This window comes from Hyla sarda, chromosome 4, assembly GCF_029499605.1.
Source record: "Hyla sarda isolate aHylSar1 chromosome 4, aHylSar1.hap1, whole genome shotgun sequence".
NCBI lineage: Eukaryota > Metazoa > Chordata > Amphibia > Anura > Hylidae > Hyla > Hyla sarda.
In genome coordinates, this window is record NC_079192.1 from 376,817,917 (window position 1) to 376,962,095 (window position 144,179).

The 144,179-nt window shown below is 43.4% G+C and overlaps 1 long non-coding RNA gene across 4 annotated transcripts; it reads right to left on the reverse strand.

The window, feature by feature from the left end:
- Positions 1-6,939: 6,939 nt before the first annotated feature.
- On the reverse strand, positions 6,940-75,558 carry LOC130267307 (uncharacterized). 4 transcript variants are annotated; one of them, XR_008843138.1, is made up of 5 exons: positions 69,275-69,401; positions 33,847-33,965; positions 32,445-32,497; positions 9,365-9,452; positions 6,940-7,102 (listed from the first exon to the last, which is right to left on the reverse strand). It is a non-coding gene; the product is annotated as an uncharacterized LOC130267307 (long non-coding RNA). The 4 variants fall into 4 exon arrangements; XR_008843141.1 differs by lacking the exons at positions 9,365-9,452; positions 69,275-69,401 and adding an exon at positions 75,425-75,558; XR_008843139.1 differs by lacking the exon at positions 9,365-9,452.
- Between the last annotated feature and the right edge of the window lie 68,621 nt (positions 75,559-144,179).

Consider the following 144,179-nt stretch of genomic DNA (forward strand, 5'->3'; position numbering starts at 1 on the left):
CACCAGTTAAAATTTTCTCCTTTTACCCCTTGCAAAAATTCAAAAATTGGGTCTACAAGAACATGCGAGTGTAAAAAATGAAGATTTTGAATTTTCTCCTTCACTTTGCTGCTATTCCTGTGAAACACCTAAAGGGTTAAAACACTTACTGAATGTCATTTTGAATAATTTGGGGGGATTAGTTTTTATAATGGGGTAATTTATGGGGTATTTCTAATATGAAGACCCTTCAAATCCACTTTAAAACTGAACTGGTCACTGAAAAATAGGGAGTTAAAAAATTTTGTGAAAAATTTGAAAATTGCTGCTGAACTTTGAAGCTCTCTGGTGTCTTCCAAAAGTAAAAACTCATCAATTTTATGATGCAAACATAAAGTAGACATATTGTATATGTGATCCCAAAAAAAAATTATTTTGAATATCCATTTTCCTTACAAGCAGAAAGCTTCAAAGTTAGAAAAATGCTAAATTTTCATTTTTTTCATCAAATTTTGGGACTTTTCACCATGAAAGGATGCAAGTTACCATAAAATTTTACCACTATGTTAAAGTAGAATATGTCATGAAAAAACAAACTTGGAATCAGAATGATAACTAAAAGCATTCCAGAGTTATTAATGTTTAAAATGACAGTGGTCAGATGTTCAAAAAACGCTCTGGTCCTAAGGTGTAAAATGGCCTGGTCCTTAACCCCTTAAGGACCCAGCGATTTTACACCTTAGGACCCGGACATTTTTTGCACATCTGACCACTGTCACTTTAAACATTAATAACTCTGGAATGCTTTTAGTTATCATTCTGATTCCGAGATTGTTTTTTCGTGACATATTCTACTTTAACATAGTGGTAAAATTTTGTGGTATCTTGCATCCTTTCTTGGTGAAAAATCCCAAAATTTGATGAAAAATTTTAAAATGTAGCATTTTTCTAACTTTGAAGCTCTCTGCTTGTAAGGAAAATGGATATTCCAAATATTTTTTTTTATTCACATATACAATATGTCTACTTTATGTTTCCATCATAAAATTTACAAGTTTTTACTTTTGGAAGACACCAGAGGGCTTCAAAGTTCACCAGATTTTCCAATTTTTCACAAAATTTCCAAACTCACAATTTTTCATGGACCAGTTCAGGTTTGAAGTGGATTTGAAGGGTCTTCATATTAGAAATACCCCACAAATGACCCCATTATAAAAACTGCACCCCCCAAAGTATTCAAAATGACATTCAGTCAGCGTTTAAACCCTTTAGGTGTTTCACAGGAATAACAGCAAAGTGAAGGAGAAAATTCACAATCTCCATTTTTTACACTCGCATGTTCTTGTAGACCCAATTTTTGAATTTTTACAAGAGGAAAAAGGAGAAGATGTATACTTAAATTTGTAGCCCAATTTCTCTCGAGTAAGCACATACCTCATATGTCTATGTAAAGTGTTCGGCGGGCGCAGTAGAGGGCTCAGAAGCGAAGGAGCAACAAGGGGATTTTGGAGAGTACGTTTTTTTTAAATGGTTTTTGGGGGGCATGTTGCATTTAGGAAGCCCCTACGGTGCCAGAACAGCAAAAATCCCCCACATGGCATACCATTTTGGAAATTAGACCCCTTGTGGAACGTAACAAGAAATAAAGTGAGCCTTAATACCCCACAGGGGTTTCACGACTTTTGCATACGTAAAAAAAAAAAAAAAAAATCACTAAAAGGTGTGTTCCCCCCCCCCAAATTTCACATTTTTGCAAGGGTTAATAGCAGAAAATACCCCCCAAAATTTGTAACCACATCTCTTCTGAGTATGGAGGTACCCCATAAGTTGACCTGAAGTGCACTACGGGCGAACTACAATGCTCAGAAGAGAAGGAGTCATATTTGGCTTTTTGAGAGCAAATTTTGCTCGGGGGGCATGTCGCATTTAGGAAGCCCCTATGGTGCCAGGACAGCAAAATAACCCCACATGGCATACCATTTTGGAAACTAGACCCCTTGCGGAATGTAACAAGGTGTAAAGTGAGCATTTACCCCCCACTGGTGTCTGTCATATCTTTGGAACAGTGGGCTGTACAACATTTTTAATTTGCACAGCCCACTCTTCCAAAGATCTGTCAGACACCTGTGGGGTGTAAATTCTCACTGCACCCCTTATTACATTCCGTGAGGGGTGTAGTTTCCGAAATGGGGTCACATGTGGGGTTTTGTTATTTTTGCGTTTGTCAAAACCGCTGTAACAATCAGCCACCCCTGTGCAAATCACCTCAAATGTACATGGCGCACTCTCCCTTCTGGGCCTTGTTGTGCGCCCCCAGAGCACTTTACACCCACATATGTGGTATCTCCGTACTTGGGAGAAATTGCGTTACAAATTTATTTATTTTTTTCCCCTTTACCTCTTGCCAAAATGAAAAGTATAGGGCAACACCAGCATGTTAGTGTAAAAAGTTTATTTTTTTACACTAACATGCTGGTGTAGACCCCAACTTCACCTTTTCATAAGGGGTGAAAGGAGAAAAAGACCCCCACGATTTGTTAGTCAATTTCTCCCGAGTATGGCGATACCCCATATGTGGCCCTAAACTGTTGCCTTGAAATACGACAGGGCTCCGAATTGAGAGCGCCATGTGCATTTGAGGCCTGAATTAGGGATTTGCATAGGGGTGGACATAGGGGTATTCTACGCCAGTGATTCCCAAACAGGGTGCCTCCAGCTGTTGCAAAACTCCCAGCATGCCTGGACAGTCAACGGCTGTCCGGCAATACTGGGAGTTGTTGTTTTGCAACAGCTGGAGGCTCCATTTTGGAAAGAGTGGCGTACCAGACGTTTTTCATTTTTAATGGGGAGGGAGGGGGGCTGTGTAGAGGTATGTGTATATATAGTATTTTTTACTTTTTATTTTATTTTGTTTTAGTGTAGTGTTTTTAGGGTACAGTCACACGGGCCGGGGATTACAGCGAGTTTCCCGCTGCGCGCAAAATTTGTTGCATTGCAAACTTGCAGCCTGATACTCACTGTAAGCCCCTGCCCATGTGAATGTACCCTGGACATTCACAGGGGGGGGGGGGGGGACCTCCAGCCGTTGCATAACTACTACTCCCAGCATGCCTGAGAATGTTTGGGAGTTGTGGTTTTGCAACAGCAGGAGGCACACGGGTTGGGAAACACTGAGTTAGGAAACAATGTTTCCCAACCAGTGTGCCTCCAGCTGTTGCAAAACCACAACTCCCAAACATTCTCAGGCATGCTGGGAGTAGTAGTTCGGAAACATCTTTAGAGCCAGATGTTGCTGAACTACAACTCCCAGCATGCTTGGAGTTGTAGTTTTGCAACATCTGGAGGACTACAGTTTGCAGACCACTAATACAGTGGTTCCCAATCTGTGCCCTTCCAGATGTTGCAAAACTACAACTCCCAGTATGCCAAAACTGTCCAGGCATGCTGGGAGTTGTAGTTCTGCAACATCTGAAGGGCCAGATGTTACAGAACTACAACTCCCAGCATGCCTGGACAATAAGGGCATGCTGAGGATGTGTAGTTTTGCAACATCTGGAAGGGCACAGTGGTCCAAAAACTGTGGACCTCCAGAAGTTGCAAAACTGCAACTCCCAGCATGCCCAGACGCAAAGGGCTGTCTGGGCATGCTGGGAGTTGTAGTTTACAGGGTCCCAATACAGCAATGCATGTCACTTTACGGCGATGTGCATTGCTGTAAACGGCCCGACCGCGGCTGAAGATCCACTCACCTGTCGCCGCCACCGTCTTCATCGTCTGGATCCGGGTCTTCAGGGACGAGGTAAGTACCGGGGCCGGTCCCAAGCACTCCCCCATCCCCCGCCGCGTCCTCCGGTCTTCCTCCCGTACTAACCGACGGATCGCAGGGAATAGGAGGAGGTGGCAGGCTTGCCACCTCGCTCCTATACTCCAACATGGTCCTGGCTGTCTGTGACAGCCGGGATCATGCGAAATTACCGGGCGGTCGGGTCCCAGAGACCCGATCAGCCCGGTATTGCCGCAGATCGCAAGGGCGATTTCCCTTGCGATTTGCGGCGATCGCCGACATGGGGGGCCTACATGGCCCCACCGCGGCGTTTGCCCTGGATGCCTGCTGAAGGATTTCAGCAGGCATCCGGTTCCGATCTCTGCCCGGCGAGCGGCAGAGACCGGAAAACGCCAGGACGTACGGGGACGTCCTGGGTCCTTAAAGCCCAGGGTGCGGGGTCGTTCCCGTACGCCCTGGGTCCTTAAGAGGTTAAGGGTTATTCCAGGATTTTTATTTGACTATGCTACAGGGGCTGTCAAGTTAGTGTAGTTCATAATATAGTGTATGTACCTGTGTGTGACAGTTTTCTCACAATTCTTATGTGATTTTCCCCCCAATATTTATTTTTAACAGCATACAAAATGACTATTGTTTCAGATTTTTCCCAGGTTGCAATGCAGCCAAGACCTGACCTCACTAGCTGATGACAGGGAGCCTGTCTGCTTCAATGGGTGGAGCCATCGCTTGGTGTGAGAGAGATCAATCTGCAACTAATGCAACAGCTATAGGCACCCTGATTGAAAACCACAGGTCTTTTTAATGAATGCAGCTCATTTATATTTCAATGGGTGGGGTGGCTGATGTGTGGGAGGGAGGAAAATGGAATTATGGGATTTGTAGGCAAAAAAGAAAACTCAAACAGGAAATACCAGTTCACAAAAAGCTAGCCAAAATGTTATGGTCATTTCACAACATAGCCATTTAGCCCCAAGACAAGCACAGTTCCTTCCTAAGCATGTCCATTACTGTCTGGCAGGTACGTACTAAAATCACCTTATGGTGGATAACCCCTTTAATTACTACGGGATAGCGATCCTGTTAATTAACTATTTCATGGTCTTTTCATTAAAAAAATCTTGTATATGATGTATTGTTCTTTTGTTTTAATGTTGCACCACTCCCTAGTACTTTTTATGTGTTTTGACTTTTATTAACATGTTTATTATAGTATTGCAAACGGGTAATGTGAACGGGATGTAAATCCTTTGACTTACCTGACATCATTGTAAGCCCGATCTCCCTGTTTTTTTTATTGAACATGTTATAAATAAGGTGTTTTAGATGTATGTTACGATGACTTGAAAAAGGGAGCTGGGACTCCCGAAACACGTTGTCGTATTGATACATATCTGTTTTTTATTTTAACCAACGGTGTCCACGATATTCTTTGGGACCACCGCCGCGTGCGCCCCTATGGACCTCTTTTTTTCACAGCTCTCCGGATTACAGACGGTGGACTCTTGTTCAACCATAATGTAGTTAGCTACTTACTAAGAATGGGTTATTAATATTCTTTACATTCATATCAGCTGAAATAAAAAGGATGGAGAAGCACTCCACTGTGAAGGACAATAGACAAAAGAAAGTGAGCCCCTAATAAAAGAGACTCACCAGATGATGTTGTGCTATAGAGGCACACCGCTCTAGCAGGCATGTAATCCTTTCGGATGGTTGGGATGGAGACTCCACCTGGATATCCACCTAGGACTGCAGCTTATCCCGCCCTTGGCTAGGCATAGGGAACATGAAGTCAAAAATGTGCACTTTTTGTGGTGCACAGGTAATAGGGATATTACAGGTCTGAGGAAGAGGACGGAGCGTACTTGAAACGCGTTACATGTAATAAATGCTTTCATCTTACTTTGGTTGTGGACAGCGCTGTAATATCCCTATTACCTGTGCACCACAAAAAGTGCACATTTTTCACTTACATTCATATCAGACTGTCATTGATATTCTTTATATTCATATCTGACTAATTTTTCACTGATTTTATATACGCATATCATTATGTTCATTTTATATTAAACCTGCATATTATATTAATATTTATAATATTGGAAATGTTATTCCTAGCTCTTCATCATCAAAAGAACTTTCATCTGAGAAATAGCTGGCTCAGATGTGAATTGCAACCGGTTTGTCGGAATCATTTTTATTTTTGTTGACCATAATTCATAATTGAGTTATGACATTATCCCCGACAGGAAGCTCTCTTGATCTTTTCATGGTTGGTCTCCAAATGGCCTACACTTACACTTTGCAGTAATAGTTTAATACTAAAATGTTGTACTATTAAAAAACATGGCAAATTTGGGCTAACATAGTACTATTGAAGTGTCCGGTGGGCCCAGGTTCTGAATCTACTAATGCAAAAGGGACATAAAAGGTTCAGTAGAAAACAACTCTCTTGTTACTAGAGTCAATTTATGGATTTGCCAATAACTTTAGACTTTATGATATATCATATACATACAACACAAATGTTGATAAAAATTAAGAAATTAATATGCATATATAAATGGTTGTTTGACCCTCAGAATGACTTCCTTTGGTGAACCAATGCATTCCAGTACAATACTTTTAGGGAAACTATTTATTGACAGCCTAAGTAGATAGAAGGGGATATGATAGCTCTGGATGCAGCCAGATCAGCTCTGATGTAAAGCAATAGTGCATTTGACAGGTTCACATCACATACTGGATAGTATGAAACCACAGTATGAAATTTATTGTATTCTTCTGCCTTTGTGAGTCACTGAATAAAAAGGTTTGCCTTCTGCCTTAAATAACAAGCTTTGGTGATCACTGAGATATTGCTGGGTTTTTAGAGCATGGCAGGATTCTCCGCTGGCACTGGATAGTAGAAGTTGTGATAAGTTTCACCATTTTTCTCTTACTGGTGTTCTTCTCTGGCTACTAATATAAAATACTATACTTTAGATATGACATAAAAATCATATATGGTAATTCTTAAAGAGAAATTCCAACAATTCCAAAATGTACGTGCACATGGATGCAACTAAAATCCAAGTATGAACGTAATATTATAGTAAAGTGCATGAAAAAGTACTAAAATAGTTTTATTTTAAAGAGGACTTGACCTGTCCATTTTAGAAAATACTTGCATTTGAATAAAATAACAATTCTGAAGCACTCCATTGTGATGTTTCTCCTTCTAAGCAATCTGAGAAGGACCTGCCAGATGTGACTGGACACTGTTATGACCAGAATATGGGTGAGCCGACAGGTCCTGCCTGCACCAAGTGCCTTTCCCAGGATGGAGACGAACTGGAGCTGTGGGGGACCAGTAAGGGATTGCGTCTAGGTAAGTATGTTTTTGTCTATTTTATAGAAGTCAAACTATAAAATACAACACAGCATAGAAGTCAGGGAACAGATCAGGACACTATACGTTAACCAAAGCAAAAACCAGGAAAAAAACACAGATAATATTAACACATTAACAACCTACAAAATGATTGGTTATTCCAATTCAGAAAACATGATCTTTATTAGAAATCACAAAAATACAAAAAAAGGAGTACACACCCATTAAAATAACCCACCCTTAAAAACACATATTTCATATCTGGAATATCCTGGTAAAGTAGTTAATCTCTATTTGTTAGTTTGTCACTTTAGTTTGTGGCCGCATAGGGTTATTGTTATGCTCCAGGTGCTCATGTGTGGCTTACGAGTGCTGTGCCGGTTTTGATCAGCAGTCTATACAGGCGAGTGGTCATCACCGGATGTGATGTGCAAGGACCTGTGACGCTGCCCGGAACTTGGCCAGCGTGGGTGATCGGCGCCATATGATGAAGCATTATATTTAGGGGAGGCAAGTGCATTCCTCCTGCACCTCTTGAGAAAAGAGGGGAAAACCCCAGGATACCGATATGTCTCAAACAGGTATGGTATTGACTCTTATTGGTTTCATTTAGGGATTGATTGATACTGTGCAATTTTATTTGATGGTATATCCTGTGTGGGCTTTCCTCCGTCTTTCTGCCTTGGGGTATGTGTTTTTAAAGGGGTACTCTGCCCCAAGACATCTTATCCCCTATCCAAATGATAGCGGATAAGATGTCTGATCGTGGGGTCCCACAGCTGGGAATCCCCACGATCTCTTCTGCAGCACCCTGTGTCATCTGCTGCACAGAGCAAACTTCGCTCCGTGCCTGATGATGGGCAATACAGGTGCTGGAGGATCGTGATGTCACGTTACGCCCCCTCATGACGTCACGCCCCACACCCTCAATGCAAGTCTATGGGACGCCACCTTCCATAGACTTGCATTAAGGGGGCATGACATTACGTAACGAGGTGGGGGCCCTTATATCGCCCGTCATCAGACTTGGAACGAAGCTCGCTCCATGCACCAGATGACTGGGGTGCTGCAGGAGAGATCGCGGGGGTTCTCAGCGGCGGGACCCTTGTGATCAGACATCTAATCCCCTATGCTTTGGATAGGGGATAAGATGTCTAAGGGAGGAGTACCCCTTTAAGGGTGGGTTATTTTAATGGATGGGTACCACTTTTCTGTATTTTTGTGACTTCTAATAAAGATTATGTTTTGATTTGGAATTATCAATCAATTTGTAGGTTATTAGTATGTGGATTGGTTTACTTGATTGTAGGTATTTTTAATATTAACACCTTGCCTCCCCGTTGTCTCAATTTCGCCCCACAAATAATTTTTCTTTGCTTCACCATATATTTTGTGGTAAAATGAGTGATGTCTTACAAAGTAAAAGTCCTGTGAACAACATGCCCTACAGATGGAAAATGACTGAAAAATTGGAAGAGTTATGGATTTTAAAAGACGAGGAGAAAATTATGAAAAAGCAAAAAATGAAAAATCACTGTGTCATTAAAGAGTTTAAAGTGACAAACTAACAAATAGAGAGTTTCCTATCAAGCCAGGTCTTAGCCAAGAAAGCAGTGAGGTACAGAATCAATAAGCAGAGAATAGGAGATCACAGCCAAAGAAGTCAATGCAGATTGCTAGGAGATTACAGATGTAAATACAAAAACAAGGTATAAACCAATATTGCACACAAGGGGAACAGGCCAAACTGATCTTAAATAGATCATAGCAGAAAGGCATGGATAGCAGGGCCAATTACAATTGGCTCGTGTACACCTTCTTATAGCCGGACCCATGTTTGATGTCCCAAGAGTTTGTATACTGGGACTAGTAGTTCCACTGAGATATCAACAGTATCAATGGGAGTGGCGTGACAGTACAATGTAACCCAACCCTAGGTGTGCAAAGCTTTGTCAATGGAGAGGCTTAACTTGGTGGTTCTATAGCATGACTCTTTGGGTATGTCCCAGTGTACTGCTGATGTTGGTTGAGATGCCCTTGCTCTTTGTGGTGCATGCTGTTAACCAGAAGGTGAAACGTTTTACTTGTAAAACTTCAGATGGAAATAGCAGAAACAGTTTGTTTCACAGGTTTTGAGCAGAGGAAGGGTTTTCTTTAGTGTGCAGAGAAGAGGTGTTCGCTTCAATGTATCGGTGACTAAATAAACTTTGCTTGGAATAAAGACTTACTTGTTTAGGAGTTCTGGACTCTGGTCGGATCTAGTCCAGCACATTAATTGGTTCCTAAATAGAGTATATGCTGACTTGTACCTTGACTCTGAAAAAACAGTATGTGACTAAGACTTGAACCACTTGTGGGCTGTTTAACGCAATCCTCAAATCATACTCACTGAAGCCGGGTCTTCTCAGGGAAGTAACTGAGGAAGTTTTAAGACTTCTGCACAGGATTCCATATCAATGGTGTTGAAATTACTGAGACACATTCCAAGTAACGTAGTAACATAGTTCATAAGGTTGAAAAAAGACCAGAGTCCATCAAGTTCAACCTATAACCCTAATGACTCCCTACTGAGTTGATCCAGAGGAAGGCAAAAAGCCCTCATACTCGAGGTGAAAATCCCTTCCCGACTCCAAATATGGCAATCAGTATAGATCCCTTAATCAACCTTCCGTCCCTATAGATCTAGAATCCATAACATGTAATATTATTTTCCAAAAATGCATCCAGACCCCTTGTAAATTATTTTACCGAGTTAACCATGACCACCTCCTGTGGCAGAGAATTCAACAGTCTCACTGCTCTTACAGTAAAGAACCCCTGTCTGTGCTGGTGTAGAAACCTTCTTTCCCCCCTTGTTACAGATGCAGTCCTGAGTATAACTAGATCATGGGAGAGATCTCTGTAAGGTCCCCTGATATATTTATACACAGTTATTAGGTCTCCCCTAAGCCTCCTTTTTCTAAACTAAATAACCCTAATTCTGATAATCTTTCTGGGTACTGTAGTCCTCCCATTCCCCGTATTACTCTGATTGTCCGTCTCTGAACCGTCTCCAGCTCCACTATATCTTTCTTGTACACTGATGCCCAGTACTGTACATAGTATTCTATGTGTGGTCTGAATAGTGATTCGTACAGCGGTAGAATTATTTCCTTGTCGTGGGCATCTATGCCCCTATTGATGCACCGCATGATTTTATTTGCCTCGGCAGCAGATGCCTGACACTGGTCATTACAGCTAAATTTACTATTAACTAAGACTCCTAAGTCCTTTTCCATGTCAGTCGTCCCAAGTGTTCTCCCATTTAATACATAATCCCAGCCCGGATTATTCTTTCCCATGTGCATAACCTTACATTTATCAGTGATGAACCTCATCTGCCACTTCCCAGCCCAAACTTCCAACCTATCCAGATTCATTTGTAACAGTTCACTGACCTCTATAGTGTTTACCGTTTTACAGAGTTCAGTATGATCTGCAAAGATTGCTTTTTTTTTTTTTTACTATTCAACCCCTCAACAAGGTCATTAATAAATATATGAAATAGAACAAGTTACTTACCCATTTGCACACCAAGCATTCTCATTTTCTGCACCAACCTTTTATGTGGCACTGTATCAAATGCTTTGGAAAAATCCAGATATACGACATCCTGCGATTCCCCCTGGTCCAGTCTGGAGCTCACCTCCTCATAAAAGCTGATCAGGTTAGTTTGACAGGACCGATCCCTCATAAAGCCATGCTGATATGGGGTCATACATTTATTTCTATCAAGATACTCCAAAATAGCATCCCTTAGAAAACCCTCAAATAATTTACATACAACAGAAGTTAAAGGGGTATTCCAGGCAAAAACATCTTATCCTCCATCCGAAGGATAGGAGAAAAGATGTCTGATCACGGGGGGGGGCGCTGTTGGGACCCCCCGCGATCTCCCTGCAGCACCTTTATTCTATGTGGGGCTGCGTCTCCAGTTTCGGAAACCTTCGGGACTGGGGACGTGATGTCACGCCATGCCCCCTCCATTCATGTCTATGAAAGGGGGTGTGATGGCCAGGGGTTTCTGAAAATGGAGACAGAGCCTCGCATAGAATGCGGGTGCAGAAGAAAGATCCAGCAGCACCCCAGCAGCGGGCCACCAGCGATCAGGCATCATATCCCCTATCCTTAGGATAGGGGATAAGATGTTTTTACCCGGAATACCCCTTTGAACTAACAGGCCTATAATTCACGGGGTCACCTTTTAACCCCTTTTTTAATATTGGCACAACATTTGCGATGGGCCAGTTCTGGGGAACAGTCCCTGTTACCATAGAGACCCTGAATATTAAAAATAGGAGTCTGTCTATTACATTACTTAATTCCTTTAAAACATGAATGCCATCTGGACCAGGCGATTTGTCTACTTTGATTTTTTGTAGGTGGCACTGTACTTCTTCCTGGGTTAGACAGGTGACCTGTACTGGGGAGTTTACCTTATCATACTGTATTTCACCTGGCATTTCATTTTCCTCGGTGAATTCAATGGAGAAGAATTTGTTCAATATATTTGCATTTTCCTGTTCCCTATTTATAATTTCTTCCTCATCATTTTTTAAAGGGCCTACACTTTAATTTTTAAACTTTTTGCTATTTATATAGTTAAAGAACATTTTGGGGTTAGTTTTACTCTCTTTGACAATGAGTGTTTCTGTCTCTATTTTTGCAGCTTTTATCTGTTTTTTTTAAATATTTAAAATTTTTCTCTATAGCTCTTTAATGCTTCTTCACTGCTGTCCTGTTTTAGTAGTTTAAATGCTTTATTTTTGTCATTTATTGCCCCCTTAAGATTTTTATTCATCCATGTTAGTTTTCTTTTATTCCTAACCCTTTTATTCCCATAAGGTGCATACCTCTTACAGTGAGAATTTAAGATATTTTTAAAAGTCTCCCATTTAGTGTCTGTATTCTTGTTTTTGAGGACATTATCCCATTTTATATTGTTATGGGCTTCTCTGAGGTGATCAAACGTTGCCTTCCTAATGTTCATTTTTTTTTCTTTGTGGCCCCTCGAGAGATTCCCTTATTGAAGAATATGTTACAATGTATTATATTATGATCACTATTTCCTAGGTATCCTTCTACTTGCACATTAGTTACTCTATCAGGTCTGTTGGTTAATATTAAGTCTAGTAGGGCGCCCCCTCTGGTCGAGCCCTGCACCATTTGGGACAGATGATTGTCCTTAGCTATAGTCAGAAACCTGATTCCTTTATGAGAGTCACAGGACTCAGTCTCCCAGTTTATATATGGTTAAAGTCCCCCATTATTATCACCTCATTCTGATTTGCTGCCCTGTTTATTTGCCTCAGTAATTGATCTTCTGCCTCTTCCATTATGTTTGGTGGCTTATAGCAAACCCCTGTTAGAATTTTTTTTTATTTTTATGTCCATATATTTCTACCCATAATGACTCCACATTATCGTTTACATTAATAAGTCCCCCCTCTTTATCTACACTATCTTCCCTTTCTACATTGTAGGTCCCTCCCCCCAGTCCCTAGTTTAAACACTCCTCCACCCTTCTAGCCATCTTCTCCCCAAGCACAGCTGCACCCTCCCCATTGAGGTGCAGCCCATCCATACGGTACAGCCAGTATCCGACAGCGAAGCCGGCCCAGTTCCCGATGAACCCAAACCCCTCCTTCCTACACCAGCTTCTGAACCACTTGTTTTTTGTCCGTAATCTCCCACTGCCTCTCTCGTGTGGCTCGTGGTACAGGTAATATTTCAGAAAATATTACCCTGGAGGTCCTTGCCTTAAAGGGGTATTCCAGGCAAAAACTTTTTTTTATATATCAACTTGCTCCGGAAAGTTAAACAGATTTGTAAATTACTTCTATGAATAAATCTTAATAATTCCAATAGTTATTAGCTTCTGAAGTTTTCTGTCTAACTGCTCAGTGATGATTTCACGTCCCGGGAGCTGTGCATGATGGGAAAATATCCCCATAGGAGCTGCACAGCTCCTGGGACGTGAGTCATCAGAAAGCAGTTAGACAGAAAACAGCAACTCAACTTCAGAAGCTAATAACTATTGGAAGGATTAAGATTTTTTAATAGAAGTAATTTACAAATCTGTTTAACTTTCCGGAGCCAGTTGATATATATATATATAAAAGTTTTGGCCTGGGATACCCCTTTAAGCTTGTGGCTGCCTCTCTGGTGACCCATCCAGTTGGGTAACCCCTGACTCAAAAATCGGTACTACTAACCAGACAAGGACTTAGAGGCATGTGACACCCAATAATCTCCTGGTGCTATCAAGTCCTTTGACTAAAATTCCACTGAAAACACCCTGTCACCATGGAATAGGCCAGGCGATGAGCTGGGTCTCTCTATTTCCCCTAGCTTTCCCTTTGGTCTCAACTTCTTTTCGGCTCATGACAGGGCTTTTTATAGACTTCTTCTAACTATCCCTGCCATGTGCTCTGTCCCTTAAATAGGCACTGTCATTAAAATTCTTTTTGCATATAGAAACATAGAATGTGTCGGCAGATAAGAACCATTTGGCCCATCTAGGCCCATCAATTGTCCCAGGCTCTATCTTAAATGAAGAACAGCCCATGCATGCTTAAACTCCTTCACTGTATTTTCTAGGGATGCACCGAAATTTCTGCCACCGAAAATTATCTGCCGAAAATGGCCTTTTTGGCCTTTTCGGCTAAAGAATTTTCCTGCTGATAATTGTGGTGGGCGTGGCTTAAAGTAGGGCGTGGCGTGTAACTTATATAAGTAAGTCCGGCTGAAGATGCTCAGTAAGCGCTAACTACCAGTGGGAGCACGATTTGGGAAGCAGGGTAATGCATGCTTTATTTTCCCCCAAAATAGTCCCATATGGCGTGATGGGGGTATTGAATTATTTAGTAATGCCTCCTCCAGTGTGTCCCTGGCCACAGAATGGAGCTCGGGGAGATTGCAGCTCCCTGTGCTGCAGCATGTTCCCCCCTCCTCCGGTTAGGTCCCATCTGAGCCCTTAGAACACTGTCTGTCCACCCAGCAGTGCCGAGCTGGTTGTGAAACACTGATTTAAGTAACAAACTCTCAGTGTTTCGCAACCAATGTGCCTCCAGATAATGCATTACTACAACTCCCAGCATGTATGGTCTGTCAGTGCATGCTTGAAGTTCTAGTTTTGCAACAGCTGGAGGTTTGCCCCCCCCCCCCATGTGAATGTACTCACACGGGTGGGTTTACAGTGAGTTCTGCTGCAAGTTTGAGATGCGGCAAATTTTCCGCCGCAGCTCAAACTCCCAGCGAGAAACTCACTGTAAACCTCCGCCCGTGTGAATGTATCCTAAAAACACTACACTATACTACACTACACAAAATAAAACAAAACAACGACTCACAGTATTGCTGGACAGCCACTGATTGTCAAGGTATGCTGGGAGTTTTGCAACAGCTGGAGACACCCTGTTTGGGAAACACTGCCGTAGGGTATTTTTGTGGCGGATTAAAATTCCCAGTTTAGGCCTCAAATGTGCATGGTGCTCTCTCGCTTCGGAGCCCTGTCGTATTTCAAGGAAACAGTTTAGGGCCATATATGGGGTATCTCCGTACTCGGGAGAAATTGTGTTACAAATTTTGGGGGGCTTTTTCTCCTTTTTACCCCTTCTGAAAAGGAAAAGTTGGGGTCTACACCAGCATGTTAGTGTAAAAACAAAAAAAATTACACTAACATGCTGGTGTTGCCTCATACTTTAAATTTTCACAAGCGGTAAAAGGAAAAAAAGACCCCTAAAATTTGTAACGGAAGTTCTCCTGAGTACGGAAATACCCCATATGTGGGCATAAAGTGCTCTGTGGATGCACAATAAGGCTCAGAAGTGAGAGGACACTATGTACATTTGAGGTCTAAATTGGTGATTTGCACAGGGGTGGCTGATTTTACAGCGGTTCTGATATAAATGCAAAAAAATAAATACCCACATGTGACCCCATTTTGGAAACTACACCCCTCCCGGAATGTAACAAGGGGTATAGTGAGCCTTAACACCCCACAGGTGTTTGACAAATTTCCGTTAAAGTTGGATGTGAAAAAAAAAATCACTAAAATGCAGGTGTTACCCTACATTTTTCATTTTCACAAGGGAGAAATAGGAAAAAAGCCCCCCCCCACCCTCAAATTTGTAACCCCATTTCTTCTGAGTAAGAACACACCCCATATGTGGATGTAAAATACTCTGCGGGTGCACTACAATGCTCAGAAGAGAAGGAGCATCATTGGGATTTTTGCAAGAGAAGGTGTCTGAAATTGAAGACCATGTGTGTTTACAAAGCCCCCATAGTGCCAGAAGAGTGAACCCCCCCCCACATGTGACCCCATTTTGAAAACTACACCCCTCAGGTAATGTAATAAGGGGTGCAGTGAGCATTTACACCCCACAGGTGTCTAACAGATTTTTGGAACAGTGGTCCGTGAAAATTTTATTTTTCATTTGCACAGCCCACTGTTCCAAAGATCTGTCAAATGCCAGTGAAGTGTAAATGTTCACTGCACCCCTTATTAAATTCTGTGAGGGGTGTAGTTTACAAAATATGGTCACATGTGGGGGGTCCACTGTTCTGGCACCATGGGGGGCTTTGCAAACACACATGGCGGAGCTTTGCAAACACTCAATGGTGCTCCTTTTCTGAGCATTATAGGGATGGGATATTTCGATACTCAGAAGAAAATGGGTTACAAATTTTGGGAGGCATTTTCTCCAATTACCCCTAGTGAAAATGAAAAATTTGGGGTAACACCAGCATTTTAGTGAAAATTTTTCATTTTCACGTCCAACTTTAGCAGAAATTTGTCAAGCACCTGCGGGGTGTTAAGGCTCACTGTACAACTTGTTACGTTCCATAAGGGATATAGTTTCCAAAATAGTATGCCATGTGTTATATTTTTTTTGCTGTTCTGGCACCATAGGGGCTTCCTAAATGCGACATGCCCCCCAAAAACAATTTCAGCTAAATTTGCTTTCCAAAAGCCAAATAGGACATCTTCTATTCTGAGCATTGTACTGAGCCAGCAGAGCACTTGACGTCCACACATGGGGTATTTCCATACTCAGTAGAGATGGGTTACAAATTTTGGGGGGCATTATCTCACCAGCATTTTTGTGAAAAAAAAAAAATAATTTACACATCCGACGAAAAGTCGTCAAACACCTGTGGGGTGTTAAGGCTCAGCGGACCCCTTGTTATGTTCCTTGGGGGGGGTGTAGTTTCCAAAATAGTATGCCATGTGGGGGGTTCCTGCTGTTCTGGAATCATAGGGGCTTCCTAAATGTCACATCCCCCTCCAATAACCATTTCAGAAAAACTCATTCACCAAAATCCCATTGTTGCTCCTTCCCTTCTGAGTCCTCTAGTGCACCCACAGAGCACTTGACATCTACATATGAGGTATTTCCTTACTTGAGAGAAATTGGGTTAGCAATTTTGGGGGGCTTTTTTTCCCTTTACCCCTTGTAAAATTTCAAAAACGGGGTCTACAACAACATGCGAGTGTAAAAAAATGAAAATTTTGAATTTTCTCCTTTACCTTGCTGCTATTCCTGTGAAACACCTAAATGGTGAACACACTTTCTGAATGTCATTTTGAATACTTTGGGGGGGTGCAGTTTTTATAATGGGGTCATTTATGGGGTATATCTAATAAGAAGACCCCTCAAATCCACTTCAAAACTGAACTTGTCCCTGAAAAATTCCGATTTTGAAAATTTTTTGGAAAATTGGAAAATTGCTGCTGAACTTTGAAGCCCTATGATATCTTCCAAAAGTAAAAACATGCCAACCTCATGATGCAAATATAAAGTACACATATTGTATATGTGAATCAATATATAATTTATTTGCAATATAGATTTTCCTTACAAGCAGAGAGTTTCAAAGTTAGAAAAATGCTACATTTTCCAAGAAAGTAACAATGAAAATTTACCACTATCATAAAGTAGAATATGTCACGAAAAAACAATCTCGGAATCAGAATAATCGGTTAAAGCATCCCAGAGTTATTAATGCATAAAGTGACAGTGGTCAGAATTGCAAAAAAGGGCTGAGTCCTTAAGGTGAAAAAGGGCTCAGACCTTAAGGGGTTAAACAATATTGGTCCCAGTACAGATCCCTGAGGTACCCCACTGGTAACAAGACCTTGCCCTGAATATTCTCCATTGACTACAACCCTCTGTTGTCTGTCACTCAGCCACTGCCTAATCCACTCAACAATATGGGAGTCCAAGCTCAATTGGGGAGATTTATCAAAGGATTTAGACAGTTTTTTCTCATCTAAAATTGTCACACAGAAATTCACAGTCTAAATACGTGCAACTTTTTCGCTACTTAGAGGATTTTTAGGACATGGTACACAAAAATGCATTGGTGCTGAATTTCATCAATAGCGACTTTTCGGCCAAAAGTCGCATCGGCTGAAATATGCTGAAATGTCAGACCATGCTGAAGCAGGTTTAAATACAATCTAAACCGAGGATCCCGAAGTTCGTGCGCAGACTTTATCAAGAGCCGTGCGACTTTTGATAAATTAAGCGTACAATAGACCGGCCATACGCTCTGTAGGTTGGTCTCTATTGATGCGGGAAATAGACAGCTTTGATAAATACCCCCTAATGACTGAAGTTAATTGATAAGTATTCTATGTGGGACAGTGTCAAAAGCCTTACTAAAATCTAGATATGCAATGTCCCCTCCGCCATCTATTATTATTAGTCACCCAATCAAAAAAATCAATAAGATTTGTTGGACATGATCTCCCTGAAGTAAACCCATGTTGTTTTTAATCTTGCAATTCATGGAATTTTAGATGTTCCACAATCCTATCCTTTAGTAGGGTTTGCATTAATTTCCCAACTATTGATGTCAGACTAACTGGCTTATAGTTGCTTGATTCCTCCCTACTACCTTTCTTGTGAATGGGCACAACATATACTAATTTCCAATCTTCCGGGACGACTCCTGTTACCAGTAATTGGTTAAATAAATCTTTTAATGGTTTTGCAAGTTCACTGCTAAGCTCTTTTAATAATTTTGGGTGTATCCCATCAGGCCCCTGGGACTTATTTGTCTTAACTTTAAACAGCAAACGTAGAACCTCTCCCTCTGTAAAGACACATGCATCAAACAATTAATTAGTCGTCCTCCCTAATTGAGGTCCTTTTGCTTCATTCTCTGTAAAAACTCAAAAGAAGTATCCATTAAGGCAGTCCGTTAGCCCTTTATTCTCTTCTACATACCTTCCTTCTTAACTTTTAATTTAGTTATTCCTTGTTTTAATTTCCTTTTTCATTTATATATCTGAAGAATGTCTTATCCCCTTTTTTCACAGGCTGAGCTAGTTGAAGGTAAAATAAATAAGATATTTCATTTACTCCCTGTAAAAAAATGTATTTTTATGTCACTTTCATGGGCTTATAAATCTGGCCTCTAGGGGTCTCCCTTCTGGTCCAGGCTACCTTCCGTCTGCTCAAAAGCAATGACTTTGGTCTCCTGCTGGACTGGCAGGAGACCAAACTCAGGTAGTGCTGTCTTGCCATAGGCAGTGAATAGCACTCGCTCCTTCTATTTTATACACAGGGAGAGTGAGTGAGCAAGTGCTATTTACTGCCTATGGCCGGACCGCACTTCCTGAGTTTGGTCTCCTGCCAGGATACCAAAGTCTGTGCTTTTGTGAAGACAGAATGTGGTCTGGACCAGAAGGGAGACCCTAGGTGAGTAGATTTATAATACCATGAAAGTGACATAAAAAGACACTTTTTTTCAGGGAGTAAAAAACAATTCTTATTTATTTTACCTGCTGTATCATACGTAAAAAAATAATTTTTATGACAGTGCCTATTTAACCCTTTTAGAAATTTGTTCCTCACTGCTAGCCGGTCGGGGACTGGACCGGGATGCCTGCTGAAATCATTCAGCAGGAATCCCGGCACATCGGCGAGGTGGGTTCTGAGACACCCCTTATGTCGGCGATAGCCGCAAATCGCCGGTCAATCTCTGGGGACCCATTGACCCAGAAAATAAGGGGGATCGGGGGTGTTCAAGACAGCCACAATCCCCCTGAAGGGATAGGAGTGAGGTGGAAGGGGTGCCACACCTCCTATCTCTGCTATTGGTCGGTCAGAAGTGGCCGACCAATAGCAGATCGGGATCGGGGGGGGGGGGGGGTTGGGGGTTAAAGTTCGGTTCCCCCGTTCTGCCCACCCACAGTAGTCCGGGCAGAATGTGGGAGCTGTCCTGTGACCGGAGCCGGAGAGTCACTTACCATCGGCGGCAGCGGGCGGCGATGACGTGCAGCTGGCTCCCTGGTGCAGACTACAGAAGCCGGTGAGTTTCCTAGCAATATCTGGAGGGATATAGTTTGGAGACCACTATACAGTGCTCTCTAAACTGTAGCCCTCCAGATGTTGCAAAACTACAACTCCCAGCATGCCCAGACAGCTGATTAATGTTTTGGGCATGCTGCTATTTGTAGGTTTGCAACAGCTGGAGTGCTACAGTTTTGAGATAACTGTGCAGGGGTCTCTAAACTGTGGCCCTCTAGATTTTGCAAAACTACAACTCCCAGCATGCACAAACAGCAAACGGCTGTCAAACGGCTGGGAGTTGTAGTAGCGTACCTCCAGTTGTTGTATAATTACATCTCCAAGCATGCCCTTCAGCGATCAGAACATGCTGGGAGTTGTAGTTTTGCAACAGCTGGAGGCACACTGAAAAATATTGAGTTAAGTAACAGAACCTAACTGAAGGTTTTCCAACCAGTGTGCCTCCAGCTGTTGCAAAAGTACAACTCCCAGCATGCACGGTCTGTCAGTGCATGCTGGGAGTTGTAGTTTTGCAACAGCTGGAGGTTTCCCCCCATATGAATGTACAGGGTACATTCACACAGGCAGGTTTACAGTGAGTTTCCTGCTTAAAGTTTTAGCTGCGGCCCCTGCCAGTGTGAACGTACCCTAAAAATACTACACTACACTACACTAACACATAATAAAAGGGTAAAACACTACATATACACCCCCTTACACTGCCCCCTCCCCCCCAATAAAAATGAAAACGTATCGTATGGCAGTGTTTCCAAAACAGCTGTTGCAGAACAACAACTCCCAGCATTTCCGGACAGCCACTGACTTTCCAGGCATGCTGGGAGTTTTGCAACAGCTGGAGGCACTCTGTTTGGGAAACACTGGCGTAGAATACCCCTATGTCCACCCCTATGCAATCCCTAATTTAGTCCTCAAATGCACATGGCGCTCTCTCACTTTGGAGCCCTGTTGTATTTCAAGGAAACAGTTTAGGGCCACATATGGGGTATTTCCGTACTCAGGAGAAATTGTGCTACAAATTTTGTGGGGCTTTTTCTTCTGTTACTCCTTATGAAAAGGAAAAGTTGGGGTCTACTCCAGCCTATTAGTTTAAAAAAATGTTTACACTAACATGCTGGTGTTGCCCCATACTTTTTATTTTCACAAGAGGTAAAAGGAAAAAAAGACCCCCAAGATTTGTAACGCAATTTCTCTTGAGTACGGAAATACCCCAAATGTGGGCATAAAATGCTCTGTGGGTGCACAACAAGCCTCAGGAGTGAGAAAGCACTGGCCCTTATTTACTAAGAGTGTTGTGTAGGTTTCTTTGTGGGTTTTAATTCCCTACAATTTATTTTCCACGGTATTTACTAAACTTTCCCTACAGTTTCCACTTTCCCTACACTTTGCTTTTTTTTACACATGCTCTGATCTGTAGGGTTTTCCTCAGCTAAAATCCACCACATTTTCTGTGGAAACTTTAGTAAATATGTTGAGATTTTGTGAAAATGTCGGGAACACGCCCCTTTTATTTGTCCACGCCCCTTTTCCCGATGACCATGCCCCTTTTTTGGTATTCTTAGCAAAATGGAGAGATAGTTGGGGTTTTTTCAATTCAGGCGCAATTTCAGGCGCAAATTCAGGCGCAGACAGACTTTCGGGTGCATATTCTGGCGAAGACAGAATTTCAGGCGCAATGCGCCCGAAACTGGCGCACAACCCGACAAAACATGTCGGGTTTGCAATAGTAAATGAGGGCCACTATGTACATTTGAGGCCTAAATTGGTGATTTGCACAGGGGTGGCAGATTTTACAGTGGTTCTGACATAAACGCAAAAAAATAAATACCCCATTTTGGAAACTACACCCCTCACGGAACATTACAAGGGGTAGAGTGAGCCTTAAAGGAGTACTCCGATGCACCAACCAAAACATGCCACAATGTAGCCCATGAACGTACCTTTTAAATGACCCAAGTTTCCCTTACTTCCGGGTTCTCTTCTTTCCACGCTCTGTAAAAGACTACTTCCCCCAGCATGCCCACTCCTGATTTTCGCCCAGCTCCTGCCCTCCCCTTGTAGCTCCCCTGCTCAGCCCCCTCCCTAAATTATAATATTGCACGCTCCTTCCTCTCCCACTTATTTCCCTATCCCTGCCTCACAGAATACGTCCTACTCACATGGTCGCCGAGCTCCAATGAGATGTGCAGCTCTGCCAATATATGAATAGATTACTGAGATGGGGAGTGGCCGACTCGGGACTGGGAGGTCGGAAGAGCCCGCAGTGACTCATGGGAGCGATGAGTCACCGGGCGAAGATGGCGGCGGTGTCTAAGAAGCAGCGGTCGAGCGTCATGGATTGAAGAAAAAGGAGCCAGCTTCCGGTCGGAGAAGAAATGCAAGAGAAGACCAGGAAAAGAGCTATAAGGATAAGGTAAGTAATTTACAATGTTATATAACTTTGTTTTAGACTTAGTTTGCCCTTAAAAAAAATGAGCATAGGAGTACTCCTTTAACACCCCACAGGTATTTGACTAATTTTCATTAAGTTGTATGGGAAAATTACATTTATTTTTTATTTTTAACCCCTTAAGGACTCAGCCCATTTGGACCTTAATTGGGTATTCCAGGCCAAAACTTTTTTTTATATATCAACTGGCTCCGGAAAGTTAAACAGATTTGTATATTACTTCTATTAAAAAATCTTGATCCTTCCAATAGTTATTAGCTTCTGAAATTGAGTTGTTGTTTTCTGTCTAACTGCTCTCTGATGACTCACGTCCCGGGAGCTGTGCAGTTCCTATGGGGATATTTTCCCATCATGCACAGCTCCCGGGACGGGACATCATCATTGAGCAGTTAGACAGAAAACTTCAGAAGCTAATAACTATTGGAAGGATTAAGATTTTTTAACAAAAGTAATTTACAAATCTGTTTAACTTTCCGGAGCCAGTTTATATATATATAAAAAAAAGGTTTTGACTGGATAACCCCTTTAAGGACTAAGACAATTTTATTTTTACGTTTTCGTTTTTTCCTCTTCCCATTCAAAAAATCATAACTCTTTTATATTTTCATCCACAGACTAGTATGAGGGCTTGTTTTTTGCGCGACCAGTTGTCCGTTGAAATGCCATCACTCACTTTACCATAAAATGTATGGCGCAACCAAAAAAATACTATTTGTGTGGGGAAATTAAAAAGAAAACCGCAATTTTGCAAATTCTGGTAAGGTTTTGTTTTCACACCGTACAATTTATGGTAAAAATGATGTGTTATTCTCTGGGTCAATAAGATTAAAATGATACCCATGGTTGTACACTTTGCTATTACTGTTGCGCTTAAAAAAAATCGCAAACTTTTTAACCAAATTAGTACGTTTAAAATCCCCCTATTTTGAAGACCTATAACTTTTTCATTTTTCCGTATAAGCGGTGGTATGAGGGCTCATTTTTTGCGCTGTGATCTGTACTTTTTATTGATACCATATTTGCTTATACAAAACTTTTATAAAATCTTTTATTCATTTTTTTGGAAATAAAATGTTATAAAAAAGCAGCTATTTTGGACTTTTTTTTTTTTTACGTTCACGCCGTTCACTGTATGGGATCATTTACATTTTATTTTAATAGTTCGGATATTTACGCACGCGGCAATACCAAATGTGTATATAAAATAATTTTTTTTACACTTTTGGGGGGTAAAATAGGGAAAATGGGACAATTTACATTTTTATTGGGGGAGGGGGTTTTTCACATTTTTTTTGCTTAATTTTTAACTTTTATTTTTACACTCTTATAGTCCCCATAGGGGACTATTTATAGCAACCATTCAATTGCTAATCCTGTTCAGTGCTATGTATAGGACATAGCACTGATCAGGGTTATCGGTCATCTTCTGCTCTGGTCTGCGGGAAGGCAGATCAGAGCAGAAGACTCCCGAAAGGCAGGTGAGGGGACCTCCGTCTGCCGTGCAGGATGATCAGATCGCCGCGGCAGCGCTGCGGGAGATCCGATCATCCTGTTAAGTGACCGCGATGCTGCAGATGCCGTGATCTGTATTGATCACGGCATCTTAGGGGTTAATGGCGGACATCCGCGGGATCGCAGGTGTCCGCCATTACCGGCGGGTCCCTGACTGCGATCCACAGCCGGGACCTGCCGCGCATGATGCCGGCATCGCTCCGATGCCCGCGGTTATGCTCAGGACGTAAATGTACATCCTGGTGCGTTAAGTACCACATCACCAGGACGTACATTTACGTCCTGCGTCATTAAGGGGTTAACTAAAATGCTGGTGTTACCCAAAATTTTTCATTTTCACAAGGGAAAATAGGAATAAAAGCCCCCAAAAGAACATACCCCATATGTGGATGTAAAGTGCTCTGTGGGTGCACTACAATGCTCAGAAGAGAAGGAGCGACATTGGTCCATTTTGAATTGAAGGCCATGTGTGTTTACAAAGCCCCCATAGTTGCCAGAACAATGGACCCCTCCCCCCATATGTGTACCTTCCCCACATGTGACCCCATATTGGAAACTACACCCCTCATGGAATGTAATAAGAGGAGCAGTGAGCATTTATGCCCCACAGGTGTCTGACAGATTTTTGGAACAGTGGTCCATGAAAATGAAAAAAGTTATTTTTCATTTGCACGGCTCACTGTTCCAAAGATCTGTCAAATGCCAGTGGGGTGTAAATGCTCACTGCACCCCTTATTAAATTCTGTGAGGGGTGTAGTTTACAAAATGGGGTCACATGTTGGGGGTTCACTGTTCTGGCACCACGGGGGGCTTTGTGAATGCTCATGGCCCCCGATTTCCATTCCAAACAAATTCTCTCCAAAAGCCCAATGGCGCTCCTTCTCTTCTGAGAATTGTAGTGCGCCAGCAGAGCACTTGACATCCACACATGAGGTATTTTCATACTCAGAAGAGATGGGGTCACAAGTTTTGGGGGGCATTTTCTCCTATTACCCCTTGTAAAAATGTAAAATTTGGGTAAAAGACAGCATTTTAGTGAAAACATTTTTTTTCATTTACACATCCGAATTTAATGAAAAGTCGTCAAACACCTGTGGGGTGTTAAGGCTCACTGTACCCCTTGTTACATTCCTCGAGGGGTGGAGTTTCCAAAATAGTATGCCATATTGTTTTTTTTTTCTGTTCTGGCACCATAGGTGCTTCCTAAATGTGACATGCCCCCCCAAAACCATTTCAGCAAAATTTGCTTTCCAAAAGCCAAATGCGGCTCCTTCTCTTCTGAGCATTGTAGTGCGCCAGCAGAGCACTTTACATCCACACATGGGATATTCTCCTATTACCCCTTGTAAAAATGGGAAATTTGGGGAAAAAATTGTATGCCATGTGTTTTTTTTTTATTGTTGTTCTGGCACCATAGGGGCTTCCTAAATGTGACATGCTCCCAAAAAAGCATTTCAGCAAAATTAACTCTCCAATATCCCATTGTCGCTCCTTCCCTTCTGAGCCCTCTAGTGCACACACAGAGCACTTTACATCCACATATGAGGTATCTCCTTACTCGAGAAAAATGGGGTTACACATTTTGAAGGGATTATTCTCCTTGAATCCCTTGTAAAAATGTAAAAAATAGCTTTACAAGAACAAAAATTTTGATTTAGAATTTTCTCCTTCACTTTGCTGCTATTCCTGTGAAACACCTAAAGGGTTAACAAACTTTCTGAATGTCATTTTGAATACTTTGAGGAGTGCATTTTTTATAATGAGGTAATTTATGGGGTATTTATTACATGAAAGCCCATCAAATCCACTTCAAACTGAACTGGACCCTGAAAAACCGATTTTGAAATTTATTTGAAAAATTTTGGGAAGAACGGATGCAAATAGCAACAAAAATTGACCACTATGTTAAAGTAGCATATGTCATGAAATAATTATCTTGGAATCAGAATAAACAGTAAAAGCATCCCAGAGTTACTAATGCATAAATTGACAGTGGTCAGAATTGCAAATAAGGGCTCAGTCCTTAAGGTGAAAAAGGGTTCATCCCTTAAGGGGTTAAAGGAGAAATAACTCTAGTGTTACCTATGCAATATGTGTTGTATAATGCTTTAACTCTTCTAGGACCTTGCAGCATCAGCTATCCTGGGCAAAATATATCAGACATTACACATTTGTGTATATTCCAATTGTGAATCACACATATGGAACATAGACAAATTTTATCTGACTTATTCTGGGACATTACACATGGACAATAGACAACAATAGAAAGGACCTGTCCTATTCTCATGAATTTAAGATATTATTAGAAATTTTCTGATACCTTTTCAGAGGGGATGTAGATTTGTGGCGTGGATGGTGGGCGGAACGTCCTGTACATGACCGCGAGCATCGGAGCGATGATCGGGTCATGTGCGGCAGCTCCTGGCTGCTGATAACAGCCAAGGGCCCACCAGTAATGGCCGACATCCATGATCACACGGATGTCTGCCATTAACCCCTCAGATCCCGTGATCAATACAGATCACGGCATCTGTGGTAGCGCGGCTACATTTTATGCAGGATCTGATCGCCCGCGGCATGGCCGTGGTGATCAAATTAGCTAACATGGCGGATGGAGGTCACCTCCCCTGCCTCCGCCACCTTCCTGGCTTCTTCTGCTCTGGTCTGAGATCAAGCAGACAAGAGCAGAAGATAGCCGATAACACTGATCAGTGCTATGCCCTATGCATAGCACTGAACAGTATTAGTGATCAACTGATTGTTATAAATAGTCCCCTATGGAGACTATTAAAGTGTAAAAAAAAAAAAAAGAAGCATCAAAAGTAAAAAAAAAAAAATAGAAAAATCGCCTCCCCCAATAAAAATGTAAAATGTTCCTTTTTTCCATTTTACCCCCAAAAAGTGTAAAATAATTATAATTAATAAACATATTTTGTATTGCCGCATGCATACATTTCCAAACTATTAAAATATAATGTTAACGATAGTGTTGAGCGGCATAGGCCATATTCGAATTCGCGAATATTCGCGAATATATGGACGAATATTCGTCATATATTCGCGAATATTCGCATATTCGTAATATTCCCGTTTTATTTTCGCGTATGCGAATATGCGCGTATGCGAAAATTAACATATACGAAAATTAACATATACAAAATTAGCATATGCGAAAATTCGCATATGCGAATTTTCGCATATGCGAATTTTCGCTTGCCAATCTCACAGAATAGTATTAGATCCTTCTTTACACCACACAAGCTGGAAGCAGAGAGGGATGATCACTGTGATGTGTACTGTGAAAAAAAAAAAAAAAAAAAAAAAACGAATATTCGTAATTACGAATATATAGCGCTATATTCGCGAAATTCGCGAATTCGCGAATATGCGATATTCGCAAATAATATTCGAATTGCGAAAATTCGCGAGCAACACTAGTTAACGATCCCATACGGCGAACAGCATGAACGTAAAAAAAAAAAAAAAACATAAAAAAAAGTCTAACATTTCTGCTTATACATAAAAATGAAAAAGTTATAGGTCGTCAAAATAGAGGGATTTTAAACTTGGTTAAAAAGTTTGTGATTTTTTTTTTTAAGCGCAACAATAATACAAAACAAATAGGAGCAGGTACCGGCACTAACTGTGAGTTATCTTTGATGCAGGCTAGGAAACGTGCTGGGAGGGTGAATGGCAGGTAGGAGTGTAAGAAGCTAGTCAGTGGTGCTCATGTCCCGAGAGGAAAGAAACGTCCAATACAATATAACGAAGAGTAGCGGGAGACACTCACCAGGCTTCGATAGAAGGTAAACTTTATTTTCAAACGGGCAGGTACAACAGCAGCATGGTCAGAAGCAGACACTGGAGACCGGGCAAGAAAACTACAGCCGTTTCACTCCGCCATGTGCTGAGCACAACCTGATGAAACTCCATGGCAGAGTGAAACGGCTGTAGTTATCTTGCCCAGTCTCCGGTATCTGCTTCTGACCATGCTGCTGTTGTACCTGCACGTTTGAAAATAAAGTTTACCTTTTATCGAAGCCTGGTGAGTGCCTCCCACTACTCTTCGTTATATTGCAACAATAATAGAAAAGTATGTATCATGGGTATCATTTTAATCATATTGACCCACAGAATAAGGAACAAATGCCATTTTTACCGTAAACTGTATGGCGTGAAAACGAAATCTTCCATAATTTGCTAAATTACGGTTTTCTTTTTAACCCCTTAAGGACTGAGCGTTTTTCCGTTTTTGTATTTTCATTTTTTCCTCATCACCTTCTAAAAATCATAACGCTTTCAATTTTGCACCTAAAAATACATATGATGGCTTATTTTTTGCGCCACTAATTCTTCTTTGCAGTGACATTAGTCATTTTACCAAACAATCCACAGCAAAATGGAAAAAAAAAATCATTGTGCGACAAAATTGAAGAATAAATTTCATTTTGTAATTTTGGGGGCTTCCGTTTCTACTCAGTGCATTTTTCGGTAAAAATAACACCTTATCTTTATTCTGTAGGTCCATATGGTTAAAATGATACCCTACTTATATAGGTTGGATATTGTTGTACTTCGGGAAAAAATCATAACTACATGCAGCAAAATGTATTTGTTAAAAATTGTCGTCTTCTGGCCCCTATAACTTTTTTATTTTTCCTTGTATGGGCCGGTATGAGGACTCATTTTTAGCGCAGTGTTCTGAAGTTTTTATTGGTACCATTTTTGTATTGATCAGACTTTTTGATCGCTTTTTATTCATTTTTTCATGATATAAAAAGTGACCAAAATACACTATTTTGGGCTTTGGAATTTTTTTGCGCGCACGCCATTGACAATGTGATTTAATTAATATATTTTTATAGTTCGGACATTTTCGCACACGGCAATACCACATATGTTTATGATCTCCTATGCTGATCCCTGCAAAGCCATAGCTTTGCAGGGGTAAGTCAGATAGGGGCTTGATTGCTCAAGCCTGTAGCTCAGGCTTGGAGCAATCAATTCCTGATTGGACGCCTCGCGGAAAGAGGTAAGGAGACCTCCGCCTGCGTCCCAGCTGATCGGAATATCGCGATTTTATCGTGATGTCCCAATCAGCCCGACTGAGCTGCCGGGAACCGTTTACTTTCGTTTTCAGATGCGGCAATCTACTTTGATTGCAGCGTCTGAAGGGTTAACAGCGCGCGGCACAACGATCGATGCCGCACGCTGTTAGCCCAGGGTCCCGGCTATCGTTAGCAGCTGGGACCGACCCGGTGTAATACGGGGTCACGGCGTGACCCTTTTTTTCACACCAGGACCTGGCTTAGGACGTACAGGTACGCCCTAAGTCCCTAAGAGGTTAATTTTACAACATACATAGTATTTTTTGGGTTGTGCCATACATTTTATGGTAAAATGAGTGATGTCATTACAAAGGACAACTGGTCGTGCAAAAAACAAGCCCTCATACTAGTCTGGGGATGAAAATATAAGAGTTACAATTCTTAAAAGGCGAGGAGGAAAAAATGAAAATGCAAAAATAAAATTGGGCTGGTCTTTAAGGTCAAAAAGGGCTTGATCCTTAAGGGGTTAATACTATTAGATATAGATAGCACGATAAAAAAAAAAAAAAAAGAATTCCTTAACAAATATTTAAAAACTTGGCTCATGGATCGTACCCAGAGAGTGGTGGTCAATGATTTGTACTCTGATTGGTCCCCGGTTATTAGTGGTGTACCCTAAGGTTCAGTACTGGGCCCGCTGTTGTTTAATTTATTTATCAATGATATAGAGGATGGCATTAACAGCTCTGTTTCTATCTTTGCAGATGACACCAAGCTTTTTTTTTTTTGTATATATCCATTAAGGTGCCTGTCCAATCAATTGTTATTCATATTGCTACTCAGTCTTACACCCCTTTTTTGCCTATATTTATCTGTTCCATTTTATGTGTTTTTAATAATCACTAATAAATGTTATACACTTTTTTGCATAATTATTGTCTATGTGGTTATATGCTGTGACTTCGGTAATTTGTGATACACATAGACATTGGTTCTTTTTGATCTACTTAATGCCCATTTGTTGGTTGGTGACACCAAGCTTTGTAGCACAGTAGAGTCTACAGAGGATGTGTATAGGTTACAAGATGACTTGGATAGACTAAGTGTCTGGGCATCCACTTGGCAAATGAGGTTCAATGTGGATAAATGTAAAGTTATGCATCTGGGTATTAATAACATGCATGCGTCGTATGATTAAACTGGCAGAGTCACTGGTAGAGAAGGATCTGGGTGTACTTGTAGATCACAGACTACAGAATAGCATGCAATGTCAGGCTGCTGCTTCCAAGGCCGGCAGGATATTGTCATGTATAAAAAGAGGCATGGACTCGAGGGACAGGGACATAATACTCCCCCTTTATAAAGCATTGGTACGGCCTCACCTGGAATATGCTGTTCAGTTTTGGGCACCAGTCCATAAAAGGGACACTGTGGAGCTGGAAAGGGTGCAGAGACGCGCGACTAAACTAATATGGGGCATGGAACATCTTAGCTATGAGGAGAGATTAAAGGAGTTACAATTGTTTAGTCTTGAGAAGAGACGTTTAAGGGGGATATGATAAATGTATATAAGAATATTAATGGCCCATACAAAAAATATGGAGAAAAACTGTTCCAGGTTAACCCCCCCCCCCCCCCCCCAAACGACACTCCCTCCATCTGGAGAAGAAAAGGTTTAGTCTCAAGGGGCGACACGCCTTCTTTACCATCACAACTGTGAACTTATGGAACAGTCTACCTCAGGAACTGGTCACAGCAGGAAAAATTTACAGCTTTAAAACAGGGTTAGATAGATTCCTGGAACAAAATAACATTAATGCTTATGAAGAAATATAAAATCCCATCCCTTCCCCAATATCGCTCCACACCCCTACACTTCAATTCCCTGGTTGAACTTGATGGACGTATGTCTTTTTTCAACCTTACTAACTATGTAACTATGTAACTTAAATTAAACAATGGGTCATTTTCTGATGACACATTCCCTTAAAGCAATTGTTTTCTCCAGTGCAAAACAATTTTTTTCTTATCAGCTGGTTCCAGAAAGTTAAACAGATTTGTAAATTACTTCTATTTAAATATCTTAATACTTCCAGTACTTTTCAGCAGTGTATACTACAGAGGAAGTTGTGCAGTCCTTTTCTGTCTGACCACAGTGTACTTTGCTGACACCTCTGTCCATGTCAGGAACTGTCCAGAGTAGGAGAAGATCCCCATAGCAAACCTCTCCTGCTCTGGACAGCTCCTGACATGGACAGATGTGTCAGCAGATAAGCACTGTGGTCAGGCAGAAAATAACTATACAGCTTCCTGTGGAGCATACAGCAGCTGATAAGTACTGGAAGGATTCCGATTTTTACATAGAAGTAATTTACTAATCTGCTTAACTTTTTGGCAGCAGTTGATTTAAAAAAAATATTTTCCACCCGAGTCTTTCTCTACGGACTGAGAAGGTACATGTTAATGCCCTCTAGATAAAATTTATGTTTTAAAGACATTGATATAAAGATGGCTGGTTGATTTTATAGTCATTCACAGAAGAAGTTACCGTATTTATCGATGTATAACACACACTTTTCAAACTTAAATTTGAGGCAAAAAACTTGCCTGCGTGTTATATGCCGATAAATGTGCTGGTCACTGATTCAAGGTGGCATAAGCGCCAGCTGCTTGTTAAAGATCAGCAGCCCGGTTGTGGACACTTTAAAACAGTCACCAGAGGTGGCTGCTGTGGGCCAACACTTCTCTCCTGCTTGTCATTCTCCCTGCCTTTTATATTGTTTTATTTTCCTTACCTGGCTGCGCTCCAGAAGGCTCAGGTCAGGCGACGGGTGATGCGGGCTGTGCGGCCAGTAAAGAATTACGTCACCTGACAGCTCCTCTGCGCCACATCAGGGACATCACTCATCATTCCCTGCACCTGCTGCTGAGGACTAAAGTGGGGTGGCTGAAGGAGACGTACTGGCCTCATAGCCCGCAAGACTCGCTGCCTGACTTGAGCCCGCCCGAGCGCGGCCAGGTAAGGAAAATAAAAAATATATAAAGCAGTGAGAATGTTGATCAGGGGGGAGAATGATGAGCGGGGGGTTGGGGGGGGGAGAATGATGAGATGGGGGGAATGATGCGTAGGGGAAGGGAGAATGATGAGCAGGGGAGGAGAGAATGATGAGCAGGGGAGGGGGGAATGATGATTGGGGGGAGAATGATGAGCGGGGGGGGAATGATGAGCAGGGGGGAAAATGATGGGTAGGAGAGAATGAACAGGAGGTGAATGATGAGGTAGGGGGAATCACAGGTGGAAGGAGGCACAAATTGAAAATTATGAGGCACACAGGATATCAGAGGAGAGGGGAGGGGGTAAATGTGGCACAGGGACTGATAAAGGGGGTGGAATGCTGTGGCACTCGGGGGGGGGGGGGGGGGGAGGGACACCAAACTAAGGAGCAGGGGGAATCAAAGTTGGGGGGATGATGAGGCATTTCGTTCAGAGCTTCCAAGTCATTTATTTAACTTTTTTTTTTTACTTAGATTTCCCTGTTGAAATGAGGGTGTGTGTTATATGCCAATAAATACGGTAATTTCTTGTTTTGTATCATCAGCTATTTAATTAACTGAAGGTTAAATCAGCAACAACAGAACCAAACTGAACAAAGCAGGGTAAGTCACCAAGTACACAGCACAATATGTACTGACATCCTTTGTCTCAACAGTCAATGATGGATGAAACTATTTGGTGTTCTAGACATGTGGGTTGAACAGATGTCTAAGGAAGACAACTACTGCAAAAGAAAAGTTTCTGCTCCCAAAAAAAAAAGTTAATTAACCTGATAACAACCGTGCATCGTACATATAAGGCTCATGGTCCTTGGATTTGAACCCACACCATTGTAAATGTACAAGAAAGGTTTAAGGGGTTATTCCATTTGCTCTATACCTTGTTTGTCCTGTGGCAGGCTCGGTGCAGCTTCCTGATTTGGCCCTATGGTGCTAAAGAGCCACAAAGAGTTTAGGCCATATACACAGTCATATATACACACACAATTACATACATACATAAACTGACATACACAAACATATACACATACTAACAGATGGATACATATATATCACTTTATTGACTTTCTAGTTCTTATCTTGCTCACCCGGGTATGATTGTTGAGAACTTTTTAACAATGAAAGATCTTGTTCTCACTGTGAGAATAAGACTGAGCATGTAGGCCTAAAGAGTACCTATCATCAAAAATACTTTTTTTTAATATATTGTTCATTAATGTCTCCTTAACAACTTTCTAATTGCATGTCATTACCTAAAATGTTTATTTATACATTTATTTTTAATTCTAAAATATGAACACTAGGGGTCTCCCTACACGTCTGTTTATCATAGATTTCAGACTCATGCTGTCCTTGCATGAGTCTGAAATCTCAGTGCAGCAGGGCTGACAAGCAAGCACAGCAGAGGTCATCAGGCTCCAGCAGCAGCACGGCAGCTCTGTGCTCCGATCTTCCTCCTTTTTGTAAGACACATGCTTTAGTAAACTGAGAGGAGGAGACTATGCATGCATAGAGGGATCGCAGCATAGAGGAGGAAGGGCAGACCACGCCCCCTTCCTTCAGTCCACATGGACTGCAGAGGGAGCAGAGAAGGGAAGAAGGGAAAAGGTGCATAGGGTTTTTTTAGAAAAAAAATAAATGTAGGGTTAGTGTCAGGTAGAGTCAGGGACAGATGGGGGGTGGGATTAGGGTCAGTTTAGTTCATGATAGGAACTCTTTAAAGGGGTATTCCAGGATCTTTTTTTTATTTGACTATGCTACAGAGGCTGTAAAGTTAGTGTAGTTCATAATATAATGTCTGTACTTGTGTATGACAGTGGTCTCACAATTCTTATGTGATTATCGCCCCAGTATTCATTTTTAACAGCGTACAAATTACTCATGTCTTGGCATTTCCCAGGTTACAGTGCATTGAGACCTGACATCACTAGTCCGGTAATCAGAGAGCCTGCCCTGCTTCAATGGGTGGAGCGACCGCTGGGTGGGAGAGAGTTCATTTTGAAACAGCTGTAGGCTCCCTGATTAGAAAACACTGGTGTATTGCATTAAAGGGATCACAGGTGGGTTTCAATGAGTGGGGTGGCTGATGTGTGGGAGGGAGGAAAGGGACCTCATACTTACAAACTATGGGATGTGTAGTTTAGAGAACGAAATTCAACAGGAAATACCCAGTTATGGCAGTTACATACTACTGAAATCTCCTTATGGTGGTTAACCCCTTTAAATATATACAGGACTGAGGTAGCTGTCACTATTAATGTAAAGACACAAAATAAGGTTACCAGCCAGGGCTTTTGCAATCTTCCAGCCTGCTATCACTTTTCTGCTAGTTGAAAAGAGAGGTAATGATGTCACCAGTCCTACTGACCACTGCTTCTAGAGCACAGAGGTGGTCTGTAACCTAGACAACAAAGAAAGGTGACAAATGCCCATGTCCTTAAAATAATGCAGAAAATGTAACCATAACTATTTGCATAAATGTGTATTTTGACATGCAATACAGGGTTAAATAGGATCTTTTGGGTATGTTCAGATGAGTGGATTTACAGCGCATATTTAGCTGCGGAAGGACCTCTGTATGCTGCCTTTACATGTGCCTGCTTGGAGCGGTAAAATGCAGCTACGAGAAGACACACTGATATGTGTGAGTCGACCCATGCCTGCGCAGTATACTCGCACACCGTGGCAGCTCTTGGCTTAGCTCATAGGGCAGGGGGAACAGCCGCCATGTGTGCAAGTATACCGCACATGCGCGGCGACTCCCAAATTGCTTCAGTGTGTCTGCACGTAGCTGCACATATAAAGGCAGCATACAGAGGTCCTTCAACGGTGGATCCGCAGCATAAAATATGCTGTAAATCCGCTCGTCTGAACGTACCCTTAAGATGGAAAAACCCCTTAAGAGCTCCTCCTTCTGAAATCAGATCAGCTCTGCCAGAGGGCTCTATCAAAGAAATTAAAGAACCCATTTTATAAGGTATTGTTTTACTGTAGAGTGGCAACTTAAAAAAAAAATAATAATAATAATAATAACAATAACTGTGCAGGTTTTTTTATTTTTGCACACATTAATCCTACAACTTAAAAGAAAAGTTCAAAAACAAGCCCAAAAATTATTTTGGCAGCGGAAGAAATAATAAAAGAAAACAAAAATCTATAAAAATGTACACAATAAATCACTGTGAGTGCAAAATCATTACAAAGTGTCTGATTATTTAGGAGTGAAACATTCATCAAGGGGTTAAATGTGCAGGTGCATTCGGTTGTGAGTTCAAGGCAGAAGCAAATGCAAAAAATTAAGCAGCACCCTGGGAGCATGTAAGATGCAGACAGTGGAGAGAATACATTAGATTTTTTCCAAGAAAGCAGCGGACCTCTCTTTACAAATGTGAACTGACTTGAACCATTACATGCACATTTATCTTATACCGTCAGTCTGTTATTGCTTATAGAAGGGTCAGCTAGAATATGGACCTGCAATGCTTAGGAAAGCCCCCTTGTTACAGAAAAGTTTCTTTAAATGAAAATAAAGATAATCTTAGAATTGTCTAAGGAGCAGCTCAGGAGTCACATCATAGTTTGGGTGACTGCTTACTACTTAAAATATAAGTAAGCCCCCCCCCCCCCCCCCAATAAAAATTATTTTGCACCCTTGTCTCATTATACAAATGAAATAAATAAATAAACATATTTGTTTATAAACAAATACCAAAGTCCAAAATTGCTCATTTTTGGTCACATCCCAGAAAAAAAATGGAATAAAAAGTGATCAAAAAGTCACATATACACAAAAGTGGTACCAATAAAAACCTGCAGATTGAAGGGCAAAAATAGGGCAATTTTAAACATACTTATTTTCTTGCAAAAAGTTAAAGTGCATCTGACACCTGTCTCACCCGTACTAAACCCAATACACAGGGTTAAGTGCCAGTGAACCGTATTAAAATTATGTATTAGGCTGGGTTCACATCATGTTTTCCTCAATACAGGACCGCATACGGATGAGGGGAGCTAAAACCTTGCACTCCTGTATCTCAGCCGTATGCACCCGTAATACGTTTTCAATGAGCCGACTGGAGTGAAACGCTGACTCTAGTCGGCTCATTTTTGCCCCGTATGCGGTTTTCCAACACACCTCAAACTGTGGTCGACTACGGTTTGAGGTGCGGTGGAAAACCGCATACGGGGCAAAAATGAGCCGACCGGAGTCAGCGTTTCACTCCGGTCGGCTCATTGAAATGAATTACATTCGGGCGCATACGGTTGAGATACAGGAGTGCAAGGTTTAAGCTCCCCCCAGCCGTATGCGGTCCCGTATTGAGGAAAACGTGATGTGAACCCATCCTTACTCACCTGAATTCATGGTCCAGCTCTGGAGAGACACAGTGTATTAGCCCCCTATGCTAATATGTTGATTAACCCCTTATACACAATGGAGGCGGTAGCAAGTGTCCTGAGCTTTCCTGCCTCGGCCCTCTCTGCTCTCATATGCCCACCCTCCTCATAGAGGAAGAGAAGCTTAGAAGTTAGCTCCTGCCTCCATTGCGCAAAGGGAGTAAATAGCATATTAGCAACAGACACAGTGTGTATCTTTGGTTTTGCTGTACATTTTAAGGTAAAATTCAAAGTCATTAGAAAGTACAATTGGTCGCTTAAAATGCAAGATGGAAAAATCTAAATACTAAAATTAAAATTGGCTGTGTCTTCAAGGGGATTAAAGAAGTATTCCACAGTATTATTTTGTTTCTATTTTGCTGATCATGTAGTAAAAGTAAAAAACAGGTAACGGTGCATTCACACCACAATTCTTTAATACGGTGAATAAGCTGGGAGATGTGAAAAACGGGCGCTCCTGTATCCCAGCATCCATATCTGGTTTTTGTGACCGAACTTAAAACCGTAGTATACCATGGTTTTCAAGCCAGTCACAAAACCAGATACGGGGCAAAAATGAGCCGTCACTATCTGACTCATTCAAATGATTGAAATGCGGTCCAGGGCCGGCTGGGATACGGCATTGCCCAATTTTCACACCTCCCCACACGATCTGGTCCCCATATTAAATAAAGAATCGTGGTGTGAATGCATCCTATTTCTTACCTATCTTGGTCTCCTACAGCTCACACTCCATGGCTTCTAGTCTCATGCTACTAGTCTTTTCTCTCTGCTTCTAAAATGAAGAATCGGAGCAAGCCCTACCTGCTACTGAACACAGCATAACTATAGATGAAAACTTTTTTTGGTACCACAAGGTTGCTAAAAGCTACTTTAAAACACACACAAAAGCACAAAACATAAGAAACCTTTCTGCCCAAGTTCAACTATTTTTATACGATTTCACACCACTGTCTAGCATCCATTTACTGTGAAAGCTTCTCAATGATATAATAAGTATTCAACGTAATAATAGATTGATCAAATGGTGACTTTATTACAGGAGTTCTGTTCCGCTGTTGCATTATTTACAAAATCTAGCTGAAAATAATGACTCAGCTTTGCCCAGATGTCATCATATTCAGACAGACATATATATATATATATATATATATATATATATAAATGGAAGGGAAATTTTTACTTTAGAACCTGGAAAAAAAAACATCCAAAAAGGATTAACAATTTATACATCGATTATGTGGAGTAAGTTAAGAAGATAAATGCATTGCTTGAGAAAATAAATTATTATTTACTTATTTATTTATTTATTTTTATTTATTTATATTCAAAAGTTTCTCATTGTTGTCCAGGAACTCTCTCTGTTTTTGCAGCTCAGTCCCATTTGCTTGCAATAACAGATGCTGCCTATAGAGAGGAGCTGTTTCTGGAAAAAAAATTTACTTTTTTTTTTTTCTGTTCTCAGGCCTTTACCACACATCACCTCTTTCCGAAATTCTGTGAGATCTTTCTGGATAAATAGCACTGCAGTCCATTATTCATTAGTGATATTTGTTGATGATATATTCAACACTGCATTGTTTTCTCCATTAAAGGGGTATTCCAGGCAAAAAATTTTATCCCCTATCGAAAGGATAGGGGATAAGATGTCTGATCGCGGGGGGCTGCTGAGACCCCCCGCGATCTTCCTGCAACCTCCGGGTTTCCGGGACTGGGGAAGTGACGTCACGCCCCCTCCATTTATGTCTATGGGAGGGGGCGTGATGGCCGTCACGCCCCCTCCTATAGACATGAATGGAGGGGGCGTGGCGTGACGTCACTTCCCCAGTCCCGGAAACCCGGAGGTTTCCGAAACCGGAGATTCAGCACCCACCCGTGATCAGACATCTTATGCCCTATCCTTTGGATAGGGGATAAAATGTTTTTGCCCGGAATACCCCTTTATAAATAAAAGCCACGAGGCAGATGTGACGAGAGTAAAGATGAGTGAATTTTATTTTGTGCTTGAAATGATCAGATCTGCTGTAGTATAGTGTAGCAGTGTAAGATGCCACAGCAATTCTGTACAGGAGCAGGGACTCCTGTCTTCACTAAGCAGTGATGCATTTGCTATATGCATCATGGCTCACTCATGCCAAGCAAATGTACTAAATTGCTGAGGTTGGCATGTACAGTTTGCTCAGTGCTGCTCAGTGTCCAGTACTTTCTGTAGCACCCTACATTATTTTTAAATGGGAAATTCTAAATGATTTTGATTAGTTTAGAATTGATTCGCCCATTGCTTGAGTAAAGTCTAAAACTGGCCATATATTCAGAATAGCTGACAGTTATCTCTTCCAACCCCTTCACCCATTCACTTGCATGCTTAGTGTACATGTAATCAGCTGAGTGTGGGATGTAAAGCCACTGCCATACACCATATTATCATTATGCAGTCACTATAAGTAGGTTATGTTTGTCCCTCGCATAGTGGTACTATTGGTGACATTAGACTGTATATATTGGTATATAAAAACAGTATGATGATATTATTTCGTCACTGCAGTGATAGTAAGTCACCCTGGTGTGTAGGTATTATTTTAAACCCACTTTTTTACAAAAAAAATCCTGCATGCAACCCTGGTGAGCAGCGATGCATACACTGGTATATGGCCAGCTTAACTGGTAATGTCCCTATATTCTGTGATAAACTAAATGAAAAATCAAAAAGAACCATAAAGATATCCCCTCCTCGGGGAACAAAATATACATTCACTATATGAAAATGGGGGAAAGGGGTAATTACTTAAAAACTTAATTTTGCTCCCATTTTATTCAATGAAAAATTAAACAGAAAATTATTATTTTTTTCTCATGAAAATACCCTATTCCCTACACAAAGTTCATTATCACAGTCCAATAGTGAATGTGATATGTGAAGGCTAATACTGGTAAATGCTATGCTGATCTCGGCAACTTACTATCCAATACAAAAGCTAGCGGGCCTACCGCATTAGTCCTGACAGTGGAGATCTACTGCTTTAGCATTGTCTGTGCTGTGACTAATCTAGCAATTCTTGCTTGAAACAAACTCTACCATGCCTGTGGGATTACTGTGGAATTAGGTGTCCATGAATGAAATCCTCTTTGTATTTTGTATTTTATATTTCCATGGATAATCTCATTAGGATAACATTGTTACTTACTCTAATCATCTGTTTATTGTTTACAGCAACATTGTGTAAATCATAGATCACAAATATTATAGCCAAGCTTCAACCACATGAACAAGGAAGAGCTGCAATACCAGACACAGCCTATAAACAAGAGTGGCACTATTTCTGAAAAAAAAGGAGCTCATGTCGCTTGATGGGAAAACCCTTTCAGTATTATGTAAAAACATTTGCTTTTAAATGTTAACTTCTTTAAAAACTAATAGGGACTGTTTTTTTTTTTTTTTTTTTTTACTCCTGAGATAGCTCTACTCTTCACTGGCATTGTTTACCATGTTTGCAATTGCAGCTCATCCTCATTGATGTGAAGGCCCCCTAAAGTAATGATAATTTTAAATAAAAAAAATAATGAAAATAGTTCATTTAGTAGAGAATACTCCCTTGCATTTCTGTTATGAATTTTCATTTTTATGCGTGTTAGATTTGCATGGTACTATCCCCATTCAAAGGGGCTCATTGATATGCGACTATTCCATGCACAATTCTGTATCCAGCATTTTTAGTTCTGCATCAAAAAGTAATGTTACTTATTGCTTATCAGTTGTCATACAGCTATACCTATATACAATTTACAGTATCTAAGGCTATTTTCACATTGCTGTTTGTCTCCGGCAGTGTGAAGCCATTATTTTAGGATCGCGAATAACGGGAGAAAAATTTGTGCTCACAAAATTTTTTCTTTTGCTACTCACCACTAATAAATAATGGGTTCATCGGGACCCCACCAGAGTGAATTGGGTCTATCGGGACGTGTTGGCACCCATTTGGACTCGTCAGGTAACGGGCCCATTTTCGGTCATAAAAAAATAAGCACCTGACGGACCCGTTAGTGACGGGTCCCGACTGCAGTGTGAAAGGAGCCTTATTTAAGTGAGTATGTTCCATAATGGTAGTAGTAGAAGTACTGGCTGCGGGAGTCTGTAGGTGGCTGACTTTTCATACTAACGGATGAAAAACTGATGCAAAAAGATGCCACAGAATGTCTTCCGTTTGCATTAGTATGCATGCGTTAGTAGTATGGTCCGTTTAGGAGGTAGTAAAGAGAGAAAAGCGGGATGGAAGTAAGCAGCTGTGTGAACCTAGCCTAAGTAGTGTACTATTTTGTACCTGTTAATCTGTCAAGGGCCTAGATACTGTGAAAGTGTAGGCAAAAGTAATCACCGGCTGTTGTTTTTACTAAGATACTTTTTTAAGTGTACTGTAGTGCATTTTTATGCCCTCATAAGTGCATGCCACATACCTACCTCTAAGTAATGTACTATTTTAAACCTGTTAATCTGTCAAGGGTATACATACTGTGAAAGTCCAGGCAAAACAACTCATCGGCTTGTGTTTTTACTCAGATACTTTTTTAAGTGTACTGTAGCGCATTTTTCAGCCCTCATAAGTGCACACCACATACGTACATCTAAGTAGTGTACTATTTTGTACCTGTTAATCTGTCAAGGGCCTACTTACTGTGAAAGGACAGCTAAAAGTAATCACCAGCTGGTGTTTTACTCCAATACGTTTATTAAGCGTACTGTAGTGCCTGTAGGCCTAAATACTGTGAAAGTCCAGGCAAAAGTAGACACCTGCTGCTGTTCTAGACAAATACTGTTTTCAACGTAGTGAAGCGTATTGTACTCCCCTTATATACACACTAACTATGTAATATAGAGAAGTGCCAGGATGTGCACAGAGGAGTGGCAGAGGCCTAAATTCATCAGGCAGAGGTCGCAGCAGACTAGGGGTGAGTGGTAGCAGGAGTCGCAGCAAGAGGCCTTAGCTCCTGGTATCAGCTAGTGGTCATGTCTCGACCAGCAACCCATCTGCTGTCATCAATTGGTTAACACGGTCATCCACTTCATCACAAGTGAGTTTACCCCCAGTCAACAGTCGGTGGGTTCCTCAGACACAACCCCCAGTTGGCATGGCCCAGGAGCAGTTCCTGTCCTCCCATTGCCTCTATCCTCTGCTGTTCCCTCCCCTTCAGAAGTATCTTCTGCTTTGGGTTCAGCTCCACTATTCAGTGAGGAGGATCTATTAGAGGACAATCAGCAGCTACTGCCCAGCCAACAAGTGGAGGAGACATCCACCGCTTCCTCAACTAGGTGGGCAAGTAGTGATGACGAGAATGACGTGGGAGGCGGTGTTGCCAGGGTTCAGGGTCCTGAAGAAGACACTTTTGAGGAACCTGAGGAGGGCATCAGTGATGTGCAGACACTTGTTGATTATGATGAAGCCGATCGCAACAGGGAGCCGGGTGCAGAAGGGGCTTCATCATCATCAGGAGAAGAGTGTTGCAGGTTGCCCGTGAGGCAGCAGCTGAGCCAGCAAGGCGGTAGCATGGTTAGCAGTCAACATGGTGGCAGAAGTGGAAATTCTGGAGCCAAACGTGCCACCTGCTTTGCGGCAGCATGCCTTCCCAGGAGGTAGTGGAACAGGGGTTTCTGGAGACGGCGGCAGTAGCAATTAATTAGTGAGGACTGTTGGTGGGAAAATCAGCTACTTGGCGGTGTGGCAGTTTTTCATCAAGCCACATAGCCACATGCAAGGTGAAGCGTGGCCAGGGTCCTATAAAGCGGCCTGGGAGAACCGTGGCTCCGATGTAGTGGTCCAGCCTGCTGCATCACCTAGTGGCACGCCACTCCCTCCTTCAGCCAGCCAAGGCTCCACCACCTCAGCCAAAGGGAGCAGTGTATCATACCCTCCTTCTGTCGCTCCAGATGCTCCTGCTCCTCCTACTTTTAGTCAGCCATTCCGCCAACAATCCATCGGCGAAGCCATGTCCAAAAGACAACAGTATGAATGTGCTCCTGTCCAAGTTGCTGGTGCTGCAGTCCCTCCCTTTTCAAGTTGTGGACTCTGCACCTTTCAGAGAACTGATGGCTTGTGTCGAGCCGAGGTGGAGAGTGCCAAGCCATAATTTCTTTGCGAAAATGGCAAAACATTTTTATTGCAGCAATAGCTACCCTAAATCTTCAGTTTAAATTCTAAAATTTGTCCTTTAATCTTAGGGATTGTGAAGCCCTTGTGTCTACTCATGCTGCTGCCAGCTTCAGACACTATATGGTGTCCTCATGCTTCAGCCTCATCCAAGCGGTGTCATTCAGCCACTACATGGTCTCCTCATGCTGCCAACACCTCCACGCTGTGTCATTCAGTGACTATATGGTCTCCTCATGCTGCCAACACCTCCACGCTGTGTAATTCAAACACTATATGGTCTCCTCATGCTTCAACCACATCCAAGCTTTTTCATTCAACCACTATATGGTCTCCTCATGCTGCAAACACCTCCACGCTGTGTCATTCAGCCACTATATGGTCTCCTAATGCTTCAGCCACATCCAAGCTGCATCATTAAGCCACTATATCGTCTCCTCATTGTCAGGATCCGGAGTGGTATGCGGGTTAGACACAGGTAGAGGATCTTCTATGTCAGTGAGGTGATGGCGTGGGCCGTACCAGGGGAACGGAATCTAAGGGGTTACTGGTTTTCACCAGAGCACCAGGTCGTTCCACCCAATAGCGACTCAACCTCATTGACTGCTGAGTCAGGCGCGGTACAGAAGGACTAGGCAAAAGGCAAGGTCAGACGTAGCAGAAGGTCAGGACAGGCAGCAACGGTTCGTAGTCAAGGGCAACGTCAAGGGTCTGGATACACAGGCAAAGGACACACGGGAACGCTTTCACTGGCACAAGGCAACAAGATCCGAAGGGGAAGTGGGTTACTATAGTGTAGAGAGGTGATTGCACTGATTGGGCCAGGCACCAATTAGTGGTGCACTGGCCCTTTAAATTTCAGAGAGGCGGCGTGCGCGCGCCCTAGAGAGCTGGGCCGCGCGCGACGGGACGGGACATAAGGAGGACGGGGCAGGTGAGTGACATGGGGCGCGTTACGAGAGCGGGCACGTCCCGTGCCTCGAATCGCGTCCCCTCCGGTGACACGGGAGCAGCGTTCGCGGTCAGCGGTGCCGACCGGAGCGCTGCATGTAGAGGAACGTAACGAGAACTCCGGGGAGGCAGCGGGACCCGGAGCACACAGCGTGACAGTACCCCAACCCCCTTGGGTCTCCCCCTCTTTTTAGAACCGAGGAATCTGTGGATGAGATCTTTGTCTAAAATATTGGCCTCGGGTTCCCATGATCTCTCCTCAGGGCCACAATTCTCCCAATCTACCAAAAAAATGTTTTACCTCGGATGATCTTGGAGGCGAGGATTTCTTTAACGGGGTAGACATCAGAGGAGCCAGAAATAGGAGCAGGAACAGTGACCTTGGGAGAAAAGCGGTTAAGTACAAGAGGTTTGAGGAGAGACACAGGGAAAGAGTTAGGAATGTGAAGACAAGAGGGAAGATGAAGCTTGTAAGAGACAGAATTGATTTGATTCTTGATTTTAAAAGGCCCAAGGTAATGAGGACCCAACTTGTAGCTAGGGGCACAAAACTGTATGTATTTGGCAGAGGGCCACACTTTGTCACCCGGGACAAAGACAGGAGGAGTTCTACTCTTTTTACCTGCATGTTTCTTCATCCGAGAAGAGGCCAGTAAGAGCGAATTTTGAGTCTCCTTCCAGATAGCGGAGAAGTCCCGGGTTACTTCATCCACGGCAGGAACTCCAGAAGAAGTGGGAATGGGGAGGGGGGGCAGCGGGTGACGGCCGTACACCACAAAAAAATTGAGATTTGGCAGAAGACTCAGAATTTTTGAAATTGTACGAGAATTCAGTCCAGGGCAGAAGGTTGACCCAATCATCTTGGCAGGAGGAGACAAAATGTCGCAAGTAGTCACCAAGAATCTGATTCACTCTTTCCACTTGTCCATTGGATTGGGGGGTGATAGGAGGATGAGAAATGTAATTTGATCTTTAATTGATTACAGAGTGCTCTCCAAAAATTTTGACACAAATTGAATGCGTGGGAAGCCCGTGAAGACGAAAAATCTGCAAAAAAAATTGCTTCGCCAACTGTGGCGCAGAAGTAAGGTCAGAAAGCGGAATAAAGTGAGCCATTTTGGAAAAACGATCAACGACCACCCAGATGACTGTGTTGCCATTGGATAAAGGAAGATCAGAGATGAAGTCCATGGCTATGTGGGACCAAGGCTGTTCAGGCACCGGCAGCGGAAGGAGAAGACCTGAAGGCTTCTGGCGAGGGGTCTTGTCACGTGCACACACTGTACAGACTCGTACGAAATCGGTCACATCCTTTTCCAGGGAGGACCACCAATAGTGTCTGGCAATCAACTGTAAAGCCTTTTTGATTCCAGCGTGACCAGCCAGAAGGGAGGAATGGCCCCATTTGAGGATCCGGAGGCGAAAACGGGGAGGAACATAAGTCTTTCCTGGAGGGATAGGCACCAGAGAAGCAGGGGCAGAAGAGATCAGACACTCAGGGGGGGATGATGTGCTGAGGCAGGGTCTCGGCTTCAGAGGCATCAATGGTACGAGATAGAGCATCAGCCCTGACATTCTTGTCTGCGGGATGAGAATGGATTTGAAAGTTGAAACGGGCAAAAAACAACGACCATCTAGCCTGGCGAGGATTTAGCCGCTGGACGGATTGAAGATAAGACAGATTTTTGTGATCTGTATAGATGGTGATGGGATGAAGGGATCCTTCCAGAAGATGTCTCCACTCCTCAAGCGCCGACTTAATAGCCAATAGTTCACGGTCTCCAATGGCATAGTTTTTTTCTGGAGGAGAAAAGGTTTTGGAGAAAAATCCGCAAGTGACATTTTTTCCTTTAACGGATTTTTGTAGGAAAACAGCTCCGGCTCCAACGGAGGAGGCGTCAACCTCGAGGAAGAAGGGCTTCAGAGGATCTGGTCTGGACAAGACTGGAGCAGAGGAGAAGGCAGCTTTGAGGTGGTTAAAGGCTTCCTCCGCCTGTGGCGGCCAGGATTTTGGATTAGCATTTTTCTTAGTCAGTGCTATGATAGGAGCAACGATGGTGGAGAAGTGGGGAATACATTGACGATAATAATTTGCAAATCCGAGAAATCTTTGGATAGCTCGTAGGCCAGTGGGACGAGGCCAATCCATTACCGCAGATAGTTTATCATGGTCCATTTGAAGACCTTGACCGGACACAATGTATCCCAGGAAGGGAAGACTGCTGTGTTCGAATAGACACTTCTCAATTTTGGCGTAAAGTTGATTTTGGCGTAGTCGCCGGAGCACTTGACGGACATGAAGGCGATGTTCCTCTGTATTGGAGGAAAAAATGAGGATGTCGTCAAGATAGACTACCACACAGGAGTACACCATGTCCCGAAAAATCTCATTAACAAAGTCCTGAAAGACTTCTGGGGCGTTGCATAGACCAAAGGGCATGACAAGGTATTCAAAGTGACCATCTCTGGTATTGAAGGGGTTTTCCATTCATCACCTGCTCGAATACGTATGAGGTTATATGCGCCCCTTAGATCAAGTTTGATGAAAATCTTAGCTCCACGCAGTCGGTCGAAGAGTTCGGAGATGAGAGGCAGAGGATAGCGATTTCTTACAGTAATTTTATTGAGACCGCGGTAGTCAATACAGGGGCGCAGAGATCCATCTTTTTTTGCAACGAACAAAAATCCAGCTCCAGCTGGAGAAGAAGATTTCCGGATAAAACCTCTTTTGAGGTTTTCCTGTATGTACTCAGACATAGCATGTGTTTCCGGGGCAGAAAGTGGGAAAATCCTACCACGGGGCGGTGTGGTACCTGGGAGCAGGTCGATAGGGCAGTCATAGGGTCTATGTGGAGGTAAGACCTCTGCTTGCTTTTTACAAAAGACGTCTGAAAAGTCCTGATAGGCCTTAGGAAGAACTGGCAATGGAGTAGCCATGGAGACCTGGCAGGAAGAAACTGGGTGGAGACATCGCTTGTGGCAAGAAGTTCCCCAACTCTTAATGTCCCCGGTGACCCAGTCGAGGCTGGGCGAATGACGTTGGAGCCAGGGCAAGCCCAGAAGAATTTCAGAAGTGCAGTTGGGTAGCACAAAAAATTCAATATGTTCATGATGGTGAACTCCAACACTCATGAGTAGCGGTTGAGTGCGGTAACGCAAGGTGCAGACCAGTCTCTCTCCATTGACGGATGAAATGAAGAGAGGTTTGACAAGACGGGTAACTGGAATATTGAATCTGTTGATTAGGGAGGCTTCAATGAAACTTCCTGCTGAACCCGAGTCCAAGAAGGCCACACCGGGGAAGGAAGTATTAGTATTAGCGGGTATGGCAATCCGCACAGGTATAGTCAGTCGTGGAGAGGAAGAATTCACACCTAGCAACGCCTCTCCTACGTTAACTAGGTGCGAGCTTTTCCCTGACGCGGAGGACGAATAGGACAGTCTTTTAGGAAATGTTCGGTGCTTGCACAGTACAGGCACAGGTTTTCGTTCCTACGGCGAATCCTCTCTTGTTGGGTCAGGCGAGACCTATCCACTTGCATAGCCTCCTCGGCGGAAGGCACAGGAACAGATTGCAAAGGACGCTGGAAGAGAGGTGCCAGGAGAGGAAACTGCCTGGTGCGAACTAGATCCTTTTCCTGACGAAGCTCCTGGCGTCTTTCAGTGAAACGTATGTCGATGCGGGTGGCCAGTGTTCAGACAGGGTTGCAGGAATCTCTTGTGCGGCCAGAACATTTTTGATTTGACTGGATAAGCCTTTTTTGAAGGTCGCACAGAGGGCCTCATTATTCCAGGATAGCTCAGAGGCAAGGGTGCGGGACTGAATGACATATTCGCTCACTGAAGAACTCCCTTGGACTAGATTCAATAGGGCTTTCTCGGCTGAGGAAGCCCGGGCTGGCTCCTCAAAGACACTGCATACTTCTGAGAAGAAGGACTGGACTGTAGCAGTGGCAGGATCGTTGCGGTCCCAAAGCGGTGTGGCCCAGGACAAAGCCTTTCCAGACAGCAGGCTGACCACGAACGCCACCTTAGACCGTTCTGTAGGAAATTGGTCTGACATCATCTCCAGGTGTAGGAAACACTGGGACAGGAATCCACGGCACAGTTTAGAGTCCCCATCAAACTTGTCTGGTAGAGACAGGCGGAATCTGTGAACGACCTTGTCCTGGGCCACACCGCTTTGGGACCACTCGCTGCGGAGGAGATGCAGGAGCTGGCGGAGGAGATGGTTGCTGTTGTTGCTGCAGAAGCTGTCAACTGAGTCAGCTGTTGTCCTTGTAGCGCTATCTGCTGAGATTGCTGGGTGACCACGGAGGTTAGGTCAGCGACACTGGGCAGCGGGACCTCAGCGGGATCCATGACCGGATCTACTGTCAGGATCCGGAGTGGTATGGGGGTTAGACACAGGTAGTGGATCCTCTATGTCAGTGAGGTGATGGCGTGGGCCGTACCAGGGGAACGAAATCTAAGGGGTTACTGGTTTTCACCAGAGCCCGCCGCAAAGCGGGATGGACTTGCAGCGGCAGGTAACCCCCAGGTCGTTCCACCCAATTGCGACACAACCTCACTGACTGCTGAGTCAGGCGCGTTACAGAAGGGCTACGCAAAAGGCAAGGTCAAACATAGCAGAAGGTCAGGACAGGCAGCAACGGTTCGTAGTCAAGGGCAAAGTCAAGGGTCTGGATACACAGGCAAAGGATACACGGGAACGCTTTCACTGGCACATGGCAACAAGATCTGGCAGGGACAGGAAGGGGAAGTGGGTAAATATAGTGTAGGGTGGTGATTGCACTGATTGGGCCAGGAACCAATTAGTGGTGCACTGGCCCTTTAAATTTTAGAGAGCCGGCGTGCGCGCGCCCTAGAGAGCGGGGCCGCGCGCGCCAGGACAGGACAGAAGGAGGACGGGGCAGGTGAGTGACATGGGGCGCGATCCGAGAGTGGACGTCCCGTGCCTCGGATCGCGTCCCCTCCGGTGACACGGGAGCAGCGCTCGCGGTCAGCGGTGCCGACCGGAGCGCTGCATGTAGAGGCACGCGGCGAGCGCTCCGGGGAGGCAGCGGGACCCAGAGCGCTCAGAGTGACACTCATGCTGCCAACACCTCCACGCTGTGTCATTTAACCACTGTATGGTCTCCTTATGCTGCCAACACCTCGACGCTGTGTCATTCAGCCACTATATGGTCTTCTCATACTGATTCCACTTCCACGCTCTGTCATTGTGCTGCTGTGCGGCAGTGATTCTAATAGCGATGCAGGTAATCTTCATGTATTTCTGAATAATAGTATTATTTCACTACCCCAGCACACTTCATATGCGTGTTAGAACAAAGCAAATTATTCTATACCCCTTATTGAGGCTCTCTGTAGTTCAGAAATAGCCATTTTTAAGATAGATTCACCGCAAATAAATTCGGATCAATCCAGATTTTTGGGAGAAATTTGGCGAATCGGCCCAATCGAAGTTTTCAAAAGTTCGCTCATCTCTAGTACTTACCATTGTTTTCTTTTATTGTAGTCTGTCTATCAGTGTCTGTTCATTTCAGGAAAGAGGATATCGATTTGGAACAGTACCTGGAAATTCTGACTCAATAATAAGTTCTATACTACAGTTCCATTATATATTTTGATCATCATATACCACCAATATGTTGTATGCCTTTATTATTGTTGAATTTTCCATACTTTTATGTATGTTATTCTGTATACCTCCCCACTGTGGTATGATGTCTTTAACCCCTTAATGACCAAGCCAATTTTATTTTTGCGTTTTCATTTTTTCCTCCTGGCCTTCTAAAATCAATAACTAGTTTATATTTCCATCTACAGACCCATATAAGGGCTTGTTTTTTGCATGACCAATTGTACTTTGTAATGAAACCTCTCATTTTACCATACAATGTACGGCAAACCCCAAAAATATTTTTTAGGGAGGAAATTTTAATGAAAACCAAAATTTTGCACATTTTGGAGGGGTTCGTTTTCACACTGTACAATTTACGGTAAAAATGACACGTGTTCTTTTTTCTGTGGGTAAATACAATTAAAATGATACCAATGGCTAGATACTTTTATATTTTTGTACCGCTTAAAAAAAATCTAAAACTTTTTGTACAAAATCAGTAATCTAAAATCACCCTATTTTGACCACCTATAACTTTTTCATTTCTCTGTATATAGTGCCGTATGAGGGCTCATTTTTTGTGCCGTCATCTGTACTTTTTTTTTAGATACCACAATTGCATATATAAAACTTTAATTAATTTTTTTAATAAAATGTGACAAAAAAGCAGTGACAAAAAATTTTTGGACTTTTTTTATTTTTTACATTTACGCCATTCCCCGTACGGGATCATTAACATTATATTTTGATAGTTTAGACATTTACGCATGCGGCAATACCAAATATGTTTATTTAAAAAAATTACGCTTTTTGGGGGTAAAATGGGAAAAACTGACAATTTTCATTTTTATTGGGGGAGGGCATTTTTCAACTTTTCTTTATACTTTTTATGTCCCCATAGGGGACTATCTATAGCAATCCTTTGATTGCTAATACTGTGCAGTGCGATGCATAGGGCACAGCATTGCTCAGTATTATCTGTGATCTTCTGCTCTGGTCTGCTCGATCTCAGACCAGAGCAGAAGACCCCGGGCGACGGCCGGAGCCAGGTGAGGGGACCTCCGGCCGCCATGCTGGATGATCGGATCGCCGCGGCAGCACTGCGGGCGATCCGATCATCCAATCAAAGTTCCGCAATGCCGCAGATGCCGTGATCTGTATTGATCACGGCATCTGAGGGGTTAATGGCGAACATCCGCACGATTGCGAATGTCGGCCATTACGGCTGCTATTAGCCAAAACCTGCCGTGTATGACGCGAGCATCTTTCCGATGCTCGCGGTCATACACAGGATGTAAATGTACGTCCTGGTGCGGGAAGTCCCACCAAACCAGGACATACATTTACGTCTGTGGTCGTTAAGGGGTTAAAGAGGTTATCCACTATAAAGTGATTTTAGTACGTACCTGGCAGACAGTAATGGACATGGTTAGGAAGGATCTGCACTTGTCTTGGGGCTAAATGGCTATGTTGTGAGATTACCATAACACTGTGGATAGCTTTTTGTGAACTGGTATTTCCTGTTTCAGTTTTCTTTTTTTTACTACAAATCCCATAATTCCATTTTCCTCCCTCCCACACATCAGCCACCCCACCCATTGAAACATAAATGAGCTGAATCCATTCAAAAGACCTGTAGTTTTCAATCACGGTTCCTACAGCTGTTGCATTAGTTGCAGATTGATCCCTCCACCCATTGAAGCAGACAGGCTCCCTGTTATCAGCTGACTAGTGAGTCAGGTCTATGCCGCATTGCAACCTGGGAAAAATCTGAAACAACAGTCATTTTGTATGCTGTTAAAAATAAATATTGGGGTGAAAATCACAGAAGAATTGTGAGAAAACTGTCACACACAGGTACAGACACTATATTATGAACTACACTAACTTTACAGCCCCTGTAGCATAGTCAAATAAAAAAAATCCTGGAATACCACTTTAATCCCCTGATGAACTGTATTATATAATTAGACATACAGGGAAATGCATTGGGAAGTCTAGGGTTTTCATTAGGGATATCTGGTAATCAAAGCCAAACCTAGTGATGGTCCTTTTATATTTATGTATTTCTGTTCTGTTGTGAAATGCCTTGTAATTTTACCTGTGATTTGAGAGAGTAAAATTTTAGCTACATTTGATTAGTTGTTTGTTTAAGAATTAGCTAATTGGACACTTTGTCCGTGTTGTTAGTGATAGTAACTCTTGTCTACCCTTGTACTTCTCTGGCCAGGGCCACACTATAACTAACTAGTTTAACCTGGTTCCATCCCTCTGGGGAGAGAGGAGTGGACTTATGGAGACTCCTCCCTCAGAAAATTCCAGAGGCTTCTAGGCAGTAGGCTGTCTGAGGGAGGTCAGATGACCTAATTCTCATAAACTTTTGCATTTTCCACCAGTGGAGGCAGTACAGAGAAAATAAACCATTGCACATCCTGATACCTCAATGATGTAAACATATGTGAAATATGTACATAAGTACATTTCAACTCACAATACCAGAACATGATTAAACGGACATGATACAATCTGCAGTCACACTCACAACCTATATTCTTCAGCAGCTTGTAGATAAGTTGCAGGTATCTAACATATCTATTAAATGGGGGGGGGGGCTACCTATTTGGAGAACAAATATTCTTTCAGCCTAGGGCACAAAAACATCTCCTACAGGCCATGGTCCCAGCTCACAAATCACAGGATTTAAAGAGTCTTCTGCTAGGTACCATATGACACCTTCAAAGGTCTTCATATCACAATTGGTCAGAGCTGCGATGGTGGCATTAGGAGGAATCTACCCAATATTATACAGGCAGTTTTAATGTTGTGGAGGATCATTGAATGTCTTAAGAGAAACCCAAGTGCAAGAAAAAGTGCAGGCATGTCACGCTAAAAAAAATGTACACAAGGAATGTGGTCCATTGCAAGCCCTTCTCCAAAAGGAGAGAGGCCACCAACAAACCTTTCCCTCAAGGCCAGAAGGCACCTACAAGGGTCTGGGTTCGAAGTCCCTTTTTGCTGAAGCTACTAAGGGGTTGCAAGTGCTTCTGACATCTACCTAGGCATTAACCAAGGTGTCAGCCAAGAAGCCAAATACTGCCGAGATGCTTGGGGTTACAGGGAGGTGAGGAACCAGAAGGCCACACTCACCTCCCCTAGGCACCCAGGAGAGACACCCAGAAGGGCTACTGTACCCTGACCATCCTAGTGAACATAGACACAACAAACGTGGCACAGTGAGGACATACAACTAAATAAGTGAATGATGCAGTAAGTTACTGCCCGGTAATCCGGCCTGATCTATAAAAATTTCTATGATCCCAGTCAGAAGGCCGGGATACCAAGGATAAGTGCCAAAGGTAAAGAGAAATGGTGTAGGGCTTCAACTCAGTGGGTCCCATCCTCCCAGTAAGTTTTGGCACCTCAGGGTCACCACTCTCCATGGCACAAAAGTACCTCCGCTCTACCCCACCCCCCCAGCTCAATGACCAGACTTTGAGGAAAAGGGTTACATCAGGGAAGCCATTGAGCTGGTTATGTGGCACCAGCCCAGGAATGCCCCGGTTCACCTTCTCCTCCATGAAGCCAACCATCCTAACCAGTGGACTGACTGATAAAAACAAACACTACATTTGATCTTAGCCAAAAGGCCAAGAAGTGATATTATTGTAAAACATTGGTCATATTGCACAGGAGCAGACTATGTAAGATGTGCATATGCCCCCCCCCCCCCCCCCTCCACAACCACTCACTTGCTAGACTAATGTTAACCATCCAGGGTGTTCCACTTGTTGCAAAACTTTAAATCCCAGCATTCCTGGACAGTGGGTAACACTGGGTTAGACACATGCTACATACATGTGCCGAACATACCAGACACATCCCACAGGTCTATGCAGGTGATGTGGACCTCTGTATCAGAAAGCATATATATATATATATATGTGTTTCAAGAGTAGACATTCATTTCAGGATTAATTATGGACCAGGCGACAAACTATATATAAATATATTTATTTTTAATACAACATAATGGTTTGTATAAGCAACACATAAAAATAAATAAATGATTTAATATGAGTGTAGCAAAATGAATATAAGCTCAATAGGCTTTTCAGCCAAACACTGAAATAATAATCCTCTTTATCCACTCTAACAGCGGTGAGCAGGAATACTGCAGGGCTATTAATTTATCATTTAATTGCAAGAATAGCCCAATCTCCCTAAATATATCCAGGATGGCTGCCAAAATAGACTAAATTAGTTTTTTGTCCTTTCAGGTGAAAAGATCTCACATACTCACATTAAATACTTTGATATACACGTCTGTGTATTAAAGGAGTACTACGGCCCTAATACATCTTATCCCCTATCCAAAGGATTGGGGATAAGATGTATGATCGCGGGGGTCCTGCTGCTGAGGACTTCTGCCATCTGTCATTCCGCACCCACCTTTGTGAGCTCTCCGCAGCGCTGGAGGCTCCAAGTGTGAAGCATGACGACCATGGGGCTAGAGTATCGTGACACGACTCTGCCCCCATGTGAAATCACGCCCCGCCCCCTCAATGCAAGTCTATGGGAGGGGGTGTGACACTCCATTTCCTTCATCGCCCCGTCATCACACACAGAGCCAGTTTGCTCTATAGGGATGATGGCAGGGTGGCGCTGCAGAGATCGTGGGGGTCCCCAGCGATGGGACCCCTGCGATCAGACATCTTATCCCCTATCCTTCGGGCACTGATTACAAACGGGGTGCCGCGTCCATGATCCCGGGGGTCCCCAGCTGTGGGACACCCGCGATCAGGCATCTTATCCCCTATCCTTTGGATAGGGGATAAGATGTTTAAGCACCGGAGAACCCCTTTAAAATATTGCTTTGTGGGAATCTTCATTGTGATACATGGTTCCACCATTCCAGCCACGTGATGCTACAACCTTTAGCATACACTATAGTATACCCTATACTACTGATAATATACACAACCCTGTTTCTGGCATTAGAAACTTAACATTTTTGTGTACCTCAGCGATATTGCAAAAATCTGTTAGATTGCCACATGCGTCATATCTACAATTACATGGAGCACCACATGTTAACTACAGTTGGTAGCCCTCTAAGGTGGCTAAGGAGTGTCCAGAGGTGCAGGGTAGAGACATGACAACAAAGTGTACCTTTCAGGACAACCAGGTAATGAATTTGGTTTTATGTGGCGCCTCAGCTAGACACAGTTTTCGGTTTTCTTTGGTCTTTATTGCAAAAAGTCCCAACAAATGCAAATAGGCTTTAGCTCTTACCAACATAAAAAGCACAGACTTGAGCATTACTGAAACAGTACTACTGTCCTTTCTTACCCCTTCAGGGAACTGGCCAAGTCTGCAGTAACTCATTGTGGCCACAATAACAGTCTCATGCAGTGTCCCATGGACGATAACTGTTATTCTATTGGTGCAATTTACATTGTGTGGTCCCTTTAAGCCCAAACAGTGTTTGTCACCCTGTAGCTTGGGAGGAATTTGCCTGTTTTATGCAGAGTGTTACACACCTCTAGCCAATGGCAATCAGATTTCTGTACACTGTAGTAATATAGCAGCCACATGGATCTGTGGAGGTACAGATCAGCATTGAGTTGCACAAAGGTGGGGCAAGCTATGGAAGGCAATGACCTCTTAAAATCCTGTAATGGCACAGCAAGATGGGCTAAGAGCTAAAAGTCACATTTTGGACATTCCAACTCATGGGAACCTCTGGCAAAGAATGTTTCCAGTTTCCAACCAGTGTAAAGACTACTTGAATAGACCACCCCACTGGTTAATAAAAAGGCTGGTTAATAAAAATGATATCTGTTCACTCTAAAAACCTTTCTTATAAAGAGATGCTGGTCTCCAACCATTAATCCTGTCTGTTATAGCAGTCATAAAGTTGCATCCCAATTTGTAAACTACCAAACTAGCCTCCATGGTGAGGTAAGTGCCCTCTTAAATGGCCCAACCCCACACTGTAAAGTGTATATTGGCACTCATATTCAGATCCTTTACAGGGCTTGAGCGTTGGGCAGGGAAGGCTACACGAACGATTGCTGGATTATTCATACGCTACAGGTCTATTACATGAGGATATATGGTAGCTGATGATTTTCTAACGGGTCAAAATGACTCAACCAGCCAAAGAAAAATTTGCTCATTCGTCAGATGATCGCTGGCTCTACTTCATAGGACAATATTGGCCTGATTGGCCAAAAATCACCACATGTAAAAAGGCCCTAAGGCTAGGGCTACACAGCAACTGAAGGTCACATCTAATGATTGTGGTTGTGATGTAACTTGTCACATGACACAACTGCAGACAAATTGCATATCTATTTTATATGGGATTTGCTGTTGTGCGACTCATTGTCATGCAGCCCTAGTGTTATGTGTCATTGCTCTATACAACCCATCATCATACACATAGGTTACTGGAGGAAGGGGAAAGAAAGATAACACATTACATTTTTTTTTTCTTTTTTTGCAATCTTCAAATAAAAAACAAGTAAAAAAAAAAGTCAATTTTAAAATGCCTAGCTCATTACATATGGTCTTGAACTTGTTCAATAGCAAAATCAAACCTGGCTTCACATGTTGGCATCTTCTACAATATTTTTCCTCTCCATCAATTCAATGAGAAGTTGTTTCTATTACATGACATCTGGCAGTCGCCGTCAAACTCAGCTTCTGTCAATGTGACGATTCATTTGATGTATATATCTGAAACTACTTTGCGCATGAGAGACTATGGGGCTGCAATTGTGGAAATTGACAGACACTTTGAGATACTCTATTTAATAGAGTCCTTTGTACTGAGACTCTAGAGTGCATCCAACCATATGATGAAATATGTGTGCATGCTCGTGTGTTATATATATGTACAATATGTCCGATATATACATGAGAAGTTTTTGAGGTTTAATAAAATTACCTGCTATTTTTAGGTGGATAACTATATTAAATATTGTAGCTGTACAAGAAAAAGCTCCCATGCATGCTAAGTTTACATGAATAAGTACCTTAGGTGACTTATTATTTTCATAGTGTTCTCAGCACAATAATAAAAAATACATGTATTCAAAATATCGCTTTAATATGTGCAGCCACCTTGAGGTACAGTAAGCGGTGATGCTATATGCATCACCACTTACTACGTTTTGTTAAGCCAGGTGTTCTGCGCCAAGCACAGTCAATGCATATGGCAACCCATAGGAATCTTAGGAGTAATTCTGACAGAGTCTGATGTTCTTTCATTACTAGCAGTAAGCAGTGAAGCCTGAGCTGAACTCCTGCAATACGTACCACAGAAGACTTGTGTCTGCCTGATCAGCTGAATCAGCTATCTTGACTAGAGATGAGCAAATTTTTTGAAAAATCCAATTCATCCGATTCGCCGAATTTTCAGAAAAAATTTGGTTCGGTCTGAATTTATTTGTGGCAAATTTGTATCTATTTCTAGCCTACAGAGATCCTGAATAGGGGTGTAGAACACTTTGACTTGCTGTAACACGCATAGGGTGTGTGCTGAGTTTGTGAAATAATACTGTTATTCAGTAGTGTTGAGCGGCATAGGCCATATTCGAATTCACGAATATTCGCAAATATATGGACGAATATTTGTCATATATTCGCTAAATTTGCATATTTGTAATATTCGTGTTTTATTTTTGCATATGCGAAAATTCGCACGCCAGTCTCACACAGTAGTATTAGAGCATTCTTTACACCACACAAGCTGGAATCAGAGAGGGGTGATCACTTTGATGTGTACTGTGAAAAAAAAAATTAAAAAATGAATATTCATAATTACGAATATATAGTGCTATATTCACGAATATTCGCAAATTCGCAAATATGCGATATTCGCAAATAAAATTTGCATTGCGAATATTCGTGAGCAACACTATTATTCAGTATGACATGCAAATTAGAGGCGTCACTATTAGAATCACTGTCGCAGATAGTGCCTGGAGGTGGCATCAGTATGAGGAGACCATATAGTGGCTGAATGACACAGCGTGGAGGTGACGGCAGCATTAGGAGACCATATAGTGCCTGAATGACACAGTGTGGAGATGGCGGCAGCATGAGGAGACCATATAGTGGCTGAATGACACAGCGTTGAGGTGGCGGCAGCATGAGGAGACCATAAAGTGACTGAATGACACAGCATGGAGGTGGCGGCAGCAGGAGGAGACCATATAGTGCCTGAATGACACAGCGTGGAGGTGGCGGCAGCCTGAGGAGACCACGTAGTTGCTGAATGAAACAGCGTGGAGGTGGCGGCAGCAGGTGTGGGCTATATTTTGGCTAAATAGCCTATCTTGACCTTATTCATTGGCCTTATTTATCATTAGACACAGTGGAGTTGCAGATTAAAACACGATTCTGTCACACCCGGACATGTTTCGCCACTTGTGTGGCTTTATCAAGGATACAACTGACAGCAATGAGTGTCAGAGCCAAATGAGCCTTTTCATATGATTCCCCTATGCTTACTCATTTTCATTGGCCACTCATAGACCTTATGACACAGCCAATCCATCTGTTCATCTGATATATAGCCCAACCAATGGACATCCACCATACTGAGGATAGTGCTTATTAGCAAATCCAAATGAAAGATATTATGTTACATCACCTGCCGAAACAGGCGGCTGTCCATTTGAAATTGATTCTGTGTGAACCAATCCGCAATCGGAATGAAGTAAACTTCCGCCTACGTTACCTGTATCCATTCAACTTCCTCTATCATGTGATCCGCCGTGGTCATGTGAAGCCCCGTATTCACGGCCGCGCTCCCCACACTAGTCCCGGGGTGCGCGTGTGCATCTGATCGTATCGTGCTGCACACGCATCTCCCAGCATTCAGTGTACGGTATAGTTAACCCCTTCTAAATCAGCTGTAAATTGAGTGAGGAATTGATATGATATCAACATAGGACAATTCAATGTATTAGTGCAGTAAACTAATGCTCAAAATTATATGTTTATTAATGCCTATACTGAATTTGTTCTACCTATCTATATTTATTTTATTTTATTTTTCCATGGTCTAGATAGGATAACCCCATAATTGTAAGGTATTTAATGTGGTATCCGTGGGACGTGTAGAAGTTCACTGTATATAACAAGATGTTTAATAAAATAATTAGAGAGGAGTATATTTGTGGTTAATAGGTGGATGTTATTAATTTCTCTTATGGGAATATCTATCAATACATATATATATATATATAAAATATATTTGATGTTAATATGAGGATATTGTTGATCTTGCAGGTACATACATCAGTACATATGTCAGGGATGGATGTGGTGTGGCTACTTTAAGTTCTCCAGGTAAGTAAATATATGGTGGGTTTAGAGCTGGTATTTGTGCATGTTCTTCTACTCATACTATTTCATATTAGACTTTTTGTCCACATATTCTATGGCTGGTACTCACAAAAACTATACTTAAACTGTATGGATCTCATTTACATTCATTGCTCAACCAGCGGATATCTTACAGATGAGTTCATGTCACATGTACCCCCGCTTAACGGGATTGACTTATTAGATAAAGGCTGTATAGTTGAATCCCTCATTGAGACCATGGGGATTCAAAGTCTTCAAACGGAAAATCCATTTTGACTCCTGAAGAATATTATCTAGGTTTCCGCCCCTCGGGCCAAGTTTGATCCGTCTTAGTCCACAAAACCGTAGGCTGCTTGGGTCATTCCCATGTATATCTCTGACATGCCGGGCAATTGGTGTGTCAGCCCCTGTTTGGATTCCAATTAAATGTTTCGAGATCCGACGCTGGAACTCTTGAAGAGTTTTACCCACATATAATTTTGGGCATGTACATGAGCAGATATAAACTTAGCCTGCACTTTTACAGTTTACAAAATCATATAGTTTGTATATCCGGCCATCTGCTGGATTAATTAATTCTTTCCGCCGGGTTACATAATGAACAATGGCCACACGGACAGGTACCCATATTCGGATTTTTTAGCCATATCTCCTTTTTCTGTTTGCTATGAACCACAATGTCTCTTAAATTCGCCCCCCTCTGATAGGTGACACTCGGGAAGGTATGTAGTGCTGTCTTCAAGTCCTTATCTGCTGTAAGTATTGGCCAGTAACTCCTCATGATATTCATGACTTGGTCTGACCTATTGTCAAATGTCCTGATGCATCGGATGACATTCTGCCCTGAGTTCTTCTTGATGTTATCATCACCTCTTAGAAGATCCATCCTTGGTGTGCCTTTCGCTCTTCGAAAGGCCTTCCTCAGGTACTTTTTTGGGTAGCCCCTTACCTCAAATCTTCTCATCAGTTTCTGGGATTCGGATTCAAAGACCTTCTCCTGAGAGCAATTCCACCTCACCCTCAGGAAATGGCCCATCGGTATTCCTCGCTTAAGAGGTGTTGGATGCCAGCTACCCCATTCAAGAAGACTGTTTACTGCTGTGCCTATGCGAAACATTGACGTTTCAATGCAGCCGCTACTGTCGATTTCAATAGTGAGATCCAAGAAATGAATAGAATTATAGCCGAATTCGGATGTGAACAACATCCCTATCTGGTTGTGATTAAGAACTGAACCAAACTCATGAAAAGATCCCTGTCACCATCCCACAAAATAAAAAATGACCCCAAAAAAGAATATGCTGCGTGAAAATGTGATTATTATCAGTGAATACAATAGTGTCTTCCCACCATACAAAAAAATAATTTGCGTAGGTAGGGTGCACAAACCGTGCCCATTGCTGATCCCTTTATTTGGTAATATTTACCATTAAAAGTGAAAAAACTTATGAGTGAGGACAAAATGTAGAAGTGATAAAACAAATTAATTATGTGTATAATACTGTGTGCCCTTGGTGCTCAGAAAGTGAGTGACTGCCTTCATGCCTAATTCGTGCTTGATCCTGCTGTACAGGGCTTCCACGTCCAGACTAGCCAGACATGTACCACCCTGCACAGCAACATCATTAAGTTTACACACCGTGTTCTTCGTGTCTCGTAAATACGAGGGTATGTTTGAACAAATGGGAATAAAGTTTGATCTTCAGAGCCACTGTATTCCTGCATCAAATTGTCGTTTCCAGAAATGATTGGTCTCCCCGGAATCGGGGAGACCTTCTTGTGCACCTTTGGGAGTGCATAAAACATTGCCACAACAGGGGTTGGGTTTAATAAAGTTTTGGACTCTTCATCGGTGATGAGTTGGTAATTTTTTTGCTGTAGTAAACAAATCCCTCAATTCTGTCAAGTATATACTTGTGTGATTCGTGGCCAATAACTCGTAGGTAGACCGATCTTCTAGAAGTCTCATTACCATGGCAATGTAGTTGCCCTTATCAAGGACGACCACATTGCCACCCTTGTCTGCTGGTTTAATTTAGATTTTCTCCTTTCTTTCTTTCTTTTTTTCTTTTTGAAGAGATTGTAGGGTCACCCATTCAGATGCACTCAAATTACTTGGTCTACTATTCTTACTGGATTTAATCTTCCCTAGATCTTGTGTAACCAATTGTACAAAAGTGTCTATGTGATTGTATAAGTGTACTGAAGAGACAAAAAGAACAGAGGAGTGCGATCCTAGTGTATTATCAAAAACATTAAAAGCAAAGTATTCAACACATATGTGCTCACCAGAGTTGGTTATGCTCAGAGCATAACATCTACAACAGCGCATCAATAGTGGGTCAGCAGCCCAGGAGAACCCGTTCATCCAAGGAGGTCGGCAGGCAGTAGTAAAACAGACAATTAAAAAGGAAGACATTTTCTCCAAAGCCAGGTGCTTCTCCCAATAAAAAGTTATCTTTATTCCGTCAGGAAAGACATAAAAAGTTTTTATACCAACTTTTTATGTCTTTTCTGACGGAATAAAGATAACTTTTTATTGGGAGAAGCGCCTGGCTTTGGAGAAAATTTCTTCCTTTTTAATTGTCTGTTTTATGTGATTGTATCGACTTAGTGGTGGAGTGTTTCTACTCTTCTTTTTCAGGCTGAAAAAAGGTGCTCTTGGTATCGGTGGACCACTCTCATTTTCTCTCAAGAGGGAAGTAAGTCTCTCAACCACCTGTTCGTCTCTCTGGCGTATGCCTATTTCTGTCTGTGCTTGGATGGTGTGGTATTTATGTGTCGCCAGCTTGCGGCCAAATAAATTAACATCCTTCACCCAGGAAAATAAATCAAAATTAGGGGTTGGTGTGAAGGATAGACCTTTCGAGAGTATTCTTTATCATACAGGTTGATGACCTGTAATCTGTCCTCTGCAGGAATTTCTCTCAGGTCCTCCTCAACTTTCGTATCCCTAAAAAAGTCACTGGGGCAACAGGGTTCCCCAGTGTGGGTGCAATAGTATAACTGGTGTAATCAATGAGGTTAAATTCACATGATTTGGACTACCTACGGGTCCATGACCACTGGCAGAATGAGGAGACCATATAGTGCCTGAATGACACAGCAAGGAGGTGGCGGCAGCATGAGCAGACCACATAGTGCCTGACTGACACAGCGTGGAGTGGCGGCAGCATAATGAGACCATATAGTGGCTGAATGACCCAGCCTGGAGGTGGCAACAGCCTGACGAGACCATAAGGCCTCACAATTGAAAAGATTAAAGATATTTTTAACATTTAAATTGAAGATTTCAAATAGATGAACCTAAAAAGTTTCATGTGTCAGCAGCAGGAGCAGACCACATGGCGGTACAGTGGCCCAGCCTGGTGGTGGCAGAAGCATGAGGAGACCATATTGTGGATGAATGACACAGCATGCAGTTGGCGGCAGCAGGAGGAGACCATATTGTGGCTGAATGACCCAGCCTTGAGGTGGCAACAGTCTGAAGAGACCATAGGGCCTCGCAATTGAAAAAATGTATGATATTTTTTAAAATTTAAATTGAAGATTTCAAATAGATGAACCTGAAAATTTTTATTTAATGTGCCAGCAGCATGAGGAGACCACATGACGGTACAGTGACACAGCCTGGAGACGGCAGAAGCATGAGGAGACCATATAGTGGCTGAATGACACAGCCAGGAGTTGGTGGCAGCATGAGGAGACCGTTTAGTGGCTAAATGACACAGCGTGGAGGTGGGGGCAGCATGAGGACACCATGTAGTGGCTGAACAACATAGCCTGGAGTTGGCGGCAGCATGAGGAGACATATAGTTCCTGAATTACACAGCCCTGAGTTGTCGGAAGCATGAAGAGACCATATAGTGGCTGAATTGTACATCCTGGAGTTGGCAGCAGCAAGAGCAGACCATATACTAGCTGAATGACACTGCCTGGAGTTGGCGGCAGCAAGAGCAGACCATATAGTGGCTGAATGACACAGCGTGGAGATGGCGGCAGCATGAGGAGACCATATAGTGGCAGAATGAGTCAGCCTGGAGCTGGCATCAGTAAAAGGAAAACATATGGTAGTAGTATGAAACAGCCAGGTGGAGGCATCAGCAGCATCAGGAGCCCTGAAAGTGACTTGGTGACATAGTGGGGCAGTGGGTGGCAACTACCCGGTGACAAAGGTGGGTGAAAAAAGGAGAACTTGGCATCAAATGTGGCAGGATCAGAATAGTAGGCAGGTAGGCAGAAGAAAACTGTCTCTTTTGTAAAAGTGTTAGTGTGGATATTGAGGATATGCATTACGTAAAACTTAAAGGCTTACTCCACTCCCCAGCATCCGGAACTCAATGTTACTCATGCTGGGTGCGAGCTTCCAGGTTCACGCCTGCCCCCTCGTGACGTCACACCCCTCCCAGTCACGTCCTGTCCTGCTCCTTAATGAAAGTCTATGGGAGGGGGAGTGACTGGGGAATGGAGTAACCCTTTAACTTTTAATAATATTCTTAAGGTAAAATATATGTACCCAAACAAAAGTGTGCAAAAAAACACCATGTGAGGGGAATGCTACTAAAATATAACTTTTAATATATTAAATTAAAATATGGAGGTAGCGCACAGAAGCCGGTTGGACTGTTACTGGCTCCCCGCCATTGCGGGTTTGCGCACTTACCGGGATCCTGTAATTGGCGGTTACATCAGCGGACTGTTCTGGGAGTCGGACCACGGACTGTTATCCCTTCTGGATCCGCTGTGATTAATTACACCCGTATAGTGGCACCTAGTATCGGGGTGCCACATGTAGATCAATTACACCTGCATAGTGGCACCTAGCATCGGGGTGCTACATGTATTCACTTATGTTAATATATTGAGTGACGCTATTGTTATCTCTTTATTCCACACATTTCCACATTGTTGAGACTTTTTATATGTATGAAGTTCTCCTGATGACGCTCTAGATTAGGGCAGAAACGCGTAGAGAACGTTATATATTTATATGTCAATCCACCGGATTGGTGACGCTCTGTATATTTGGTAAATCCACCATACGGGTGGTAACCTTGAGTGGATCCTGTGTATTAGCTATTTTAGATGGTGTTGGTTCACTATCACTATAGTGGTGTATTTTAATTTAATATATTAAAAGTTATATTTTAGTAGCATTCCCCTCACACTTTTTTGGAAAAGTTTTTTTGCAATTCTGATGCTGGGAGATGATATGACCCCTTGTAGGTCAGCAAAATCATTCTACATACCTAATTTTTCAAAAAACACCATGTGCCACCTACACCACCAAGTATTAATGTGATGCAAAGACCTCTAAAAGGTGGAAGGGAGCAACGCATGGTTCATTGTAACCAATGGGGGTAAAAACTTCCCCTGTAAGACCTTACTCTTGCATTATTAATTCCCTTCTTGGCAAGTGTTACTCGCCCTAAAAAGGGTGGCCCCACACAGGAACCTCTCCCAATTTCAACCTACAAACACTGCCATTTCCCAGGGTTTTTAGGTGGAAATAGAGAGAGTTTCCTGTGTGGGGCCTCCCCTTTTTTGGGCGAGTAACTCTTGCCAAGAAGGGAATTGATAATGAAAGAGTAGGGCCTTTCAGGAGAAGTTTTTACCCCCACCGGCTACAATGGACCATGCGTTGTTCCCTTCCACCTTTTAGAGGTTTTTGCATCACATCACTACTTGGTGGTGTTGGTGACACATGGTGTTTTTTGCACACCTTTCTTTTTGGTGTACATATATTTTATCCTAAGAAAAGTTATGTTTTAGCTAATGCATATCCTCATTACTTACTCGTGGTCTGATGCGGAGTGTGTGGCACCAAGGTCAATCTACTTGTTGGTTGGCACCATGGTCAATCTACTCTGATGCATCAGACATTGGTGAGTGGAAATTCTGGCTGATCCATGCCTGATTCATCTTTAGGGTGCGTTCCCACCTGGCATATACGCAGCGTATTTCATGGTGCGCAAAATTTGTGGCAGCGGAAAATATGCTGCGTATCCCTCGCTCACCATACACACAGGGCTTTCCGGCGACAGCCCTCTGCATGTAGTTAGTTTCGGAGGCGGGGCCGTGTGCTGGCGTGACTGTGACACGTGGCTCCGCCTCCAAAACTCACTGCACACACAGGGCTGCCACCGGAAAGCCCTGTGTGTATAGTGAGCGAGAAATACGCAGCGTATTTCCCTCTGCTGCTGCAAATTTTGTGCAGCATGAAATACGCTGCGTATATGCCAGGTGGGAACACACCCTCACAAAGGTCAGTCTCTCCACTTTTCGTGGACAGAAGAGTTCTCCTTGGGGTTACTATTAGTGTTGAGCAGCATAGGCCATATTCGAATTTGCGATATTTCGCGAATATATGGACGAATATTCGTCATATATTCTCTAAATTCCCATATTCGGAATATTCGCGTAATATTTTCGCATATGCAAAAATTTGCATATGCTAAAGTTAGCATAAACAAAAATTTGCATGTGCAAAAATTTGCATATGCAAATTTTCCCATATGCGAAAATTCATACGCCAGTCTCACACAGTAGTATTAGAGCCTTCTTTAGACCACACAAGCTGGAAGCAGAGAGGGATAATCATTGTGATGTGTACTGTGAAAAAAACCAAAAAAAAACAGTATTCGTAATTACGAATATATAGTGCTATATTTGCGAATATTCGCGAATATGCGATGTTCGCGAATAAAATTCGCATTGCAAATATTCGCGAGCAACACTAGTTACTATGGCCCCTGCCACACTAAACACCCGCTCTGATGGCACACTACTGGCAGGGCAGGACAGCTTTTCCAGGGCAAACTCTGTTAATTGTGGCCACAAATCAAGTTTGGCTGCCCAGAAGTCCAGCAGATATTCAAGGTGTGTTGGCATGGTCATGTCAAGGTATGTCACCACCTGCTGGTTCAGGTCCTGCTGCAGGTCTACCTGCTGCCGATGAGTTGCTTCACTATGCGGATGAAGAAAGCTACTCATCATGCACCATCTGCATTTGCGATCAAAACCCCCCGTCCAGTCCAATAGAGCCTATTACCTTCACTTACCCAGCCCTCCCATTATATGTGAGGAGCGTATGATGGGGGCATTATATGTAAGGGGCGCATGCGGCCCAGCCTCACCCAGCCGGTACCTCCAGTGGCCCCCAGATAATTTGAGTTTGAGACCCCTGCTCTAGTTCTTCTGGCTGCTCCTGCTCCTCCTCTCCTGTCAGATGACTAGAAAAACTGCACATCTTGCTAAACTTAAACTGTGCTCAACTGTGCCCCTCCTCCAGTTCAACACCCACAGGGCTCATTTGGTCGTGAGATGTAGTCCCCACTTCACCAGTGCCCTGACCAGCCACGTGTTGTAGTAAATGAAGCAGTGGAATTACGTTGTTCATCTCATAATCCTGGCGACAGACTAATAAGGTGGCTGAGCAAACGGCAGGTGTCAGGTATGAACTGCCACTAATTGACATTGAAGTTACATAGGGGAGTCCCCCTATCCGCTTGGATCATCAAGAAATCAGTGATGGCTTTTCTCTGTTCGTATAGTTGGTACAACATATGGAGGGTGGAATTCCAAAGTGTGGAAACATCGCAAATCAGTCTATGTTGGGGGATAGCATTCTGACGCTGCAGCTCAAGGAGGTTGTGCTTTGCGGTGTACGAGTGGATGAATTGCATGCAAAGTTTCCTTACCATTGTTAGGATGTCTTGCAGATGGGGGGAACACTTCAGGAACCGCTTGACAACCAGATTGAACACATGTGCCATGCAGGGCGCATATCTCAGGCTTCCTTGTCGCAGCGCAGACAAGATGTTCTTCCTATTGTTGGTCACCATGGTTCCCCTTGCCAGTTTTCGTGGAGTAAGCCATAATTTGATTTCTTGATGAATGACCTTTAGCAGTTCCTCCCCTGTGTGACTCCGTTTGCCAAGGCTAACCATGTAAAAACATTTTTTATTATGTTTACATATTTTTTAAATGGAATTTGGGAAAAAGGGGGAGATTCAAACTTTTAATATGGAAGGGGTTAATGTGTGATTTTTAAACTTTTTATTTAACTTTGCTTTTTACACTTTAAGTACCCATTGGGGACTTTTAGGAGGAATCAGTAGATTCCATAGAACCACTCTGATCTGTGTGCTCTGCGCCTGATTAATAAAGCCTGGTTCACAAAGCCGGGACAGCCGCAGCAGGAGAGGTAAGCCCTCTGGCTACCTCCACAGTGGATGCCCCCAGGCACTGCTATCAACATTGACAGCAGCAATTAAAAGGGTTAATAGCCAGCCGTGGCGATCGCCACATGTCGGCTATTAACGGCGGCCCCCAGCTACAGGAATCAGCTGAGGGCCAGCCAGTATTACGTGGGCTTGAGCCAGGAGCCCCCATCATACACTGCTTGCTGTCTCAGGATGAGCGGGCTCATCCTTAGAGGGCAACCGGTTAAAAGAGTACTCCGGTGGGAAACAAATGTTTGTTTGTAAATGACTTCTATAAAAAAAAAAAATCTAAAGTACGGTACTTATCAGCAGCTGTATGCTCCAGAGGAAGTTGGGAAGTTAATTTCAGTCTGACCACAGTGCTCTCTGCTGACACCTCTGCCCATGTCAGGACATGTCTGTCCCGAGCAGGAGAGTTTTGCTATGGGAATTTGCTCCTACGCTGGACAGTTCCTGACTGGTGGTACTGGTGGCTAGTGTTGAGCGGCATAGGCCATATTCGAATTCGCGAATATTCGCGAATATATGGACGAATATTCGTCATATATTCGCGAATATTCGCATATTCGTTATATCCTCGTTTTATTTTCGCACACGCGAAAATTCGCGTATGCGAACATTTACAGATGTGAAAATTAGCATATACAAAATTAGCATAAGGTAAAATTCGCATATACGAAAATTCGCATATGCTAATTTTCGCATATGCGAATTTACGCACGCCAGTCTCACACAGTAGTATTAGAGCCTTCTTTACACCACACAAGCTGGAAGCAGAGAGGGATGATCACTGTGATGTGTACTGTGAAGAAAAAAAAAAAAAAAAAAACGAATATTCGTAATTACGAATATATAGCGCTATATTCGCGAAATTCGCGAATTCGCGAATATGCGATATTCGCGAATAATATTCGAATTGCGAATATTCGCGAGCAACACTACTGGTGGCATCTGAGTAATGGGAGCCTCAATGAGGACCAGGAAAGTCAACTGCTAAAGGTGGTCTTATAGTGATAAATAGGTAGGTAGGTAGCCAAGTAGCTACGTAGGTAGTTATGAATGTAGCCAGGTAGCCAAAAAGCAATGTAGATATTTACAGGAGATTCACAGAAGCATGTCCCCTGGAAGGCAGTAGTCAGTATTTCCTTTGCACACACACATGCCAAGATACCCCAAACAGAAATCAAGAAATACCTAAATAATTAGAAACAAGAACAAACAACATTGGACTGGAAAATAAATATGAACCACTAGTTACAGAGCATACACTATAATCAGTACTGAACTGCATAAGTCAAGAATCTTTTAAAGTCTGACAAAAAGGTACTAACCCCAAAACTATCCAGGCTTGAGAAATAATGGTCTAGAGCACCCAGATGGCTGTACAGCAACTGCTCCAAACAATAAGTAGGAGAAGCCAGCATAGCAGATGCCTCGTATAACTATAGATCTACTGGTGCTAGCATTTATCAATGTCTTGTAGGAACCTTATTAAATGAGAGATGAGGTAAAATTCTTAGATTCCCTTTGACAGCTGCTCCAGACCAATTTATATAAAAATTGCTCTTCGTTTAATGTGAACTTTTTGTTAATTATCTTTTTTGGTTCGGCAGAGATTTCACATCCTCTAGACATCACAATGTGATCAGACGCCTGATTCTCTATTTAATTATTAGTCAAGGCCATGGATTATTATGATGTGTAGCAATCTGTAATTGTTTATTTTCCTTCATTAAGCTTTTTTGGGCTGACTGAAGTCTATGTATTGTGTTTCATTATTATTTTGTACGGTGATTAGGGATGAGCAAATCGAATCTAACAAATCCGAATTTACAAAAAAATTTCAGGAAAATGTTTCTTCACAACGAATCCTAACATCGCCGCGATTCAATAGCACAAATCGCTTCATTAAAGGGGTACTCCAGTGGTCAACGTGTTTTTCCGTTTTTGACTTACCCTATTTGTTTTGTTTCATTTCTATTCTTGTTGTTTAGCCTACTCTATTTCCTTCTTTGTTGTCTTTTTATCCCCCACTTTGTTTTCCTATCTTTGCTTCTATTTCCTGTTTCTTGCTGTGCTTAAAACTACAAATCCCAGCATGCCACATGCCTTGCTGGTTTGGGGCGGCTCCTCTTTTTTTTGTTGTTTGATTGTTCCGCCCTTTACCCATCCTACTATTTTCCCCCGTTCAGCCCCCTTATACACAGCACACTAATATAATCAGCCTTGGTTGGGATACACTGTCATACACACACAAAAGGGACTACAACTCCCAGCATGTGTCATTCAGGAGTCTTCAGTCTGTGGTATAACACCAGCATGCTGTCTCTGTAGTCTCCTGGGGGTTGTAGTTCACCACACCTCTGTAGGGCATACACCAGTGTTTCCCAACCAGGGTGCCTGCAGCTGTTGCAAAACTACAACTGCCAGCATGCCCTCACAGCCTTTGGGCATGCTAGGAGTTGTAGTTTTGCAACAACTGGAGGCACACTGGTTGTGAAACACTGGTGTAACATGATGTGTATGCTTGATAGGCTAGAACAGTGTTTCCTAACCAATGTACCTCCAGATGTTGCAAATCTACAACTCCCAGCATGCCCAAAGTCTGTCAGGGCATGCTGGGAGTTGTAGTTTTGCAATAGCTGGAGGCATGCTGGTTTGTAAACACTAGCATACACACATAACAGGGACTAAAACTCCCAGCATGTGTCATTCAGGAGTCTCTTCCCCTCCCCCCCCCCTTCACATATAGGGGGAGATTTATCAAAACCTGTGCAGAGGGAAAACTTGCCCAGTTGCCCATAGCAACCAATCAGCTTGCTGCTTTCATTTTTATGAAGGCCTGTGAAAAATGAAAGAAGCGATCTGATAGGTTGCTATGGGCAACTGGGCAAGTTTTCCTCTGCACAGGTTTTGATGAATCTCCCCCATAGAGATCATTCCCAGTATGAGATTTATTCCCCTGCAGTCCATACATCCCCAGCCCGTGCACCTTCTCATCCTCCCCTTCAGATAACACTCTTATCTTCTCTGTGTTCCTTCTCCTGTGCAGACCTGTGTCCTTAGAATACAGAGCAGGGGGGAGGGGAGGTTAGGAGCTGTGTACTCAGCTGGTTGAGATGAGGGGCGTGGCTTATTCTTCTCATGCAGACAGAGAGAAAAAAAAAGGCTGTGACATCTTGTCCTCAACAGACTCAGAACTTTGGACGACAGTAAAAGAAAACCCTCTGAACTACAGAACTTAAAGGAGTAGTCCAGTGGCGATTCAGTGGTGAGCAACTTATCCCCTATCCTAAGGATAGGGGATAAGTTGCAGATCGCGGGGGGCCCCAGGGGTACGGAGCCCCGACAGCCCGCTGGAAGGGGGCGTGTCGACCTCCGCACGAGGCGGCGGCCGACACGCCCCCTCAATACAACTCTATGGCAGAGCCGAAGCGCTGCGTTCGGCAATCTCCGGCTCTGCCATAGAGATGTATTGAGGGGGCGTGTCGGCCGCCGCCTCGTGCGGGGGTCGACACCCGCTATCTCGGCGGAGAGCCGGGGCCCCGTACAGAGAGATCGCAGGGGGCCCCAGCGGTCGGACCCCCGCGATCTCAAACTTATCCCCTATCCTTAGGATAGGGGATAAGTTTTTCACCACTGGACTACCCCTTTAATGCCCAACAAACAGGTAAGAAAACCCACACATGCTGCCAAAACATATAACACATGTATATTGCAAAAAAACAAAACTTACAAAGAAGATGCCATATAGTCAAAAAAAATTAACCACCGGAGTACTCCTTTAACCCCTTCCCGCTATTGGACGTATGCATACGTCCAGGCGAATTACACGTTCGCGCAAATGGACGTATGCATACGTCCAAGCGATCTCCTGCTCTGCCGCGGGCAGCGCAGGAGATCGCGGGTGGGACTCAGCTGTCAATCACAGCCGGAGTCCCACCGCAGCTGCCGGGGCCGCGATCGCGCCGGTCCCGGCAGCATTAACCCCATAGATGCCGTGATCAGTTCTGATCACGGCATCTATGGTGTTTGCAGGGGAGCGCTCTCCCCCTGCCCATCAACGGCGGCGCCGCGATAAAATAAGGGGGATCGGGGGTGTCCAAGACACCCTCGATCCCCCTTGAAGAGATAGGGGTGAGGTGGCAGGGTTGCCACCCCTCCTATCCCTGTTATTGATCGGCGGAGCGGCCGACCAATAGCAGACTGGGGGCGGGGGGATTAAAGTTCGGTTCCCCACGCTATGCCCGCCCATCGGTGTCCGGGCACAGCGGGGGGAACCGTGTAGCAGTGGCAGCGGCGGTCACTTACCCGGCGGAGGCTGTGATCACGGCGGCAGTGGAGGTGAGTATGACGCCGTGTGTCCGGGAGTCTGTTGCCTAGCAACATCTGCAGGGCGACAGTTTAGAGAGCGGTCTCTAAACTGTCGCCCTCCAGATGTTGCAAAACTACAACTCCCACCATGCCTTGACAGCTGTTTGCTGTGTTGGCATGCTGGGAGTTGTAGTTTTGCAAGATTTAGAGTGGTTCAGGCTGGAGATCACTGACAGTGGTCTCTAAACTGTAGCCCTCCAGATATTACAAAACTACAACTCCCAGCATGCCCAGACAGCAGTTTGCTGTCTTAGCATGCTGAGATTTGTAGTTTTGCAACATCTGGAGGGCCACAGTTTAGAGACCATTGTCAGTGATCTCCAGCCTGAACCCCTCTAAATCTTGCAAAACTACAACTCCCAGCATTCAGGAACAACAAATGGCTGTCTCGGCATGCTGGGAGTTGTACTTGCGTGCCTCCAGCTGTTGCATAACTACATCTCCCAGCATTCCCTTTGGCAATCAGTACATGCTGAGAGTTGTAGTTCTGCAACAGCTGGAGGCACACTGGTTGGGAAATACCGAGTTAGGTAATAGGTTCTATTACCTAATTCAGTATTTTCCAACCAGTGTGCCTCCAGCTGTTGCAAAACTACAACTCCCAGCATGCACGTTCTGTCAGTGCATGCTGGGAGTTGTAGTTTTGTCCCCCCCCCCCCTCCCATGTGAATGTACAGGTTACATTCACACTGGCGGCGGATTACAGTGAATTCCCTGCTTCAAGTTTGAGCTGCAGCAGCCGCAGCTCAAACTCCTAGCGGGAGACTCAGTGTAATCCGCCGTCAGTGTGAATGTAACCTAAAAACACTACACTAACATAAAATAAAGAGTAAAACACTACATATACACACGTACACTGCCCCCCCCCCCACCACCACCCCTTCCCCCCCAATAAAAATGAAAAACGTATCTTACAGCAGTGTTTCCAAAACGGAGCCTCCAGCTGTTGCAAAACAAAAACTCCCAGCATTTCCGGACAGCCATTGACTGTCCAAGCATGCTGGGAGTTTAGCAACAGCTGGAGGCACCCTGTTTGAGAATCACTGGTGTAGAATACCCCTATGTCCACCCCTATGCAAATCCCTAATTTAGGCCTCAAATGCGCATGGCGCTCTCACTTTGGAGCCCTGTTGTATTTCAAGGCAACAGTTTAGGGCCACATATGGGGTATCGCCGTACTCGGGAGAAATTGCCTAACAAATTTTGGGAGGCTTTTTTCCCTTTTACCCCTTATGAAAAGGTAAAGTTGGGGTCTACACCAGCATGTTAGTGTAAAAAAGAAACATTTTTGTACACTAACATACTGGTGTTGCCCCATACTTTAAAATTTCACAAGCGGTAAAAGAAAAAAAGCCTCCAAAATTTGTAACGCAATTTCTCCTGAGGACGGAGATACCCCATATGTGGGCGCAAAGTGTTCTGGGGACGCACAACAAGGCTCAGAAGGGAGAGTGCACCATGTAAATTTGAGGTCTAAATTGGTGATTTGCACAGGGGTGGCTGATTTTACAGCGGTTCTGACATAAGTGCAAAACAATAAATACCCACATGTGACCCCATTTTGGAAACTACACCCCTCACGGAATGTAACAAGGGGTACAGTGAGCATTTACACCTCACAGGTGTCTGACAGATCTTTGAAACAGGGGTCTGTGAAAATGAAAAATAATATTTTTAATTTGTACAGCCCACTGTTCCAAAGATCCGTCAAATGCCAGTGGGGTGTAAATTCTCCCTGCACCCCTTATTACCTTCCGTGAGGGGTGTAGTTTTAAAAATGGGGTCACATGTGGGGGGGTCCACTGTTCTGGCACCACGGGGGGGGGGGCTTTGGAAATGCACATGGCCAAATTCTCTCTCCAAAAGCTCAATGATGCTCCTTCTCTTCTGAGCATTGTAGTTCGCCCCCAGTGCACTTCACGTCCACTTATTGGGTATTTCCATACTCAGAAGAGATGGGGTTACAAATTTTGGGGGGTATTTTCTGCTATTATCCCTTGTAAAAATGTCAAATTTGGGGGAAAACAAGCATTTTAGTGTAAAAAAAATATATATTTTTTTACATATGCAAAAGTCGTGAAACACCTGTGGGGTATTAAGGTTCACTTTACCCCTTGTTACGTTCCCCAAGGGGTCTAGTTTCCAAAATGGTATGCCATGTGTTTTTTTTTTCTGTCCTGGCACCATAGGTGCTTCCTAAATGCGGCATGCCCCCAGAGCAAAATTTGCTTCCAAAAAGCCAAATGGGACTCCTTCTCTTCTGAGACCTGTAGTGCGCCAGCAGAGCACTTTTCATCCCCATATTGGGTGTCTTCTGAATCGGGAGAAATTGGGCTTCAAATGTTGGGGGGTATTTTCTGCTATTACCTTTTTTAAAAATGTAAAATTTTTGCTAAACCAAGCATTTTTGGTAAAAAAAAATTTTTTTTTTACATATGCAAAAGTCGTGAAACACCTATGGGGTATTAAGGTTCACTTTATCCCTTGTTACGTTCCTCAAGGAGTCTAGTTTCCAAAATTGTATGCCATGTCATTTTTTTTTGCTGTCCTGGCACCATAGGGGCTTCCTAAATGCAACATGCCCCCCGAGCAAAATTTGCTCTCAAAAAGCCAAATATGACTCCTTCTCTTCTGAGCATTGTAGTTCTCCCGTAATGCACTTCAGGTCAACTTATGGGGTACCTCCATACTAAGAAGAGATGGGGTTACAAATTTTGGGGGGTATTTTCTGCTATTAACCCTTGCAAAAATGTGAAATTTGGGGGGAAACACACATTTTAGTGACATTTTTTTTTTTTTTTTTTTACATATGCAAAAGTCATGAAACACCTGTGGGGTATTAAGGCTCACTTAATTCCTTGTTACGTTCCTCAAGGGGTTTCCAAAATGGTATGCCATGTTTTTTTTATTTGCTGTTTTGGCACCATAGGGGCTTCCTAAATGCAACATGCCCCCAAATAACCATTTCAGAAAAACGTACTCTCCAAAATCCCCTTGTCGCTCCTTCGCTTCTGAGCCCTCTACTGCGCCCGCTGAACAATTTACATAGACATATGAGGTATGTGCTTACTCGAGAGAAATTGGGATACAAATTCAAGTATAAATTTTATCCTTTTACCCCTTGTAAAAATTCAAAAATTGGGTCTACAAGAACATGCAAGTGTAAAAAATGAAGATTTTGAATTTTCTCCTTCACTTTGCTGCTTTTCCTGTGAAACACCTAAAGGGTTAAAACACTTACTGAATGTCATTTTGAATACTTTGGGGGGTGCAGTTTTTGTAATGGGGTCATTTATGGGGTATTTCTAATATGAAGACCCTTCAAATCCACTTCAAACCTGAACTGGTCCATGAAAAATAGCGAGTTTGAAAATTTTGTGAAAAATTGTAAAATTGCTGCTGAACTTTGAAGCCCTCTGGTGTCTTCCAAAAGTAAACACTTGTCAATTTTATGATGAAAATATAAAGTAGACATATTTTATATGTGAATCCCAAAAAAATAATATTTGGAATATCCATTTTCCTTACAAACAGAGAGCTTCAAAGTTAGAAAAATGCAACATTTTCAATTTTTTCATCAAATTTTGGGATTTTTCACCAAGAAAGGATGCAAGTTACCACAAAAATTTACCACTATGTTAAAGTAGAATATGTCACGAAAAAACAATCTCGGAATCAGATTGATAAGTAAAAGCATTCCAGAGTTATTAATGTTTAAAGTGACAGTGGTCAGATGTGCAAAAAAGGGCTGCGTCCTAGAGGTGAAAATGGGCTGTGTCCTTAAGGGGTTAAACTACATTTAGTGCGGTCCAGGCTCCGGGGCATCTAAGATGGCGGCTTCACATGTCAGGACATGGGGCAAGGAACTCTGGGAAGGCGGAAAGATGGGTAGGCGGGATTACACTGAATCAAATGCAGCATGCAGCCTATCAGCAGCCAGCCACCCCTGTGATGCATCCCCTGGCGCTGCAGATGCTTGTCCCAAGAATTCAATGGAGACAGGAGTATACAAACATAGATCCCTCACCGGGTACCACTTTATTGGAAAAAATAATAAAATTGCGAGGTACAGATTACATGTTTTGAGGGAAACTCCCTCTTCATCAGATCCATCCAGCAGAGGTAAAGTGCAGTTTAAATAAAGAGAAATAGGTGCCAAATGCTTAAAGTCGGCAGAGCCAAAGATGCAGAAACTGTAAACAGGAAGTACAGCCAAACAGAAAAAACTTTCATAACAGGTATTGCAGAAAATCATTATAAAATAACACACATTAATTAAAGGGGTATTCCAGGAAAAAAAACTTTTTTTTTTTTTTTTTTAGATCAACTGGATCCAGAAAGTTAAACAGATTTGTAAATCACTCCTATTAAAAAATCTTAATCCTTCCATTAATTATCAGCTGCTGAAGTTGAGTTGTTCTTTTCTGTCTAAGTGCTCTCTGATGACACGTGTCTCGGGAGCTGTCCAGCGTAGAAGCAAATTCCCATAGCAAACCTATTCTGCTCTGTGCAGTTCCTATGGGAATATGCTTCTACTCTGGACAGCTCCCGAGACACGTGTCATCAGAGACAGAAAGGAACAATTCAACTTCAGCAGCTCATGAGTACTGAAAGGATTAAGATTTTTTGATGGAAATAATTTACAACCTTTCTGGAGCCAGTTGATATATATAAAAAAAAAAGTTTTTTCCTGGATAACCCCTTTAAGTAATGCATAAAAAGAAGTATGGATACACCAAAATATAGAAATTAATAAGCAGTGACAAACTGTAATGTCTGAGGTCCTGGTTTCGGCAGCGCTGCATGTACAGGAGTGCTTCCCGTGGTTAGGAGCGCATCAGGAGGGGGTCAGGATGTGACTAGGGGGACCAATCACAGCCTTCTGAGCTCGGGGTCACTGACAGAAGCCAGGAAGCTGAGTTGACTAATGTAAACAAGCAGGGAACGTGGTGGGGACGTGTTCCCTAGGAAACAGGTCACGTGACCAGACCTGGGACCAATCGCAAGACTAGATGTGCGATCGCCTTCTCAGTGTAAGTATTGACAGCTGAGGTGGCTGTGAGGATGTAGTGAGGTGGTGGTATTCACATAATCGCTGTAGTAAAGGTAGGTATATGCCTATACCTGGCTAATAAAAAGCAGGTGTATATGAAGCATAAAAGTCTCTAAGGCAGGTGTATGCAAATACTATGAATCATGATAAATAATGGGGATATGAATCTGGTTATAAGTGGCCAGAATAGTATATAGAAATTGCATATTTGCCAGGGATAAATACAGAAAGAAGGAGAAGGTATATTAATAATACTGACATTTAATGTGAGGATGGTGAAAGGGCTTAAATTATATATATATATATTTTTTTTTTTGACCAATGTGTGCTGCTGCAATCCTCTTTTTTTGTATACTCTGTATCTGCCATGGCAGTGTGCACCCGTGTATTAGGCTGTTGTGCCGGCTATCTTTCTTTTTTCTTGTGTGTACAATTCAGGGGGAAATGGCACCCTGTTTAGCTGTGCACCCCTCCCCCTTTCTCACAGGTGGAGTTTTAAATGGATCCAGCATGTCACCCAGTCAGAGGCTATATGCCCAGCAGAGGTGAGTGGATAGTTGAGTGTTAGGCTCAGAATTTGTGCTAGGTTCCCATCCTAAATAAGGCCACCTCCCCGTGGTGGATGGGGGACACGTTTTGATCAAAAAGTGCGCTAAGAGCCTCAATTTTTTTGACCAATGTGTGCTGCTGCAATCCTCTTTTTTTGTATGTATGTATATATATATATATATATATATATATATATATATATATATATACCGTATTTATCGGCGTATAACACGCACTTTTTAGGCTAAAATTTTTTGCCTAAAGTCTGTGTGCGTGTTATACGCCGATACCCCCCCAGGAAAGGCAGGGGGAGAGAGGCTGTCGCTGCCCGCTTCTCTCCCCCTGCCTTTCCTGGGGTCTAGAGCGCTGCTGTCGGCCCTTTTCACCCCCTGGTTATCGGCGCCGCTGCCCGTTCTGTCCCCCTGACTATCGGTGCCGGCGCCGATAGCCAGGGGGAGAGAAGGGGCAGCGGCACCCATTGCCGGCGCCGCTGCCCCGTTGCCTCCCCCCATCCCCGGTGGCATAATTACCTGAGTCCGGTCCGCGCTGCTCCAGGCCTCCGTCGTGCGTCCCCTGCGTCATTGCTATGCGCTGAACGGCGCGGCGCATGACGTCAGAGCGCCGCGCCGTGCATAGCAACGACGCTGGGGACGCACGACGGAGGCCTGGAGCAGCGCGGACCGGACTCAGGTAATTATGCCACCGGGGATGGGGGGAGGCAACGGGGCAGCGGCGCCGGCAATGGGTGCCGCTGTCCCTTCTCTCCCCCTGGCTGTCGGCGCCGCTTCTCTCCCCCTGGCTATCGGCGCCGGCACCGATAGTCAGGGGGACAGAACGGGCAGCGGCGCCGATAACCAGGGGGTGAAAAGGGCCGACAGCAGCGCTCTAGACCCCAGGAAAGGCAGGGGGAGAGAAGCGGGCAGCGACGGCCTCTCTCCCCCTGCCTTTCCTGGGGGTGTATCGGGGTATACACGCGCACACACGCGCCCTCATTTTATCATGGATATTTGGGTAAAAAACTTTTTTTACCCAAATATCCTTGGTAAAATGAGGGTGCGTGTTATAGGCCGGTGCGTGGTATACCCCGATAAATACGGTATATATATATTACAATATGCCAATAATGTACATATGAGCATAATGGAATAAAATACAGATTATATATATATATATATATATATATATATATATATATATATATATACATATATATGTGTGTGTAAAACAATTAATGTAACGTAAAATTACCATGAGCGCAAATTATGGGGTAATATCATAAAAAACACTATAGGACCCCTGGGAGATGTAATAAAAACACTGGAGGGCAAGGTATATGGAAAAAAACACATAATCATGTATAAATGTATTTGGAATACTAAGAAATCATCGGATAATAAGATACATATAGAAACAGTAAAAAACGTATAAAATCTATATAAATACAACACATAGAAGGTACCCTCGTGGTAGGCATAAAAGCAGCAGACGGTTAAAATACTCAGCTAAAAACAGGATAAAAGCCTTAAACCATTTACAAGGAGCATTCGATAAGTTCGTTCAGACCAGCCGGTATCAGTGTGCGTAGTTTGTATATCCAATCATTTTCACATTTCCTGAGAGTGTTAAACCTTTGGGGGTCATTTTTGGGTACACTTTGAATGGGTGTGATGGTAACACTACTGAAGTTCTGATTGTGACTTTCAGTAAGGTGAATTTCTATATTTTGGTGTATTCACACTTATATTTAATTATTTACTTAATGAATGTGTGTTATTTCATAATGATTTTCTACAATACCTGTTATGTTTTTTTTTCTGTTTGGCTGTACTTCCTGTTTACAATTTCTGCATATTTGGCTCCGCCCACCTTAAGCATTTGGCACCAATTTCTCTTTATTTAAACTGCACTTTACCTCTGCTGGATAGATCTGATGAAGAGGGTGTTTCCCTCAAAACGCGTAATCTGTACCTCATAATTTTATTATTTTTTCCAATAAGGTGGGGGATCTATGTTTGTATACTCCTGTCTCCATTGAATTCTTGGGACAAGCATCCGCAGTGCCAGGGAGATAGGTCTTCTTCCTCCTGTTCTCTCCGGCTTCCTGTGACCTCCCGTCTTCAGCAGCGGATCTCATCTTATGATACCCTATACTATAGGGTGACAGGCGCATTTATTCATCTCTTGAGGTGAGCAGTCATCTCTAAAGGTGTCGGCAACCCCAACATCTAGTTTTTACATTCTCTTGCTGGGGGGTAAGCGCCATCCGTGCGGTCTCTCTTTTTTCTTCACTCCATTACCCCTGTGATGTCACAGCTCTATATAACTGGAAGCCATCTTTTCACATCAGGGTTCTATTACAGAGAAAGAGGGACAGAGAGCAGTGTGTGTTGCACAGAAAAGGAATTTTACAGCAGCGATTCACATCAAGCCCAAATCTAGTCTAGAAGCACTGATAGGGAAAGGAGTTGTATTGAGTGAGAAAGTGCAACCCCATACATACATCTAAGTTGTGTAAGATTTTGTTCCTGTTAGCGTCTTAAGGGGCTAGATACTGTGAAAGGCCAGCCAAAAGTACATGCCTGCTGGTGTTGTAGACAAATACTGTTGTAAGTGTATTGGAGTGCATTGTCCACTTCTCATAAGTGCATACTACATACAAACCTCTAAGTGGTGTACCATTTTGTTCCTGTTAAAGTCTTAAGGGCCTAGGAACTGTGAAAGGCCAGCCAAAAGTACACACCTGCTGATATTGTAGACAAATACTGTTTTAAACATAGTGAAGAGTATTATACTCCCCTCATATATGCACTAAGTATGTCAGGCAGAGAAGTGCCAGGACGTGCACAGAGGAGTGGCAAATGCCTAAATTCATCAGGCAGAGGTCGCAGCAGACTAGGGGCGAGTGGCAGCAGGAGTCACAGCGAGAGGCCTGAGCTCCCAGTATCAGCTAACGGTCGTGTCTCGACCAACAACTCATCTGCCATCATCGATTGGTTAACATGGTCATCCACTTGTTCACAAGTGCCATCTGACGCCCCCAGTCAACAGTCAGTGGGTTAATTAGACACAACTCACAGTTGGAATGGCCAGGGAGCAGTCCCTGTCCTCCCATTACCTCTGCATATGCTGTTCCCTTCCCCACAGAAGTATCTTTTGCTGTGGGTTCCGCTCCACTATTTAGTGAGGACGATATACTAGAGGACAGTCAGCAGCTACTGCCCAGTCAAGAAGTGGAGGGGACATCCTCTGCTTTCTTCGCTAGACAGGCAAGTAGTGATGAGGAGAGTGGCGTGAGAGGTGGTGTTGCGAGCGTTCAGGCTCCTGAAGCAGACACTGGTGAGGAACCTGAGGAGGACATCAGTGACGTGCAAATACAACTCGATGATGATGAAGCTGATCGCACTTTGGAGCCGGGTGCAAAAGGGCCTTCATCAGGAGTAGAGGGTTGCAGGTTGCCCGTGAGGCAGCAGCTGAGCCAGCAAGGTGGTAGCATGGTTGGCAGTCAGCATGGTGGCAGAAGTGGAAAGTCTGGAGCCAAACGTGCCCGCTATAGACCACCTGCTTCGCGGCAGCCTACCTTCTCGGGAGGTAGTGGAACTGGGGTTCCTGGAGTAAGCGGCAGTAGCAGTCAATCAGTGTGGACTGTTGGTGGGAAAATCAGCTACTCGGCAGTGTGGCAGTATTGGAGGATGTTAACCTGGCCACATGCAAGATGTGTTGGCAGAAGGTGAAGCGTGGCCAGGGTACCAATGTTGGCACCACGGCCCTGCTTCAACATATGCAGCGTCATCATAAAGCGGCCTGGGAGAACCATGTCTCCGATGTGGTGGTCCGTACTGCTGCATCACCCAGTGGCAAGCTGGCCCTGTTTCAGCCAGCCAAGGCTCCACCACCTCAACCGAAGAGAGCTGTGTATCATACCCATCTTCTGTCGCTCCAGATGTTCCTGCTCTTCTTACTTCGAGTGAGTCATTCTGCCAGCAATCCATCGGCAAAGACCTGTCCAAGAGTCGTCAGTATGCACCCACTCATCCAACAACGCAGAAGATGAATGTGCTCCTGTCCAAGTTGCGGGTGCTGCAGTCCCTCCCTTTTCAAGTGGTAGACTCTGCGCCTTTTAGAGAACTGATGGCTTGTACCGAGCCGAGGTGGAGAGTGCCAAGCCATCATTTCTTTGCGAAGAAGGCAGTACCAGCCCTGCACAATTTTGTGGAAGTGAAGGTGGGTCAGTCCTTGAGCCTGTCAGTGTGTACCAAAGTGCACGGCAGCGCCAAAGTGTGGAGCTGTAACTATGGCCAGGGACAATACATGCCCTTTACGTCCCACTGGGTAAATGTGGTTTCTGAACAGCCACAACAGCAACTTGGACAGGCCCCACTGCTTCCAGCTCCACACTCTCAGGCCGTTGGTCCTGTGACAGTGTGCGACTCCTCCTCCTCCTCCACTGTGTTCTTAGCCTCCACTGTACGGACAAGTCTTAGTACCCCTCATGCATACCATGTGTGCAGGGCACTGTGGTTTTACACTCTTCTCACATGGTTTGCCTTAGCGAACAAAGTTACACAGGGGAGGAACTGCTAAAAGTCATTCATCAAGAAATTGAATCATGGCTTACTCCACGAAAACTGGAAATGAGAACCATGGTGATCGGCAACAGGAAGAACACCTTGTCTAGAGATGGGTGAACTTTTTGATTTTATTTGCGGTGAATCTATATTAAAAACAGCTCTTTCTTGCCTACAGAGAGCCTCAATTGGGATGTAGAATAGTTTGCTTTGTTCTAACATGCATAGGGAGTATGCTTTGTTAGTGAAATAATACTGTTATTCAGTATGACATGCAGATTACAGGCATCACTATTAGTATCAGTGGCGTAGAGCGTCTGAATGAGGCAGGAGGGGAACCATACGGCGTCAAAATTGAAGAGTAAATAGATTTTTTAATGTAATTTTTATTTAATTTAATTTGAATTTATTTACATTTTTTGAGTACCCATTCTGGTGAGCATTAAGTTGGTGGTTTTCCGTGAGGCGAGCTACCACCTGTTCCAGCCCGTAACCTGCCCCCCCTCCCACTGTTTTACTCTTTTGTCAAACTGCTCTCTCAGCAGTAGCATGAGTACCTTTCTTCACCCGCAGAGTGAAGCAACTCATCAGCAGCAGGTAGTCCTGGAGAAGGACCTGAACCAGCAGGTGGTGGCATACCTTGACATGACCATGCCAACACACTTTTAAGATCCGCTGGACTTCTGACCAGCCAAACTTGATTTTTGTCTGCAACTAGCAAAGTTTGCCCTGGAAAAACTTCCCGGCCAGTAGTGTGCCATAGAGAGTGGGTATTTAGTGCAACGGGGGCCATAGTAACCCAAAGGAGAACTCGTCTGTCCACGAAATATGTGGAGAGAGACTGACCTTTGTGAAGATGAATCTAGCATTTATCAGCCAGGATTTACACCCACCAATGCCTGATGCATCAGAATAGATTGACCATGGTGCCATGGTGCCACACCAACCAAATACAGACATTCCTCGGCATCAGACCTCAAGTAAGTATTGAGGATATTCATTAGCAAAAACGTAACTTTTCTAAGGATAAAGTACTGTACTGTACTGTGACAGTGTGGCAAGGATATGGTGTATATCCCTAGCTAACCCTGGAGAAAAATCCACCTGTGGCCTAATTAATGAGGTAGCAGAAAGGAGAAGTGTGTTTAAAAGGAAGTTAGACAGAACAGTTGGGGCTTACCCCAAAAGACAGCAAGGTGGCTGTAGGGGGGAGGCAGGGGTCCTGGTGAGGAACACACAGCCCGAGCTGTGAGTGGCCCCAACAGTGAAGTGTGGACGGGACACACAGCAAGCAAGCGGTTGCAAACGCTGTGTGTGAATAGTGAGTAGAAGGTTGCAGATGGCATGAGTTTAACTGGCAAGGAAAAGCCCATCAGTTGGTAGTTAGGGCATGCTGGATTGTTTAGTTATTGACTAGATGGTCTAGGATTTTGTTTGTTCCTGTCTTATGTTTTTAGTTATCCTGCAACCTGTTTAATAAAGCTGGCGAGGGGCTGGACTTGCATAAAGTACTGTTGTTTGCCTGCTGATTGAAGTGGAAACGTGTCTGTGGCGGTGTCAAGGACGATCCCAGAGCTATCCCCAGGGAGAAATCCTTACAGTACCCAAAATGTTTTTGAAATCGAACAAAAGGATTGGTGTGCAAAAAACACCAAGTGCCACCTACACCACCAAGTATTGATGTGATACAAAGACCTCTAAAAGGTGGAAGGGAACACAGTATGGTCCATTGCAACTGGTGGGGGTAAAAACTTCCCCTGTAAGGCCCAACTTTCGCATTATTAATTCCCTTCTTGGCAAGTGTTACTCGCCCTAAAAAGGCAGCCCCACACAGGAACCTCTCCCTATTTCCACCTACAAACACTGCCATTTCACAAGGTTTTTATGTAGAAAAAGGGAGAGTTTTCTGTGTGGGTCCGCCATTTTTAGGGCGAGGAAAATTTGCCAAGAAGGGAATTAATAGGGTGAGAGTAGGGCCTTACAGGGGAGTTTTTTACCCCCACCTGCTACACTGGACAATACGTTGTTCCCTTCCACTTTTTCGAGGAAAGTGTAACTCGTCTTAAAAAGGGCGGCCATACACAGAAACCTCTTCCTATTTCCACCTAAAAACCCTGGGAAATGGCAGTGTTTGCAGGTGGAAATAGGGAGAGGTTCCTGTGCAGAGTTCATCCATCTCCGTATTATTTTTGACAATTTTAATTAAAGAATCACACACAACAAGCGTTCAATGGTGTAATGGTTATTATTCTTGAAAATTCAGGTTTATTACTGAGAAAATTATCATAAAATTTGAAAAAATAAATGTACCCAAGACGGTTTAATAACCCCATACATTGCACCATAAATGTTGAAATTTTAATTAACCCCTTAAGGAACGGGGTTTTTTCCATTTTAGCATTTTCGTTTTTTGCTCCTTGTCTTTAAAAAATCATAACTCTTTCAATTTTGCACCTAAAAATCCATATGATTGCTTATTTTTTGCGCCACCAATTCTACTTTGTAATGACATCAGTCATTTTGCCCAAAAATTGACAGTGAAACAGAAAAAAAATCATTGTGCGACAAAATTGAAAAAAAAACGCAGTTTTGTAACTTTTGGGGGCTCCCGTTTCTACGTAGTACATTTTTCGGTAAAAATGACACCTTATCTTTATTCTGTAGGTCCATACGATTAAAATGATACCCTACTTATATAGGTTTGATTTTGTCGTACTTCTGAAAAAAATCATAACTACATGCAGGAAAATTAATACGTTTAAAATTGTCATCTTCTGACCCCTATAACTTTTTTATTTTTCCGTGTATGGGGCGGTATGAGGGCTCATTTTTTGCGCCATGATCTGAAGTTTTTAACGGTACCATTTTTTTAAAATTATATAAAAAGTGACCAAAAATGCACTATTTTGGACTTTGGAATTTTTTTGCGCGCACGCCATTGACCGAGCGGTTTAATTAATGATATATTTTTATAATTCGGACATTTCCGCACGCGGTGATACCATATAGGTTTATTTTTATTTACACTGTGTTTTTTTTTTAATGGGGGAAAAAGGGGGTGATTCAAACTTTTAATAGGGGAGGGGTTAAATGATATTCATTCACTTTTTTTTTTCACTTTTTTTTTTGCAGTGTTATAGCTCCCATAGGGACCTATAACACTGCACACACTGATCTTTATTATTGATCACTGGTTTCTCATAGGAAACCAGTGATCGATGATTCTGCCGCATGACTGCTCATGCCTGGAACTCAGGCACTGAGCAGTCATTCGGCGATCGGACAGCGAGGAGGCAGGTAGGGGCCCTCCCGCTGTCCTCTAAGCTGTTCGGGATGCCGCGATTTTGCCACAGCTATGCCGAACAGCCCACTGAGTTAACCGGCATGGTTTCACTTTCGCTTTTAGCCGCGCGGCTCAGCTCTGAGCGCGCGGCTAAAGGGTTAATAGCGTGCGGCGCCGCGATCGGTGCGGCGCCGCGATCGGTGCTGCGCGCTATTAGCGGCGGGTCCCAGCTTCACTATGACGCCGGGCCCGCCGTGATATGATGCGGGGTTACCGTGTAACCCCGCGTTATATCACGGGAGCAGGACCAAGGATGTACCGGTACGTCCTTGGTCCTTAAGGGGTTAAGCATGTATGTATCTATTTCACCAATCGTAAAATTAAAGGCCCAAGCCCAGAATCATCATGAAGGCAAGTAGTTCCTGAAAGACACAGGAGCAGTCAGGAGTAGGCATCAGCAGTACCCAAGAGGCTTTCATAACCCCTTACATTGCGCGATCAATCGCGAGATCGAGCAATAACAGGTGTGTGATGCCCTCAGATGTCCGGGGCTGCACGCGCGCTACACTGAACGGACCAGCGTGTGTCTATCCTTCACCGACAAGTGCGGGTAACCCGCTCAACCCCGTTCTTGATGTGGTTCGGGGATTGCAATTATTTGCCATGAAAGAAGAATTCCAACTAAGTGCGGGTCATAAGCTTGGGTTCATTAAGTCCCTGGCCTTTGTACACACTGCCTGTCTCTACTACCGATTGGATGGTTTAGTGAGGGGCTCGGATCGGCCCCGGCGGGGTAGGCGACGGCCCTGGCAGAGCGCCGAGAATTTAAAGATCAATGTTGAAATTAGCATTAAGCATGTATTAGCTGTTACGCCAAGCGCTCCTGGTCCCTGCTCCTCCCCGGAGCGCTCGCGGCGTTCATCTTCTGTTAGCAGCGCCCCGGTCAGACTCGCTGACCGGGAGCGCTGCTCTGAGTCCCCCGGCGGGGATGCGATCCACGCGGCAGGACGTGCCTGCCCGCGGGTCGCATCCCGTTCTGCTCACCTGCCCTGTCCTCCTTCCGTCCCATCCCGGCGCGCGCGGCCCCGCTCTCTAGTGCGCACGCGCCGACTCTCTGAAATTTAAAGGGCCAGTGCACCACTAATTGGTGCCTGGCCCAATCAAGTGCAATCACCTCCATTTCCTATATAAACCCACTTCCCCTTCCTGTCCTCGCCGGATCTTGTTGCCCTAGTGCCCTGAGAAAGTGTTTTGTGTATCCCAAGCCTGTGTATCCAGACCCTTGCCGTTGCCCCTTACTACGAACCATTGCTGCCTGCCCTGACCTTCTGCTTCGTCCGACCTTGCTCTTGCTTTGTCCCTGTGTACCGCGCCTGTCTCAGCTGTCAGTGGGGTTGAGTCGCTATCGGGTGGAACGACCTGGGGGTTACCTGCCGCTGCAAGTCCATCCCACTTTGCAGCGGGCTCTGGTGAAAACCAGTAACCCCTTAGATTCCGTTCCCCTGGTACGGCCCACACCATCACCTCACTGACACAGAGGATCCACCTCCAGTGTCCTCTCTGCATACCAGTCCGGATCCTGACATTAGCTACTGCTAAACTTCCAAAAATTAAAGGCTCAAGGCCAGAAGCATCAGAGAGGCAAGTACTTCCTGAAAGACACAGGATAAGCCAGGAGCAGGCATTCGCAGTACCAAAGAGGGTTTCATAACCCTAATTGGGAAGTGTTGGTGTAGCAGCATGGTCAATCTACTCTGAGGCATCTGCCATTGGTGGCTGGAAATCCTGGCTGATCCATCCCTGATTCATCTTGACAAACGTCAGTCTCTCCACATTTTTAGTGGACACCAAGTTCTCCTTGGGGTGACTTTGGCCCCGGCCGCACTAAACACCCGCTTTGATGCCACACTACTGGCAGGACAGCTTTTCCAGGGCATACTTTGCTAGTTGCGGCCATAAATCAAGTTTGGCTGCCCAGAAGTCCAGCGTATCTTCTATGGTTGTTGGCATGGCCATGTCAAGGTATGCCACCACCTGCTAGTTCAGGTCCTGCTCCATGTCTACCTGCTGCTGATGAGTTGCTTCACTATGCAGGTGAAGAAAGCTACTCATCAGCGACTGTAGAGTCAAGCTGATTGAGCTGGTACTGCTCCTGCCACCCCTCCCCTCCCCAGGAGTAATGGCAGTGGAAGGTGAGCCAGAGGGCCATCCAAGTAAGATCTGCGAGTGGATGGACCATGTGGCCGATCCACTAAAGGCTGGCGCGATGACGTCACATCATCGCGCCGGCGCCTGGAGGACCCGTCCCCACGGCCTGCATACTGTAAGTAAGGGTATGCTCAGGGCCCAGGGGATTAGGGAAACAGGATATGCGCCACTGTTAGGAGGAGGGGGGTCAGAGAAAAGGGAATATTTAATGAGGGTCTGCAGGGCAAAGCATAGGGGGCATTATATGTGAAGAGCACATGACAGGGGGGCCCCCTGTCCTGTGCCCTTTACATATAATGTCCCCTGTGCTGTGCCCCTCACATAATGCCCCCTGTGCTGTGCCACACATATAAATTATATGTGTGGGGCACACAGCACAGGGGGCATTATATGTGTGGGGCAAAGCACAGGGGGCATTATATGTGTGGGGCACAGCACAGGGGGGCATTATATGATATAATGCCCCCCTGTGCTGTGCCCCTCACATATAATGCCCCCTGTACTGTGCCCCTCACACATAATGCCCCCTGTGCTGTGCCCCTCACATATATTGCCCCCTGTGCTCTTCCCCTCACATATATTGCCCCCTGTGCTGTTCCCCTCACATATATTGCCCCCTGTGCTGTGTCCCACACATATAATGCCCCCTGTGCTGTGCCCCTCACATATAATTCCCCATCATGCGCCCCTCATATATAATGCCCCCATCATGCGCCCCTCACATATAATGCCCTCTGTGCAGTGCCCCTCACATATAATGCTCCTGTCATGTGCCCCTCACATATAATGCCCCCATTCTTTGCCACTCACGTATAATGCCCCCATAATGCGCCCCTCATATATAATGCCCCCTGTGCTGTGCCCTTCACATATAATGCCCCCGTCATGCACCCCTGACATATAATGCCCCCTGTGCTGTGCCCCTCACATATAATGCCCCCATCATGCACCCCTCACATATAATGCCCCCTGTGCTGTGCCCCTCACATATAATGTTCCTTTCATGTGCTCCAAACATATAATGTCCCCTGTGCTGTGCCCCTCACATATAATGCCCCCTGAGGGGACAGGACATGGGGCTTTATATGTGAAGGGCACAGCACAGGGGGCATTATATGTGAGGGGCGCATGATGGGGGCATTATATGTGAGGGGCACAGCACAGGGGGCATTACATGTGCGGGACGCATGATGGGGGCATTATATGTGCGGGACGCATGATAGGGGCTTTATATATGAGGGGCGCATAATGGAGGCATTATATGTGAGGGGCAAAGAATGGGGGAATTTTATGTGAAGGGCACAGCACAGGGGGCATTAAATGTGTGGGGCACATGACAGGAGCATTATATGTGAGGGGCACAGCACAGAGGGCATTATTATGTGGGGGGAACAGGACGGGTCATAATTATTATATGTAGAGGCACAAGATGGGGCATTATTACTATATGTGAAGGCACAGAGTGTTTTGCCTTTCAGAAGTATAGTGTATATTATGAGGAATTTCTGGGGTGGTACGTTTTTTTAGGGGCCACAATACATTACGGTATTTTACTCAGAGGGTGCACTGCACAGCAAGTTATATTCAGAGAATGCACTGTGTGGTAGTATTAGATTTAGAGGGCACAGTGTGTGTTAGTATTATATTCAGTGGGTACAGTGTGTGATAGTATTATATTTAGAGGGTGCAGTGTGTGATAGTATTATATTTAGAGGATGCAGTGTTTGGTAGTATTCAATTTAGAGGGCACAGTGTGTGATAGTATTATATTCAGAGGGTGCAGTGTGTGTTAGTATTATATTTAGAGGGCACAGTGTGTGATAGTATTATATTCAGAGGGTGCAGTGTGTGATAGTATTATATTCAGAGGGTACAGTGTATGGCGGTATTATATTCAGAGGGTACAGTGAGTTGTATATTCAGGGGGTACAGTGTGTCAGAATTATATTCAGAGGGTGTGTGCCAGTATTATATTCAAAGAATACAGTGTTTGTCAGTATTATAATAATTATTGTTTTCATATAGAGGATCAGAATGCGCTGACATAGTGAGGAGACGTCTGGGCATCAAGTTCTGCAGAGAGAAGATTTAGCTGGAACAAATCCTGGTGGTATGTACCAGCTGAATTAGATAAGGAAAGACTATAGAGAAGACGTCACCTGTAATCACTGATATCATTGTGTGTTCTCCTCACTATAGAGAAGACGTCACCTGTAGTCACTGATATCATTGTGTATTCTCCTCACTATAGAGAAGACGTCACCTGTAATCACTGATATCATTGTGTATTCTCCTCACTATAGAGAAGACGTTACCCATAGTCACTGATATCATTGTGTATTCTCCTCACTATAGAGAAGACGTCACCTGTAATCACTGATCTCTATAGTGAAAAGAATACACAATGATATCAGTGATTACAGGTGACGTCTTCTCTATAGTGAGGAGAATACACAATGATATCAGTGACTTGATGGACATATGTCTTTTTTCGACCGTACTAACTATGTAACTATGTAACTATATGTAACTATGTGACTACAGGTGACGTCTTCTCTATAGTGAGGGTAATACACAATGATATCAGTGATTACAAGTGACGTCTTCTCTATAGTGAGGAGAATACACAATGATAAGACGTCACCTGTAGTCACTGATATCACTGTGTATTCTCCTCACTATAGAGGAGACGTCACCTGTAATCACTGATATCATTGTGTATTCTCCTCACTATAGAGAAGATGTCACCTGTAATCACTGATCTCTATAGTGAGGAGAATACACAATGATATCAGTGACTACAGGTGACGTTTTCTCTATAGTGAGGAGAATACACAATGATATCAGTGATTACAGGTGACGTCTTCTCTATAGTGATAATAAACAATGATATCAGTGATTACAGGTGACGTCTTCTCTATAGTGAGGAGAATACACAATGATAAGACGTCACCTGTAGTCACTGATATCACTGTGTATTCTCCTCACTATAGAGGAGACGTCACCTGTAATCACTGATATCATTGTGTATTCTCCTCACTATAGAGAAGACGTCACCTGTAATCACTGATATCATTGTGTATTCTCCTCACTATAGAGAAGACGTCACCCATAGTCACTGATATCATTGTGTATTCTCCTCACTATAGAGAAGACGTCACCTGTAAACACTGATCTCTATAGTGAGGAGAATACACAATGATATCAGTGATTACAGGTGACGTCTTCTCTATAGTGAGGAGAATACACAATGATATCAGTGACTACAGGTGACGTCTTCTCTGTAGTGAGGGTAATACACAATGATATCAGTGATTTACAGGTGACGTCTTCTCTATAGTGAGGAGAATACACAATGATAAGACGTCACCTGTAGTCACTGATATCACTGTGTATTCTCCTCACTATAGAGGAGACGTCACCTGTAATCACTGATATCATTGTGTATTCTCCTCACTATAGAGAAGATGTCACCTGTAATCACTGATCTCTATAGTGAGGAGAATACACAATGATATCAGTGATTACAGGTGACGTCTTCTCTATAGTGAGGAGAATACACAATGATATCAGTGATTACAGGTGACGTCTTCTCTATAGTGAGAATACACAATATCAGTGATTACAGGTGACGTCTTCTCTATAGTGAGGAGAATACACAATGATAAGACGTCACCTGTAGTCACTGATATCACTGTGTATTCTCCTCACTATAGAGGAGACGTCACCTGTTATCACTGATATCATTGTGTATTCTCCTCACTATAGAGAAGAGGTCATCTGTAATCACTGATATCATTGTGTATTCTCCTCACTATGTCTCATCAGAGCTGGAGTTACTTGTAAGTTCTGCAGTTATGATGGGTGAAACAACAACTCCCAGCATACCCTTACCACTGCTTAGGTCATACTGGGAGCTGTAGTTTTAAATGGTAAAAATTTCATTAGCACTTTCCCATTCTGTGGCAATTGGTATATTTGATTATTATATGAGCACGGCCTAAGAGTCTTAAACAAGGTTAGGACTGTATGATAATTTTAATAATATTGTAAGTTCCGTAATCTTATTTTCTGTCCGCCAACACAAAATACTCTAATAGTGCCTTTCCCGAGACTCGACTCTGGATCCGCCCCTGCTCTGGACAAGAGTGTGTGAACTCACAGACTCGTGTAAAGTACATATCTCTGATGAAAAATTTTACAGTCCATATTGAAGGGATATCTATTCACTTACCTCTCTTCTGAGAAATAATTAGTCTCAAATCAGAGAGGAGAAGCTGCACCAGAGCCTCTTTACCCTCCTGGCACCTTGTAAAGATTTCTGGACAGGATCTGCGAATTCTACCACAGTAAATAACTCTTCATTTGTTATGTTACAACTTGTGTCTGACTAAATTATTGTTTAAAGAATGGAAGTACTGACATTTTTTTGGGGGCTGAAGATCAAACAAAGAACACGGCATAATTTTTTTTTTTAACTAGTTATCGACTAACACTTAGAGGAAAGAGAGTGGACAGATTACAACTGACTTTATAACAGTAGTGTGAGCAGTGACTTTCTTTCTTTGCAATATCAATTTAATGGTGGTTAAAATTATGGTCATAAAATAATGGTCGTAAGATAAATGTGTACGTACATATTATTTTACTATTGAGTTTAATAGAATTTAAAAGTAAAAAAAAAAAAAAAAGACACTGCCTGTTTTTTTTGTTTTGTTTTGTTTTTGGCTATTAAAATGGCAATTTTTAAGGTATTAAAGGGGTATTCCAGAAAATTAAACAGATTTGTAAATTACTTCAGTAAAAAAATATTAATCCTTCCAGTACTTACCAGCTGTTGAAATTGAGTTGTTCTTTTCTGTCTGACAACAGTTCTCTCTGCTGACGCCTCTGTCCATGTCAGGAACTGTCCAGAGTAGGAGCAAATCCCCATAGCAAACTTCTCCTGCTCTGGACAGTTCCTGAGACAGAGAGAGGTGTCAGCAGAGAAATCTGTGGTCAGACAGAAAAGAACAACTCAACTTCAGCAGCTGATAAGTACTGGAATGATTACGATTTTTTTAATAGAAGTAATGTACAAATCTGTTTACTTTCTGGAGCCAGTAGATATGAAAAAAATAGTTTTTAACTGGAATACCCCTTTAAACTGCTAAAAAAAAAAAACTGTGTGTATACATAGTGTTCACATATAGTATTTTGGTCAATATTTCAGGCCAAAATCCGGAGTAGAACTGACACATAGAAAAACTATAAATGATTTTCATTTATTTTTGTGTGTGTTTTGGAGCAAGTCCTGGTTTTATCTCAAAACACTGATCAAATGACTATGTGTGAACCCTGCCTGAGAAGTTCTCTAATCAACATCTATTAACAAAATCCATATCCTTAAATGCTGGAGGGATCCGAGTAATGAAGGAGAAGCTTCTATGAATGGAGAATGGAGCCTTTAGCACATTTCCTCCTTCCATTCTAAGAATTACAGATGATGTTTACAGCGCCTGCCGTCTGCACACAACAGCGGGAGAACAGCTGCGGAGATCTGGATTCCCAGTGGTTGCTCATCTTTGTTACCATAACTGTTCCTTCTAGCGAAGAGAAATGCTAAGATTATAGAAAATATAGGACATTATCCACAATGAATTATGTATGGTATCTATCTATCATTCAATAACTATAGTCAGCTTGTGTAGGGAAAAGTAGTTGTAACAGATCCAAGGTCCCACATGTGAACTCATCCTGGGACACTATCAGGACTATTTTACCTCTGGTAAGGATTAATAAGATGATTTAGTTAGTTTACATTATCCATGTTGTACAATATTCAATGTACTGCAGGTTGGGTTCATAGCTTTAGTGTTTGCAGAAGTAATTGGCACCCCAGGCCCTGGTATCTGAGGGGGTCCAATGATAAGATAATAATCTTGTATTTTAACAACACATAACAATAGCAATCTACATGCAAATCTCATCTACATGCTGTAAACCTTTTTTTTATGAAAATAAGACAATACTACTGATGGGAAAAGCCGCAGCATGGCATGGATTTTTGCCGCAGACCTCACCAGTTTCAATAGGGCAAGGGTGACATCCATCTGAAATCCTAAACAAAAATCTGCCTGTAACACAGGTGGATTTTTCTGTAGATTTGCCAAATATTTCTAAAATAAAACTCTTTCGCGTAGCTGAAATAGAAGGCAGAGAGAAGGAACTTCAATTGGTTTGGAGGACTCAACATGTCCATGTATTATATTGCCAGCTTATTGGTTTAAAGGGATTGTCTAGGAATAGAAAAAACTTAGCTAATTTCTTTTAAAAACAGCTCCATGTCTGTCCCCTGGTTGTGTGTGGTATTAAAACTTGGCTCCATTCACTTCAAAGGAACTGAGCTGCAGAAACTCACCCAAACTGGAGACGGGGAGCAGTTTTTGAAAGAAATTACTTCTGTTTTTATATTCCTGGAAAAACCCTTTAAATGTACAGCATGTAATACTTTGTTTTCACTTTGGTGGCGCTGCAGTGGAACTAAATGATTAGGTGAGATTCACACTATGGAATCTCGTAGGTTCTGGTAGAGATACCAAGGAGGGCCAGAGCCAATTGAATTAATCAGGGCTGGGCCCGCACAGATAGCAATATATTCTGCACAGTATTTCGCTAAAACAATGAACAAGATCATTCTTTAAGTGGAGGAATTTCAGTGACAGAAAGCTCCACTCACCTTCCTCACAGCTTCAGCTGATCCCTGAAGGATAAAGGGGGACATGTATCATTATTTGTGTATGGTAGAAGCATTTTACCCCTTTTCCCGAATTCTAAATTATGTGTAGATGCGCTAAATTTATCAATCTAGCGCAATGAGCTTCATAAATTTGGGGTAAATATAGTAATCTCCTCAATCCACTCTTTGGAAAATAGAATCGATGATTTAGAGCATCTTGCTACGTTAAGTCCAAAATGGCTTATATTTGCGCAAAAAAACTGCTCTTGCGGCAAAATTTTTGGTGTAAAGGAAAAGTACGCAGTTAATAAATCCATGTGTACTATAGATGTCACTCCAAGGTACCCCGATTCAGCCACATCTGGAGGACATGCTCTACCAAAACGTGCGCAAAAAAATGCGCAAAAAAAGGGCTTGCGCAAAATTTTGCGCAAAAAAAAATACACACAAAACAGGGGTAAAATCTTTGATACATGTCCCCCAAAGAGTTTATATTGGGTATAGATCTTCTACCAAATAGGGATATTAACCCCTTCATGACCCAGCAATTTTTTTCTTTGGTCTCATGTTTTTTTCCCTCCTCACACTCTCCATATTTTTTTTTTTTCCACTAACAAAATTGTATTAGGGCTAATCTTTTTGTGGGACAAATTGTACTTTTCCTTGTCACACTTTATTTTATCATATACCGTATTACAGAGCCAGAATAACATTTTTGTGGGGCAATAATTTTTTCAGAGTTCCTAATACGGTAAATCGTAACAGGCTAACTTTATTCTATGGGTCAGTATAATTCCATCAGTAGGATGAGTAGGATGTATAGGATCAGGAATGTCATAATTTAAAAGTTCAGACAATTACGCATGCGGCAACACCATATATGTTTATTATTGTTTTACAGCATTTATTTTTTTAATGGCACTTCAGAGTATATATTTTCCATTTATCGACAAAATATTTTCACAGACTTATTAACATATATAACTTTTATTACAAGCCCATAAAACAAGGGGTACCACAAATCAATATACAAATTAAAAAAATATATCAGGGTGGATGAACACCTCGATGGTTCTTCTGATACGTCTGATAAAGCACATAACACAGTCCACAGCAGTCCACCCCATAAACAAAAGATGAATATAGATTATACCACAAGATAATGATCAAATTTACAAGATGAGTGTAGGTATAGTATACACAAAGATGTATCTATCATACCCTAACCCCAGATGACTCAGAATACGGAGAGGGACAACTGGGAGGCCAGGGCTAGGAGCCTTTCACTCTCTACACTTATTCCTGTTCTAGGCCCTATTCCTGGGCAGAATTGTCGTCCTAATAAGGACGATCCTGCACCGGAACCTAGCTACCACTCACTGTCCTTACCCTACGGTACGCTGACTTACTTACTAAGATGTATGCTAACTAACTAGCCGAGCCAATCCCTACGGCTACGTGTCAACAGTTAGTACAAGATATTCTAGTCCAGTGTACCACAGGTCTATATTAAATCGTGAGAGGTATACAAAGGGTTAAAGGGGTATTCCAGGCAAAAACATTTTATCCCCTATCCAAAGGATAGGAGATAAGATGTCTGATCGTGGGGGGGGGGGGCCCGCTGCTGAGACCCCTCGCGATCTCCCTGCAGCACCAGCATTCTATGCGGGTGCTGAATCTCCAGTTTCGGAAACCTCTGGGTTTCCGGGACTGTGGAAGTGACGTCACGCCCCCTCCATTCATGTCTCAGCACCAGGCCCCCCGCGATCAAACATCTTATCCCCTATCCTTTGGATAGGGGAAAACATTTTTTTGCCCGGAATACCCCTTTAATGCTGTCAAATAAATCACATGGTTATAGGCAATGCCCCTATATTAGATAATATAGTGTCTAAGATGAAATTGACACTGGGGGGGATTCATCATTATGGGGGAGATTTATCAAAACCTGTGCAGAGGAAAAGTTGCTGAGTTGCCCCTAGCAACCAATCAGATTGCTTCTTTCATTTTTAACAAGGCCTCTGCAAAATGACAGAAGCAATCTGATTGGTTACTATGGGCAACTGGGCAACTTTTCCTTTGCACAGGTTTTGATAAATCTCCCCCTATGTGTCTATTCTAGACACAGTTCTATCCATTTACACTTCTTGTCTTTGGTACACTCTTGCTCAGAATTTACTAAGGCTGTTGCACTCCTTTGATAAATCTTGTGCAAATATAGAAACGCCCCCCCTCGCTCTACGGTACACTCCTTCTCTACCTCACAGGAAAAGTGGACGTAGGGATTTTGTTCTATTGCTTTGAGGTCGGATTCCATTGAGGTTTTTTATGCATCATAAAAAACGCCAGAAAAACTGTCCCAGCTTTTTCCTGCGCTTTGTCAGTTTTTCTTGTGTTTTTTTATTGCATTTTTGCTGGTGTGTGGAAACAAAAGAATCTATAATTTAAAAAAAATAATAATTTAAATTTAGATACGTGAATGCGGAGGACTATGTCAGATTTGGAGGATTGCGATGATGAACAGCGTTTTTTTTTTTTAAATGTCAATAAAAGGGTTAACGAGGGCTGTGGGGAGTGTTTTTTTAAATACATTTTTTTTTCCATTGTGTTGTGTTTTTTATAATTGAATTTTCAGGCTTAGTAGTGGAAGCCATCTTGTAGACAGAATCAATTACTAAGATGGGGCTTAGCGTTAGCCCCCAAAACAGCTAATGCTAACCTCCAATTATTACACCGGTACCCACCACCACAGGGTTTCTAGGAAGAGCCGCTATTAACAGGCCTGGAGCGTCAAAAATGGCGCTCCTAGGCCTAGGTGGTAACAGGCTGGCGTTATTTAGGCTGGGGAAGGCCAGTAACAATGGTCCCTGCCCACCCTGGTAAAGTCAGGCTGTTGCTGCTTGGTTGGTATCTGGCTGATACTGAAAAAATTAGCATAGGGTTCCCTCTATTTTGCGTATCAGCCAGATACCAACCAAGCAGCAACAGCCTGACGTTACCAGGGTGGGCGAGGGCCATTGTTACTGGCCCTCCCCAGCCTAAATAATGCCAGCCTGTTTTGACGCTCCGAGCCTGTTGGTACCGGCTCTTCCCAGCACCCCTGTGGCAGTGGGTACCGGGGTAATAATTGGGGGTTAGCGTTAGCTGTTTTGGGGGCTAACGCTAAGCCCTGGCTTAGTAATGGATTCTGTCTAAAAGACAGCTGTTACGCCGAGCCCTCCGGGTCCCTGCTCCTCCCCGGAGTGCTCGCGGCGTTCTTCAGCATGCAGTGCCCCGGTCAGTGCGTGCGTGCCTGCTCTCTGAAATGTAAATGGCCAGTGCACCATTAATTGGTGCCTGGCCCATTCAGTACCAATCACTTCCCACATTATAAAAACCCACTTCCCCTTCCTGTCCTTGCCGGATCTTGTTGCCCTAGTGCCCTGAGAGAGAGTTCTGTGTGTTCCCAAGCCTGTATATCCAGACTCTTGCTGTTGCCCCTGACTACGAACCTTTGCCGCCTGCCTTGACCTCTTGCTACGTCCAACCTTGCCTTCGCCTTGTCCTTGTGTACTATGCCTATCTCAGCTGTTAGTGAGGTTGAGTCGCTATCGGGGGATACGACCTGGGAGTTACCGCCGCAGCAAGTCCATCCCGCCTTGTGGATGGCTCTGGTGAAAACCAGTAACTTCTTAGAACCGGTCCCCTGGTACAGCCCACGTCATCGCCTCACTAACACAGAGGATCCACTACCCGCTTCTAGTCCGGTTCCTGACAACAGCTTCCACCACTAACCCTGAAAATTCAATTATAAAAAACACGGACACATTGAAAAACAATTTTATTAAAAAAAAAACACTCCCCCACAGCCCTCTTTAACCATTTTATTGAAATAGAAAAAAAAAAAAAAACGCTGTCCATCGTCACCGTCCACCGAATCCGACGTAGTCCTCCGCATTCACGTATCTGAAATGAGAAGAAAAGAAAAACAAGAAATATGGGTTGGTACATTTTTTGTGCTCTCCCCTGGGAAGAGCGCACATAATGCAGCTGTTCCTAAACAGGGAGCCTCCAATTGTTGCTAAACTACAACTCCCATCATAGGGGGCTGTAGTTAAGCAACAGCTGGAGGCACACTGGTTGCAAAACACTGAGAGTTTGTTACTTAACTCAGTGTTTCCCAACCCGTGCGCCTCCAGCTGTTGCCAAACTACAACTCCCAGCATGTACGGTTTGTCAGTGCATGCTGGGAGTTATAGTTTTGCAACAGCGCGAGGCGCACGGGTTGGGAAACACTGAGTTAGGAAACAGACAATGTTTCCCAACCAGTGTTCCTCCAGTTGTTGCAAAACTACAACTCCCGGCATGCCCAGGCAGTCCAGACATGCTGGGAGTTGTAGTTTTGTAACATCTGGCCCTTCAGATGTTGCCTAACTACAACTCCCAGCATGCCTGGGCAGTCTGGGCATGCTTGGAGTTGAAGTTTTGCAACATCTGGAGGGCTACAGTTTGGACACCACTACTTAGCGGTCTCCCAACTGTTCTCCAGTTGTTGCAAAACTACAACTCCCAGCATGCCCTTCGGCTGTCTGAGTGTGTTTCCCAGTGTTTCCCAACCTGTGTGCCTCCAGCTGTTGCAAAACTTCAACTTCAAGCATGCCCAGACTGCCCAGGCATGCTGGAAGTTGTAGTTAGGCAACATCTGAAGGGCCAGATGTTACAGAACTACAGCTCCCAGCATACCTGGACTGTCTGGGCATGCTGAGAGTTGTAGTTTTGCAACATCTGGAAGAGCAGAGATTGGAGACCACTGCACAGTGGTGTCCAAACTGCGGCCCTCCAGATGTTGCAAAGCTACAACTCCCAGCATGCCCAGACAGCCAAAGGCTGTCTGGGCATGCTGGGAGTTTTAGTTTTGAAACTCCTAGAAGCAGCAGTGAATATGACTTTACGGCGATCTTCACTGCTGCTTCCACTTACCTGCCGCAGCTGCCTTCTAGACGGTCCCCGGTCCTTGCTGCCCCCGCCGGTCCCACAGCAGGTATGTGTCGCGGCCCCCCGCAGCTCTCGGGATCCTCTTTCCCCGCTCTACCCGACTTTTAGGGGCGGGAAGAGCGGGGGATCTGAACTTTAACCCCCCACAGTCAGCGATCACTGTGATTGGTCCACAGGGACCAACCACAATGATCGCTGACCAGGACCATCCACAGATGGTCCTGGGGGGGCTTGCAGAAGTTGTCTCCCGCCAGTTATTCTGCCAATTAACCCGTGCGATGCCGCGCATCGCCGGGTTAACTGCATGACATATATAAATGTCATGATGCGCGAACTACCTGCACATCACGACATTTACATATGTCATTCTGTGGGAACGGGTTAAATTTGGGGGCCACTGATGTAATGCGGATTGCAGCAGATCTCCAAAATGATCTGCTGCAATCCGCATTTAAATTAAAAAGCCAGTGGTACATGCGGCTACATCGCGCTGCCACCGGCTTCAATATGGACTGTAATGACTCATAATAAGAGCTCTGATTGGAAAATAGCTATTGGCCAATCAGAGCTCTCCTCTCCCGGCAGCGGGGATTATGAATTATGACAGCTGTATATAGAAGTCGTGTCAGCGCAGTGAAGCCGCATGTACCGCCGGCTTTTACAGTTAATAAATGTGGATCGCAGCAGGTCTCTGGATAATGACCTGCTGCGATCTGCACCTCAGCCCCTGGACTATAACTCCCATCATGGGCAGAGTCTGTCCATGATGGGAGTTGCAGCCCTTACTGTGTGAAAATACACACTTTGGTACGTGTCCTCCGAGGTGGTGTATATTTGCGCAAAAAAATGAGACTTGCGTTCTTTTTGTGCGTCCCAAAAAAAAACGCAGTTAGTAAATCGATGTCTACGGAAAAAATGGCTCTACGGTACACCCGAAGGGTGACATCTTTAGAAAAAGTTCCACTTAAAAAGACGCACAAAAAGAACGCAGAAAATATCATTGCACAAGATTTTGCGCAAGAAAATACACTTAAAATTACTCTATATAGATTGATGAATCCCCCCCACTGTGTACAATTATAGTCACTAAGTATATAGCGTGCGGCTGTAGAAAATTTGTGATGGGATCTGGATATAGTACATATTAAAGATGTATATAATCGTGTATCACATTTATCGTACAGAGAAGAGGAAAACAAAAAGCTAGTAAACTGTCTGCTGTAAATGTTGGCATTAAGCAAATATCACAATGTGCCTTAATGTACCAATCCTAGATATACCGAAAAAACAAGATATATGGCAACACGCATTAAAGCCACAACCAGTATGATAGCAGAGTAAAAATGCAGACAGATAGTGCAAGCAACATGCTGTTAGCAGACATAAACAATTATATTGGCCCATAAAGATAATATTGGTAGTCAATAGATGATGCAAACAGCTAATATAAGCAAATAGTGCAGACCTCAATCTGTAAAAAATACCAACATGAGGCATACCTATCCCTGTCAAAAATGTTTCCTTTTCTCATATGGACACTGTGCAGAGAGATAATATCATTCCACAGTGTACCTAGTAATTCCAGATCCACATAAACACATTGGCCCTCATTTACTTAGAAAATCGGGTTGTAAGTCTATCTTGCTTTCTTACCCGACTGCTTTTTTCCCCTGGTATTTATTATTATGTTGCATCCTGTTTGTCGCACGTGGGTTTTGTTGGTTTTGGTTTCCAACTCCTCTGAGTTGTCGGGAAAAAATCCACAACAATTCAACATATTGGGGTTGGAAACCTTTAAAAATACGTGGGAAAGCTCAGAAATGTCGGGTTACCCCCCTTTTTCGGGTTTGGGAGAATCCACATCGGGTCCGTCGGGAAAAAATGTTGCATCGTATCGCAGACTGGCGCACGATGTCTGCGACATGTCGCAGACAAAGATGCGCCAGAAAGACCCGACAAAACAAGTCGGGTTTAGAATAGTAAATGAGAGCCATTATGGGGTATGACGATATTTAAAGCGTATACTTAAACAGGCTATTGTCAATGATATTGAATAGACTCTCAACGCGTTTCTTCCATCACGGGTCATCAGGAGAGGGATAAGATGAGGTAGATGATAAGGCGCACACCCTCGGCGTTCCCCTGTGTAGAGATCCCATCTCGTGTGGTTGCAATTTCAATCTGAATCTATTGTCCTTTTCCATGCCACCGAGTTTCCAGCAGGTAGACCCCAGAACTTCGTTCTGCAAACTGATAGGATATTTATAAGGATATTTAGGGCTGATACCGATGCTGATAATCTGTGGAGGTTAGGGCCGATAGCCGATAACTTATACCGATATTCCGATATAAGTTATCGGCTACTTATCCCCCCCCCCCCGACACCGTTGCAGATCATTGATTTAAAGCGGGCGCTTTAAATAAATGAACTGCAGAGGCTTTTGTGATGCCATAGGCCACCGCCGCCACCCGCTTCTCTCCCCCTGCCTGTCCGGGGGTCCGAGTATGGACGTACCCCATAAGTGGACCTGAAGTGCACTGCGGACGAACTACAATGCTCAGAAGACAAGGAGTCATATTTGGCTTTTTGAGAGCAAATTTTGCTCGGGGGGCATGTTGCATTTAGGAAGCCCCTATGGTGCCAGGACAGCAAAACCCCCCCACATGGCATACCATTTTGGAAACTAGACCCCTTGAGGAACGTAACAAGGGAAAAAGTGAGCCTTAATACCCCACAAGTGTTTCACGACTTTTGCATATGTAAAAAAAAACATTTTAGAAACTAGACCCCTCACAGAATGTAATGAGGGGTACAGTGAGCATTTACCCCCCACAGGTGTCTGACAGATCTTTGGAACAGTGGGCTGTGCAAAATTTTTCATTTTCACGGACCACTGTTCCAAAGATCCGTCAGACACCTGTGGGGTGTAAATTCTCACTGCACCCCTTATTACATTCCGTGAGGGGTGTAGTTTCCAAAATGGGGTCACATGTGGGTGTGTTTTTTTTTTTTGCGTTTGTCAGAACCGCTGTAACAATCAGCCACCCCTGTGCAAATCACCTCAAATGTACATGGCGCACTCTCCCTTCTGGGCCTTGTTGTGAGCCCCCAGAGCACTTTGCGCCCACATATCGGGTATCTCCGTACTTGGGAGAAATTGTGTTACAAATTTTGGGGGGCGTTTTTCCCTTTAACCTCTTGTGAAAATGAAAAGTATAGGGCAACACCAGCATGTCAGTGTAAATTTTTTTATTTTTTTACACTAACATGCTGGTGTAGACCCCAACTGTTCCTTTTCATAAGGGGTAAAAGGAGAAAAAGCCCCCCAAAATTTGTTAGGCAATTTCTCCCGAGTACGGCGATACCCCATTTGTGACCCTATACTGTTGCCTTGAAATACAACAGGGCTCCAAAGTGAGAGCGCCATGCGCATTTGAGGCCTGAATTAGGGACTTGCATAGGGGTGGACGCTTTAAATATCGTCATACCCCATAATGTGTTTATGTGGGGTATTCTATGCCAGTGATTCCCAAACAGGGTGCCTCCAGCTGTTGTAAAACTCTCAGCATGCTTGGTCAGTCAATTGCTGTCCATAAATGCTGGGAGTTGTTGTTTTGCAACAGCTGGAGGCTCCAGCTTAGAAACACTGCCGTACAATACGTTTTTCATTTTTATTGGGGAAGGGGGGTGGTAGGGGGGGCAGTGTACGTGTGTATATGTAGTGTTTTACTCTTTATTTTATGTTAGTGTAGTGTAGTGTTTTTAGGTTACATTCACACTGGAGGCAGATTACACTCCCGCTAGGAGTTTGAGCTGCGGCGGAAAATTTGCCGCAGCTCAAACTTGAAGCGGGGAACTCACTGTAATCTGCCGCCAGTGTGAATGTAGCCTGTACATTCACATGGGAGGGGGGTCAAAACTACAACTCCCAGCATGCACTGACAGACCATGCATGCTGGGAGTTGTAGTTTTGCAACAGCTGGGGGCGCACTGGTTGGAAAACCTTGAGTTAGGTTCTATGACCTAACTCAGTATTTTCCAACCAGTGTGCCTCCAGCTGTTGCAAAACTACAACTCCCAGCATGTACTGATTGCGGAAGGGCATGCTGGGAGATGTAGTTATGCAACGGCTGGAGGCACGCAACTACAACTCCCAGCATGCCAAGACAGCCTTAGGGTATGGTCACACTGAGGAATTGGGGCGGAAATCAAGCAGAAATTTTCTGCCTCAAAATATTGTTACTTTTACACAAGAACTCAAAGAGATTTCACGCGGAATTTTGAGCGGATTTGGCGCAGAAATCGCACTGAATTTGCGCGGAATTTCATGCAGAGGAGGAATATCAAGTATTTCTATTCATAATTTTTTTTTTCATGTGGAAATTCTGCGCGAATTCCGTGCCAATTCCACGCTAAATCCGCGCCAATTCCGCGCAAATTCCACGCAAATTCCACGTGGAAATGCTTCTGACTCAAAAATATATATAACATTGATCTCTATGGGAGAACGACGCTGATCCCGCCTGAAAGAAAGAACATGTTCTTTCTTCAAGCGGAACATCTGGAGGGCTACAGTTTGAGACCACTGCATAGTGATCTACAACCTGAACCCCTCTAAATATTGCAAAACTACAAGTCCCAGCATGCCCACACAGCAAACAGCTGTCTGGGTATGCTGGGAGTTGTAGTTTTGCAAAATCTGGAGGGCCACGGTTTAGAGAACACTGTAAACTGTGGCCCTCCGGATGTTGCTAGGCAACAACTCACGTGGGAGGACCCGGATGAATTGCTGCCGCCGCTGCCGCACGTGGGGGATCCCCGCATGGAGGATCGTGCTCCGGGATCCAGGTAAGGGACCTTTGGCGCCAATCCCTGGACAGTTCCCCCGTTTTGCCCGGACACCGATAAAATTCTATCAAAGTTCCCCTTTTGAGGGGAAGGATGCAAAACTTCCAAAACAAAGAATTTTAGACTAGAGGCATCCCCTCCATGGCATTCATGTACATGTTTGGCACATAGGAGTGCGCACAGGGTGTGCCGGGTGTGCCTGGGCACACCCTAATCAAGCCCGGGGAGGGGGATCCGAGGCCGCCACTAAGCCCCCGTCACATTCTGGACATTCCTGTGTCCTGAAAGATCTTTTCGGGACACAAGGATGTCTCGTTACCTTTCTGCAGCGGTCCCCGCATTAACTTTAAAAACGCAGGGGCCGCCGAGAGGTAGCGCATGCAGGGACGTCACTGAGGTCCCGTGTGTGCGCCCATAGCAACAGCAGAGTGGAGCGGAGGAGCGAGGAGTGAGGAGCTATACTGCACCTAATGTGGGGAGCTATACTGCACCTAATGTGGGGAACTATACTGCACCTAATGTGGGGAAATATACTGCACCTAATGTGAGGAAACTATACTGTACCTAATGTGGGGGAACTAAATTGCACCTAGTGTGGGGGAACTATACTGCACCTAATGTGGGGAGAACTATACTGCACCTAATGTGGGGAACTATACTGCACCTAATGTGGGGAGCTATACTGCACCTAATGTGAGGAAACTATACTGTACCTAATGTGGGGGAACTATACTGCACCAAATGTGGGGGAACTATACTGCACCTAATGTGGGGAAACTATACTGCACCTAATGTGGGGGAACTATACTGCACCTAATGTGGAGAACTATACTGCACCTAATATGGGGGAACATACTGCACATAATGTGGAGAGCTATACTGCACCTAATGTGGAGAACTATACTGCACCTAATATGGGGGAACTATACTGCACCAGTACAGTTCCCCCACATTAGGTGCAGTACAGTTCCCCCACATTAGGTGCAGTACAGTTCCCCCCACATTAGGTGCAGTACAATCCCCCCACATTAGGTGCAGTACAGTTTCCCCACATTAGGTGCAGTACAGTTTCCCCACACTAGGTGCAGCACAGTTTCCCCCACATGTGTGTGTATATATATATATATATATATATATATATATATATATATACATATATATATATATATATATATATATATATATATATATATATATATATGCACGTGCGCGGCGTGAGTTTGTGCTTTAGGGTGCACACCCTAATGCAATAGGCTGCGCACGCCTATGGTTTGGCAATTGAATTGTTCCTACTGTGGCGAATATCGCCAAGGTGTTCCCCTCTCTCTGCCTTAATTCCCTCAAAGTCTCCCCACATTGACCTTGGGACAACTACACTGACAAACACTGCTATGACCACCTTATCAGTTTGCAGAATGCGCATGCGCAGGAGGTCACTATTATGACAATATCATTAACATTAGCCTGTATTAATTCACGCTTTAAATATCGTCATACCCCATAATGTGTTTATGTGGATCTGGAATTACTAGGTACACTGTGGAATGATATTATCTCTCTGCACAGTGTCCATATGAGAAAAGGAAACATTTTTGACAGGGATAGGTATAGAATTCCTGTGCCTACTGTTGGTATTTTTTACAGATTGATGGTCTGCACTATTTGCTTATATTCGCTGTTTCATCTATTGACTACCAATATTATCTTTATGGGCCAATATAATTGTTTATGTCTTCTAACAGCATGCATGTGGCATATATGTGGCTTGCACTATCTGTCTGCATATTTACTCTGCTAGCATACTGGTTGTGGCATTAATGCGTGTTGCCATATATCCTGTAAACATGTGGCTTGCACTATCTGTCTGCATTTTTTCTTTGCTAGCATGTTTTTTATGGCTTTAATGTATGTTGTCATATATCTTGTTTTTTCGGTATATTTAGGATTGGTGCATTAAGGCACATTGTGATATTTGCTTAATGCCAACATTTACAGCAGACAGTTTACTAGATTTTTGTTTTCCTCTTCTCTGTGTGATAAATGTGATACACGGTTATATAGATCTTTAATGTGTACTATATCCAGATCCCATCACTAGAGTATCGGATCAGGCAGATCACAGAAAACAAGAACCTTTAAAGGAGCGCAACCTCTGAATGTGGATAAAAGCTTGGTTTATTGGATAAGATGCAAAGCACAAACATATAAGCGTTTCTCGTCCGGACCGGGCTCTTCTTCCCGCAGAAAACGATTTTCTGCCTGAAGAAGAGCCCGGTTCGGACGAGAAACGCTTATATGTTTGTGCGTTGTATCTTATCCAATAAACCAAGCTTTTATCCACATTCAGAGGTTGCGCTCCTTTAAAGGTTCTTGTTTTCTGTGATCTGCCTGATCCGATACGCTACTATTACTGGGCCCCCTAGTTGGAACCCCAGAAGAACCAGGACGCTGCACCTACACTACATACTACAACAGGTGTTTTGCTCTCAGCATAACACCCCAAGGTAAGGGTCCACAGTGCTGGCCCCCTCGTTTACTTTGTTCTACATTTTTTTACTGGTCTCCCAGTTTTATCTGCACGAGGTGCGCTCTATCACAAATTTTCCACAGCCGCACGCTGTACACTTAGTGACTATAATTGTACATAGTGTCAATTTCATCTTAGACACTATATTATCTAATATAGGGGTATTGCCTATAGCCATGTGATTTATTTGACAGCATTAACCCTTTGTATACCTCTCAGGAATTAATATAGACCTGTGGTACACTGGAGTAGAATATCTTGTACTGTTGACACGTAGCCGTAGGGATTGGCTAGGCTAGTTAGTTAGCATACCTCTTAGTAAGTCAGCGTACCGTAGGGTAAGGACAGTGAGTGGTAGCTAGGTTCTGATGCAGGACCGTCCTCATTAGGATGACAATTCTGCCTAGGAATAGGGTCTAGAACAGGAATAAGTGTAGCCCTGGCCTCTCATTTGTCCCTCCCCGTATCCCTTCCTGAGTCATCTGGGGTTAGGGTATGATATGTCCATATCACTGGACAGGGACTGAAGTAAGAGGCACACTTTAATATGTTCTATTATAGAAATAGACAAGATAGATTTCATGTGCCTAATGAAGAAAAACGCTTAGACTTTGTTGTAATAATTAAAATGAGCTGTAATTGATTGCTTGCTAAAATTAATTAAAATACGCAGTCATGTACAAAAACACTCCCTCTAAAATGTTGTTATGCAAATATTGCTTAATTCCTAGACATGGTGCACAGATAACTTCAGCAAGGTTTGTGTCAACTTGGTTATTATAGATAGGTAACCCAAAACAACAAAAAGCAAGCACAGAAAAAGGGACATATAGTAGATTTATAACCAAAGTGATGAAAAACATTATATGCAACATTGAATTGCAGCATAAAAGCTATTTTACATCCCATAGGCATTACATTTCACATCCCATAGGCATTATAGTATGATCTCCATATAAATACGTCAAACCATAAAGTAAAGGAGAAAAGAAAAATATTCCAACAATCTTATTAGTACAATAGGTTTAAAACAATTGCATTGGAAGGAGCATAACATTAAGGAGACAAGAAAGCACCCCAGAAACCCCCACCACAGACAAATAGTAGATTAATGAAATATACTTGATAGGCACTTACGGGTAAAAGTCCATAAACTACCTAAATACCTCTAAAACATATTTTAAAAAGCCATGTATGTGAAAAGGACTTAATAGAAAGAGCTAAATGCACATAATATAGCATATACTTTAGTACCAGATGGTTCCTAGAACAGTGAAGTTATGTGTACAGTGATCCCTAAACTTACAATATTCTTTCTCAGACCAGTGTAACTTGAAATCATACTCAACATACAATGCTACAGACAGTCCAGATCTGCAAAAGGTGTCAATGGCTGAAATAACTGACCAATAAGAATGGGCATTCACTGGTAAAACACTTGCATTACTGAAGTGTATGCACTGACTGGTGTCTGGTAGCACCTCCCTACAGTACAGGGAGGTATTACATGTTCTGTACTACTATTTATCAGTGCCAGGGTTAGCTTCTCCTTTGGACACCAGGTAAGAGCGGCTCCATTTTACTTTTCTGGAACACTGTGGCCCTGATTTACTAAAATATGAATGTTCTTTCTGGAGTGTTTTAGATTTCACCCCTCTTTTTCTGGGAGCTGATTTAGTAATGTGTCGCACGTGTCGGTTAATTTTCTGTCACATGGGCTTTTTTTTTTGTGTCGAACGGGAAAATGTTTCGCACATACTCCGAGTTAAAAGAAAAAAAAAACATGGGAATAGAATGCACATCATCAATAGCATGTGTCAAACCAAACAAGCAAAACACAAGATTTTTACGGGAATGAAACAACAAAATATAACTTTTTTTTTTTTTTTATGGAAACCATCTAATATAGGAGTTTAACAAAAAAACAAAAAAATAAAGATATATATATATATATATATATATATATATATATATATATACACAATTAAAGGCATATTTAAAATTTTAATATGGATTGCATATTCTAAAAATCCTTGTGTAGAACTGTAAAACAATGAGAAAAAAAAAAGAAAAAAGAAATAGTTTAAGCACTCCCCCCCACTTTAATCTGTGCCTTTGCCAAAACCACTCGCATTTGGTAGTTTTTACACATCCTCTTGGCTGTCAGTTATTCTGTGAGCCAAACTCACACTTTTTCAGGAGTGATCTTTGAAGAACTCCAAGTAATTTCTGCTTTTGTCGGGAACACACCAATTTTTTGGTTAACCACGCCCATTTTCTTGTAATAAAAAAACACTTGGGTAGTGTAGGTTGTGCGGTGTAAAATTTGGGTCCAGAATTAGTTGCACGGATGGTGCGACAAAAATGTAGGCGTATAAACCGAGAAAAAAAGTTGGTTGGACTTTTGTAAATCAGGGCCTGTGTGTACTGTCCTGTCCTCTACATAGACAGTGATTTACAGCTCCCAGCAGCTCTTTCTTATATGAAAGGGCTTGATTTATCCATATCAGTTATCTACTTATTTTTTTCTTTAATCCTCACTTTTTTCTATTTTTTGGGGCTTCGGAACCAATTAAAAGGTTTCCATAGAATTATAGTCTCAACATAAAATGGTCATTCTAGAACCAATTAATATTGTAACTTAAGGGACCATTCTATAGAGACATATATAGAAATGTAGATAGATAGATGATAGATAAATCAGATGGATGTTTACTTGGTCACGTGAACCTCCCTAAGCCAATGGTTGTTGGAGAAATCCCTAGTCCAGCCTCCTCTCCTAGAAGAAGGGCTGGACCCAAATCTGATAGTGCCAATTCTAGGCCTAGCTTTTGCCAAAGCATCATCTCTTAGTCTTTCTCTTGCTGGGCATAACTACACGTAGGCCACATGTATGGCCACACGTTTTCATCTCTAAGACAGAGAGATTTTATTCATAAAACTAATAAGACTAATGAAATTGGATAAACTATCCAAATACTTACGATCAGAGGGACACGTTTCCTATCCAAATCATTTCTGTATTCCTTTTCTTAAATGGACACTGTCAGATACACACTTTTTTTTATGTTGCACATCTTGGCAAAACCTTAACCTTTCTAATATACTTCATGAGAAAATTAGAAGATCCATGGCAGCCTGACCCCTGGCATATCTTTGTGTATTCCCTTTCCTGACTTTAGGGGGATCCCTGCCCAGCCTGTACACATTGATTCTTACCTACTGGTTCCAAGTTGCACGTCTTCAAGCTTTATGATACTATTTTCGTTTTATATAAAGAGGTTGGTCATGTCTTCAGGCCTGTCACTTCTTTAGGAAGCTATACACCATGTATACCTCACCAACATATATGTACCATGTATACATCACCAACATATATACTTCATATAGTGTACACATCATTTATACAAAATAAATAAAGAAATATATATATATATATATATATATATATATATATATATATATATATATATACACATACACCATGTATACCATGTATACATTATCAATGCATATATGTATACCTATGTGTTTTTGGTACATGTCACAGTCATGTTCTCTCATGTTCTGGCATTATTGGCCTGTGGTTAGGATGCCAAATGAAATTTCTGTTACAATGTTGCATTCTTTACAGTCTTGTCATGTCCTTAGGCTGTTGTAATATTATTACTAGTGAGCGCAAATATTCGTATAGTTTTTTTTTCCCACAGAACACATCGCAGTGATCTCATACATCCCTGCTTCCAGCTTGGGGTCTAAAAAAGGCTCCTATACTATTTACTGTATTAGACTGGAGAGCGAATTTTTGCAAATATTAGAATATGCGAATGTGCAAATAGTTGCGAATATCCTCATATTTGCGAATACCGGCACTAAAGAATATTAGGAGAAAGATAGATAGATGGATTAATGAATAGATAGATAGATAATATAGATAGATAGTTATCCAAATGCACATATGCGCATGCAAAAATAACCGCGAGTATTTCGAATATGCGAATTTCGCTAATATAGGACGAATATTCGTCCATATATTTGCGAAATATCGCGAATTTGAATATGGCATATGCCGCTCATCACTAATTATTACTGTTAGGCTTTCTCATGTAGTCAGGATTATCTTGTCTTCAGGCTATTAAGATATCATTACTTCACATTACTCATAGTTGGCTATGTCATGTGTTCAGGCAGTTATGATATAGTCATTGTCACATTCCTCATGTAGCCCGGTCAATATGGCTTCAGACTGTTAAAATGTTATTACTGGAATGTTTCTTATGTACTCAGGCCTGTCACATCTTCAGGCTGTTATGGAATAATACAGTTACATTTGCATATAATTCATATCTATATCTTCAAGCTGTTATGATATCATTTTAGTTTCTCACATAGGTTGTTCATGTCATTATTGTTGCATTTCTCATAGTCAGACTCATCATGTATTTAGGCTGTTACAATATTATTGTTATGTGTCTCGTGTAGTCAGGGTTGTCATGGCTTCAGGCTGTTAAGATGTTGTTACTGTTATGTTTCTCATGTAACGTCTTCAGATAAGTCTTGATTTCATTACTGTCATATTTTCCATTACACTCAGATCCATCATGTTTAGAATGGCACAATATTATTACTGTCACATTTATCTTGTATTTAGGCCATCACATTTTCAGGACATCACAATATTGTTCCTTTTACATTTTCTCTTATTCTGAAGCCTGTCATTTACTTTCAGGTGGTCACAATATCACCATTGTTATATTTCTCCTGTACTCAGGCCATCATGTTTTAGGCTGTCACAGTGTCAGTCTGTCACGTCTCCTGGTAGCCATAATATCTTCAAGCTTTCACAATATCAGTACAGTTATGTTTTTTTATGTGTTGGGGTCTGTCATGTCTCCAGGTAAGTCACAATATCCTTACTGCTATGTTTCCCATATACTCTTATATACTCATTACTGTTCGGTTTCTCATGTAATAAGGACTGTTATGTTTGCAGGCTGTCTCAAAAGCATTACTTTTGTTTCCCATGAGTCCAGGTCTGTCAAATCTTCTGGCGGTCACAGCATTTTTTATGGTTACATTTCTCATGTATGCAGGTCTGTTCCGTCTTAAAGGGGTACTCCGGAGGCCAATGCGTGCTTGCTCTTTATTTGCCTTTTTTTTCCTTTCTTTGTCCAAGTGTGTCCATGTAGTGTAGCATCTATTTCAGTTTTGCCTTTGTTTTAGAAACTACAGCTCCCAGCATGCCTCATAGCCTGTCTCCTCTTTCAATGCTTTGCCCAACTTGTTTTGCGTTGCCGCCCAGCCCTGTGTGTGGCCAGCTTTTTTTTTCTCCTTTTGCACGCCCTTTCCCCGCCCTGCTCATTAGTATACTTTGCCTCACAGTGTAATAAATACCCTGTATCAGCGCTGCAGCTGACATGTAAACCCTTCCCCACCATGGGGACCATGCACCCACTGGGGGACTCGGCAATCATGATTCCCCCCGCTGGCGCACTGTAAGCTTCTCACCCCTCAGTCCCCACATCAGGGAATGAATGAATTGTCAGCCGCAGCGCGCTGTCCCAACATTGGGGAACTGCTTTGCTTCTCCCCCTCCCCAAAAGCGATGTCCCTGTATCAGGGAAAGGGTTAACTGTGAGCCAAAGCGCTGCACATTCTCCCCATTTCGGAAAATGAAGGATTTGTGAGCTGCCGACGCAGGGCTTCTGTTCCCCGAACAGAAGCTGTCAGATCCCCCTGCAAGTGCTGAAAGTCAGTGAGCCATAGGTGCTTAGCCTACTGAGGAAGGGGTCAGTTCTAAGCACCCTGAAATGCATCTAGACTTAATCTGAACAGAGCGATATAGAGACGCACTGCCTATATTGAAGCCTGCACTCATGAATTGAAGCAAGCTGCCCATTGCACCTGTTGCATCAATTAAGAGTTCCACCTACCGGGCATACTGATATTTCGCTGCCTTTACCACGAGTATCCTGTTCTAGCATCTGAGTGAGGGTCCGATACCCCAACGAGTGCATATTGCCACCTCGTACCTCCCTCACAGGAGTCTCCTGCCAGTGCCCTACTCCTAACCGACCCGTGAGGATCATTCTGCACATCCACCACCGGTAACATCGCAGCAACCGCAGGACTTACCATCTCCGGCCCGTCGCAGTACGGGACCAGCGGCTACGGTGAGAAATAACTACTTATCTTCCTAAAGACTATGGGCAGCTCAGTCTAACCAGCACAGAGACTGATTTCACACCTAAATATCTAATTGCCGGATTAACAGTGCATTCCGGATGGTCGGCATTCGCTAATAACTAATATTGCTAGCTCCCAAAAAATCGGCAGTGCTATATACATTGTATCTCAATCTCTGCCATTAGGGCCCAATGGCAGAGCTTTATAATAATTATACAATATTGCTCTTATCATTATGTTTTATATGTGAATGGATTTTTCATCATTTATTTTATAATTGTATTTTAATAAATCTCTACATTTTTTCAAAACAACTGTTTTCAATTATTTTCATTGTGCATCCAGTTGGGTGGTATTCTTGAGGTGTGGTTAATTTTTTCTGTATTATTTATTACATTTGATCGGTGGGGATCGATCATTTAACCACATCAACCTTGGATACATGGTTGTGAGCTGCACACATATTTTCACTTGTGTCAGATTTGTAAATGACTTCTATAAAAAAAATCTTAATCCTTTCAGTACTTATTAGCTACTTAATACTACAGAGGAAATTCTGTTCTTTTTGGAACACAGTGCACTCTGCTGACATCACGAGCACAGTGCTCTCTGCTGACATCTCTGTCCATTTTAGGAGAAAATCCCCATAGCAAGCATATGCTGCTCTGGACAGTTCCTAAAATGGACAGAGATGTCAGCAGAGAGCACTGTGCTCGTGATGTCAGCAGAGAGCAGTGTGTTCCAAAAAGAACAGAATTTCCTCTGTAGTATTCAGCAGCTAATAAGTACTTTTTTTTACAAATTTACAAATATGTTTAACTTTCTGGCACCAGTTGATTTAAAAAAGAAAAAAAGCTTTCCACCGGAGTTAACTTCTGTCACAGAAAAGAAGTCAGTAAAAAAAAACAGACATGCTGTGGACAGATGTATAACATCTGAATTACAAAAGTGCTCAACTCGTTACATACATGCTAGATAACCATAAAGCTGTGGTACCGGAGTACCCCTTTAAGGCAGTCACGAAACCATTACTGTTATGTTTTCCCATCTATTCAGGCTGTCATGATTTCCAGTAGATACACTATTTCTACTTCTACATTCTGCAACATTTTTTTTCATGTAATCAGGCCTGTCACAGTTTCAGGCAGACATGTTATAATCACGTTTCCTTAACTTGTGACATGTCCTCACAAAAGTCGATCCTGTTGGGTTATGTGTATGCTTTATTATTTTGTTTTAGGGCTTTGTATGTTGCCTCACCTGTATATTTTAGTCTGACTTAATATCATTACTGTCACATTTGTGTGTCACATTTTTAGGCTTCAGGCTTTAGCCAAGGTCAATTTTGTTACTATTACACTATTATCTACTAACCATGGGTCTATCCCATATTCAGAAACTGGCTGTTATTAGGTCTGTCACAATTCTACTTCTAAAAATATCATAATCATAATGGCTCAGATTTATCAAACTATGTGAGAAAAAAAGTGGAGCGAATTTCCCATAGTAGCCAATCACAGGTCAGCTTTCACTTTACAAGCTAGGCTGTGATTGGTTGCTGTTGAAAAATCACTCCCCTTTTTCTCTCACACAGTTTGATAAATTTGAGCCAATGGGGGACATTTACTAATCTAGTCTATTCTGGGTATGCTTATAGACCAGCGTATGTGGTAGTCTCCTGTCTATTGTGCTCCTAATTTATCAAAGGTCTCACAGCCCTTGATAAATTCTGTGCTCAGACTTCAGGGTCTACAGCTTGAACTGCATTTAGACCTGCTCCAACATGGTCTGACATTTCAGCGTATTTTGGGCAGATGCGACTTGTCGCACAAAAGTCGCACTTGATAAATTCAGCACCAATGCATTTTCCAATGCATTTCCATCTAAAATAGACTTGCATGCATCATGTTCTAAAAATCCTCTACAGCAAATGTCGCAGAAAAGTCGCACATATTTAGACTGCGGCTTTCTGTGCGACAAATTTAGACAGGAAAAACCAGTCTAAATCCTTTGATAAATCTCCCCCAATGTCTTTCTGTTACGTTTTATCTTCAAGTCATTAAGTTGGTCACATAAAGCAGTGGTCACTGTAATCACACGGGTTATGTAAATAAAAAATGGTTACGAAAAGACCTGTCACGTCTACAGACAAACTGGCTGCACAAAGACCTGTCACATCTACAGGCAAGGTGGACATGCAAACATCTGTCTGTTCGTTCATATGTTTGTACATTCCGATCAAATCGCCCCTAAGAAGTATTTTCTCCAAACTTAATAACCCCAAGCTTAAAAACCCGCCCATACCATTAATTACCTTGATCATCCTCCTCTGCACCCTCTCCACTTCAGTTATGTCCTTCTTATATAAAGGTAAACATATTGAAAGAAGAGGACCCAGTACTGACCCCTGTGGTCCCCACTAATTACTGTCACCCAACCAAAGTAAGTTCCATTGATCCCAACCCTCTGCTTCCTATTACTGAGCCAGTTGCTGACCCACTTACTTATATCCTCTCCTAGTCCCAGCATCCTCATTTTATGTACTAACCTTTTGTGTGGCACAGTAGTAATCGCCTTAGAAAAGTCCAGATATACAACATCCACAGCTTCACCCCGGTCCAATCTATTACTGACCTCCTCATAGATGCTGATCAGATAAGTCTGACAGGACCAATCATGCATAAACTCATGTTGATGCTGTGTTAGAAGGTTATTTTCATTAAGATTCTCCAGAATAGCATCTCTCAGAAGCCCCTCAAAATCTTACCCACAACAGATGTTAAATTACAGGCCTATAGTTCCAAGTATCCTTTTTTTTACCCCAAACACCAAATTTGCTAAGCGCCAGTCATGTGGATCAATTCCTGTCATTTATAAATTCTTTAAATATAAGTAATAAGGGTCTGTCTGGCATGGTACCCAGAATCTTGTAATACCTTTTTTATTGGACTAACAGTACTAACAGTAAAGACAAGTTTTGGGAGTCTTCCGTTTACAAGTCAAAAGCATTTCTGAGCACATAGGAAGAAAACACACAGGTTACATCTCACAATATACAGGGGTTAAAACAACAGATGTGGAGAATTCACACTAAGTTGGGCTATAAATTGTACAGCTATAGGAGGATGGACTACATAGATAAGGATTGGAAGGGGGTGGGAGTGGGAGCAGGGGTGAGAATGGTGATTCAGCTGGACATGGGAAGATGGAGGAGAGAAGACAATCCAGCTATCGGACCATAGACTCCATAGATAAGAATGAGACTGGGGAGGTGGGGAAGGGTTGAGAATGGTGACACAGCAGGACATGGGGAGACGCAGAAGAGAAGACAATACAGTACAGTACAGGTTATAGGAAGTTATAGGACCATAGACTCCATAGATAAGGATGAGACAGGGGAGGGGGGGCAGGGGTGAGAATGGTGATAAAGCAGGACATGGGTAGATGCAAAAGAGAAGACATTACAGTACAGGTTATAGGAAGTTTTAATAATGGGCTAAGAAGCTCAAATCCATACTAAGTCGGCTGGGTTCACACTACGTTTATTTCATACGGGACCAGATCCGTCTTGGAGATGGAAAAACCATGCACTCTCGTATCCCAACCGGACCCGGCCCCCATCTCATTCATTTGAATGAGCCGACCGGAGTTAGATAGTGACTCCGGTCGGCTAATTTTTGCCTTGTATCCAGTTTTGTGACCGGACCTAAAACAATGGTATACTATGGTTTGCTTAATTGATACAAAGGGGCCTAAAGTGTGCCAAGAAAATGTTTCCCACACCATTACATCACCAGTCTAAACTGCTGATTCAAGGTAGCATGGATCAAGGTTTTCTTGCTGTTTACACCAAATTCTGACCGTGCCATCTGAATGTGGCAGCTGGACCCGAGACCCATCAGACCAAGCAACATTCTTCTAGTCTCCCGTTGTCCAATTTTGGTGTGAATTGTGGCTTAAGTTTCCTGTTGTAAGCTGACAGAAGGGCATCCGGTGTGGTCTTCTGCTGCGGTAGCTCATCCACTTTTTAACTTCTTGTGCATTCAGAGATGGCATTTTGCAACCCTTAGTTGTAACATGTATTTTTTTTCTGTCATCTTTCACCAGTCTGCCGATTCTTCTCTGACACAAGGTCTTTTTGTCCACAAAACTGCCACTCACTGGATATTTCTTGGATCATTCTCTGTAAACCCTAGAGATGGTTGTATGTAAAAATCCTACGAAATCAGAAGTTTCTAAAATACTCACACCAGCCTGTCTGGCACCAACAGCTATGCCAGGCTTAAAGTGACCTTTCTTCCCCTTTCTTATGCTCGGTTTAAACTTCAGCGAGTTGATGCCACTACAGTGACCCCCCGACCTATGATGGCCCCGACATATGATGAAATCGACATATGATGGCCTCTCAGAGGCCATCGCATGTCGATGTCAGCATCGACATATGATGCTTTTTTATGTCGGGGCCATCGCATTAAGTGCTATCCGGCAGCGCCAAATGCTTAACCCCTTAAGGACCCAGCCCAAATATACCTTAAGGACCCGGCCATTTTTTGAACATCTGACCACTGTCACTTTAAACATTAATAACTCTGGGATGCTTTTACCTTTCATTCTGATTCTGAGATTGTTTTTTCGTGACATATTCTACTTTATGTTAGTGGTAAAATATTGTCGATACTTGCATCATTTCTTGGTGAAAAATTCCAAAATTTGATGAAAAGATTGAAAATTTACATTTTTTTAACTTTGAAGCTCACTGCTTGTAAGGAAAATGGATATTCCAAATAAATTATACATTGATTCACATATACAATATGTCTACTTTATGTTTGCATCATAAAATTGACGTGTTTTTACTTTTGGAAGACATCAGAGGGCTTCAAAGTTCAGCAGCAATTTTCCAATTTTTCACAAAATTTTCAAAATCTGAATTTTTCAGGGACCAGTTCAGTTTTGAAGTGGATTTGAAGGGCCTTCATATTAGAAATACCCCACAAATGACCCCATTATAAAAACTGCACCCCTCAAAGTATTCAAAATGACATTCAGTAAGTGTGTTAACCCTTTAGGTGTTTCACAGGAATAGCAGCAAAGTGAAGGAGAAAATTCAAAATCTTCATTTTTTACACTCGCATGTTCTTGTAGACCCAGTTTTTGAATTTTTACAAGGGGTAATAGATGAAAAATCCCCCCAAAATTTGTAACCCAATTTCTTTCGAGTAAGGAAATACCTCATATGTGTATGTCAAGTGTTCGGCGGGTGCACTAGAGGGCTCAGAAGGGAAGGAGCGACAATAGGATTTTGGAGAGGGAATTTTGCTGAAATGGTTTTTGGGGGGCATGTCACATTTAGGAAGCCCCTATGGTGCCAGAACAGCAGAAAACCCCAACATGGCATACCATTTTGGAAACTAGACCCCTCAAGGCATGTAACCCCACAGGTGTTTGACGACTTTTCGTTAAAGTCGGATGTGTAAATGAAAAAAAAAAAAATTTCACTAAAGTGCAGTTTTTCCCCCAAATTTACCATTTTTACAAAGGGTAATGGGAGAAAATGCCCCCCCAAATTTGTAACCCCATCTCTTCTGAGTATGGAAATACCCCATGTTAGGATGTAAAATGCTTTGCGGGCAAATTACAATGCTCAGAAGAGAAGGAGTCACATTTGGCTTTTTGAAAGCAACTTTTGCTGAAATGGTTTTTTGAGGGCATGTCGCATTTAGGAAGCCCCTGTGGTGCCAGAACAGCAAAAAATACCCACATGGCATACTATTTTGGAAACTACACCCCTCAAGGAACGTAACAAGGGGTCCGCTGAGCCTTAACACCCCACAGGTGTTTGACGACTTTTCGTTAAAGTTGGATGTGTAAATGAAAAAAAAATTTTTTTTTAACTAAAATGCAGTTTTTCCCCAAAATTTTACATTTTTACAAGGGGTAATAGGAGAAAATGACCCCCAAAATGTGTAACCCCATTTCTTCTGAGTATGGAAATACCCCATGTTAGGACGTAAAATGCTCTGCTGGCGAACTACAATGCTCAGAAGAGGAGGAGCGCCATTGAGCTTTTGGAAAGAGAATTAGTTTGGAATGGTAGTCAGGGGCCATGTGCTTTTACAAAGCCCCCGTGGTGCCAGAACAGTGGAACCCCCCACATGTGACCCCATTTTGGAAACTACACCCCTCACAGAATTTAATAAGGGGTGCAGTGAGTATTTACACCCCACAGAACTTTGGAACAGTGGGCTGTGCAAATGAAAAAGTTTATTTTTCATTTTTACGGACCACTGTTCCAAAAATCTGTCAGACATCTGTGGGGCGTAAATTCTCAATGTACCCCTTATTACATTACGTGAGGGGTGTAGTTTCCAAAATGGGGTCACATGTGTCGAGGGTCCATTGTTCTGGCACTATGGGGGCTTTGTAAACACATGTGGCCTTCAATTCTGGACAAATTTTCTCTACAAAATCCAATCCTTCGGTTCCCCGTTCTGCCCCGCCTATTGTGGGAGGGCAGGACGGGGAAAACGAAAGTTAACCCCCCGCCCCCGGTCTGCTATTGGTCGTCGCCTCTGACGATCAATAGCAGACCAATAGCAGGGATAGGAGGGGTGGCAACCCTGCCACCTCACTCCTATGCCTACAGGGGGATCGTGGGTGTCTTAGACAACCGCGATCCCCCTTCTATTCCGGGTCACCGGGTCACAATAGACCCATATGACCCGGAATCGGCGCAAATCGCAAGTGTGAATCCACTTGCGATTTGCGCCGATCGACGACGGGGGGGGGGGGGGTCTGATGACCCCCCTGGGCATTTGCACGGGGTGCCTGCTGATTGATATCAGCAGTCACCCCGGCCCGGTCCCCGCCCGGCGCGCGGCGGGGACCGAAATTCCCACGGGCGTATGGATACGCCCTGGGTCCTTAAGTACCAGGACGTCAAGGCGTATCTATACGCCCTAGGTCCTTAAGTGGTTAAGCTGCTGCCGGATAGCAGCTTAATGTTCCCCGTGTGGTGCGGTAAGTATTACTTACCCCTCCACGATGCTCCGGGGTGCCCTCCGGGTCCAGCGCTGGTCTTCCGGCATCTTCTCGGCCCTCTCCGATGACGTCAATACGCTGCTGCGCACGCCATCCAATAAGAATGGCGTACGCAGCGGCGTAATGACGTCGCTACGCAGGCCCAGTAAGGCCTTGCGGAAGACAGAAGAGGACCGGAGAAGACAGAAGAGGACTGGAGAAGACAGCGGAGGACCGGAGAAGACAGCAGAGAGCCCAGCGGAGGCCCGGGATCACCATCGGGAGCGGTGGGGACACCATCTCGAGCGGCGGGGACAGGTGAGTACAGCTTCCTATACTTTACATTGCACGAATCCCTCAACATACGATGGATTCGACAAACGATGGCTCGTTTGGAACGAATTACCATCGTATGTTGAGGGACCACTGTATTTGATCTCAAATTAATCCCCCAGCTAGAAGAAACAGTGCCCATGTCCCTAACTACTGTACACACGTGTTACACAGATGGCACATTGATAGACTCTTAGGGGGTGTTAAACTTGCAGAGTCACTGGTAGAGAAGGATCTGGGTGTACTTGTAGATCACAGACTACAGAATAGCATGCAATGTCAGGCTGCTGCTTCCAAGGCCAGCAGGATATTGTCATGTATCAAAAGAGGCATGGACTCGAGGGATAGGGACATAATACTCCCCCTTTATAAAGCATTGGTACGGCCTCACCTGGAATATGCTGTTCAGTTTTGGTCACCAGTCCATAAAAGGGACACTGTGTTGCTGGAAAGGGTGCAGAGACGCTTGACTAAACTAATATGGGGCATGGAACATCTTAGCTATGAGGAGCGATTAAAGGAGTTACAATTGTTTAGTCTTGAGAAGAAACGTTTAAGGGGGGATATGATAAACGTATATAAATATATTAATGGCCCATACAAAACAAATGGAGAAAAACTGTTCCAGGTTAAGCCCCCTCAAAGGACAAGGGTTTAGTCTCAAGGGGCAACACGCCTTCTTTACCATAAGAACTGTGAATTTATGGAACAGTCTACTTTAGGAACTAGTCACAGCAGGAATGATAAATACATTTAAAACAGGGTTAGATACATTCCTGGAACAAAATAACATTAATGCTTATGCAGAAATATAAAATCCCATCCCTTCCCCCAATATCCCACCACACCCCTACCCTTCAATTGCCCGTACTAACTATGTAACTATGTAACTATCTGCTTGTCACATTTAGCCAGTCTCTTTAAGGATTTTTTATCCTTAGGCAAAACTATATGAGAGTCAGAAGACACAGTATTACTGTTATTTTGGTAACAATGGAGTTAATGGGGTTTATCTGCTCAATATGGCTGATATAATACACAAGATGGTGTTTTGTTTTATCTTATTTAATGACATGAAAAAACTCCCTAAACATTTTTTTTTCTTTTTCACAGTAATACTTTGCATAAAGACTTTCCCCCTAGGAGACTTTCCAATCACAAATGATGGAGAACATTCCTAAATAATGCAACAAGGGAGACACATTTGTTCCAATCCTTCCAATTACAGCAAATGAGTTACATTCTCCTAGCTATGGAGATAAACAAATGGGGACTGGCACTCTTTAAAAGTTGTAAAATCTGATATGACCAAACAATACCCACCGTGCCCCTTCCAAGTGAGGATGCCCATGAGTGTCTGAAAAGCTGCAATACATATTAGATTATCAGTAGAGATGAATAAACTTTAGAAAAATTTGATTCGGATAGGGGATAAGATGTCTAAGCACCGGAGGACCCCTTTAAGGACTGAGCCCTTTTTCTCAATTCTGACCACCGTCACTTTACGCATTAATAACTCAAAAACACTTTTACCGAATATTCTGATTCTGAGATTATTTTTTCGTGACATATTCTACTTTATTTTGGTGGTAAATTTTCTTCGTTACTTGCATCCTTTTTTGGTGAAAAATCCCAACATTTCATGAAAATTTTTAAAATTTTGCATTTTTCTAACTTTGAAGCTCTCTGCTTGTAAGGGAAATGGATATTCCAAATAAATTTTAGTTTTATTCACAAATACAATGCGGGACATTTACTAATCTAGTCTATTCTGGGTATGCTTATAGACCAGCGTATGTGGTAGTCTCCTGTCTATTGTGCTCCTAATTTATCAAAGGTCTCAAAGCCCTTGATAAATTCTGTGCTCAGACTTCAGGGTCTACAGCTTAAACTGCATTTAGACCTGCTCCAACATGGTCTGACATTTCAGCGTATTTTGAGCAGATGCGACTTGTCGCACAAAAGTCGCACTTGATAAATTCAGCACCAATGCATTTTCCAATGCATTTCAGTCTAAAATAGACTTGCATGCATCATGTTCTAAAAATCCTCCACAGCAAAAGTCGCAGAAAAGTCGCACATATTTAGACTGCGACTTTCTGTGCGACAAATTTAGACAGGAAAAAACAGTCTAAATCCTTTGATAAATCTCCCCCAATATGTCCACTTTATGTTGACATCATAAAATGGACATATTTTAACTTTTTGAAAAAATTAGAGGGCTTCAAAGTAGAGCAGCAATTTTTAAAAAATTCATGAAAATTGCTAAATCTGAAGGGACAGATGTTACAGAACAACTCCCAGCATGCCTGGGCAGTCTAGGCATGCTGAGAGTTGTAGTTTGGCAACATCTGGAGGGCTACCATTTGGGCACCACTGTAACAGTGGTCTCCAAACTGTGACCCTCCAGATGTTGCAAAACTACAACTCTGGGCATGCTGGGAGTTGCAGTTTGGCACCCACTAGGAAGGGCAGCAGTAAATATCGCTTACTGCCCCCTCCCCCCCCCCCCACCATCGCTTCCCTACCTGCACCGTGATCTCCGCTGTCTCCAGCGGCCTCCATCTTCTCCCCCGTTCTGCCCGACATCCATGGGTGGGCAGAACAGGGGGGTTGCCATGTCAACCCACTGTCTTGCGCTGCAATTGGTCAGAATTCAGTTGTGACCAATGGAAGGGGATAGGAGGAGATCGCAGCACTGCGACCTCGCTCCTATCCCTCAGGATGATCGAGGCTGTCACTGACAGCTCCGATCATCCCTATTTTCCGGGTGATCAGGTCACCAGAGACCCAATTAGCCCGGAATAGCAGAAAATTGTATGTATGATTTTCTGCGATCGCCGACATGGGGGGGTCTCAGGACCCCCCTCGGCTATGTGCCGAGATGCCTGCTGAATGATTCCAGCAGGCATCCCGGTCCGGTCCCCAACCGGCTAGTGGCGGGGACCGGAATTCCCTTGGGCGTATGCATACGCCCTACATCCTTAAGGACTCGGGATGCAGGGAGTATGCACATGCCCCACATCCTGAAGAGGTTAAGGCCCAAGCCCAGAAGCATCAATAAGCCAAGTAGTTCCTATAAACACACTGTCAGGAGCAGATATCATCAGATACCTACCATAAAAAAAAAATTTATTCCCAGGCCCAGCAGCAGTATCAGTAAACCATATATTGCCTGAATGAAACAGCCTGGAGTTGGCTGAAGCATGAGTACACACCAGGACTTCACAATCCCCAAGAAAAAACACAATAATTTTTTTTAATTTAAAATGATTATTTTGGATAGCTAGTGCTACCTACCATAACAAAATTGTTGTACCCAGGCCCAGCAGCAGTATCAGTAAATCACATATTGCCTGAATGACACAGCCTGGAGTTGGCTGAAGAATGAGGAGACCCCAGGACTTCACAATCCCCAAGAAAAAATACAAGAATTTTTGAAATTTAATTTGAAGATTTTGGATAGCTAGTGCTACCATAACAAAATTTTCAGTCCCAGACCTAGGACCAGCAGCAGTATCAGTTAACCATATAATGCCTGAATGACACAGCCTGGAGTTGGCTGAAACATGAGGAGACCATTGAAATGTTTGATTTTTTTATTAAAATTTAAGATTTTGAAATTGAATTAATGATTTTGAAATTGAACTTTTAACTCCCATGTTTTAGTCTCCAGGACCCGACGTGTGGGTTCAAAGGGACAAATCTAACAAGCCCTCACAGGGCTCATGTGGCCATGAGATGTAGGCGCAACGTCTCCAGTGCCCTGACCAGCCATTGTTTCCAACACTTTTCCCCAAGGCAAACCATGTGAAGAACAGCATGACACCGCCGTGCCCTGCACACATGGTATGCTGAAGGGCTACTGAGACTTGTCCGGGCAGTGGAGGCTGAGGACACGGTGGAGCTTGAGGAGGCAGAGTGGAGCAAGAAGCAGCATGAGTACACAAGAGGGGTTCACAACCCCTAAAATTAAAATGTTGAAATCTCTATTGAAGATGCATGTTAGGTAGTGCTACCAGCCAAAAATTTAAGGCACAAGCCAAGAAGTATCAGTAAGCCAAGTAGTTCCTGAAAGACACAGTCAGGAAAAAGCATCAGCAGTACACAAGAGGATTTCATAACCCCAAAGATTGTAAGATCAATGTTGAAATCTCAATTAAGCATGTATGTAAGCTAGTGAACAACATCTAAAAATGTAAGGCCCAAGCCCTGAAGCATCAGTTAGCCAAGTTGTTACTGAACGACACAGGAGCAGTCAGGAGCAGGCATCAGCAGTACCCAAGAGGGATTCATAACCCCTTACATTGAAAGATCAATGTTGAAATTTCTATTAAGCATGTATTTGGCTAGTGCTAAACATCCAAAAATGTAAGGCCCAAGCCCAGAAGCATCAATAAGCCAAGTAGTTCCTGAAACACACAGTCAGGAGCAGGCATCAGTAGTACCCAAGGGGGATACCACCTGACATTCAAAATAATAAAATTATAGATGTGTTCTCTGAAGAAAAGGATCCTTAATTAGATGACAGTATGAGTATTGTGTGTTCCAGTGACATTAGCTCATGGGAGGAACAGGAAAACATGATGCAACTTAATTTTGCAATTGAAGAACCACAACAAAGAATGAACGACTTAAAGCCTACTGGAACTGAGGAACTTCAAAATGGTAAATCTACCACCTGGGATAGTCAGTCAATTCCAACAGCCGGTGGTCAGTATCCACAGTTTCCTGTTTCTGTTAGTACTTGGCAATATTCCTTTTATTACTGGTCTGGTATCAACATGGCAATAATTCTGGGAAAGTATATATTGCCTGAGTTGCCAGAAACATAAGGAGACAAAATAGTGGCTGAATGAAACAGCCTGAAGGTGACAGCAGCATCAGGAGTCTTGAAAGTGACCCGGTGACAGAGTTGTGCGGTGGGTGGCAATACCATTACCCAGTGATGTAAGTGGCTGGAATGTTTGTAACTGGGGAGCAGTGCCTTAAATCTGTTTGACATTATCCATATTTGTGCAGTGTTGGTGTGGCACCATGGTCAATCTACTCTGATGCATCTGGCATTGGTGGGTGGAAATCCTGGCTGATCCATGCCTGATTCATCTTCACAAAGGTCAGTCTCTCCACATTTTTCGTGGACAGACGAGTTCTCCTTGGGGTGACAATGGCCCCCGCTGCACTAAACACCCGCTCTGATGCCACGCTACTTGCCAGGCAGGACAGCTTTTCCAGGGCAAACTCTGCAAGTTGCAGCCACAAATCTTTTGTTTGGCTGCCCAGAAGTCTAGCGGATATTCAAGGTGTGTTGGGATGGGCATGTCAAGGTATGCTACCACCTGCTGGTTCAGGTCCTGCTCCAGGTCTACCTTCTGCTGATGAGTTGCTTCACTATGCGGGTGAAGAAAGGTACTCATCAGCGACTGTAGACTCAGGCTGCTGCTGATGGAGTTGGTACTGCTCCTGCCACCCCACCCCTCCCCAGCAGCCATGGCAGTGGAAGGTGAGCGCAGAGGGCCCCCCGAGTAAGACCTGCTAGTGGATGAACGAGGGTGGCGATAGGCATCAGCCAACTGACTACGTAGGATCTCTCTGTAGTAGGCCAGTTTGTCTTCCCTCTCAGTGGGTGTAAAAAAGGCACTCATTTTGTGCCGGTAGCAAGGGTCCAATAAGGAGGAGACCCAGAAGTCATCTGCTGCCTAAGGGTGACAATTAGGCTGTTACTACGCAAGCAAGGGAGCATGCATCATACCATTTGTGCAAGTGACTCAGAGGGCCTCCCTGCCTCCATCTCAATCTGCATACTGCCACGGTTTGTCTGGGTCCTCTGTCTCGTCTTCCTCATAACCCTCTAGCTCCTCTCCTGTCAGATGACTAGAAACACCGCCCATCTCATCAAACTTAAACTGTGCTCCACTGTGCCCCTCATCCTCCTGCTCCAGTTCAGCCCCCACAGGGATCATGTGGCTGTGAGATGTAAGCGCAACGTCTCCATTGCCCTGACCAGCCATCGTTTCCAACACTTGTAGGAAATGAAGCAGTGGGATGACATGGTTCATCCCGTAATCCTGGCGACTTTCGTATAATGTGGCTTCCTCAAAGGGCCTGAGCAAATGGCAGGTTCACGAGAATACCCCGATCCACTTGGATCATCAAGAAATCGGTGATGGCTTTTTTCTGTTCATACAGTCGGTCCAACATTTCCAACGTGTGGCAACGTCACAAATCAGACTGTGTTGGGGGATACCATTCTGACGCTGCAGGTCAAGGAGGGTGTGCTTTGCTGTGTACGAGCGACTGGAGAGCATGCAAAGTTTCCTTCCCATTCTTAGGATGTCTTGCAAATGGGGGGAACATTTCAGGAACAGCTTGGCAACTAGATTTAACACATGTGCCATGCAGAGCGCATGGGTCACCCTTCTTTGTCGCCTTGTCGGTCACCATGTTTCCCATTTCCAGTTCTCGTGGAGTAAGCCGGGCTCAGATTTCTTTACGAATGACTTTTAGCTGTTCATCCCCTGTGTGACTCTTTTTGCTAAGGCAAACCATGTGAAGAACAGCGTGACACCAACATGCCCTGCACACATGGTATGCTGAAGGGCCACTGAGACTTGTCCGGACAGTGGAGGCTGAGGACACGTTGGAGGATGAAGAGGCGTTGGACCAACGGGCTGACAGCGTGGAGGAGGAAGCAGCATGACATGTCCAAGTTGAGGTTGTGGCTGTGCAGGAACCACATTCACCCAGTAAGCCGTAAAGGACATGTATGGCCCCTGACCGTAGTTACAGCTCCAGACGTCGGCGCTGCCGTGCACTTCTCTTCCACAAAATTGTGCAGGGCTGGTACTGCCTGGTACTGTTGTCTCATGGACATGGCTTCGCGGATGTATTGTTGGCGGAATGGCTGACTAAAAGTGGGAGAAGCAGGAGCATCTGGAGCGAAAAAAGGAGGGTATGACACACAGCTCCCTTCGGCTGAGGTGGTGGAGCCTTGGCTGGCTGAAGGAGGGAGCGGCTGGCCACTGGGTGATGCAGCAGGCTGGACCACTACATCAGAGCCACAGTTCTCCCAGGCCGCTTTATGGTGGCGAAGCATGTGTTGATTCAGGGCCGTGGTGCCAACATTGGGACCCTGGCCACGCTTCACCTTTTGCTGACATATCTTGCATGTGGCTATGTGAACCTCCTCCGGATGCTTGATGAAAAACTGTCACACTGCCGAGTAGCTGATTTTCCCACCAACAGTCCGCACTAATTGACTGCTACTGGCGCCGTCTTCAGGAACCCCTGTTCCACTACTTCCCGGAAAGGTAGGTTGCCACGAAGTAGGTGGTTTTCCCCAGGCACGTTTGGCTCCAGAATTTCCACTTCTGCCACCACGCTGACTGCCAACCATGCTACCGCCTTGCTGGCTCAGCTGCTGCCTCACGGGCAACCTGAAACTCTCTTCTCCTGATGACGATGAAGCCCCTTCTGCACCTGGCTCCCAATTGCGATCAGCTTCATCATCATCACCATCATCGAGTTGTGTCTGCACGTCACTGATGTCCTCCTTAGGTTCCTTAACAGTGTCTACTTCAGGACCCTGAACCCTGGCAACTCCGCCTCTCACGTCACTCTCCTCATCACTACTTGGCATGTCTCCTCCCCTTCTTGGCTGGGCAGTAGCTGCTGACTATCCTCCATTAGATCATCCTCAGTGAATAGTGGAGCTGAACCCACAGCATAAGATACTTCTCTAGGAGAGGGAACAGCATAGGACAGAGGCAATGGGAGGACAGGGACTGCTCCTGGGCCATGCCAACTGAGGGTTGTGTCTGAGGAACCCAACGACTGTTGACTGGGGGTGTCAGATGTCACTTGTGATGAAGTGGCTGACCGTGTTAACTAATCGATGATGGCAGATGGGTTGCTGGTCGAGACACGACCGGTAGCTGATAACGGGAGCTACGGCCTCTCGCTGCGACTCCTGCTGCCACTCGCCCCTAGTCTTCTGCCACCTCTGCCTGAAGAATTTAGGCCTCTGCCACTCCTCTGTGCACGTCCTGTCACTTCTCTGCCTGACATACTTAGTGCGTATATGAGGGTAGTACAATACTCTTCACTACTCTTAAAACAGTTAGGGACCCACTCTGGATAGGTGGCCTTGACGTGGCGAGTGGGCTTGTAATTTTTGATCAAAAATGTATACTAACAACCTGTTAGTTTTTGATATTATGCTGAGAAGCAATCAGATCATTATGCAAGATTGTAGATGTGCACCATGTTTGTTTTTCTACCCAAATTCACACTGTGATTTCTATCCCCTCCTTTTTTTTTTGTTTGAACATGTTATCTGCACTCTTCCCCACCCCCTCAGCCCAACCCTATATAAGTAGTAATTAGCTACACATGGGCCATTTCTTTCCTAGCAGCCTCCCAGTCTGACTGGGAGAGCATGGTAAGTGAGCCATTACACCTTGTTCACACTGGTGTGGTGCCGTGCGCCGTCCATTGCTGCCGTATCACCGTGTCTGCGGGGGGGTGCGGCCCATAGACTGGTTTGAGTGGCATTGGGGCCGCTCTGCCGGTGGGTCGTTCCCCCCTGTGGGCATTGGTGTCGTGGCGTTGGTGGTCGCCGCCCGGTGCTGCGCCATTTTATGCTAGGGACGTTAGGGACCCACTCTGGATAGGTGGCCTTGACGTGGCGAGTGGGCTTGTACTTTTTGATCAAAAATGTATACTAACAACCTGTTAGTTTTTGATACTATGCTGAGAAGCAATCAGATCATTATGCAAGATTGTAGATGTGCACCATGTCTGTTTTTCTACCCGAATTCACACTGTGATTTCTATCCCCTCCTTTTTTTTTGTTTGAACATGTTGTCTGCACTCTTCCCCACCCCCTCAGCCCAACCCTATATAAGTAGTAATTAGCTACACATGGGCCATTTCTTTCCTAGCAGCCTCCCAGTCTGACTGGGAGAGCATGGTAAGTGAGCCATTACACCTTGTTCACACTGGTGGGGTGCCGTGCGGCGTCCGTTGCTGCCGTGGCACCGTGTCTGCGGGGGGTGCGGCCCATAGACTGGTTTGAGTGGCATTGGGGCCGCTCTGCCGGTGGGTCGTTCCCCCCTGTGGGCATTGGTGTCGCGGCGTTGGTGGTCGCCGCCCGGTGCTGCGCCATTTTATGCTAGGGATGTTAGGGACCCACTCTGGATAGGTGGCCTTGACGTGGCGAGTGGGCTTGTACTTTTTGATCAAAAATGTATACTAACAACCTGTTAGTTTTTGATATTATGCTGAGAAGCAATTAGATCATTATGCAAGATTGTAGATGTGCACCATGTCTGTTTTTCTACCCAAATTCACACTCTTAAAACAGTATTTGTCTTGAACAGCAGCCGGTGATTACTTTTGGCTGTCCTTTAACAGTATGTAGGCCTTTGACAGATTAACAGTTACAAAATAGTACACTACTTAGATGTACGTATGTGGTATGCACTTAGGAGGGCAGAAAAATTTGCTACAATGAGCCTAAAAACTCTGTAAGTTTTGTAAAACACAAGCCGGTGAGTACTATTGCTTGGACTTTCACAGTATGTAGGCCCTTGACAGATTTACAGGTACAAAATGATACACTACTTAGGTGTCCGTATGCGGTATGCACTTAGGAGGGCAGAAAAATGTGCTGCAATGAGCCTAAAAACTCTGAAAGTTTTGTAAAACACCAGCCGGTGATTACTTTTGCCTGGACTTTCCCAGTATCTAGACTTGTTATAGATTTACAGATACAAAATAGTAGACTGCTTTGATGTAGGTATGCGGTATGCACTTATTAGGGCAGAAAAATGCGCAACAATGAGCCTAAAACACCAGCGTGTGATTACTTTTGCTTGGACTTTCACAGTATGTAGGCCCTTGACAGATTAACAGGTACAAAATAGTACACTACTTAGATGTACGTATGCGGTATGCACTGATGTCGGCCGAAAAATGTGCTACAATATGCTTTAAAAGCGCTGTATTTTTGTAAATCACCAGCCGGTGAGTACTGTTGTTTGGACTTTCACAGTATGTAGTCCCTTGACAGATTAACAGGTACAATATAGTAGACTACTTAAATGTAGGTATGTGGACTGTACGTATGAGGGAAAAAAAATGCGCTGCAGTACACTTGGAAAACTTATTTTCAGAAAACAACAGCCGGTGATTAGTTTTCCATGGCCTTTCACTGTATGTAGGCTTGTTACAGATTAACAGGTACAAAAAAGTGCACTACTTAGATGTAGGCATGTGGTATGCACGTATGAGGGTAAAAAAAATGCGCTATAGTACACTTGGAAAACGTATTTTCCTAAAAAAAAACAGCCGGTGATTACTTTTGCCTGGACTTTCCCAGTATCTAGACTTGGTACAGATTTATAGATACAAAATAGTAGACTGCTTTGATGTAGGTATGTGGTATGCACGTATGAGGGCAGAAAAGTGCACTACAGTCCACTGAAAAAACTTATTTTTGCACAGCAGCAGGACACAACAGTGCAGCACCACAAAAAAAATTGCACTCTGTCACAGAGTATTAACTGCTGGTTATTATACCGTCCACAGACTAGTATAAGCAGCTGATGATTTCCTGTGGGAAAAATACACAGAATTGTGCTGAAAAATCATTCCTTTCTCCTGTGATACGGTTCATGAAGTTAAGGCAGCTTGTTAATATGTATGAGGCAACGAAAAGCTATCTCCCCCTCTCTGATAAAATACTGAATAAAGTGACTGGGAGGTTTATGGCTAGCGTAAAAATCCTTCTCCATGACAACAAGCAAAGCACTGCACTGCTTTCTGTCCCCAACACTGATGTGACTAGCAGTTGGAAGTGGAACGCTGCGGTATGATCAATTCAGCGTGTCTGTGTAACACACAGAGACATGAAGCCATCCTCGGCAGTGAAAGGCATGAAATTTGCAGCCACAAAATGGCTGCCGATTATATAGGGCTGTGACATCACAAGGGTCAATGTGTGCTGATAGGCTGCATCCTGCATGTGATTCAGGTTCATCCCACCTACCTCCCTTCCCGCCTATCCTTCCCACCTTCCCATCATCCCCTGCCCCATGTACTGACATGTGGATCCGCCATTTTAGGTGTCCTGGAGCCTGGAACGCTGTAAAATGGAGCGCAACAGAATCGCGGCGATATTCACATTTGTTGCAAATCGAATAAATCCTGATATTCATAACAAATTTGGGTTCATCTGCTTCGATTCGCTCATCTCTAGTGACAATCTGTAGCCAAAGTCCTCCCAATATAAAACATTAACATGCCTCCCAGTCTGCATGGTTCCGGACACCCGACAACTGCCCAACTTACTCCTTCCCCTCACTTCAAACTCTACTGTACACTGCCTAATTAGTCCCACTCACAGACAAACAATTGAGAGCCAATGCAACAGCTACACAAGCTTCCAAAGCCACTATTACCACTGGATCCCCTGGATGCCCAACCTCTGGTGCCAGCTCCCAAAAAAGTTCCCACTGAAAATAAGAAAGGTAGTCAGCAATGGAAATGGAATTGGAAGGCTACACATTTTCTTGCCTTGTATTACAAAACAATAGGGCAAATAAATGTAAAACATCATACAAAAAAATACAAAGAAAAATCATGACCCCTATCAGATGACACCCTATCACAGGCTGCTCAGGGATCCCAGTGGAATGCTGCATTATACCTCAGTACCGCCTCCCCTCCCCCCCATACTTCCCTCTTTAAATAAACCATCATCGGCACACTGGTTGGTTGGGTGGAGGGAGTGACCTACAATAAAGTGGTTAGGCACAATAGGAGACAGCAAGGGGGGGCAGAGTTAAAGGATCAATAGGAGACAGCAAGGGTGGGCAGAATTAAAGGATCACAAGCCGGTCCCAGCGCCACATTTAGAGTGGGAGATGGAGAGAGATGGACACTAATACAGAGAGAGAGAGAGAGAGAGAGAGAGAGAGAGAGAGAGCCATAGAGAAGGATAGGACATAAGGAACAAAGGAAACAACTTCCTAGTTGTTAAATAGCAGTGAACTAAGCAGCGTGTGCAAGTGACACGCATCTGTTTTCTGTACATGCTGTACGTTTATTTTTCTGGTTCAATGAAAAATGCATTGTTTTTTCCTAGTTGTTAAATAGTAGCAAACAAAAAAATGTGTACAAGTGTGTAATGTGTAAACACATTGTTCGTGAATATTAATGGTTTAATCAAACAAACATTATATTTTCCTAGTTGTGTGATAGCAGCAAAGTAAAAAGCTGTGCAAGTGACACGCATCTGCCCTGTAAACACAGGGTTCATGATTATTATTGGTTTCATCATGTGTTGAGTGATAGTGTTATAGGGTATGTCACCACTGTTAGCAGTAGCTATGCACATTCGGGACTTGGGTTTGCTGAGCTCAGTGTCATTGCACACCTACAGGAGTCCTGTGACCAGGGTCACTGCACTGACACTCCTGAATTCAGCACAACCAATCCCTCATACTATCCGGTTATTTCCCGGTCCACTGCCCTGGATCTATTCCAGGATGCAGTGGAAAGAGATATTTACCAGCTCTCTACCCGGAGAAGCAAGAGGGGTCATAATCTCTCTAAAAAAGAAAAAAATTAATTGCAAGCGTTAAATGTCATGGAGAATGTTGTGTTTAGACAGGCAGATAAGGGGGGTGTCGTGGTTGTCCTGGATCGGGGTCTGTACTGTAGGCTCAATATGATTATGTTTGAGGATGCTGATACCTTTAAATCTAAATTGAGTGGGATTGTACAGTTAGGTTTAGAGAGAGGGATACTTAATCATAAGGTTTCTAAGTATCTTATCATTGAAAACCCGGTTATCCCCATATTTCATTCCCTTCCTAAAGTACATAAGGAGGTGTTTCCTCCTCCACTCAGGCCCATAGTCGCTGGCATTTCCTCATTAAATGAGCGGCTGTGCGCCTGGGTGGACTCACTCCTACAACCCCTTATTCCACACATCCCGGGCCATATTAAGGACACTAAACACTTGTTAGACATGATGCATGGGGTTACGTGGGGAGAGTCACACCGTTGGGTGTCGGCGGATGTTGCATCCTTATATTCTGTCATTCCCCACGACAGGGCACTTGTAGCCCTTTCGTGGTTTTTTGAGAATTTATTCCCATTACCCTGAGGAATTATGTGAATACATTTTGGTAGTGGTTGAGTAATTGCTGAGCCACAATTTTTTTTATGTTCAACAATTCCTTTTTCCTCCAGGTCACGGGAGCCTCGATGGGAGTGAAATTCTTCCCTTCTCTCGCCAACATATATATGTGTTGGTGGGAGAGGGAGATTCTTTTCGCCCCCTATAACCCCTACAGCAAACATCTGCTGTGGTGTGGCCGCTACATCGACGACCTCCTATTTATTTGGGGGTCCGATGTGGCGGCCATACCGGGGTTCATGGAATTTCTCAATTCCAATGATCTCAATCTCAGATTCACGGGCAGTTACCGTCATGAAGAATTAGATTTTCTTGACTTACATTTGTGGAGTGGCAGGGGTAGTGGTAGGGTTATATCTACAACATTTAGAAAAAAGACCTCTGTAAATTCTATTCTCCATGCTACCTCCTGTCACCCCCCTCATGTCGTCAAGAATCTCCCAGTTGGGGAAATGATCTGGGCACGCCGAAATTGCTCCCTCAAGCCTGATTTTTCTAGGGAAGCGGCAGCGCGGATACCCGAACTGGACGATTATGAGAGCAATCAAAAAAGCAGCTGAAAAGAATCGCAATGAACTGATCAAAACTCAAAATACCAAATCCTTATCCGGTGAGACTTCTAAACCCATCATTTTTTCTACTCAGTACAGTACGGAATTTCGATTGATTCAGAAAATCATTGATAAGCACATGCCAATTTTGCATACCGATCCCGGGGTGAGGGAAGCCCTGGAAAAGGGATACATGTGTGTATCACACAGGGCCCCTACCCTCGGTCAGATGCTGTCACCGAGTCTGTTTACCGATGGTCCTAACAAGAAACCAACCTGGCTTAAACATACGGGCTCTTACAAATGTGGTGCCAATAGATGTGTGTACTGCAGTTATATACATAATTCTAATACATTTGTTTCTTGTAGCAATAAGGACAGCTTTGCCATCAAACATTATATTAACTGCAGCACATCAGGGGTTATCTACCTTTTCACCACAAATCCTTTGAAGGTAAGGATACGGAAGCACTTATCTGATATAGGTCATTTCCAGACACGGCATATGTCTATGGTTTCTAAACATATCGCCGAAGTCCACGGAGGAAACACATCCTCCTTACAACTGCAAGGTATTGAGAGGGTGAGATGGTCCCCAAGAGGGGGCAATCTCAAACAAAAAATTTTGGACCGTGAGGTCTACTGGATTCTTAAAATGAATACCAAATTTCCTCACCGTCTCAATAGGAGACTGGATACCATTCTCCATTATTAAATATGTACTGAATTTCCGAAAGAGTCATCCTATAGATATATGTTTATAACATACACTCTCTTTCGTTTGGTAGCTCCGTTTCTGATATTTGTTCATGCACTTCTATCTGATGCACACAGTTAGGCCTCCATCTCTGCTTCCTCTTTCCCTATTTTTAATCATCATTTTTTATTATTGTTACTTCTCTATAGCACCTCAGTAACATACATTACATACATCTTGTTAATATTGATGCTGTATTCAAAGTGTTCTGGTGTGGTGTTGAAGTGTATATATTTTAAATTGTGATTTTGCTTGGCAACATTCGATCCACAGTGGAAAAATTCATTGTGTTTTTTTTTTTCCCGCTAAGTATTTTGTCTGAACATGCTTGTAAAGACACAGTATACTGCACCATTTGTTACTCACCTGTGGATCGGATGCAATTATATGTGGTTCAAGACAGGTGACGCGGCCCTAATGTGCGTGGTTTTCACCTGTCGAGCCCGCATATAAATAGCAAGATTTGTAAGGCTTTTATTGTATGACTAAGGCTCAGTAACATGAGCCGAAACGCGTCACAAGCTTTCGTGTACCTGTCTGTTCTCCATGGCACCTTAATAAAGTTACCGTTCCCTGAGTCAAGTGCTGGACGACTTTTCTTCTCATATATACCTGTCGGGGCTGAGTCCACGCCTGGTTCGCGCACTGCATGCGAAGGTGAGCTGATACGAACTTTGTTTGCCACAGAGGAGTAGTATCAGAGAGAGAGAGCACAGAGGAGTGCTATCAGACAGGAGAGAGCCCAGATGAGTGGTGTCAGACAGGAGAGAGCACAGAGGAGTACTATCAGACAGGAGAGAGCAAAGAGGAGTACTATCAGACAGGTGAGAGCAGAGAGGAGCACTATCAGACAGGAGAGAGTACAGAGGAATGCTATCAGACAGAAGAGAGCACAGAGGAGTCCTATCAGACATTAGAGAGCACAGAGGAGTCCTATCAGACAGGTGAGAGCACAGAGGAGTCCTATCAGACAGGAGAGAGCACAGAGGAGTACTATCAGACAAGAGAGAGCACAGAGGAGTGCTATCAGACAGTAGAGAGCACAGAGAAGTGCTATCAGACAGGAGAGAGCACAGAGGGGTACTATCAGACAGGAGAGACCACAGAGGAGTACTATCAGACAGGTTAGAGCACAGAGGAGTCCTATCAAACAGGAGAATGCACAGAGGAAAACTATCAGACAGGAGAGAGCACAGAGGAGTACTATCAGACAGGAGAGTGCACAGAGGAGTACTATCAGACAGTAGAGAGCACAGAGGAGTACTATCAGCAGGAGAGAGCACAAAGGAGTGCTATCCCACCCTCACTTACTGGAATTTGCCCATGCCTGTGCTTCAGCTTGGACAAAGCCATGATTTCATAAGCCATGATTTCTATAAAGAAAATACATTTTTCTTATGAAATATATTAGTAAGGTTAATGTTTTGCCAATATGTACAACATATAAAAAGTTTTTTGAATTGGACAGTGTCCATTTAAGTGCTAGCTGCAGTGATCACTTGGTGCTTGCGGGCCACTTTGTTGGTTGCATATGTTTTTGTCTAGGTTATGGCATCAACAAAGGGTTAGCTTGCAGTGAAAGAGGTACTCTGCTACTGAACAACTTATCCAAAGGGTAGGGAAAAAGTGTCTGATCATGGGCCCTGCCTGGTGCCCCAGCTCTCTCCATTCATAAAGTGGTGTCAACCAAAGTTCAGTGCAGTGGTTGACACAGGTCTGTGCACGAAACGGTGCCCGCTCCATGCAGGGGGAGAGATCGCGGGGTTCCCAGCGATCGGACATCCAACAATCAGCCACTTTTCCCCTATCCTCTGGACAGGAAATAAGTTGTTCAGTAGCAGTGTACCCCTTTAATCCTTGAAGGGCTGGTCACAGGTTCTGACGGTTCAGCAAACAATTCTGTAGAACAATTATTTGGGTGGTGGATATTGCCAGATCTCCCAAAGGTAAAATTACCTACCCCCCCCCCCCCCTCCTCACTCCAAAGTTCAAAGTTCAATCCTGGTGACCCTGGTAGCCTACCAGCCTCTTCAATCTCAAATCTAGCCTTAACTTTTAAGATGATTACTTCTCAGTCTTTTTCCAGAGATGTTTTATTGTTCTGTTTATTTAGTCTATCAGTGTACAGTCCAGAGAGAACAGTTGCTATTAACATTTCCTACATATGCAGACATGCAGTCAGTATATTATGTAATTATGAGTAATCATTTCATGTCCCCTGTGCCCCATTGTTGTGTCTACGTTCTATGGAAACACAATTTATTTATGTGAAATAAGACTTGTGTCTCTGCTTCTTGTAATATCTTGCTAATTTAATGGAACATTTGCCAAGGTATTATGTTCTCACTTTCTGCTTAAGAAATGAAAAAAAAAAAAAAATTGTCCATACTCCGGTACAATTAAGTGTAGCTGAATTTTTATCATGCACACCACAGAGAGCAGAACTATTGTGACACCAAAAGTATTTACAGGTATCACATGACTGGAGCTTCATGCATTACTTGAGTATTTTTATGATCCACAGTTGCTAGGATTATCTATTTCTTTTTGTAAAAATGTCTTCTTTCTGGAATAGCATATTTTGGTGGTCTATTATTTTCTAGTACTAACACTTACAGTAGCTCTAATCTCTGGCAATGCACAATTTACGACAAAGTCAGCCCATGCGGCATGATTTTAACACTTCAAATGTTTCACCTGGAAAAATCATGCTTTCTATAACTGCATGGCAAAAACACTGTATTTACTCCAATAATGTGTGATTTTACAGTAAAAAAAAAAAAGGTATCTTTTTCATTTAAAACTTTTGGTAAAAGTTTTGGGGGGGGGGGGGGCTACGGCTCAAAGCGCTGGGACCTCCCTCAGTCTCCTGAAAGGAGCCCCGGCTACTTATACATCCTCAGTGCACTCCAGCCCCCACTTCCTGATTGTACGCAAGTGACAGCCCACTCAGTCAATCACCAGCTGAGGTGGGAAATCACTTCAGCCAGTGATTGGCTGAGCAGGTTGCCACTTGCATCCATCCAGGAAGGTGGGAGCCAGAGTGCACCGAGGACATATAAGTAGCCGGGGCACTGTAGCGGAAATCGCGGGAGGTCCCAGAGGTCGCCTCCCTCATGATCAGATACTTATCCCATTTGCCCAGCTCAGTTCCCTGGACTTCCTGCCTGACTGTGGGTCTGACAGGTGCCATTTTCATCAGACCCTTGGTTGGTCAGGACTTGTGCTGGCTTTAGGCTGGTTTCATATAAGCTTTCCTCAGAAAACATATCAAGGCAATGGGCTTCTGTTCTAGAGATCAATGGGGTTCTCAACAGCTGGACAACTTTTGAAACTTTTGACATGTCAGAAGTTGTGTGAAAATTTAGGTACACTTTTATTTATGTACCTTTATTACTGAAGGAAATCCAAGCCTGACTTGCAGATTAACTTGCATAGTAGGGAAACTAATTATATTCCTGCAGTAATGTGGGCGCTCATGTGGATCCTTGCTACAAAATTTTTTAATTCTGAATTTTTCAGGGACCAGTTCAGTTTTGAAGTAGATTTGAAGGGCCTTCATATAAGAAATACCCCATAAATGACCCCATTATATAAACTGCACCCCTCAAAGTGTTTAAAATGACATTCAGTAAGTGTGTTAACCATTAGGTGTTTCACAGGAATAGAAGCAAAGTGAAGGAGAAAATTCAAAATCTTCATTTTTTTACACTCGCATGTTCCTGTAGACCCAGTTTTTGAATTTTTACAAGGGGTGAAAGGACATAAATCCCCCAAAATGTGTAACTCAATTTCCCTTGAGTAAGGAAATACCTCATACTGTAGAGGTCTCAGAAGGGAAGGAGTGACAATGGGATTTTGGAGAGTGAGTTTTTCTGAAATGGATTTTTAGGGCATGTCATATTTAGGAAGCCCCAATGTGACAGATGAGCAAAGAAAAAAAAAAAAAAAAAAAAAAAAAAAAAAAATATATATATATATATATATATATATATATATATATACCACATGGCATACTATTTTGAAAACTACACCCCTTAAGGAACGTAACACCCCACAGGTGTTTGACGACAAGTTGGATGTGTAAATGATTTTTTTTTCACTAAAATGCTGGTTTTCCCCCCAAAATTTACAATTTTACAAGGGGTAACAGGAGAAAATGCCCCCCAAAATGTGTGGACCCCATGTGTGGACGTCAAGGGCACACTGCAATGCTCAGAAGAGAAGGAGTCACATTTGGCTTTTGTAAAGCAAATTTTGCTGAAATGTTTGTTTTTTTTTTTTGCGGGGGGGAGGATGTCGCATTTAGGAAGCCCCTATGGTGCCAGAACAGCAAAAAAAAAACACAAGGCATACCATTTTGGAAACTACACCCCTCAAGGAACGTAACAAGTGGTACAGTGAGCTGTAAAACCCCACAGGTGATTTGATGACTTTTCGTTAAAGTTGGATGTGTAAATATATATATTTTCAACAAAATGCTGGTTTTCCCCCAAATTTTACATTTTTACAAGGGGTAATCGGAGAAATGCCCCCCAAAATGTGTAATCTCATCTCTTCTGAGTATGGTAATACCCCATGTGTGGACGTCAAGTGGACTGCGGGCACACTACAATGCTCAGAAGAGGAGGAGTCACATTTGGCTTTTGGAAAGCAAATTTTGCTGAAATAGTTTTTTGGGGGGCATGTCACATTTAGGAAGCCTCTATGGTGCCAGAACAGCAAAAATAAAACACATGATATACTATTTTGTAAACTACATCCCTTAAGGAATGTACAAAGGTATACAGTAGTGAGCCTTAACACCCCACAGGTGTTTGATGACTTTGGATGTGTAAATGATTTTTTTTTTAACTAAAATGCAGATTTTTCCCCAAATTTGACATTTTCACAAGGGGTACTAGGAGAAAATACCCCCCAAAATGTGTAACCCCATCTCTTCTGAATATGGAAATACCCCATGTGTAGACATCAAGTGCACTGCAGGCGCACTACAATGTTCAGAAGAGAAGGAGTCACATTTGCAAATTTTGCTGAAATGGGGGGGGGGGGCAGAACAGCAAAAAAAAAAAAAAAAAACACACATGGCAAGCTAGTTTGGAATCTACACCCCTCAAGGAATGGAACAAGCAGTACAATGAGCCTTAACATCCCAAAGGTGTTTGATAAATGTTCATTAAAGTGGGATGTGAAAATGAAAGTTTTGGCTTTTTTACACTAAAATGCTGGGTTTTTTCATTTTCACAAGTGGTAACAGGAGAAAATGCCCCCCACAATTTGTAAATACATTTCTTTGGAGTAAGGACATACCTCATATTTGGATGAAAACAGCTCTGCGGGTGCACACCAGGTCTCGGAACAGCAGGAGCGCAGTCAGGGGCCTTGAGCATTTGGAGCCAGAACAGTGGGACCCCCCTCAAGGAGCCTTACATGGGGTACATTGGAGTCAAATTATGGAAAATTAACATAAATAGTGAAATGTTGTACTCCATGGAAGAGTGATACTCCCTGAAGCATTTTTTAATGCAGAGGCCCGGATGATCGGGGCAAGTGTCACATTGAGTGGTGGTGTCCTTCCTTTTTGGGATCATTGCTTCTTTCCAGTGTGGGGTACCTCACCTGGAAAGTGTTGGCTTGAGACGATCCTGGCATCTATAACTTCCTGGTTTTTCCTGGACGCCAAAGATCAGGACCTTTAGGACTCCTTCTTGGAACTGGAGCTATGTCCCTGTGTTGCTAGCATACTGGGACAGTACAAAAGAGTTGTACATGGCAACCTGTACCAAGTAGACCACAACTTTTTTGTACCATACTCGTGTTTTCTGCATGGTGTTGTTTGGCTTGAGGACTTAATCAGAAAGATCAACTCACCCCCATATACTGATTGTAGTCCAGAATACAATCAGACTTGAGGACCATTGTTGTGGTACTTCGCACAGGGACAGGTAAGCTGCCGTTACCATGAATTGTGGTCAGCATAAGGACATCCCTCTTATCCTTATACCTGACCAGCAACAAGTTTTCATGGGTAAGGGCACGGGACTCACCCTTGGGCATATGTGTCTGTATCAAATTTAGAGTGATGCAGAGGCGAAAGCTTCAGGGGTGCAGGAATACAGGAGCTGACCAAGAAGGGACCAGTGGAGCCAGGTAGATATCAAACAGCTTTAATCCAATGCTTCGCCTCTGCATTTCTGTCGATTCTAGGAAGGCTGCAGACCCAGTTCTCTATACTACAAACGCAGATCCTTGTTGTGTGGGAATTTGCACAACCTGGCAGGGTGAGCCTTCATTTTTACCCTCCCTTCTCACACACCTGTGATCCCGTTGATTCTCCACAAGGGAGCGCCTGTTCTTCTTTTGTTTTACAAATTTAGAGTGAGGCCTCTCTGGTTCTTTTGCACGGTCCCACAAGCGGATGTGGATCTGGCGGCAAGGGATGACAACAGAGGGATGCTGGTATTAAAGTTATCCACGTAAAGGTGGTAACCCTTATCCAGCAATGGGTGCACAAGGTTCCAAACGGTTTTCCCGCTTACACCCAGATTGGGGGGACATTCTGGGGGTTCAATACAGGAATCTTGTCCCTCATATACTCTAAACTTGTAAGTGTACCCGGAGGTACTCTCAAAAAGTTTGTAGAGTTTCACGCCATACTGCGCCCGCTTCGAGGGAATATACTGAAGGAAGATGAGTCTCCCCTTAAAACTGATAAGAGACTCATCAACCGAGCACTCCCTGAGCGGTATGTAGGCCTCCAAATATTTGGCCCCAAAGTTATCTATGACCGGCCTCACTTTGTAAAGCTGGTCATAGGCAGGATCACTTCGGGGGGACATGCCGCATTATCAGTGTAATGCAGGCATTTCCGAATGGCCTCGAACCGCTTCCGTGTCATGGCCATACTGTAAAGCGGGATCTGGTTGAGGATGTCTCCGCTCCAGTACTGTCTGACACTTGTTGTTTTGACTAGGCCCATATGCAGCACGAGGCCCCAAAATTTCCTCATTTAAGCTTCATTGACGGCTGCATTGACGACCTAGCCAAAAACGAATCAAGGTGGTGGGAAATGAACTGTTGGGCATACAAGTTTGTTTGCTCCACCATTTGATTGACAAAATCGTCACTGAACCAACAAACTCAGGAATCCGTGGCTGATAACCCTTTGGGGGTCTCCAGACAGGTTCACCGAAAGGGAGCTCCGCTACGCTTGCCTGGGGGTCAGACTCCTATTAGGAGTGGCATGGACGCTCGTACTAGTGTCGGCCACTGGGTCGCTATCATGGGGTGGGGGGGGTGGCCTCGCCTGGTGGCGTCTCCGTTGCTGTGCAGGGGTCTCATCATCCTCGTCCTCACTGGCAGATTCGGTGTCGGAGGCAAGTAAAGCGTATGCCTCTTCCACCGAATATGCCTGGCAAAAAAAAAAAAGGGTGGCAAATCACAGCGCCCTGAACACCTAATGGGGACCTAGTCAGGTCTAGTCGCCTGGTGGCGTCTCCGTTGCTGAGCAGGGGTCTCATCATCCTCGTCCTCACTGGCAGATTCGGTGTCGGAGGCAAGTAAAGCGTATGCCTCCTCCACGAATATGCCTGGCAAAAAAAAAAAAAAGGGTGGCAAATCACAGCGCCCTGAATACCTAATGGGGACCTAGTCAGGCTAAAAAAGGGGTAACGGACACTTAGGGACCTATTAGGAGGTCGGGGGATTTTTATTTCTTTTTTTACTTTTTTTTTACACTTTTTTTTAACTCTTTCACCTAACTTTCCCTCACTTTAGCTGTCCCTGTACTATGGGTGGCAGGAGGCCACTTTCTCTGCCCTGAGGGGCACAGATCTTGGCAGAGGGGGGTCCCTGGCTTCTTCTCTCAGCTCTGCCTGCTGACTGAGATCGGTGGGCGAGCAGAGCTGAGAGAAGGGGTCATTAACCCCTCCCCTGCTGTGCTCCTGGGGAGGTGATGGGATTGCCACCTCCCCCTAGCTATAGGAGGTGATTGGCGGAGTATAGTACTCTATATGCTGTTCTATTTCTGGGTCATCGGCTCACACATGACCCGTATGACCGGAATTGCCGCAGATAGCCGGTGTGAATTCACTGGCGATCTGTGGCGATTGCTGACTTAGGGGGGTCTCAGGGCTCCCCCCAGGTGTTGTCACGGGTTGCCTGCTGAACGATTTCAGCAGGCATCCAGGTCCGGTCCCCTCCCGGTGAGTGGCGGTAACCGGAATTCCCATGGGCGTACAGGTACACCCTGTGTCCTTGAGTACCAGGAAACAGGGCATAATTGTACTGGCTTCATGGGAGCTTATTGCATTCACACACACATATCAAAAAGATTTGAAGTAGTTAACCCCTTAACGACAATGGACGTAAATGTATGTCATGGTGCAGTGGTACTTAACACACCATGACGTAAATTTTCGCTCCGCCATGACGTGAATACCGGTCTGGTGCTCGCGTCATGCGCGGCAGGTCCTGGCTGCTGATAGCAGCCAGGGACCCACCAGTAATTCAATACAGATCACGGCATCTGCGGCAGTGTGGTACTTTAAATGGAGGATTGGATTTCCCGCAGCGCTGCCGCAGGGATCCAATCACCCATAATGGTGGACAGAGGTCCCCTCACCTGCCTCCATCCATCTCCAGGGGTCTTCTGCTCTGGTCTGAGATCGAGCAGACCAGAGCAGAAGATCACTGATAACACTGATCAGTGCTATTCCCTATGCATAGCACTGAACACTATTAGCAATAAAATGATTGCTATAAATAGTCCCCTATAGTTACACTATTAAAGTGTAAAAAAAAGTAAAAAAATAAAAAGTAAAAAAATTGGAAAAATCCCTTCCCCCAATAAAAACGTAAATCATCATTTTTTTTCCATTTTACCCCCAAAAAAGCATAAAAATGCATAAACAAATTTGGTATTGCTGCATGCGTAAAAGTCTGAACTATCAAAATATATTGTTAACTATCCCGTACAGTGAACGGCATAAACGTAAAAAAATTTAAAATTGCCTAATTTTTGTCACATTTCATTTAAAAAAAAATTTATTAAAAAATTATAAAAAGTGAAACCTAAGCAAAAGTGGTACCGATAAAAACTACAGATCATGGCACAAATAATTTGCCCTCATACCGCCCCATATATGGAAAAATTTGAAAGTTATAGGTTGTCAAAATAGGGCAATTTCAAACATACTAATTTTGTTAAAATAGTTTGAGATTTTTTTTAAGCAGTACAATTATAGAAAAGCATATATCATGGGTATCATTTTAATTGTATTAAACATGTCATTTTTACCAGAAAGTATACACCGTGAAAACAAAACCTTCCAAAATTTGCTAAATTACGGTTTTCTTTTCAATTTTCCCACATAAATAATATTTTTTGGGTTGCACCATAAATTTTGTGGTAAAATAAGTAATGTCAAAGTAAAATTGGTGACGGAAAAAACAAGCCCTCAGATGGGTCTGTGGATGGAAATATAAAAGAGTTATGATTTTTGGAAGGGAGGAAAAAACGAAAATGCTAAAAGAAAATTGGCCTGGTTCTTAACGCCAAAATGAGCCTGGTCCTTAAGGGGTTAAAATAAGATAATTTTGCAAAAAAGTTAAAAAATAAATAAAGAAAAAAGACAAAAACTGATTTACAAACTCTGTCAACGTCTAAGATTAAGCTCTAGTATCTGTAAAGCCTTTTCTAATGCCTATGTTTTATGCCCACGCACCACGTTGTACAACAGACTATAAAGTGGAACACTTGAATATAAAGCTCCATAGAGTCACAAATGACCCATTCAGTTTGGGAACTGTAATATTCAAGGTTGTGCAAATTTAACTGTTTCCTTTGTTCTGCAATAGCGGGTCTATTATTTCCCGAGAAAAACATCTGAGTTTTATCAAAGCAAAAGATAATTGTGTATTCTCATATACGTCATTTAGCCATAGCATTAAAACAGGTGAGTTGGATACTACTGATTATCACACAATAAAGGTGGTCGGATAGATAAGGCAGCATCTAAAGAATAAAAAAAAAATATGTGGGAATGTTTCCTGATGTATCTTTTCTGATGTTGCCTGATGAAGGTCCCGGTTTAGTGGACTGAAAAACATTGTCTGCTTTTACCTATATACAAGAGAAGAAAAAGAAACAGATTGACGCTCTAAGTGCTGTTACCCAATGTACATGGCTGTGTGGTAGGCAAGATGTGTTATACACTTACCTGGTGGTGCTGCAGGAGCAATATCGACCCCTAGCGTGTAGAAGATCTATACCCTCATCAGGAGTGCTGGTGCTTTCTCAGGTGGTTCTTCAAGTACTGCTCAGACCGCTTCCTCTGTTTTTATCTATACAATTGTTTAAAGAATTGATTCTGAGTGGCACGACATCTTGCCAGTAAAAGCTTTAAAACTTCCAGTTCAGCTTCATTACCACAAACGCCTGTAAGATTACCAGGGTTCTACTTGCACATCCGTATCTAAGTTGAGGCCTATTGTGCTTGGATTCCCTGTCCCCTCCTATGAAGGGGATTACAAATAATACTGGGAGGAGCTGTCATGGGGATTGGATTAGAGTTGCACCAATGGATAACACTTCTCGATCAGTCCCGTCAGCCTCTTTTCACTGGGGGTGCATACTGATATCCTGCCATTCACGCTATGTATTTTCCGAGCAGAAAATTATGTTGCAGAAAGTACAGGGCAGTAACCTTCTATAGTTTTCAATGGGATTCTGAATCATCATTG